Here is a 144,179-nt window from a genome sequence, read left to right as displayed (position 1 = left end):
AAATTGAAGAGGAGCAGAGCAAGAATTGAGCCCTGTGGAACAACACAAGTCATGGCCGGGTGTCCAGTCAGATTTATGGTTGCTTATGTTCAAATAGTAACCTCTTCCTTTAAGGTATGACCCGACCCATTTATGTACCAACCAAGCACTAGCCAATTTTCCAGCCTATGAAGGAATATGGTGTGATCTACCATGTCAAAGGCAGCACTGAGATCTAGTACTTCAGAACGGATATTTTGAGAATATCATTTATTATCTTTATGAGCACTGTCTCTGTGCTATGATGCTGACGGGAACCTGACTTATAATTGTCCAGGTAGCCATTTGAGTTTAAGAATTTGTCAGCTGATTGAAGACAACCTTTTCAATGATCTTGCCTATAAAAGGAAGTTTTGATATTGGTCTGTAGTTAGACAGTAAGGTTTTGTCTAGATTGCTCATTTTTAGTAGAGGTTTGACAACTGCAGTCTTTAGGGACTCTGGGTAGGTTCCTGAAAGCAATGTGGTATTAACAATTTTTAGGAGATCTGCTTCCAAACAGTTAAACACTCTTTTGAAAAAGGATGTGGGAAGTGTATCAAGGCTGAAAGTTGATGCTTTAAGATGCTGTACCGTTTCCTCCAAGGTTTTGTGATCAATTGTCTGAGATTCAGACAGAGTTACTTATTTCTCATTTTGTTGTACTGGAGTCAGACTGACCTGATTGCCGGATGGAGCTTTGCTGATTTCCATTCTGATATTTTTGATCTTCTCAAGGAAAAAAGTTGCAAACTCATTGCATTTGTCATCATACAGCATTTCCTTGGGATTTGTTAGTCTCTCTACAGAGTGTTATTTATGTTGCAGTTTATTATGTTAGAGAAAAAGTTCTGTCTAGCTTTGGCTCAGTCAACATTGAAGGCGTGCAGACCGTCTTTATAGGTGTTATAGTGAACTTCATGTTTTGTTTTTCGCCATATATGCTCAGACTTTCTTCATGTTATTTTCTTGATTTGTACTCCAGGTGTGTTTATTCAGGATGCTTTACACCTGCCAGTTATTGCCTTGACCTTCACTGGAGCAATGGGATCGATAGCATTTTTACTTTTGCATTAATGCTATCAAGGAGAACATCCATAGAGTCTGCAGATATATTTGGTGACAAAAACATAACATTCATAAATAGCTCAATTTTGTTCTGATTTATGAATCTTTTTTTTACAGAGACGGGTCTGTCTTCAGTGGCAGGAATGATTGACATATCAAAGAAAATACAAAAATGATTAGACAGCGTCACATCTCTAATAAGAGTGGTTGAAATGTTTTGACCCTTCTAGAAGTTTCAATTTTTGTTTCCTGTAGAGTTCAGCTGTAAAACATTTGACCAGACCAGTGTCTGTTACAAAATTCATTTGTGTCTGGCATGTACAAAACCCATTAAAACCTCAGCAATCTTTCTGCAAATAAGTTCAGGACTTCCCCTAGCCAGCACCCAAGGCCAGGGCAGTAGCAGCTAATTTTAGATTCATGAATCAGCCTGTCCTTAATCCATACACACTAAAGGGCACCCTCTCTTTCAACCTTCAGTCCTGTATGAGGAATTAGAACAAATCTTTTGCCTGAAAACCACCCGAAGAGAGTCGCAACAGGCTTCAATTACTATAACCATTCCTGGTTAAAAAAAAACAGCAAAAATTTTACACTTACACCATTTTAAACTTACACTGCATAATACAAATGTGGGTGTCCTTTTGCACACAGCAAAATGTATGACCGTGTGAAACATTATTGACTCAAGTTATCGCGGAGTGTAAATCTAAAACTGTGAGCTGCTGTGTAAAACTATCCCCATATTCATTTTTAGCCACAGCAAACATTGACTGTAGATGGTCGTACAGTAAATAGAAACATTCGACCTGTCACCTTGCCCCTCTCATGGGCACTGCAGTTAGGTTCTCCATTATTCTTAATGTCATGGAAAAGCGAAAGCAGTATATGGCTTGTTACTAAAAAGAAAAAATGAAACAAGGTTATTTTTAAAGAAAGTTTGAACACAAGATCTGAAAATTCTTGATTTAAACAATTTACAATTATGTAAAAAACTATCAAAACAGTAAAACCATAAAAAAATGCATTATGATTTGAAACCATTGAGATGCTGTGTATTTTTTTCTTATCTGTGAATACAAAATCATTCTATTCATTCAAGCATGGAAAGGGAGTGTTTTTCTCTCTCTCTTTTCATTTGGAAAACTCAACATGTGATTTAACATAGCCATACCTCTGATTATTCTCACATTATCTGCCTCATTCTGAGGAACTTGGCAAGAGCAATTGCGTGCTTGCAAGAGAGGTAAAAAAATCTTTATTATTATTTTTGTAACAGAAATTCTGCCTTCTTGTTACATATTTTAATAATAACTAAACTGCTCAAATGTTTCAGATCATTTGACTAAAATGTTTCACGAGCTAAAAGATTGATCTGAAGTTGTATGCTTGAATGTTTGGATATTCACGCGAGCAAATGTTAAAAATGTGCCAACGAAACAATTTATTTCAATACAAACGTTTTTTACAAAATTTTGCAAATAATTACCAAATCATTCATAAAAAAGACAATAAGCCAAAACTATGTTATAGTATAGCATCTTCAAAGTTCAAAGCAGCCACTCTTCATTTCAAAAATGCAAAGTTTTTACTGATGGCATTTTACACACTTATTGCTACTACGTAACATTTTATTTTATTTATTTTTTTAAAGCACACACTACCCACATTTACACTTTTTAATCGACAGTATTGATGAGTATTCTTTTATTTAAAAAGGTTAAAAATATATGAGCATGAATTGATCCCTGATACTGTTATTGTTAGGAATGTTAAGTCCTAACCTTGCATCATCATACATATCTGTGAAAAGATAAAAATGCACTCCGGATTAGTATGAATATACATATGTCATGCTTTAAATTATATTTGAACTATTTACAGAAACTTCATGATTTTTTTAAGAGTCTGTGAACCATATATTTATGTTAATATAATATAATGGTTTTTTTTACTGCAGACTTGGATTTAGTTAGTTAACATGTACACGCCACTCAATAGATGGACTCATGATTGTGACACTTTCTATCAACATATTGCATGTCATGGAACTGTAGACTTGACTGCACATTCAATGTCCTTATGTCATTTTTTAGAGTAAGAGGTGATCATAAACTAATTTATTCTTACAGCTACGTCATGCTTAGTGTCATTGTTCTTAACAGGAATCCAAGCATGGACAAGAAATTGGATCTGTCCAGACTATCAGAAGAGGAGGCTAAACATGTGTGGGAGGTCATTCAGAGAGATTTTGTCCTCAGAAAACAGGAGGAGGAGAGGCTTGGGTGAGGACTTTAAGCTAACATTTATAATAGAGTTAAATCTGCTGAAGTTTCAAACTTGAAACCAATAACAAATGTGGCTTAAAAAGTGCATTTGCACAAAATTTGGAGACAGACAGCTCTAGTGGCTCAGGTATGTACACATATATGGACAGATTATCATGCTGTGTAAACATATCCGCAACCCCCAGTCACAGAATAAGGAAAAAATGAAACGTTACCATACATGTCTGTACGAAAATCTCTTAAAGTCTGAATTTTTTTTATTAAATTTGTAATAATACATAATCTTTATTCAATGGAAAAAAATTGAAGAAAAAGAAAATTAAATATTAAAATTTAGTCTATTAATCGAACATGCTTTGCAACAGACTTCACGAGGGCAATTAGGTGCCCAAAGGAACCGTGTTGGAGACCACTGCTGAACATAATAGATTATCTGTAGTATATAACCCAGCAATAGGGTCATGGGAAAGGCTAGTATGTGTGAAAGACCACTGTTGTGAAGATATCGCGATCATGGCATAGTCACAAGGCTAGATCACACCATTCCACTGGCTAGGAAAAAGATGCCCCAGAGCTCTATTCTGTTGGTACAAGAAGGCCTCTGTTTTGTTACTGAATTGTTATTTGCTCATGTCAGAAGATAACGTTCTGCTTTGTTTTTTATGACATGGACTGATTTAAATGGTTTGATTTCAAGTGGAAATCTTGTTCAATATGTTGTTCAATCTGAATCACTGAATATGTATTTGAATATTTATCAGATCATCTTTTTTACTTTAATGTCAAATTTGGCAAGATTTTGTAGGGGTAAGCCAAATTAGCCTGCAGTAAAAAGCAAATTATGTTCGACATGAAAACATCAAAAACTTGGTTAAGAGTTTATCTGACAAATTAAGAGTAAAATAAAGCATGTCAGGGAATATAAACAACAAATACATGGAAAATAAATTCTCACAGGAAATGATGCATATATACATTGTCTATCAGTGATTTTTATCCTCTGTGAGTTTTGTGCATGCATTGTGTGTTATATTCCAAACCTCCTTAAATATTTATCAAAGTTGAGCTTCATATTACACAATATGAAATATGCAATTTTTTATACATTTTTAATAAAATGTTTATATAAAGGGCAGAGATATCAACTTTACTACAGTTCATTGTGTTTGTATCACACCATAGGGAGCTTAAATCCAAAATCGAGAAAGAGGAAACAAAGAGGGAGCTTCTGTCATCTCAATCAAACCTGGCAGACACTCATTGCATTCACTGTCTGCAACCCTTTAAGTTCCTGGTGAACAGCAAACGCCAGTGTTTGGACTGCAAACTCTATACCTGCAAGACCTGCAGCCGCTATAACAAGAAAGAGCATGGCTGGGTGTGCGACCCCTGTCGCATGACCAGGTTTGAAAGCTCAAATGTTTAACTATGTTACATCCTATTCCCTTGGGTAAAGAACACATTTCTATGTGTAACTACTCTGATATTTTACTTGTTTGTTTACGTAGAGTCCTGAAAATGGGAACCTTGGGGTGGTTCCATGACAATGTGCACTCTCGCTTTAAGCGTTTCGGCAGTGCTAAAGTGATGAGGTCATTGTACAAGAGATTAAATGAAGAGGGTGGGTACTATTAAAAGCTTTATGATAACCTCCAATGTGTCAGAGTAAGCTGTCACATCATTATACTTGTTCAGTACATCATCAGTAATTTTAAGTGGTTATGCATGCAAATGTTCAGACTTACACCAGAGACTTTATAACATTGAAGGCAAGTGAACTTAGTGATGCACAACTACTGCAATGAATGACAAGAATACACTCAAGTCATAAATTCTGTTTTATTTGCCCTTATCCTAACAATCGAAACGGATTGCTTAGTTTAAACTGGTATCAGTATAGCACATGTTTATATACTTTAAATGTTGTCTTTCAGGTAAAGACAAGTAATAGTAAGAGCAACATATGGTTAGACATGTGGAAATGTCTGTGTATATTGAGTTACTTAAGAGGATATTTTACTGTATCTGTCTTCTACATTCAAATAACTTTGTCTAGAGGCTGTTTCCACACATGTGCTGGTCACATGCATTTGGAGCATTGTAAAGCTTGTTGATGTCGTTTATAGTCTTGCATGACGAGACATGTTTTAAAGAAAAATGAGAAACCCTGGCTGAATGCAAAGGAGAGGCTGTAAGTTATTTACCTTAGACTTAAGATGACTTAAGTGTGACATCTGCTGATGGTTTACAGAAGTACAGGGTGTTTAATATGATGTAACGTTTTCAGTTATGTAAAGAGAATGTTATTTTTCAATCATGTTTATCAAGTATAAAAACAGCAACAAACTTCTGGATTATAATTCTACTTTTCTAAACGCAGCGGCTGTGTTAAAATCTCTAAAATGTAAATCGCAGAGGTCTGGTTTGTTGCTAGTTATAGTATGTCCTCATAATGCACAGAAGCATTCACATTGTCTTTTCTTTCACAGGGCACCGTGTTGATGACACACAGAGCATGCCTGATGTCCGCCGTGAGTAAACAAACACATAACTGCTGGAAATAATAGCTGGTTTTGTCATAGAGCAAGGCTGTGGGCAGATGCACAAGCACTGTTGATATGTAGGCTACAGGTAATAAAACAACTTGTGAACCGTAATTCATTTAATTATGTAATGTATTTCATTCTTAGATGTATATAACGGTCACGATGATGAACATATAGATGCAGCTGAAGCTCAACATTATAAACAGGTAGATTTTAGTATTTCTGTATTTGTATTGCTGTATTTAATGGATTCAATACATTCTTTCTTTTTCACAACTTAACAGGTTTTTACTTGTACAGCTGCTTTCATACAATTCAAATGGTTTAAAGCGCTATAAAAATAAGCGAATTTTTATAAATTCCGGAGAATATTTTAAAATCATCTAAAAACTAAAAAATATTCCTTTAATTAATGAGACTACACAGAACATGTGTAGTTATATTATCCTGAAACAAAAATTGTTTGGCTTCTTTGCAGATCCGAAAGACCAAGCGTCTACTGTCTGTTCACCCTATGGATCTTGACATGGATGATTATGGCCCTCAATCATGCAGACAGTCTGTCCAGGTATTGAGATACTTGGCCTACCCTTATCAACATCCACATTTTAAATATGAGCTCAGGTAGGATATTATAGACACTTCATTTTATTACAGTACATCCAAGAGAGAGGTCAGCGGAATGATCTAGAACACACCACTGATATGCACCATCAACATCGCACGAACCGCAGGAAAAGTCTAGACAGGTTTTCGCGCCCAGGTGAGCATATATATTATGTTTGTAGCATTTCTGATTTATTTTGTTATTTTATTCTTATATGCACTATGTTTTCTCTTAAAGGGTTTGTTCATCCCAAAAGGAATAATTTAGGCTTTTTTCTTCACTTAGATTGTTATGAATCTGTATTTTATAAAGACAGTTACACAGCGAAACTGATTTGTGCCCTTCACCTTGCTTTAGATGATGGCCTGTACACTGAACAAAGAATTGTACGCGCTCGCTCTCTTTCTAAAATCAATTCCACCCTGGCTCCACGCCAGATCTATGTGGACACATCAGATGAGGAGGATATGTTCCGTTATCCAGTCTACCAGCTGCCACCACGACGCCGCAGCCGGGCATCATCTCAAGAAAACATTCAGCAGGGAGCTCCACCGGTATGATCACAGATAACGGCTTTTTTCACAAACATATATGTTTTTCAAATTGAATTGTTAGGACAAGGGTAGAAGAGAGCACTAAAATGGTCCATGAGATAAAATATATGTCCCAGGACTATTTTCCCATCCGAAACAGCAATGTATACAAATGTCACAAACCCCCTTTTACTAATTTCATTTTTGGGATGTAGATCAATGAACTGAGCAAAAGAATGTCTGCCATTGAGAGTCTCCTAAATCGACTGGAAGAGAAAATGACTGTGCCTGCTGAACAGGTACAAATAAAGCCACATAAACATGCTAAGTGGCTTTTTTTCTTAATTCAGGGAAAGTTATATGCAGCTTGCTTATAATTTGATTTTAATATCAACTGTGTTTTTGCATATCTGCAGCTTGTCCAGCCCTCAGCAGGGCAGCTGGAGGAGGAGAAGCTCAGGAAAAAATTAGATGAGCTGATGAGTGACAGGGCCCTTTCCTCTGATGAGGATGAGCCGAAGAAGATTCCTCAGTCCAAGGGGACCACTGTAAGTGGGAGACCACAGGGAGACCAGGCACCTATTGCCCCTCAAGAACCCTTGAGCTCCTCCAGCGATGAGATGCTCACCGAAGAACAAAAGGTGAGCAGATGTTGGTCAAAATCGATTGGAGGTGTCTTTTTCCAAGGTAAAGTCAAACTCGGGCAGAACATCTTTAACATATTTGTTATTGAAAGACATTTTGTGAAACAATACAGATTTAGACATTTTTTCACCACTGGTGAAAATATATTAGTGAAATACCAATCAGTGTGGAAAGCAACAACGTTCATAAACTTTGCCAAATTGATAGGAGTTGCAAAATATAAGAATATTGCCTGCGCAAATGCTTTATTAAACTTATTAAAATTATTTTGAGAAATTTTTAATTACACTTAGTTACATTCATTTTCTTCATTAGCTACAACATTAACTTTATTAGGGTTTAATGCTAATTAGGATTCTGTCCTCCCAGTTAATTACTGTTCCCTTTACATGGCTTTCAGAGATCCACTGCGGCAGCTCTTTGCGACATCACAACTGAGATACTAAGAACAATTAATGCCACCGAAAGTGCTATGAACGAGTTGGCCCCCTCAAACCCTAATGACAGACTTCAGTTAGAGGGCACAGATGTTAAGCAGGCTGATGATGCGTACAGAGAACTTGAGGCAAATGTAAGATTATTATATTATATTCAATTCGATTTTTTTTTATATAGCACTTTTAACAATGTGCATTGTTCCATGTCAGCTTTATAATAGTAAATAATAAAAACACAGAAAAGTTCAAACACAGCACAGTGCATGGTGTTTATACAACAAGCAAGACCATTCTAGTAAATAATATCTAATAAATGCAGTCTCCCGATGAGCATGCCAAAACTGCCCTATGGCGAGGAACCCAAACTCAAATAGTAAATAAATCGAGAAAAAAATAACTTGGGAGAAACAAGTCTCAGCCGGGAGAGCCAGGGCCCATATTTATCAAGCTTCTGAGAATTGCTTGCAAGAACACTGCTAAGAATGGACTTAAGAGTAAAATCTTTTTTTGTATCTCCTCTTTGCCCTGCCTCTTTGAAACGTGCAGATTTGTTAGGGTCGATTCACATTTCGCGTCTTAAACCTGGCTGAAAACGCGAGCTGCACTGCGTTCTGCTCCGCCCCTAAAAAACAAAATTCGGAAAAAAGTTTGCGCCGCGTCGTCCCCTAAAAACAACAAATATGCGTGCGTAAAAGACGCGAAATGTGAATCGGGCCTTGCAAGGCTCATTGCTCTGACAAGCAAGGTGTGCTATGATTGGCCAGTTAACCCATGCGTAGTAGTGATTGGTCGAATGCTGCAGGAATGTGAGGGAAATGTAACGCCTCTTACCATATTCGGAACATAAAGGCTGCGTTCAGCCCTGACAATATGCTGCAAAACGTTATTTAAATGGAAAGAGTGGTGCGGCTGAAAACCCTGTTGTGATGACGCAAGAGTTGAACTATGGCAGCGGAGATGGCCATTCTTTGTGTTCTTTTTGAAAAGAATTCGCAGCCTGATGAAATTGGTATAAATACGTGTTGAATACTGCTAAATAAATCTCTTCTAATATCTTCAATAGTTTCATATATATCAAGCTGGAGCAGACACATTTGAACGACTTTACTTGGACCAATTGTGCGAGCGGTCTCTTTAATACCGCGTGGGTTGTATAGATGTTGCAGCTGATTGGGCTGACATCCTTGAAACACCCACCAAACAAGAGAAAACGTATCTCAAACCCTGTTGAGAACCCTTTCCAGGGAAACATGTCGTTCAACCCGGAAACTTTAGCAAAACGTTGCGCACCGGTTTGAGCTTGAACATGCCACAGGTTCCAGTAGGAGTAAGAAATTGTATTGACAGGTGACAAAATGTCATCTGTACTTCCTTAAATCAATTCACGAGTTCACCTTAGCAAACAATTAAAGGGGGGGCAGCGTGGATACGCTGAGAATTTAGTATGCGTATTTGGCATGCTGTCCGGGGAGAGGGCTCCGGGGTCGGCATTCTCTCCCGACCCCGGAGCGCTCCCCCTTGTTCGGGGCGAGGGCTCTGGTCTCTGTTTGCCCGTGCTCCGAGCGCTTTCCCCCAAAAATGCGACTAATGCAGGACAGCAGCCAAAGCTGGGCGTTATTGCCCCCCAAAATATTAGCAAGGTTTACAGCTGTGAGTTGCTGGCCTTCGTTTTGAGAAGGGTCCCGGCTGGAGCCTCTGCAGAGTTTATTTCTGTGGGCTTCTGTGCGGTACGGATACTGGTGTGGTCATTGGAAATGTGGATGAGGCCCCTTTGCGGAAGGTGCTGCTGCTGCGGTTTAAACGACGTGTATGGGAACCCCTACTGGGACGGTGCTACGTCTGAGGCGGTAGAAAGATACTGCCAGGGCGGCGTTGCTGCGGCGGATTTAGATATATATAAAAGGGGGCCCCGGCTGGGGTAGCACTGCTGCGGTAGTGTAAACAACGGAAAGAGGCCCCTGCTGGGGTGGCGTTGGTGCTGCGGTGTGAAAATGTAGATGAGAGACCCCTGCTGGGGTTGCGCTGCTGCTGCAGTGTGGAATATAGGTAGAACCCCTGCTGGGGCGTCGATGCTGGTGCAGTGGGAAATACAAATGAAGGCCCCTACTGGGGAAGCACTGCTGCTGCAGTGTGAAATATAGATAGAGACCCCTGCTGGGGTGGTACTGCTGCGGCAGTGTGAGATAGAGGCCCCTGCTGGGGCGGTACTGCTGCTGCAGTGTGAAATAAAAGCCCCTGCTGGGGCGTCACTGCTGTTGCAGTGGGAAATACAGGTGAAGGCCCCTGCTGGGGAAGCACTGCTGCTGCAGTGTGAAATAGATAAAGACCCCTGCTGGGGTTGTACTGCTGCGGCAGTGTGAGATAGATAAAGACCCCTGCTGGGGTTGTACTGCTGCGGCAGTGTGAGATAGATAAAGACCCCTGCTGGGGTTGTACTGCTGCGGCAGCGTGAGATAGATAAAGACCCCTGCTGGGGTTGTACTGCTGCGGCAGTGTGAGATAGATAAAGACCCCTGCTGGGGTTGTACTGCTGCGGCAGTGTGAGATAGATAAAGACCCCTGCTGGGGTTGTACTGCTGCGGCAGTGTGAGATAGAGGCCCCTGCTGAGGCGGTACTGCTGCTGCAGTTGAAATAAAAGCCCCTGCTGGGGCGTCACTGCTGGTGCAGTGGGAAATACAGGTGAAGGCCCCTGCTGGGGAAGCACTGCTGCTGCAGTGTGAAATATAGATAAAGACCCCTGCTGGGGTTGTACTGCTGCGGCAGTGTGAGATAGAGGCCCCTGCTGAGGCGGTACTGCTGCTGCAGTTGAAATAAAAGCCCCTGCTGGGGCGTCACTGCTGGTGCAGTGGGAAATACAGGTGAAGGCCCCTGCTGGGGAAGCACTGCTGCTGCAGTGTGAAATATAGATAAAGACCCCTGCTGGGGTTGTACTGCTGCGGCAGTGTGAGATAGAGGCCCCTGCTGAGGCGGTACTGCTGCTGCAGTTGAAATAAAAGCCCCTGCTGGGGCGTCACTGCTGGTGCAGTGGGAAATACAGGTGAAGGCCCCTGCTGGGGAAGCACTGCTGCTGCAGTGTGAAATGTAGATAAAGACCCCTGCTGGGGTGGCACTGCTGCTGCAGTTGGAAATATAGATGGAAACCCCTGCTGGGGAGCACTGCTGCTGCAGTGTGAAATATAGAAAAAGACCCCTGCTGGGGTGGCGCTGCTGCTGCAGTGGGAAATACAGGTAAAGACCCCTCCTGGGGTGGCACTGCTGCTGCAGTGTGAAATATAGGTAAAAGCCCCTGCTGGGGCGTCACTGCTGCTGCAGTGGGAAATACAGGTGAAGGCCCCTGCTGGGGCAGCACTGCTGCTGCAGTGTGAAATATAGATAAAGACCCATGCTGGGGTGGCACTGCTGCTGCGGTGCGAAATACAGGTAAAGGCCCCTGCTGGGGTGGCACTGCTGCTGCAGTGTGAAATAGAGATAAAAGCCCCTGCTGGGGCGTCACTGCTGTTGCGGTGGGAAATGCAGGTGAAAGCCCCCCTGCTGGGGAAGCACTGCTGCTGCAGTGTGAAATATAGGAAAGGACCCCTGCTGGGGTAGCACTGTCTTGGATCAAGACTAGCTTGAGGTGTTTCTGGAACCAGAAACGCGTGGTGGGGCGGTTGAAATCGTCTACGAAGAGAGGGTCGGAGGGGATTAGGGTTTGTGTGCTTCTGAGCTGGAGGTAGGCTTGGAGGGTTTGGTATGGTTGGAGAGCTGATGGTAGATTAAATATGTATATTAGATGGCCTCTCTTTGTTTGGTCTGTCTTACTCTGTTTAATAAAGTAAGATATTGTGTCGTCATCCATTACGGAGAGATCTGAAATGGTGGGGTGGATGTCTGGATTGAATTTGGATGTGATAGTGAGTTCTGGACACCTGAGGAAACCGAAAAAAGCTAATATGAACATGGCATCCAGTGTGCGGGCAGTGTGCGTGGAGTGGTAGCCTTGGCAGAGAGTGTTTATGCACTTAGTTAGTATTTCTAGTGTTATGGGTTTTCTGGGGTCAGGGCGGGAGGGGTGGGCTCTTTGGATGCCTGTGATCAGCATGGAGGTCTGTGAGCTGGCTATTTGAGGTGAAGGTGATCCGAAAATGAGTTTGTGGAAAAATTGTAATCCGCTTAGGTATCCTTTAATGGAACTGGCTTGGAGGTTTTTTGAGGTGTTTAGGTGGGAGATGAATGAGGTGATGGCTAGCATTGAGAAGTCTGGGAATGTTAGGATGAATCTAGCGTGGAACGATTTGAAACATTTCCAAGCTGTGAGATAAGATTGTAGGGTCCTGGGGGAGACTGAGAGGATGATGTGGCTGAGAGAGACGTCAAGGAGGGGCTTCAGTGGGTGGCCTAGGGGAATATTGGTTACGAATAGGGAGGTACTGGGGTGGGGTGTTGGAGTGCTTCTGAAACTAGCTGCCTGAACTTCGGCTAATATCTGGTCCGTAATGTTGCTGGCTACGGGAGGAGGTTCCCAGGCTGGTGCGTTCGGGGGGATGGCTATTGGTGTTGCGGAGTGAATGGTGAAGGCGGCACGGGATGTGGTGTGTGGGAACAAAGGGGCGGCTGCTGGAGCCGCGTACGGATGCAGCATCACGCTTTGGGCGGGTCCAGAGCCTGAGGCAATAGGAAATGGAGAGGAAGCTTGAACCTGCGCCTGTGCCTGTAACGGAGGCAGCCTCGCGTTATCAATTGGCAGTGTGGCTGCAGGCCAGTGGCTAGGGTAGGATAGAGTGTTGTGGAATAAGGGGGCGGCTGCTGGAGCCGCGTACGGATGCAGCATCACGCTTTGTGCGGCTCCGGAGCCTGTGGCAATAGGAAAATTGAAAAAGGTTTGGGCCTGCGCCTGTGCCGGAGGCAACCTCGCGGTATCTGAAGGCATTGGGGCTGCAGGCCAGAGACCGGAGGGAAAGTGGGACGGAGGATAGTGGGATAGGGTAGGGAGGGTTGCCGCTGGCGGGCGCGTGCTCGCGTGGCTTAGGCTGGCCGAGTGCCGTCCTTGCTTGCTTGGTGAACGGCGCCTCTTCCTAACCGCGGTTGGAGTAGACGATTCCTGTTGTTGGAGGATTGTGGTGCTGCAGGTCTTGTCAGCGGCTTTTAGTTTTGATGTCGGAGCGGTTGTTAGAACTCCGGGCAGGCTGGAGGTGTATAGGTGGTACAACTCCGCCTTTGTTGCCTTCTTGGAGAAAGGGATGTCTGCATTTTCTAGAGCCTGTCTCAGGGTTACGACGGTCCATTTCCTCATCTCAGGAATCGAGCGTTGAGCCGAGGTGTAGGAAGAGGCGGAAGAAGCTGCTGATGCCCTGGATGGCGGAGTAGATGACGCCGTGTTGCTTCATCGTTTTGGGGTGCGACGGACGGTGCGGGAGGGCTGGCGGCCTCTTGGTGTCTCTGTCGTCTTACCCATAACAGCTTCTTGTCCTGTGCTGGTGCTTTGGTGAGCTTTGGTGAAATCTATGAATGGAGGAGGTAAGGCGGTTTCACGATTTATAGAGCTCGTTCTGGTTTGGAAGGATAAGTGATGTGATTGCTAATGCCGGGCAGCTGCGTGATTTCTGATGCCGTGCAGCTGCTTAATTATTTGCACGTGCTCCTCCCGAACTTTGTTAATAAAACATCATTTCTATCCCGAATTTGATACGGAAAATGAAGATGTTCGAGACGATACATCAACTTTGCCAGCGCGACTTGATCAGGATGTAAAGGATTGGTAAGGTGTTATTAATAATATTATGTTAAATAGTTAAAAACTATAGCTAACTGTTTTACCTTTTCTATACGACGTTATAAAGATTATAAACAAACAACCTTATACATCATACAGAGTTTGTGTGAGATAGAAACAAGCTCGCATTACAGCAGGACATTTATTTTATTTGTTTAGTCGAGTACTTTAGCTGTAAATACAATGTTATTTTCATATAAATATTTTCTTGCGTGTGAAACCACACATACCATTGAAAACAACATACAGCATTACAAGAACACGCAAAAATAATGCAAATTCATTGCAATAGAGCATAACAAGATGATCCATAGCAATACAACATAACAAGAACGCACGCAGGATTAATGACATGTAGGACTGTTTGCCTTTTATCTTGTTTGTTGAATGTATTAATTTCGATTATGAAAAATGATGTGTAGATGTTGTTTCATTAATAAATGTCTTTTGCAAATTCATACTTTAAAAAAGTGCCGCCCGCAATTACGCCTATGCAGGGGAGTACCGAATTTATAAATTTAAAATGTGGAATGATACGGTTCGATTGGTCAACCCCTCTGTCCACCACATGTCTCTGTCTCCCTCAGCGCCATCAAAAGTCCCTAGTTGCAACTCAGCACTTGAGAGACCTCTCGAGCTGTCTTAAATAATTGGGAGAGTAAGAGTGATTTTTAGCTTTAAGAAATTTGATAACTTGCTTTTATATTTAAGTTTGGAAGTATGAGTAAATTTCATTAATTCTCAGCACTTAAGACTATGGAACTTTGAAAAGCTTGATAATACGGGCCCTGGTCTCATCTGACTATCATCTGACAGCTATACACAGTGACATTTATAAGTTTACTGAGTAGATGTTTATGACAAATAGGGCAATCTCATAAATAGTAATTTAGGATTTAATTGTGTCGAAACTGTTCAGGTCTAATTTGGTCTTATTATTTTGTGATTGATATCAGACAACAGAGGCATGTTATGGAAAATAGTAATGGCATAATGTAACTGAGTGAAGCTATAACTTCAAACTGTTTGTCATGTGATGCAAGTTTAGCATTAATGTAACAAGTAGTCCGTCTCTGCTTTTGGTTGGGGATGGAATTGCCTAAGCTGGGATGGTCAGATGGTCACTTTGATCTGTGGTGGTGATGGAATTGTCTGAGATGAAGCTGGGATGGTCAGTCAGTCTTCAGGCTCTCGCAGGAGGATGGCACGGGACTTTCAGATGTAGCTGGCGTAATCTCTAGTTAGGGATGGTCATATGTCCTTCACATGGGCCTAGTGTAATCTATTTTAATAGATTAATAATTAATAATAATATCATTGTTTATGTATTTAAATTTTTAGGAAGAGAGTGCTCTGACACATGGAACCAATGACATCACATTTGTGCCTTAATTCACAAAAAATCCTAAAATATTTTGAATTGTCTTGCTTATTTTTTTTATACAGGTTTATTTGACTGCAGGGAAGTCTTTCGATATGGCAAAGAAGTTGAGAATGATTGAGCAGAATACTAAGAATCACTACTTTGGCCCGCTTACTGATTCAGAACTTTCTGAACTAGAGGACCAAGTTGCTTTGGCAGCTACCAAAGTTCAAAGCACAGAGAGTGAGGTGAGCTGCATATGACCAAATGATTTATTCATTCAGGTTTGTTAATTCATCTATTTGTTTGTTTTTTGTACATTAATCAGGTCTCGGACATTGAAAACAAGATAGCTGCTCTGAGTGCTAAAGGACAATCAATTGACAAAGCTAAGAGAAAGGTAAATAACTGAATACTAAGAAAATTGCATTATTAACATGGCCAAATAATTCATATTTAGAATTATTTTTATCTTTCAGACACTGAGTCAACAACATAAAAGGAAGTTTTCCCAAGACATTCCTTCAAACAGAGTGCATTTTTAATCCGAAACAAGACATCACTTGTCTTTAACTATATGTTGATCTTCATGAACTGCTTTTTATCCATCTTTATCCATTTGCTTTATATTCATCCATGTACCCAGTTTTTAATATAGACTCTCCGGTCAATATTTAAAAGTTCTTAATGGGTGTATTTTTAAAAACAAAAACACTCATACTGACCCTGGCACAGTGGTTCATAAACACGTCACTTTATATTTCTCCCTTATCTGACATGTTCTGTCCTGACAATCTGATTAACAGCTGATGATCATGTTTGTTAACCAAGTGCACTTACCCTGGTCAAAAAAATCATTTTACAGTTGTAGTTTATCCTATTGGATCCCATTGGACTTGTAGAACCCAATATTGGACATTATTATAAAATATAAATTATTATAAAATATAAATTGAATTTCTATTTGTCATTTAGGATCCTATTTGGATTTTTAGAATCCAGTTTGACCCTTTCAGACTTTGTGATTTATTTTATGTCTGAAATCCACTGGTATTTGAGAGCGAGAGAGAGATCCTGCTTTAAGCATAATAGGTTTTAAATAACATCACTTGGAAAATTATGTACAGTATATTATTCAATTTTTATTGTATGTACAAGAAATCTATCTATCAATAAAGCTCTGCTAGGCATACAAATTAGTCAAGCTCAATGCTGTTTGGTTGTAATGCAATATAACATGTTTTTTAAAGTTCATATACAATGTTGGGTAGGTAACTCTGAATAATTAATTAATTACTAGTTACTAATTACATATTCAATAGTGTAATTAGATTACTGTACAAATTACTCTCTCCAAAAAGTATTTAATTACTTCTTACTAATTACTTTCTATATCATATATCCACCTTGATTATATAACCTTGGAAACACAATGGCCAATCAGAGGTCTGTTCAACAACGCTCAAAATGATAGCGGGAAATGCAAGTATCGTCACATTTAGTACCGACTCGTACCGAAGTTTGGTACCGTGACAACATTAAAACCCCTGCCGCAAGCAGCTAGCAGATATTTTATCCACTTGTTTTATTTCAGGCCTGACAGTAGCGATTTGTTTGCTGCGTGAGCTAGTGGCCTGAGGCGCGCAGCGAAACAATCAGTGCAGAGCTCAACGTCAATATTCATGACCCTCCCAAATAAGGTAATCACGTACCTTTTCGTTCTAGGGACAAATCCTAGGGTTGTAATGGATATGTAAAACCGTTTCTGAATAATTTTTGCACTTAATAAAGCCACATACCTTCTAAGTAAATTTCAGAGAACAATTTAACATATTGGGCACTATTTTACACCCTGCGCAACACGGCGCAAGGTGCAGCGCAAGTGTTTTTGCTAGTTTCCGTCCGATTCAGTTCTCCTTAGACCGTCATGTGCTGCGTTGTTTAAATACCAAATGCATTTGCACTCATTTTTTTGCGCTCATGGGCGTGTTGCAGGTGCATTGTTGGCGCGTTGCTATTTTGAGGAACTAAAAATAGACCGCGGCATTAACCAACTCAAACACGGTCTAAAATTAAAGATCGCGTTGGTAGAAAATGCGCCCCTGGTCACGTCCACAAAGCGCGTTCACTTTGCTTATAACACAGAGGAAAGTGCAGCAGCACACAAACATGCCTAATTAAAAAAATTAGTGCATTACAATGCAAACGATTCTTATTGTGTACATAAAGATAATGATACGGCTTGTCACGTAGATGATCTGCTCGCGCTCTTTAACCTCATGCACATGCTTTTAGAAATTCCGCCGTGTAAAAGCGAATCTGCCATGGCTTGCGCGCCATGAGAGTTGAGACTCTAAATGACAAAAAAAAAACAGCCAAAAAACAGCCAATACTTAACAGAATCCGGAACAACGTTCTATACCATGCGCCTGGGCGTGCCGACCGATTTTCATGTCGTTATATAGCAAAAGTGGATTCGGACACGCCCCGAGTTCACCTGCGCCGTACGCTTTAAACTAAGGATGCACCGATCCGATACTCTGGATTGGAATTAGGGCCGATACGGGTCTTTTTTGCTGGATCGGGTATCGGATTGACGGGTTCTCTTCCGTCTGATCCGTTGCTGATCCCGTGGATGTTACTCTAAAGCTTAAAAAAGGACTAACTTTCAGGAAATTACCATCAAAGTTGTCATGCACTTTATTCGATGCCATGTATTTCGATAGCTTTAGGCGAGGAATAAACCAAATATGGCATAATTAAAAAACTCTGACCTCCGCTGGTGCGGTCATCTGTCAATCTCAATCCAGCATGCGTGTGTCCGGGAACAGTCAGGACGTTACTCGTTCCAATGTTTTCAATATTCTTTAAAATCACTAGATAATAGACTGTGGTTTTGTTTAAAATGCATTTCGCTGGAGACTGTGTGTAACGTTATTGGATTCAAGCACTGGAAGCGGTATATGTTATGCGTCAATCATACACAATAACTTTAGGATGGATGCAATGTACTATGATTTAAACACATAACATATCTCTTCTCTTTGTGTCATAACTGTTTTGAACATCAGGATCATCACTATCCGGGATGCTCGTGAGTGAAGCGGGTGATTAAGCCCATCATTCTGCGTCTAATGCGCAAGACTTTAAATAACGTAGAAGCGAATGTATTAAGCGCAATTTTGTGTCCAGGATATGCATGAGTGAGTTTGGAGAATTTTATACTGGGATAGTTTTGTGTAATAAACACGGATTTATTTGTTAAACATTTTGTAAGTAATTGTGCTTTATGACACCACGTTTTTATTTTGTAAGTTGAATACAGCACTTAATTACATTTCAAATATCGTACTTTTCTACTTTTAAAGGTAAAAATACTTAAGTAAAGGAAAGTGGTAGATTTTAATGTACTCATGGATTTAAAGTACAAAAAAAACATTTATTTATGGACTGTAGTGGAGTAAGTATGATGTGCTTCATACTGTAGGAAAGTATATTGCTAATTATTCACGTCCTCGCAGAGAGAAGATCAGGGGCGCCGGGAGGAATTTTGGGCCCCATGACAAAAAATCTAATTGGGCCCCCTCTGCGCAGCTGTTGTCACCACATCTCTAGGACCTAACTGTCCCGTCAAAAGCTTTACATTACTCTAATTAAAGGCCTGCAACTGTCTTGCTTCTTGAAGTTCAATACTAGAACTATATTTACTGCTGGTGATTTGTACATTCATGCAAGTCTAGTATGCAGTTCACTATTTGATGCAAGATTAAAAGCAACCATTGAGCAGCAACCACTTTTACAGTCTCAATGCATTTTGATAATTTAATTCCAATTTGACAAAATGGAAAATTCTCTGAACAAAATTATTATTAATTATTATTAAAATTATTAATGAAAGAATTAAAAATGAAAAAATTTAATTTACAAACTTAATTTACATCATCCTCTCAAAACATTGAAAACAGCTGATTTTTTTACTGCACATATGTGCCAACAAGAAAATAAAGTGGACATGTAAAATGGAATTTGCATACCAGGGTTATTATAGTGCTAAACGTTTCCCTGCACTGATTAAATGTTGTCTAAAACTAGTCTGTTGCTAGCTATCTTATTTCACAATGGACATTAAGTCAACATGTTAATACTACTCACAGACTATAGGCCAGTGGTTCTCAACTCTGGCCCGCGAGATCCATTTTCCTGCAGAGTTTATCCCCAACTCTGATATAAAACACCTGAACAAGCTAATCAGCGTCTTTAGAATAGATGCGTTTAATTTAATGCGACGCTGCGCAAATCTATCATCGTATGCCATTGAGGTACCGCAAAAGAGATTTAAGTGTGTAACGGCCACCTATATCCAATGTGTATGTACCTTTAAGATGACGTCTGTTTTGCCATTTTCTGTATGACGTAACCGGAGGGTTTCCTTCCCCGTTTCTACACCACTATAAAAGTGTGCGGGATGTTTAAACTGATGGACTATTGTCTTTCATCCTCGGCTATGGCCATCTGTTCCGTTCCGGGTAACGTTGGCTTAAACTCTCTGGCCCGCCGTTACAAGTGCAGATTACGCAGAACACTTTGAATGGCTCTCGCGTGCCTTATTGCGATATGCTGACTCCGCCTTTACGCAATGACGCTGTTCCGGGGAGGGGGCGTGGTCAGCTCGAAATGCATTTTCACGTCCACATTGAATTTTATGGAACGATATTCCGGACATTATTAAAATGGAATTGCAAATTGTATTTGCAATTGCGTTTTCAATTTGTGGACGCATAAAATGTGACATAATCCAAACTCAATTGCAAATCGCGCATTACCCTTTGCATTTTCGTTTAAGCAAACGCACACTGACTGCCAAATTTCAAATGGAAAAGCAAAGTCCGTTTGCAACTGTGTTTCCCATATCTTACGAGTTTTGACCCGGTCATATTTAAATGGTAATTTCAATTACCACGTCTGTTTTTTCACTTTCTCAGCGTCGCGTGTGTAGCCAGCCAAAACTCAAATGGAATCGCAATTCCCTTAGTATTTCCATTTCCGATGCCTTACACGGAAACCTGTCAATCAGTGTCAAGGGTGGGATTATGCTATGGGGCGTGTTTGTGTTGGGAAGTGACGTCACTCACAGTCGACGGTCAAGAAGCGATGCCCTGAAAATCCGTGTGTCGTTCGTTCTTTTCATATTCAATTGAGATTTCAAAATCGGAAAATTAAAAAACAGTTTGTTATTTCTTTATTCGTTTATAAATGTAATACCAAAAAACAAATAACGGGTCATTTTTCGTACTTTTGCTTTAATGCTCAGATCAAAAATAGGAAATGAAATAAAGGGGGCACGACCGATTTTGATATTTAATTTGTTCGATTTGTGTGAATCGGAAGTTATCTTCGTGTGTGTGTGTGTGTTGCACTTGGAAGTTTGCCGCAATTGCAAAAAGTTAAAACAAGCCTGAAAAACCTCAACCTTGCAGTGATTGACTCAGTATTTTTTTTAGTAATTTCGTATCGACACCATGGCCGCACTGGAATCATATGCTGATTTAATTAAAGACTTATTTGAAACTGAAAGACACAAAAAGAGATTTTCACTACCCTGCAGAAGATGGGTATCCAGCGATGTTCTGCTACAAAATGCTACAATAAAAATATCTGCTTTTTGGCTAGATGTTAGTCACGAATACTGGGTATAACTCCAATGTAGAAATGCCTTTGCTGGCATTCCAATTGCCTAGAGTTGTGGGCTGTGCTACTTGCACTGAGGAGGCTACAGCCTCCTGTTCAGGACAAGCACATGCTGGTCCGCCTAGACAGCACTACAGCCGTGGCGTACATAAATCACAGGGTGGCGTTCACTTACAACAGCTAACACGACTTGCCTGACGCCTCCTCCTGTGCAGTCAACAGGTGATCCGCTACCTGCGGGCATCACCCATCCCAGGCAAACTGAACCAGACAGCCGACGCGCTTTCTCGTCAGTATACGCATCCCGGAGAGTGGCGGCTCCACCCCCGCGCAGTCCAGCTCGTTTTGATACTGTTCGGGCATGCCCAGGTAGATCTGTTCGCCTCCCGTGACACCACCCATTGCCCGCTTTGGTACTCCCTCTCCGAGGCCCCTGTCGGCACGGATGCCCTTGCGCACAGCTGGCCGCGGGACAAGTGGAAGTACGCCTCCCCTCCCCAGTGAGCCTCCTTGCACAGACACTGCTCTCTCTGGGGAAGGGCACGTTCTGGCTTCCCAGACCAGACCTCTGGAACCTCCATATCTGGTCTCTAGATGGGACGAGGTGATCCTGAGTAGGCTCTGTGGCGAAGACCATCATCCAGCCTAGGGCCCCATCTACTAGGCGGTTATAATCCTATAAATGGCGCCTCTTCTAGTCATTGTGTCTCTCTCAACGAGAAAACCCACGGAGGTGCTCGATCGGGATAGTGTTGTCCTTATTAAAGAGATGGGAGACTAACATTTCCCCTTCCACACTGAAGGTGTATGTAGTCGCTATCGCCACTCATCACGACTCAGTTGGTTGAAAATCTTAAGGCCAGCATGACCTGGTCACCAGGTTCCTAAGGAGCGCGAGAAGGCGGAATCCGCCTTGTCTCCGCGCCATACCCTCTTGGGACCGTAATTTGGTCCTGACGGGCCTCTCTGAGCCCCCCTTCGAGTCCCTCAGAAGTTCCGATCTTCCTCACCTAAGACGGCCCTCCTGATGGTGCTCCCCGGATTGCCTTGAATTCGCCCCTGGCAACTCTCACGTTATCATGAGACCCAGGCCCGGATTCGTGCCCAAAGTTCCCACGACTCCCTTCTGGGACCAAGTGGTGAACGTGCAGGCACTCCCCATTGGTGAGGAAGACCCAACCTACTTGGACCGCACATAGAGCTTTAGGAGCTCTGACCAGCTCTTTCAGAAGAGGAGAGCTATCTCCAAACAGAGCCTGGCACACCGGATCGTGGATGCAGTCACAACGGCATACCGATCACAAGAGGCGCCTCTCTGGCAGACATTTGTAGAGCTGCAGGTTGGGCTTCGCAAGGTTTTACAACCTTCGTGTAAAACACGGTGTCAGCCCACGTCCTGCGTGGCAACACGTAGGACTGACATCCGGCGGGGCGTGTGCCTGCGAATGCACCTCCCCACCCTCCAGCAGGTTTGGTAAGTGTTCTATCCACCTCCCTTTTTACCCAACCACTGGTTAAGAACACGCATTCCATCCATCACTAAGCAAGCACCCCCTGGGGGTCGGCTGGGCAGACCAGCTTTCCCCCTTAGGCTGGGAGAACATATGAACTATCACAGATAGCTCTAACTGGACCTAATGCTACCGGATGTCTGTAGCACACCCTCCGTGGTCTGTCCCCTTTAATGTATCCTCATGAGATGGTTCCCATTCCTGGTAACCCATGACCTTCCGCGGGTGGACCTCCACCTCACGGTTTACTACTCAGTGCGCATGTCCCATGCAATCTCCCCTAAGGGCAGAGATCATATCTATATCCACTGTATTCCTCCCCCTGCATTGTAAGTGGCCTCTGCAGTGCATCCCTAATTAAGGAAGTCAAGCTTACCCGGTGTAAATCCGATCCGGACGGCCTTTCGCTAGTAGAGACCTTAGGCCTCCGTCAGTGAAAGGTTACCGGTCAGGGTGTACCCATCTTTCTCCAAGAATGCACTGGGACCCCCCGACCATCTCACTGGAAGGTTAAAGTTTCGCGAAAGCCTCGTGCTGACATGCCCAGGCCTGCCACCGTCGCTTCGCTAGAAATTGTGAAAAGATACAGCGTTGTGGCCTTTTCCATAGGAACCCCATCTGTTGGCTGGACACAACGTCGAGAGAACGACAGAAAGGGAACGTCTCGGTTACGTCTGTAACCTCAGTTCCCTAATGGAGGGAGCGAGACGTTGTGTCCCTTATGCCACGACACGTATCATCCTCTGTTGCAGTCGTGAGAGGCTCTCAGGCTATTAAGAACAAAAGATAAATGAATGCTGCACGCAGTCTTCCATTTATACCAGATATCCGGGGAAGGAAACCAGAATGTAAATTTCATTAGCCTCTTCTTTAGTATTCAGAGTTAATAGGTTCTCAAGGGCGAACCCCATCTGTCGGCATGACATAGACATTCCCACCCTAGTAGTTCCTGGTCAGCGAGATGAAATGATCTTGGGCACTAATGTTATCAAATACATTATCAGCCAGATGAAGGGTAGGCTACACAAAAGTATTGGCATGTGCTGAATCGACCTGAAAGTTCACGTATGATGAAATATGCAGTTTTTGGGCATGTTGTCTGGTCTCCACAGATGGAAGGGGACCGAGATGCCCTGCAAGATAGGAACAGCTAAACTTACCCAAGCCGTAGTGCTGTGTTCTCAGCAAGAACATCTTATTTGGAGCAGGTTACACGCTACCGTACCCATGGGCCAATCAATTAAACTCGTATTCTCTATTGTCATAAATATATTTATGTTTACCTAAACTAATTGTGTAATTAGAAGAAAATATAAATGCAAAAAATGTGTTTTAAGTTTAGAAACTGTTGAGTTCCCCCTCCCCTGCCTTCAAGTCACCTAAATCCCATAGAAAATCTATGGGGAGAACTTAAGATCAAAGTTCAGAAAAGAGGCCCAAGGAACCTTCTAGATTTAAAGACCATTTGTGTGGAAGAATGGGCCAGAATCGCTCCGGAGCAATGTAGACGACTGGTCTCTCCATACAAGAGGCGTCTAGAAGCTGTAATCACCAACAACGTCTTTATACAAAGTATTAAATAAAGTGTGTTCAATATTTATTCCCTGTGTCAGCATTCTGGAAATGCGCCTATAACCGTTCCCATCAAAATGCTTTTCAACGATAAGATTACGAAGATCTACAGAGAGTTCTTTGCTTTTACCCATCATGAAGTCTTTCATGTTAGCCTCCTAGGTAATGAGAAGCCTTTATAGGCCATCAATTAGGACTAAAGCAGCTGATATCAATTAGTACTGATAGGGGGCAGGGTTTCTCTCTCAATACTGACAGATTTCAGGTGAAATCTTGGCTTTCTATGCCATTTTGCACCTTGTTACCTTCATGTGTTCAATACTTATTCCCTGTGTCATTTCACTTTATTTATTATGACTGAACTTGTATACTTAAATGTTCTGATTTCTTTGTATGAATTCAATATTTGGCTTGATGGCTACGTCTGGTGGAAATTTTGTGTCAATAGCCCACTTAGAAATCCCCTTACTGATAAAAATGCTGATGTGTCAAATACTTATTTTCCCGCTGTAAATATAAAGGAAAAATCAATTGTAAATATAAATCAATTTTAAGGGACGATCACTTTATGTATGTGCTCAAAGTTTAGTTCCATCAGTCACACATTTTCATATGTTTACATATACAAATATTTCATTTCTGTGTCTCTGACAGAATTCAAGACATAAGCATTTATACAGCTTATATTCTAAATATTGTGACTGAAATATATTTTATGTATATATGATGCTGTAATACTTGTGCCATCCATTATAGGGCACAGTAGGGAATTTACATGTAGTGATAGCAATCTCGGATCTTTTATTGACTTAGATCTGTTCATTTTAATTAAGATTTAAGATCTTTTTCAATTCGGCGGAATAAAAATAAAATGTATGTCAATATAGCCCAGTGATTAAGTTGTGATGCTTAATCGTCATCTCTGCGGTGTACCATGCGTAATATATAATCTGAGAATATTTGTTTTCTATTTGAACTGGTTTCATAATTTTACAGCACAAAACGTTTAGTTGTTATTGTCAGTTTACACAAAAAATTTAGACACTTATGACATTGGTAAAATGTATTTTTCTTGTCAGTATGACCGAAAAGGTTTTAAAGAGTTTTTTTAAGTAAAAGTGATTTCACCGGCTCATCCATGTCAGCCTATCATGCAGTACAAGCGAGCTGATATTCAGCTTCCATACACAGTCCACACAAAACTTGAAAATGTGCAAATTTAATACAGACGTTAGCCTACATGTAATAGCCTATAGAGAAGCCCCTTCATTTTAAAATGCCCCCAACATTAAAGTATGGGCTTCGCCACTGTTATAGCCAAATTCCCCAATACATCTATATGAGATGAGACGTAGGCCTATCGGTGATGATCGATGATCACATTTCTAATACAAGGGCCAAATTATGAAACGATTAACAGAAACGAATAATTCATTACATTATTAATAGTTTTATTACATTGACTATAAATACATTACTTTCTTACCTTTCCTTGCAGTTCTTGAAATGTTGGATGAAATTTGATGTTGTGGTTGTCGTCCCAGATATTCTTGCATTGCATTCGCTGCATCCGGCTTTTTTTATTGGCACGATTCAGTTCAAAGTCCTTAAAGCCAAACGTGACTATTTGTGGAGCTCCACTGTTGTCTGCCATGTTTGGCCTGGTTTGAGTTGTGCAGCGTTAAAGGCACTAATTAGTGCTGCATAATCACAATAATTATTTTAAAACAAATTGTATTATTTAATTTTACTTTGTTAAAAGTTCAAGTCATTGTCAAGTCTTCCACTTTAAGTCAAGTCTCAAATCACTTGCTCTCAAGTCAAAGGCAAGTCAAGTCATTTTTTTACTTCAATCAAGCAAGTTAGAAGTCCTGAAAATTGAGACTCCAGTCAGACACAGGTCAAGTCATGTGACTCGAGTCCACCACCTCTGCAGATTGGTGCCAGTCAAGGTGCTGAATGCTACTGACAATCCCAAAACTTTACGGAGGAACAAAGTTGGCAGATGTATTGACGTGTAGCTCTGGAGGACTTGGACATCAGTTCCCAGCAGCCAAGAAGTCACAAACTGAAAGTCATGAACCAAACAACACGTGTCTCGGTTGTTGACTGTATGCCCCTTAAGTATCTGCAGTAGACTGAGGAAATTGGGATATTGGATGTTGATTCTTGCAAAGCGTCACAGCACTAGAAGGAACAACTTGTGCAGCTGGTATTCAAATATGAGGATGCTTTCTCCAAGAATTAACTTGATTGTGGCAAAGCAAAGGATTTCTTTCACCGAATACACCTTGCAGATAGTCGCCTCTTTTGTTACATAAACGTATTTTAATTTGCCGCGTCGCAATCTCTAGCGAAGCAACGGTGACTGGCCTGGGCATGTCAGATGTAAGCGCGAAATAGTAACCATCCAGTGCATGGGTAGGGGATCCCAGAGCTTTTGGAAAGGTTGGAAGCCCCTGCCACCGGATGTCACAGGTGGAGGCCTTGTTTCTCTAACAGCGAGAAACCGCCCGGCCCCATAAGGGCCACTAGGGAAGCGCTATTTCCTCACTGAGGAAACGCGCTACAGAGACCACTTCCTACCGTGGGGAGGAGTTTAGTGGTGACACAAACATTGTCACGCCGTCAGGGGAGAACTCACCGGAGGACTTTGCGGACTAAAGGAAGTGTCGCAAGGTGGAGGTCCACCTAGGGAAGCTCTTAGGTTGCCAAGGTGGGAACCAGTCATGAGAATACATCAGACGGAACCACCCTGCTGGGGGTGGTTGCTATGTCTAAAGCACTAGGTCCAGTTAGAGCTATACGCTATATAACTCAGCTGAGCTTGGCCTAAGGGGGCAGGGCTACTCTGCCTTCCCATAGGAGGTGCTCAGTGATGGATAGAATGCCTATTCTTTACCCAGTGTGGGAAGAAGGGAGGCGGAAATAGCATGTTGAACTACCTAACGAACGCCGGTCTCACTTGTTGCAAGACTAGGGCTGAGACCAGTTCCCCGCGGAGGCTGTAGGACCTGGCAAGGTATTGGATGTAGCCCAATCCTCAGCTCTACAGATGTCTATCAGAGAAGTGTGCCAGTGGGTACGGACGAACGTGGGATCGGTATGCCTTAGCGACAGCATCCACGATCCTGTGCGCCAATCTTTGTTTGGAGTCCTTCCCTTGCGGATTTCCAGAACAGAAAAAGAGCTACTCAGAGCTCCTAACTTAACTCAACTTTATTTATATAGCACTTTTTACAGTTTTCACAGCTGGAAGTGAAATCGATGTCCCTGACCTAGTTTCGACCCAAGACATCACCACATGAAGACAACCCACCTCCAGATACACAGCCCAGGGTATAGGAAAGCGAAGAATTGGACCCTCCTTTGGACCTTAGGCACTTGCCTGTGGAACAGCAGGAAAGGGTGAGACAGCTTTCAAAGAATATAGCAGACTGTTTGCTAAAGATGATTGGGACACAGGATGTATTCAAGACCTGAGAATGGATATTCGGTTGAAAGACAACATCCCTGTCCAAAAGACATACAATGCCCGTTATATTCCCGTTATATCTTAGTGAATTATCAATTTAGAACATAAATCTTGAGGGTAAAACTTACCCTTAAGTTTATCCTCTACTAAAATCGCCATATAACGCACAGTTACATTTGCTTTATACGATTACTCGCTATTTGCCCTCAGGCTGTTAGCTTTACCAGCCTTTACTTACTGAATACTGCCCTTACTGGTTAACTCACCGTTCCCTTTCATGCCTTAGGCCATCAGATGTATCGAGTAACTTAAATGACGCGATCTGGACGGCACCTAATGGACGCTGCGCTCCAGCGCCCCCAGATTTTTCCCAGGTAGCGCGGCGGTCAAGAAAAGAAGGGGAAGTTGCCCGAACGCGATCCGCAGTGTCTCGGCGCGCCAACGCCGCCCGGGGACCCCGTGAAAAATGCCCAAAAAGCGCCCCACAGAAACAAGGTTAGGGGCAATACGAGGCGAAGCAACCAGGTGGCGACTGCTCGTACGCCTGTAACTTATTTCGAGCGTGTCGATCAGGTGGCGTGTGGGCGCACGCCCAAACACACAAGAGCCCTTCACTTTGAATTTCGAGTCATAAAAGCACAATGTTTATCCAAACCTTATTTTCTCACACCTGCGATTTATTCGAAAGCGGCCCGACTGATGCACAGGGCGAGAACCCTGTCAGTGGTCTTGTTTACTTCGGCAATGAGTTATACAGCCTAAACCAACTGCAGAGTGCCTAAGAGACATGGTCCTCCGTGATAATGTACTTTAAAGCTCATCTTTGTGCTCCAGAAGCATAAAATCGGTGTGTCCATTATTTACCTATGTAGACCATGTCAAATAAGTTATCTGTGGCATGTACATTACTAACTTATTTAATGGGGATCTCGTAGGTAAATAATGGACAATGCCTTTATGTGTTATTACTCAATGAGTTATTCAGCTCAAACCAACCGAAAGCACACAGGAGGCACTGGGCTTCGTGATGATGTGCTTTACAGCTCACAGTTGTGCCCCATAAGCTTAAACAAGGTGTGTACATTTTAAACCTACGGGTAACGTGTCAAAAGTGTTATGAGTGGGATGCATTTGACTCAGTGGGCAATTTCCTGTTAATTACAGTGTTATAACATGTTTATTAAGCTTAATAACGGTGTGTCTATCATTTACCTATGGAAGCCCTGTCAAACAAGTTATGTGTGACATGTACATTCGTAATTTATTTAATGGGGACGTCGTAGGTAAATAATGGACAGTGCCCGTATGTGTTATTACCTGTTAATTACAGCATTATAACAACTTAATTAAGCTTAATAACTGTGTGTCCATCGTTTACCAATGGAAGCCCTGTCAAACAAGTTATGTATGCCATCTACATTTGTAACTTATTGAATGGGGACTTCGTAGGTAAATAATGGACAATGCCCGTATGTGTTATTTCCTGTTAATTACAGCATTATAACACTTTTATTAAGCATGATAACAGTGTGGGCATCATTTACCTTTGGGAGCCATGCCGAAAGTGTTATGAGTGGGACTTCCTGTGGGCCCTAGAAGGTATATAATTGACAAAGTGTACATTCATAACATAGAAATGGTTTGTACATGAGACACCTACGGGGGAATCGTCAAATAAGTTACGACTGGGACTTCCTGTGACTCATCAAAACATCGGAAGTGACAGTCATAACTTATTTGACAGTGGCCTCGTAAGCTATAATGGTACAATACTTTAAATGGCTTATTTTAAGACTTTTAACAAACTTCGTATGACAATCCCACAGAAATGCATTCTGGAACCACCACATCAAGATATATTAAACAATTCAGGCTGTTAAAAAGCTCATTTTGCATACAAGTGGACTTTTGAAATAATTATTTTTCTGCCCAGCTTTTTATTCATATTTATGCTTTATTTTTGTACAAATGCTTTGGGGCTTCGAATGCTAGTCCTTCACATCATTAAGCAACACATATTCAAAGGCCATAGCCCTCTCAGTAGGGCAAGTGCTCGAAAACGAAATCACAAAAAATATTCCCCAAAAAATTAACGTCTCACCTGCATCCTAAAACGGGCAATATAGCACATAACGTGGCCGTACGCACTCCGTATGCTAGGAAATGAATGAGGGGGTCGTGACTAGACATAGAATTTGAATTGGGGTCGTTTGAACCTCAAGGGTCAGTTCTGGGGTCATCGTACGATAGCCACCTATAAGCACACCAGAATAGGTTGTGCGTGTCAGAGGCTCCCGTACGACCTGCGCAGGCCCCAGGAGCCCAACACTTAGCAGAAAGTTGCGTCTAGTTGCCCTCGACAACATACCTAAAGGGCTAGTTGGTGAAGTGATATTAAATATTTTTTCTTATTTTTCATACATCTCTCTTACTCCCATTGTTCTCTATGGATAAGGAGTTAGGCTTAGGGATAAGCAGTTAATTCCAGGAAGAAATAGGTCTCGGGAAGTGTCTAGAGACAAGGAACTCGAGATCCCGATAGGGGAGCCCCTGGTGGTCAAACTTTTCGCATATCCAGGCCCTGTGACATTTTGACCCCTGTATTCTAGAGCGTACATTAGTAGTCTATTTATAGGCTGTCGGTGTCTTTTCTGGCAAACCGAGCAGTCAAATAGGTCGGGCGCGGAACTCCAAGACCTGGCCCCATACATGAAAATAAGGCCAATCGGACCATTCTGCGGCAGTGTCCATCATGAGCCTATGAAAATGAATTGGATAGGTTAAGAGTGTCAGCAGCCCCCGTAGGGCCCAAGGGGTCTCTAGAGGCCCCCAAATTTACATTCTGGTAGTCTGTAGGCCCATGTTTCACATACCAAAAGGGCAGCTTTCTAGAGCCGAAGCAAACAGTACTCAGTGTGTTTCACACAAATCTCTCAATCAGGCCTCTTCGACCCGAAAGACACAAAGAGCCTCTTTCATTGGCAAAATGAACCAGAGTGAGGTTCAATCTTTTTTCACAAAAATGTCACCTAGAAGTGACCTAGAATGACGACACTCGTTGTCAAGGTTCATGGGGTTCATAAATATTTTTCATTATTTTTCATACATCTTGATAGCTCGCTTGGACCTCTGAGTGCCCGCGCACCGCCTGGCGCGGTCGGCATGCATATCCGACGACTTTTTGTCAGATACCCTAAACTACGATAAGGGAAAAACTGCCATTAGACATTTTCCAAATGAGGCACACGATCCCTTCGCACCCCTATTCGTCCAATGGCAATCAATATGAATGGGGTTTTGTCCACCGTTTACCTAACTTCCCTTACTGTTGGTGAAATTTGGCGAATGAAATTTGCATGCCGGTCTCCGCCCCCGGATGTCCGGTACATAAAGTAGCCGGCGTACATTATTCATTTACCTTTTGTTCTCCAGAGCCTTCGCTCATGACTACGAACAAAGCGAATTCAATGAATTCTAATTCTTCTACATTGTCGGATCTACGACGTATTCGTCCCTACCTGCAGGGACCTTCCCCTGATCGTCTCGCCGGTTCCGGAGGTGTTAAGAGATTTTTTTTCTAAAAAGGTCCTTTTCAGGACTGAGCATTCTCCAGCGCAGCATGTCCCGCTGTTCTCTTGGGTGCGGCACCCTCATCGAGGAGGGGGATGGACACGATCGCTGCATGAAGCAGCGTTCGTTGACACATCTTGCCTGCACTGCGGGCAGATTGCCATTCAGAAGTTGCGGTCACGGGTGGCTGTCTTCCTACGGGAACCAGCCACCATTTCGTCTGCTACCCGGCCGTGACATCGGTGGCTACGGCCCCGAAGTCCGCCTGTATTAGCAGCGTAAGTGATTAGATTAGATTAGATTCAACTTTATTGTCATTACACATATACAAGTACAGTGTAACGAAATGTAGTTTAGGTCTAACCAGAAGTGCAATTAGCAAGTGCAGGATATACAGTGTGAATAAATACAGAATACAATATTAGGAAAATACTATACAATGGCCATGTACTATGAAAATGTGACAGTCGGTATGTACTATGAACAATATAGACAGAAGGCTATATACTGTGAACATTAATGTACAGGTGGTTATGAACAGATAACAATATAGACTATACAATAGTGCAAGTGACTTGAGTGTGCATTAGTTACAGACATTAGCTATTAAAGTTACAGTGCAGTAGATGAGTTGGTGCGGTTATTAAAGGTACAGTGCAGTACATGAGTTATTGAAGTTATAGTGCAATACATGAGTAGATGCAGTTATACATTTACAGTGCAGTAGATGAGTTAGTGCAGTTATTGAAGTTACAGTGCAGTAGATGCGTTAATGCGGTTAATAAGGTCACAGTGCAGTAGATGAGTTAATGCAGTTATTGAAGTTATAGTGCAATAGATGAGTAGATGCAGTTAGTTATGCAATAGATGCAGTTATGCAATAGATGAGTTACAGTGCAGTAGAGAAGTTGGTGCAGTTATTGAAGTTACAGTGCAGTAGATGAGGTAATGCAGTTATGAAAGTTACAGTGCAGTAGATGAGGTAATGCAGTTATGAAAGTTACAGTGCAGTAGATGAGGTAATGCAGTTATGAAAGTTACAGTGCACTAGATGAGGTAATCTAGTTATGAGAGTAGTCCATTAGTGCAAATGAGCATTCAGTGTAGTATTCCTGGTGTGCAAGTGAGCAGTATAGCGTGCAAATGATGCTGTGTGTATAAACAGTCCGAAAAAGCAGATACATGAAGTACTGGTGATGTTGGGACCTGTGCGAACGTAAACCCGCCAGCCAAGTGCTCACGGACCGATCGCACCCGATTTGCTCTTCCGAACGTTCCCCAATCGGCGGTGGCATACCGTCCGGATCCTCAGGCACGCACTCGGAAATGTTGCGTGATGTAGATGAGATGTCGCTCCACCGAGCTCCACCCCAGTGGTCGAGGTCAGTAGGAAGCAGAAGTGATGTCAGCCGTGCTAACCGCGCCCACTCCAGGTGCCATTTTTTCCCCGGAGGTGCATGAGAAATTGTGTAAAACTTGGAGCGCTCCACTCTCGGCCCGCTCCAGTCAAACCAGCTCCGGCTCCTTTACTTCCCTCGATGGTAGACAGCCAAAGGCTATGTCGAGATCTAATCGGCCATGCCTACCGTCTAAAGCGTGTAGGACTTTGGCATCACTGGTGTCGAAAGCTTGCGCTGCCGCGGGCCAGGCTGCCTCCTCTCTCTACGCCATGGCCATCCTGCAGGTCTGCCAGGCCAAGGTGTTGAGAGAACTCCACGGGGGTAAGGCCGACCCAGGTATAATGCAGGATCTCCGTGCCGCCACTGACAGCGCTCTACGGGCGACCAATTAGGCGGCATGGGCCCTGGGTCGGGCGATGTCCATGGTAGTGGTCCAGGAGAGACATCCCCTGCTGTACCTTGCCCAGATGAGTGACACCTAGAAAGTCCGCTTTCTTTATGCACCCGTCTCGCAGGGTGGGTTGATGGTAACACCGTCGAGGACTGCGCTCAGTAAAGCAGACAGTGGCAATTAGCCACATTTTACAGTGCTGCGACTCGGCCGCCTAGAGGCCTCCGAGATCTGGTGTGACTGCTTCCTGGCAGCCCAGGACCCCGTTGACATCGGCTCTGGTTCCTGTGCCCCCACAGGCGGCACCCCGGAAGCGGAGGTCGAGGGGGAAACCTCCACCCTGTCAGCAACCTTCTCGAAAGAATTGACACTGACGGGAAGACCCCAGGGAGAACAACATCGGGCCCGACCTTCACAGCCACGGCTCCGATCGGTCAGTACGGGACGGATCCTGCCTCGTCACCAAACCCGGACCCTTTACAGGGCATGGCGCACACTTACTCACAGAGTTTTTCCCGTTCTCCCCGGGTGTACTTGCAGCCAATCGCACACTCCACTGGACTGTGCCCGGCAACCCGACCTCACGCCCTGGCGAATCGTAGGGTCGTACACACACGACAGCTTCCACCACTCTCAAACCGAAAGTGCGTGCAGCTGTCCAGCCAGGCAGGCAAAAAGGCGGAGCCAACCTTCCCTCCGGGGACCCCCGCAAAATATGGTTAGCTCCGCCAGCCGACAAACCACCCCCGGTGGGGAATGCTGAAGTAGACTGTCCCCTTGGTCCCCCGGGAGTTCGAGAGCTGCCCACACTGTCTCGGTGGCTAATGAAGGGGGAAGGACATGTTCTGGCATCCCAGATCAGACCTCTGGAACACCCATGTCTGGTCTCTAGATGGGACGACAAGATCCTGAGTTGGCTACTCCCCCTTTATGGTGGAGACCATCATCCAGGGTAGGGCCCCATCTACTATGCGGTTACACGCATATAGACGGCGCCTATTCTCATCCTGGTGTCTCTCTCAAGGAGAAAGACCCACTGAGGTGCTCGATCAGGATTGTGTTGTCCTTCTTACGAGACTGGAGACTAACATCTCACCTCCACACTGAATGTGTATGTAGTCGCTATCGCCACTCATCACGTCTCAGTTGATGGAAAGTTTCTAAGGCAAAACGACCTGATTACCAGGTTCCTACGGGGCGCGGGAGGGCGGAATTTGCCTCGTCTCTGCTCCATATCCTCTTGGGATCCTTAAACGGTCCTGGGGGGCCTCTGGGGCCTCCGGTCTTCCTTACCTAACGAGTAAGACGGCCCTCCTGATGGCGCTCGCTTCCTTCAAGAGGGTAGGGGACCTCCAAGCATCCTCCCTGTCCCCGGATTGCCTTGAATTCGGCCCTGGAAACTCTCACGTTATCTTGAGACCCAGGCCCGGATGCGTGCCCAAAAATTTCCCACTACTCCCTTCCGGGGCCAACTGGTGAACTTACAGGCGCTCCCCATCGGGGAGGCAGACCCAACCCGATCCATGTTGTGTCCAGTACGTGCACTGCGCCTCTACCTTGACCGCACGCAGAAGCTCTGACTAGCTCCTAGTCTGTGTTGGAGGACAGCAGAAGGGGAAGGCTGTCTCCAAGCAGAGGCTAGTGCACTGGGTCGTGCATGCCGTTACGATGGCATAACGATCTCAGAATCTCCCATGCCCGTTGGCAGTGAGGGCTTACTCCGCACGGGGTATAGCCACCTCCTGGGCACTGGCCAGAAGCGACTCTCTAGCAGACATCTGTAGAGCTGCGGGTTGGGCAACGCCCAAACACCTTCGCAAGGGTTAAAAACCTTAGCGTTAACCCGGTGTCAGCCCACATCCTGTGTGGCGACATGTAGGACTGGCATCCGAGGGGGCGTATGCCTGCGAAAGCACCTTTCCACCCTCCAGTAGGTTGGGCCAGTGTGCTATCCACCGCTCTTCTTTCCCAAACATATGGCTAAGAACAGGTATCTCACAAACCTTCCTTCTTACCCAAACACTGGTTAAGAACAGGCATTCCATCCATCACTAAGCAAGCACCCCATGGGGGTTGGCTGGGCAGAGCAGCCTTCCCCCTTAGGCCGGGATACCATATGAACTATCACAGATAGCTCTAACTGGACCTAGTGCTACCGGACGTCTGTAACAACCCCCTCCGTGGGCTGTTCCGTCTGATGTATCTAAAGAGAATGGTTCCCACTCCTGGTAACCCATGAGCTTCCCCAGGTGGACCTCCACCTCACGGTTAACTACAGTTTCTCGAAAGCATCGAGCTGACATGCCCAGGCCTGTTACCGTCGCTTTGCTAGAGATTGTGACGCGATACAGCGTTGTTGCGTTTTCCTTAGGCAACCCCATCTGTCGTTCTCAACAAAACGTCGAGAGACCGACAGAAAGGGAATGTCTTGGTTACTTATGTAACCTCAGTTCCCTGATGGAGGGAACAAGACGTTGTGTCCCTTATGCCACAAACACGTATCGTATTCTGCTGCAGTCGTGAGAGATTCTCAGGCTCTTCAGAACAAGAGGTAAAGGAATGCTGCACGCCAGCTTCCTTTTATACCAGACATCCGGGGGGCGGAGACCGGCATGCAAATTTCATTCGCCAAATTTTATTGGCCCATTCTATAGTAGTCAGAGTTGATTGGTTCTCAAGGGCGAACCCCATCTGTCGCTCTCGACACAACGTCTCGTTACCTCCATCAGGGAACTGAGGTTACATACGTCACCAAGACGTTCTCATTATTACATCAGCAATTGCTAATGTTTCAGACGTGTGTTTAACGTTACCTCTGGGTGCAGATGATGAATCTTTCTTCGCACTTCGTTTGGAACTGGAGGTTGTGGATCCAGATTCAGGATTTAATCAAGAGGCAGACACATCTGCGAGAACGCAAAACGTCACAGAAAACATCCCGGGCTGATACTCGCAAAGCCACAGTAAGTTTCGACAATCATTGTAATACTCCTACCACTTCTACTCCGCGTGTTTCCATGCACAGACCCCAGGCTTCGAGAACACGACGAGCGCAAATGAACCTCACTCCTGCACCGGCACATTCACGGCAAAGGCGCAATCGAGGACAAGACTATGGGATTCTGATCCCATACAAGACACTCTTTAGATACTTTCTTACCGTAACTCTGAGAACAGTGCATAAATTTAAATCATTTAAAGTACTTGCGTTGAACATAATTCTTCCTAACAAAAGTAAAATAAACATTGCTTTCTCTTACATTGGCAACTATTTATAGACCCCTTCGGCCCAACATTAATTTTCTGATACTTATTAACCTTGATGAAGTAATGATTGTCTGAGATTTTTATATCCATGTAGATAGTGCAAACGATACATTAGCAGTGGCGTTTAAAGAGCTACTTTTGGTGAAACGCAAAACATCAATAGACCCACTCATGGACTTAATCATACACAAGACTTGATTATATCTCACGGAGCCGATCTAACCAATATCGACACTATATCTCAAAGCGACGATGTCACCGATCACCATCTTATAACATGTACACAGCGCACTGCAGAAATCAGTTGTATAACCCGTTACTGACAGGGTAAAACAATCACCTCAACTACTAAAGAAAGTTTTGTAAAGAACTTGGCAGATCTGACTCCTCTAATAACCTTACCAATAAATACAGAATCACTCGATGACATGACCAGCAACATTGGCACAATTTTCTCTAATGCATCAGAAGCAGTCGCACCTATGAAGTCCAAAAAGATTTATGAGAATATCATAGCCCATATGGTACAATAGCACCACTCGCGCCCAAAAAAGAGAAATGCGTAAAATGGAGCACAAATGGAAACAAACGCAATTAGAGGTCTTTCAAATTGCATGGAAAGAGAGTGCAAACTGTTATAAAAGACACTAAAATCAGCGAAAGCTCATCACCTCCGTAACCTCATAGAAACTAACAAAAACCGATGCAAGGTTTTTATTTAGTACAATTGATAAAAACTAACTTCACCTGACCTGGCTATTCCGCCGCACCTTGATAGCAATGAATTCATGATTTTTTTTTACAGAGAAAATCGAAAACATGCAAGACAACATAGTAAAAACCCAACATCCAAGTGTGTCCGATGAATTAGTATCAACTATCGCCCCAAAAGAAAAGTTAGTGTTTTTCACCTATAACAGGAAGATTTAATTAAACTTATTGTAAAATCAAAACTTACAACATGCTTATTAGATCCCATTCCAACTAAATTATTAAAAGAGTTATTACCTGTTGCAATTGTGTCATGGTTCCACCTCTCCTTGTCAGGTATTTCTTGGTTTAGAGGTGGAATCATACAGAATCCTCTGTTTCTTGTGGGAGAGAGACGATTTCATCTCTCTCTTGTCTCGTCATCGTTCCTACCCTCCTGTTCCCTAGTTTGTGTTGATTAGCCTTCCTTGATTGTAATCCCTTGCACCTGTTCCCTCTTGTTATCTTCCCTATAAGAATCCTCATGTTTCATTGTCCTGTGCGCGTTCATTGTATATGATACCCTGTAAGCTGTACCCTGTCTGTTCCTGTAGTTGAATGCTGTGCCCATCAAAGTCTTGCTGTTTCAAGTTTGTTGTCTCCCGAGTTCCTGTCTTGTAAGTGTAGTTTAGTTCAGTTTAGTGTTTGTATCTAGTGTTTGTTTTCTTAGTTTATTGAGACAGTGTCCTTGTTTATTATCTTGGTATATTTATCCCTGTATTGTTTTCCCCCATCGTGGGTCTTTGTTTTACCTGTTTGTTAGTATTTCTTTGTTAATAAATATCCTTGTTTACCCCACGTCTGAGTCCTGCCTGCACTTGGGTTCTCACGCCATGTTCTCCACTGAGTTTCATGACAGAATGAACGCGCCATACCGAACCCAGCAGGCAGTCAAGACGAACTGCTTGCGGTCCCGCCAGGCACGCCACCTCTGCGGTATCCGTCAAGGTAACGACGACCTGGGGACCTACGTCGATAGGTTCCTCGATGCCGCAGAGGAGGTGGTCTTTGGGGAGGAGGAGTTGGCGGTGTTGTTCAGCCGCGGCCTCAGGGATCCTCTGTCGCCAGCGGAGATGAGGATGCTGAGACCGCTGGACTTCGATGTCGTGTGGCGGTATGCCACGAATAGGTCGGAGTCCAGGGTCCCAGTTCAGTCCTGTTTTCCATCTCCGCTGGTCGCTATCCCGGAGGGTCGTACCCTGCAGGTCGGGGTTATGGGCATCACCACTCCCTCCCCCTCAACCTCTGCAGTCTCTCCACCACCATCTGGTCTCCGGGGCAAACGGGGGAGAAGAAATTCTTCGGGGTCTTCCTCTGAGGCCTCCAACCCCGAACCAGCAGAGCCCTTCACCTCCTTCCTTCAGCCGACCACCAGACGGGTGGGTCGGCTGAAAAAGAAGAGGCAGCGGAGGGCAGCTGGGAGTCCGGTGGTCCCGAGTCCGGTGGTCCCGAGTCCGGTGGTCCCGAGTCCGGTGGTGTCAAACCCCAAATATTTTTTGGGGGGGCGCCGTGGGGAGGGGACGGTCCGAGCGTCCAGCCCGGCCGCAGATTCCTCCCAGGAGCCGGAACCAAGCCCGGTCCAGGAGCCGGCACCAAGCCCGGTCCAGCAGCCGGCACCAAGCCCAGTCCAGCAACCGGCACCAAGCCCGGTCCAGCAACCGGCACCAAGCCCGGTCCAGCAACCGGCACCAAGCCCGGTCCAGCAACCGCCGTCAAGCCCGGTCCAGCAGAGACCGCCGTCAAGCCCGGTCCAGCAGAGACCGCCGTCAAGCCCGGTCCAGCAGAGACATCCGTCAAGCCCGGCCGCCCAGCCGCCGCCGTCGTCAAGCCCGGCCGCCCAGCCGCCGCCGAAGTCAAGCCCGGCCGCCCAGCCGCCGCCGAGGTCAAGCCCGGCCGCCCAGCCGCCGCCGAAGTCAAGCCCGGCCGCCCAGCCGCCGCCGAAGTCAAGCCCGGCCGCCCAGCCGCCGCCGAAGTCAAGCCCGGCCGCCCAGCCGCCGCCGAAGTCAAGCCCTGGTCAGCCGGCCCTTCAGCCGGCGCCCAGCCCTGTCCAGCCGGCCCATCAGCCGGCGCCCAGCCCTGTCCAGCCGGCCCATCAGCCGGCGCCCAGCCCTGTCCAGCCGGCCCATCAGCCGGCGCCCAGCCCTGTCAAGCCCCCTGGGGCTCCGCGCTCTGGCGCGTTCCCCAGGGCTAGGACTTCCCCTCCCAGCCCTGCCCCTTCTGGACTTCCCCCGATGTGTTCTTGTTTGCCTCCACCCCCCCTCCCTTGTCTGTTATTTTTATTGTCCCACCCTAATCCACTCATTGTCCTTGCCTGTCTGCCCCTAGTCTTGTTTTCCATGTTTTGTTTGATCTTGTCTTTGTCTCAGTCTGCCTTGTCTTGTTCGTGCCTTTGAGGAGCATCAGGTTGCTGCTCCTTAAGGCGGGGGTTCTGTCATGGTTCCACCTCTCCTTGTCAGGTATTTCTTGGTTTAGAGGTGGAATCATACAGAATCCTCTGTTTCTTGTGGGAGAGAGACGATTTCATCTCTCTCTTGTCTCGTCATCGTTCCTACCCTCCTGTTACCTAGTTTGTGTTGATTAGCCTTCCTTGATTGTAATCCCTTGCACCTGTTCCCTCTTGTTATCTTCCCTATAAGAATCCTCATGTTTCATTGTCCTGTGCGCGTTCATTGTATATGATACCCTGTAAGCTGTACCCTGTCTGTTCCTGTAGTTGAATGCTGTGCCCATCAAAGTCTTGCTGTTTCAAGTTTGTTGTCTCCCGAGTTCCTGTCTTGTAAGTGTAGTTTAGTTCAGTTTAGTGTTTGTCTCTAGTGTTTGTTTTCTTAGTTTATTGAGACAGTGTCCTTGTTTATTATCTTGGTATATTTATCCCTGTATTGTTTTCCCCCATCGTGGGTCTTTGTTTTACCTGTTTGTTAGTATTTCTTTGTTAATAAATATCCTTGTTTACCCCACGTCTGAGTCCTGCCTGCACTTGGGTTCTCACGCCATGTTCTCCACTGAGTTTCATGACACAATTGAGCCCATTTATAACAATATCAATTTGTCAATTAATCTAGGCCATGTCCCGGGACCTTTTAGGCTGGCTGTCATTAAGCCTCTTATCAAGAAACCTAATTTAGACCTCAATGAACTTGGAAGCTATAGACCAATTTCAAATCTCCCATACTTGTCTAAAATACTAGAAAAGTAGTGTCAAATCAGTTGTGCTCTTTCCTACAAGATAATGACATACACAAAAAATTTCAGTCTGGCTTTAGACCACATCACAGCACTGAAACTGCTCTTGTTAAAATTACAAACGATCTGCTTATAGCATCTGATAAAGGTAACATATCACTTCCAGTCCTGATTGACCTTAGTGCTGTGTTTGATACCATAGAACATAACTTTTAGATTGTTTACACAATTACAGTTGTGTTCAAAATTATTCAACCCCCAATGCTGTAAATGGTTTTAGGGAATTTAGTGTACATTTGTAATTGTATTCAGAATGAAATCCTACAAGGACTTCTTAAAGAACCATATGCAACTAAAATGACATCAATTAGTTTTGTAATACAGTAGTAAATGTTTCTTTTGTGAATTCTTCATTGACATAATTATTCAACCCCTTAAAGACTACCACTCTGAAGAACAGAGGTTCAATGAAGTGTTTTCAATCAGGTATTGAAAACACCTGTGGATATCAGGGAGCAGCAATAAAGCCTAATAAGCACCAATTAGGCAGCTTTAAAATGACTGTGATACTCAGCTCCTTCTAGACATTTACTGGTGTGGTTACAAACATGGTGAGGTCAAGAGAATGGTCCAGGAAGACAAGAGAACGGGTGATTACTCTTCACAGGAAGGGCAATGGCTATAAGAAGATTGCAAAGATGTTAAACATACCAAGAGACACCATAGGAAGCATTATTCGCAAATTCAAGGCAAAAGGCACTGTTGAAATGCTACCTGGTCGTGGCAGAAAGAAGATGCTGACTTCGACTGCTGTGCGCTACCTGAAGCGTAGAGTGGAGAAAAGTCCCCGTGTGACTGCTGAGGAACTGAGAAAAGATTTGTCAGATGTGGGTACTGAAGTTTCTGCTCAGACAATACGGCGCACCCTGCGTAATGAAGGCCTCCATGCCAGAACTCCCAGGCGCACCCCCTTGCTGTCCCCAACGAATAAGAAGAGTCGGCTGCAGTATGCCAAAAGTCATGTGGACAAACCACAGAAGTTTTGGGATAGTGTTCTGTGGACTGATGAAACTAAATTATAACTGTTTGGGCCCATGGATCAACGCTATGTTTGAACAAGGCCTATGAAGAAAAGAACACCTTGCCTACTGTGAAGCATGCTTTGGGGCTGTTTTGCTTCTGCAGGTATTGGGAAGCTTTAGCGTGTGCAAGGTACCATGAATTCTCTTCAGTACCAGGAGATATTGGATGACAATGTTATGCAGTCCGTCACAAACCTGAGGCTTGGAAGACGTTGGACCTTTCAACAGGACAATGATACCAAGCATACCTCCAAGTCCACTAGAGCATGGTTGCAGATTAAAGGCTGGAACATTTTGAAGTGGCCATCGCAGTCACCAGACTTAAATCCGATTGAGAACCTCTGGTGGGACTTAAAGAAAGCAGTTGCAGTGCGCAAGCCTAAGAATGTGACTGAACTGGAGGCTTTTGCCCATGATGAATGGGCGAAGATACCCGTAGATCGCTGCAAGACACTTGTGTCAAGCTATGCTTCACGTTTAAAAGCTGTTATAACTGTAAAAGGATGTTGTACTAAGTACTAAGATTGAATGTCACTTGGGGGTTGAATAAAACTGATAATGATGTGAGCTCAGAAAAGACATTTGTGGTTATTTCATTATAAATGTTATGTTATATTTTTCTGACCTACACGTGCCTCTTTGATTTAATTGTAAGCAGGATGACCGAATGATCATAATCAATGTCAAACCGACCAAAACAATCAATTTCAGTGGGGGTTGAATAATTTTGAACACAACTGTATACTGGTATTCAGGGACAGGCACTACAATGGTTCAGATATTTCCTATCAGACAAGTTCAAGTTCAAGTTCAAGTTTATTATTTGTCACATATACAATCATACAGGGTATAATCAGCAGTGAAATGGAGGTCAGGACAGGTCCGCTCAATGGACAGTGCAAATAAAGGATAATACATAACACAGGAGCATATATTTAAATATAGGTAGGAATGAGATTAAAAAAAAATAATAATAATAAGTAAAAACAACAAAATAAGGAGTAAATTGTGCAATAAACTAGAATGTGCAAAACAGTCTAGTGTGGATTTAATAAATATCAATATAAACAGGGATGTGCAAGAGAAATGTGCAAACAGGTTGTACTGGGTATGTACACATAGCAGCAATGCGAAAGATGGATAATGATGGGTGTTACAGTTAATTAAATGAGTCCTGATGATGTTATGAGACTGAGTTTAGGAGCCTGATGGCCTGAGGATAGAAGCTCCACCTCAGTCTCTCAGTTTTTGCCATCACACTTCTAAAGCGCTTGCCCGATGGCAATTTGATGAAGAGACGGTTACCGGGGTGATTTGAGTCCTTGATTATTTTTACAGCTCTGCTTCTGCAGCGTTTGAGGTAGATGTCCTGCAGAGAGGGGAGGGCAGACCCAGAAATGCGCTCAGCTAGGCGCACGACTCTCTGCAGAGCTTTGCAGTCATGATTTGTGGCATAACTGTACCACACTGAGATGCACAATACACTTTCTATGGCCCCTGAATAGAAGGTTTTCACGATTGCTGGAGAGACCCTGAATTTCCTCATTTTCACCACTTGTGGTCTGCCGGTAAGGAAGTCTTGGATCCAGTCACAGAGTGTAGTGTTTAGGCCGAGGTCTAAGAGTTTGACAGCTAGCTTGGAGGGGACTATAGTGTTGAAAGCTGAGCTATAGTCAATGAATAGCAGTCTGACATAGTTGCCATTTTTGCTGTCAATATGTGTGAGGGAGGAGTGCAGTACCTGAGAGATGGCATCAACAGTAGACCTATTTGGGGGATAGGCAAACTGAAGAGGGTCCAAGGTAGCAGGGATGGAGGAGCATATGTGTTTCTTTAAAAGTCTCTCAAAAACCTTCATGACTGTTGATGTGAGGGCAACTGGACGGTAGTCATTCAGGCAAGAGGGTTTACTGTTCTTAGGCACAGGGATGATGACAGATTTCTTAAATGAGGTGGGAATCACAGAGGTAGCAAGGGACTCATTAAAGATGGAAGTAAACAAACCAGCAAGCTGATCGGCGCACGATCTCAGAACGCGACCGGTAATCCCATCAGGTCCCGCGGCTTTCCTGCTGTTTACTCTCCTTAATTCTCTCCGAACCTCGTCCTCCGACACGGTGATAACATGATCAACATCGCTGCTCTGTCTGCTGCTACCTGACGCTTCGATCGGCAGAGTCGCGCCGCCGTTGCGATCGAAGCGGCCGTAGAAGATGTTTAGCTCTTCGGCCAGCGATGGATCTGCTTTCACCTCGGCGGAGGAGTTATTTCCAGAGGAACAGATGGTCTTCAGTCCTTGCCACATGCGTCGAGAGTCATTGAGCTGAAAATGTGACTCAATTCTCTCTCTGTATCGGAGTTTAGCAGCTCTAACTGCCCGTCGGAGAGCATAACATGATGCTTTGTAATCGCTCATGTTTCCTGACAGAAGACCAGCGTTGTATGCGGCAGTGCGTTGGTTAACCGCAGCCCGGATTGTTCTGTCCCCCCACGGTTTCTGATTAGAGAATGTCCTTATTGTTATCGTTTCAGTGGCTTGGTCAGTTAGCATGTAAACAAAGCTTAATGCTACATCCGTGAACTCGCTGACGTCAGCTGAACTCGCCCGGAACATGTCCCAGTCGACGTCATCAAGAGACGCCTGCAGCATAGCTTCAGAGTGGGAGGACCAGCGCGTCACTTCCCTCTCCCCCGGGGATTCCTGAACAATCCTTTGTTTATATTCCGGTGTGAGGAAAATGGCCGCGTGGTCAGACTTACCGAAGGGTGGCAAGGGACGAGCTTTGTAGGCATTCTTGAACTGAGTGTAGCAATGGTCCAGTGTATTCGGTCCTCTGGTTGGACAGGATACATGCTGATGGAAGTTCGGCATTACCTTCCTGAGGTAGGCTTTTGTAAAGTCCCCTGCAATGACAGAGGCAGCGTCAGAGTGTTTGTTGATGTAGCCGCTGAGCTCTTCGTGGAGTTTGGACAAGGCCAAGCTCGTGTCTGCCTGAGGTGGAATGTAAACGGCAGTAGCGATGACCGCGGAGAACTCGCGGGTAAATAGAATGGGTGGCAGATAATGGAGAGATGTTCCAGATGAGGCGAGCAGGAACGCGACAGAATGGAGATATTCCTGGGGTCGCACCATTTCTTGTTAATCATGAAACACACTCCATCACCCTTGATTTTACCGGCCTCAGCTGTTCTGTCCATCCGTAAAACAGCAAAGTTATCAGACGGAGTTACAGCGGTGACCGGGACCGAGGGAGTGAGCCATGTTTCAGACAGACAAAGGCTGTTACAGTCCCTAATGTCCCGTTGGAAACTTGTCCTGGCTCTAAGATCGTCCATCTTATTTTCCAAGAAGTGGACATTTGCGAGCAGAATACTGGGGAGAGGGGGGCTGTGAGCTTTGTTTCTCAGTCTGTCACGAATACCAGCTCGACGCCCGCGGTGTTTCTTTCGCCTTCTGTGATTATTCGGGTGGCCTATGTTAAACTCGGCGTTCCGAAGAATCTCCAATGGCCACGCTGGATCCGTGGATAAAGTGTCCTGAAGCAGGTTTGTGCAGCGGTGTCCAATGTCCAAAAGTGTTCTTTTGTCATAGATAAATAGTGCAGACGTTGATCGTATAAAAAGAGAAAGTAAAAATACGTAAAAGAGTATATAAAAACACAAATTGAGCGGAGCCATCCTTTAACATCGACTGAACACAGCAGCGCCGAGGCAAAAATTTGTATCTGATATTAATTTGTCCATTTAAATGGGGAATCGTCAAATCTATCGCAAGTAAATTATGGATTACCTCAGGGATCGGTTTTAGGACCATTGCTTTTCTCCATACACATGCTGCCACTTGGCAACATTATTTGAAAACATGGAATTAGCTTCCACTGTTATGCAGATGATACTCCTCTTTATATCTCATTTAGACCAGATGATTCCTTCCAGCTATCCTAATTGGCAGAGTGCAGCCAAGATGTAAAACATTGGATGACTACTAATTTCCTTTTAAATTCTAGTGGGGGGGGCTTGTTGGTTGTGGGGATTTCATTTTTGGGGGCTGTGTGGGTCTGGTCTTGTGGTCGGTGATGGACAACAGAGGAATCAAGTTACATTATGCTATTAATATTTTTCCCTGGTTGTTCCTCTATATTCTGGTGACAATCGCAGAGTGGGACCAGGTTGGACCTGCACGGTTTCGGCGAGTGGGACTTCCTGGGTAGCAGGTGGTGGGCTCTCCTTCGTGGATGTTTGCTCGGTGGCTTTTGGTCGGGGTCACTGAGTGCAGCTATGACACATTAGAGGGGATCTGGCCCTTCCGGCTGAGCCTGGTTTCTGCCAAGGTTTTTTTCTCCATGAATCAATCATTGGAGTTTGGGTTTCTCACCACAGCAGGGCAGTGTTGGCATGCTTACTGGGAGACTGCATTCATTTATTTATTTATTATTTATTATTTATTGCTCTATAAACACCATGCACTGGGCTGTGTTTTACCTCTCTGTGTTTTCTTATCAGTTCCTGTAAAGCTGCTTTGGAACAATACACATTGTGAAAAGCACAATATAAATGAATTGAATTCGTACTTCATGTAGATGCCTCAGAAGAAGGGTTAGAACCCGTATTGTACCAATGTCAGGATAGCAAACTACGAGTAGTGGGTTATGGGTCGCGCACGTTGACCCCTGCCAAAAGGAATCACAGATTTTTTTTTAGGACTCAAATGGGCAGTCACAGAATGTTTCAGAGACTACCTGTTTTATGTGCCGTCTTTCACTGTCTACAGTAAAAACAGCCCCTTGACGTACGTCATGAAATCTGCAAAGCTAAATGCAGCAGGACAACGGTGGGTTTACTTTGAACTATAGACCAGGAACAGCGAACCGAGACGGAGACTTCTTGTCACAGAGACCAGTGCCCATTGAGGTCACAGTTAGAGAGTGTACCCAAGACTGGGAGCCAGAAATTTAGAAATCAATCGGAGAAGCTCTGAAAGCAAATCAACAGGGAGAAGTGGATTGGCACTTCCCAAATCACAATGGCAATCACATGCAATATTGATGTCTTATCTGAGGAGCTGAAAGGTGAATCCAAGATCAGTCAAAGTTTAACATCTCAGGATATCCAATTCAGAGCATCGAGACAACAGCTCCGCTTGAGATAATTTCCATTGATAACCTGCATCTGGATAAAAGTAGAGGGGGAGCAGAGTACGTTCTGGTGGTTGTAGACCAGCTTGGATCCACGTGCAGCAGAGTTTCACCCTAGAGAAGAGGAGAGAAACAAAAGAACTGAAAAGGAAACTTACATATATTAAACCATTGATGAAACCGTAAACCTACCTGAACAAGAGGGGAGTCCAGTAGAGTCAAAGGAAGAGGTTTTGAAAACAAATTGAATTGTGGAGGTGTATGTGGTTGTGTGCACTTGTCATTACAGGATGTTCTGGGGGGACCACCAGCAAGCCGAATGTGACCTGATGGGCAATTTAATAAGAAGTACCAACTACGCCACCTGGGGACTTTCACCCCAAGATATTAAAACACCACAAACTGTAGGCACGCAAGTGCAAACTGACCAGGAAGTTGAGATTCAGGCAGAAGTCAAACAACTACAAATTTATTAAAGCTCTAGGAGGTAAAATCCCATAAAATATTCTGTATAACTTTACCGGTCAGAATAACATTAGATTTAGCAAGCACAAATGCACCATCAACCAAACAGGGTAATAGCACACGCAAATGAATTGTAGCATAGGATAATCAGTACGTATTTGTGACCACTGAAAGTACATGTACCTCTTAATTACACAGCAAATCGTTATAAATCTTCAGAACCTTCAATATACAAGCAAGACAGTAAGTAAATGATCAGTTCTCTCATGGAGTAAGTGAAGAAGGCTGATAACAACCTCCAAAGAAGATCAGTTGCACAGGGAAGCCTAAACCATCCGCTTAACAGCACCCCACTCTAACTAACCCAAATACAGCACTCGCAGGTGATTGTCACAACAAACCAAATCATGCTCAAAGAGTGAATAAGAGGTCAATGGCATGTGGTCAGCTCCTCAAACAGTCCACAGCATAAAGTATATTATCCACTACAAACCTTTTATAGAACAGAAGAATGCATTACATCCTTTGCTTGATACATATCCGGAAATTCCAGAATTAAGAAATAAACACGGGGCGAATGTCCTTCACTCAGGCCGAATGACCCAGTCAACACATATTTGTGCCCTTGTTGTCACACAAAAGCAGAAAAAAATAAAACAACCAAACTAAACAACCAAACTAAACAAAATAAGTAAGGCAAAACAACAGCGTAATACGGATCTGTCCGTGCCATACCGGAAAGACAACTTTGGAGGTTGTAACAAAAGGGCTGTGTCTCCCCGACTGCACTTAGCCAAAATACGGAGATAGCCATTTGATATAAACATCCCACTCTGCACTCCCCCTGCAAAAAAATCATAATATGAGCGTCACTGACGACTATTGCAAACAACCCACCACAGTAAATATTTAGCCCATAGCTGGTTAATTGGAAACACGACAGCAAAGACCCACACTACACAATTTCCACGGGTACCAGCATTCAGGACCAGAGTGACACAGAATAGCTACGCTTCTAAATTGGCACATGTGTTGTGCTCTTAAGGCCACTCTCATCACAATCATAGGCAACCAGCCGGTCACTCACAGGCTCAACCTGGAACAGACAGTTCACACCACCTAGTGGGGCCTACCGGTAAAACATATCCCACTACACTAAAGACAAGACATCTCTGAACACACCTCAACACTAAACGTTTAGTAATGTCACAGTTGTATGAAACAAATACTATTGATTTTATTGATAAGCTGTGCTGTAGCATGTACATGTTACTGTTAGTGGAATTTATGTCCTAAAGTGTTTGACAATGATAGAAAAGCCAGAAAAGAAAATGTTTTGGGATACTTCAGTAATTTTTTTGTAGGAGATACCTCAACAATAGTGGGGGCACGGTGGCTTAGTGGTTAGCACGTTCGCCTCACACCTCCAAGGTTGGGGGTTCGATTCCCGCTTCCGACTTGTGTGTGTGGAGTTTGCATGTTCTCCCCGTGCCTCGGGGGTTTCCTCCGGGTACTCCGGTTTCCTCCCCTGGTCCAAAGACATGCATGGTAGGTTGATTGGCATCTCTGGAAAAATTGTCCGTAGGGTGTGAGTGCGTGAGTGAATGAGTGAGTGTGTGTGCCCTGCGATGGGTTGGCACTCCATCCAGGGTGTATCCTGCCTTGATGCCCGATGACTCCTGAGATAGGCACAGGCTCCCCGTGACCCGAGGTAGTTTGGATAAGCGGTAGAAAATGGATGGATGGATACCTCAACAATAACAATTTGATTTTTTTCTGTTTCCACGTGATTGTAAATAATTTTAATGAATACTAAGGAAATAGGTAGCTGTGGAGTGTGAGACAGAAGAGAGTAGGATGTGGTGAGAAGAAGAAGAAAGTGATTGTTGTGTTTGATTATGCTTTTTGAAGTTCGGCGTCCTGAATCTGTTGCAGAAAAAATAAAAAAATAGGCACTGGCAAATAAAAGCTACAGAATGCTTACATTGTGTGTCGATCATTGTCCAAGGGGGCAACATTTGGAATAATCTAAAAAACATTTAAAGCTGACTGTACTTCTGCCCTAAAATAAGTTCAAGACACTTTTAACAAATTATGTGTTAGGTTCTTTGAAAGCTTGTTGTTGTGATTTATGATTGTTGTTAATTGCTTTGCTGTAAATTTGTAAATTTATTATATGTAGCTGCTGTCTTGGCCAGGTCCCTCTCGTAAAAGAGATTTTAATCTCAATGAGTTTTGTAGCTGGTTAAATAAAATCAATAAATGAAATAACAGCCACCTTATATGCTTTGGGCACATGTCGTAACGTCAGAGATGAGTTAATAATTCTAAGAAGAGGATCTATAATTTCTGGGACCATCTCTTTTAGTAGTTTTGTAGGTCTAGCGTGCATGTTGTTGATTTAACTAATCTAAAGATTTTAGCTTTGTTTAGAAGCCATAACCATATGTAAGACATATGTCATCATCTATGTGCACTGCATGTTGTCCGAGTATGTCAATGAATGAATAACTGAGACATTAATGTTGCGCTTTATTGTTTATTGCTGTACACCCAAAGGGCTTTACAATCATTTTAGGGGGGTCTTGTTCTCCACCTGGATGATGCGATGGCAGCCACAGTACAATGGTGCCAATGTGCTCACCACACACATATGGCACGCAGAATAAGCTTTTAAAGGGGTGTTTGCCGGAAAAATGTGTTTTTCTTTGTCTTTGGTGTGTTATACGTTGCTCGTGCATGTATTAGACACGTTCAATTGCAAAATTTAAGTCTCGGAACAAAAGATGTACTTTATCTAGAAGCGAATGATCACCCAGACCTGCCTGAAAAGGCTCGAGTAACCACACCCCGGCGAATCTACGTCAGTTTGTAAAACAATTTGACTAAGACTGCCCAAATCTAAACGCATTTAGGTTGCCGCACCTGTCAGTACATATGATTTTGAACCTGATGTTCCAAATATGGTAAGGGTAATTACATTTCCATGCAGTATTCGACCAATCACTATGCAATAGTGAACTGGCCACTCATAGCACACCTCACGTTTCAGAGCGATGAGCTTTGTAAAATATCAGCGCGTTTCAGAGAGGCAGAGAAAAGAGGCCATACAAACATGCATGGTATGTGGAAAATACAGCGTTTTTTAATCTTAAATTGTGTATACACATTGTATTACATCTAAAGCAAACGATCATATTCGTTTTAGCCGCGTCAAAAGACCCCTTTAATCATTCTCAGCATATGAATTTGTGATATTAAAAATTCAATTTTTATATTTATAATTCTTGATATCAAGAATAGAATTTCTACTGGTTACAATTACTAATTTTAATAAAAGTAATTACATTTTCACTTGTAAATATGTGAATTCTTGATATCAACAATCACACCATCACTCGCAGAAATCATATTTTTTATATCAAACATTTTATTTCATCAAACCAAATCATGCCCAAAGAGTGAATAAGAGGTCAATGGCATGTGATCAGCTCCTTAAATAGTCCACAGCATAAAGTATATTATTCACTACAAACCTTTTATAGAACAGAAGAATGCATTACATCCTTTGCTTGATACATATTCGGAAATTCCAGAATTAAGAGATAAACACGGGGCGAATGTCCTTCACTCATATATATTTGTGTTTCACTCGCAGAAATCACATTTTTGATATCAAACATTTTATTTCAACTAGAAAACTATTATTCTTGGTATCTGTCATTGGATTCTCACTAGTACGTTTTTTATTGATATGTAAAACGTTTGCAAGCCGATTTTACTTTCTACTTTTTTAACATTCGCAGGATATCATTTTGTGACTGTTACTAGAAAAAAATTCATTGATGAAATAAAAATCATATCCTGAGAATGATTAAAAGTTAATTCGGCTTGCCATACACACCAGCTAGAGGTGGAGAGAAGAGAGATATAACCAATTAAGATGATGGGTATTATTATGAGGCCATGATTGCCAGCGGAGGGAATCTGACCAGAACACCGGGGTTACGACCCAAGCCATTAAGTATTCAAAATTAAATTTACAAAGATTCCTGTAAATTTTGTTACAGAACACTCCGAAGGCACAAAAGTTGAATCAGCGCCTTGTTAACATTATAGTGTTTGATTCGATACTCAAGGAGGCCACCTGGTGGTGCAAGGGGCCCTGTGCAACTTGCGTATTTTGCGTATAGGAAGGATCGGCGCTTGTCATAAAAAACAGTCCTAACTTGTTTTTTTTCTATTAAACAGTAACAATCTCTGATCTATAACTTTATGATTTTTTGAACTTATCGTAGATGAGAGAAGATGCAAAGTATTAAAAGGAAAAAGAACAGACCACGCCCACTTCCCACTGAGTCCAGCATTACATTCTGCAAGCCGTATGACATTGGCTTGCTGTATCCTTTCCATAGCGCCGGTCACCAAATTCGCTTTGTCCTGGAAATAAATGCAGCTCTGGCCAGACGATTGTTTTTTATTATATCTTTTGACGCTACGTCGAATGATCCAGCAGATTTGGGAAATATCTGGAAGGATGACAGCATGACCGGTATTCTCAAGAGCGCATATGGTCCTGTGAATGGCGTATCAGCATATTGACTTTTTTTATTTCAATCGTGATGTTGTGACACATCGAGGTATAGGCTATGAATGTTCAACAGGCTCCTGCCATATTCATGCGTTTTAGGGAGACGATGGGGCATCGAAAGGAGGATGTGTCCAAGTGCCCTACATTTTTTTGTTGCTGATGGAATTCGTTTATTCACTTCAATTTATTCATTCATAATCAGAGGGTTGTTCACTTAAATCCATGACACCATCACACTGTGATCTTTGATACTTACATAACTGGACAGCACTTTAAGGGAGTATTTTTTACAGAAGGTGTGTGACACAGCATAAGGGAATTTAAAATGGCAACTCAAGTAACGGGGAGGAAAAGAGTTCCCAACCGAGAGAAACTATCGGCGGAGGATGATGCTCTCAGTCAAATAGCCCGAGAGGTAAGGCGGATGTTTTCATCAACAATATGGCTGTAAAACTCTAGCATTATATAGAATGACAATGACGCTATCCTTCTTCAAACAGTAACGATTTAAATGGGTATTTCTATGTATTCTGCTAAATCGTTTGTCCTATCCTGTCCGCTCGTTTCCTGCATGCTGACAAGCATGGATCCGATGACGCTCCTCTTTAAGCACGTGAATGGGAAATTTTGACGATCCACATGCAGCCTCTATGAAACAATCAAACATTATTCGTCGCAGACTGCATCAAAGGACACTGCTTTAATGAATTACGTGATTTGCATAACGGGGGATGGTTCGTTAAAATAAAGCATTGTCAAAATGCATGTTAAATGGGTTAATCACATCAATAAAAAAATCGCATTAAGACAATAAAATATTTCCCTGTTCAAATAGCGCAGTTGAGCATCAGCATCTGCATGCATAAACACCTGCACAGCACCCTGACGTCATAAAGCAGATTTCTAACGAAAAAGCTCCCAGACTGCTGACGTCAGAAAGCCTTGTGATGCGGCACATCACACCCAATGAATGGTATGAATAGTGCCAGCCTATGTCGTTTCGTGTTTTTAAAATGACACCTATATCGTAGGCATCTATGTGACATTTTTTCATATTTCTATTGAGAGGCAGAGCAACAAAGCTTGAAATATGGACTTGATTCAAATGTATGGTGCAGCGGTTTGGTCATGCTTTAAAAATAGTTTGGAATCACAGATTCTGGGCACACATGTAAAGCATTTCCTTGCTGCAGAATTCACACATAGACTCTTCTTGTCAAATTACTTAGCTGCACAAGTTCATCTGTTGTTTAGAAGATTTATATTGGGTACCTACACTATTATGTACCAGGGTTAAAATAAACTTTTGATTCAACTTATATTCTATTTATATGAACATCAAAACCTTTCACAATGCATTCACTCTTTGTTGCTGTTGTCACATGCCTTTCGTGTAGATTATATTGTTTAACCATGTCCAAGACCTTAAATCTTAAACCATGAAAGTTACCATCAAAGGTTGATTATTAAGTTGTTTTTATACAGGTCTGGAATTGACAGTATTTGATATAAATATAAATATGTAGTTCATATCAAAGAATGTCCTCTGATCTTTATGTTCTTATAAAACTCTGTGCCCTCTATAACTACCCACCCTTTATTAAAGTGGCCCTAACACTCAGGGCTTCTGCCAATCTTATATTAATCTTGAGTACCCATAGAGTAGTATTGTATATGTCTTATCTTCGAAGAGTATTTAGTTTGATAACATTTATAAAAGATAGATACAGTTGTACGGTTACTTCTGAAATCATACAGCGCGTGCGGGGGGGAGGGGTAGGCTGAACTAATGCACATTGTCAACAAAACACAGAAATCAGTTTCACTCAACGCATGCGGTTCATGTCCGGCATCTTTTAGCGCGGGATGGCATTAATATATCATTTTCAAACGATCTCACAAATCCAGTGTTATATCCAACGTTTATATAACATTCATCACCTAAATGCAGTGAACAAACAAACACCTGAACTTCGCGAACATGTGCTCTCTCTCCTTAACACAAGTGAAAGTGACGTCAGTGCATGCTCCTTCTCCTGCTATCTATGCTGCCACGTGGGCATGCCACATGCTTTTTTCCTGGAGAACTGTCCAATAATGAAAGTTAAGATTTTTTTTTACAAAACAGTTTTTTTATGTTCGAAAAAAACTTTCCGAAACCTGGACGATCGCTGGGGGAGTATATTGAGCACAGAAATACTACGCAATACGCCCAACTCGTTTTTTGAGAAGTTGAGCATGTTAAGCATGAGAAGCATGAGTTTAACATTGTAAAGAAGTCAGAATGCATGACACATCGTTGCAGCACCTCTTTAAACTCATCACCCCTCTTAGTACAGGATGACTCAGTCCATGGAGACTACATAAACATTTACATCCTCTCTTGGAACTTTCATAATCAGCTACAATGCCAAATGGCAGAAAGAACTGAGCCAAAATTAAAGTTAAAAACTTAGTATGTGACTGGAGAGGAACAATTGAAGACAGTTATTGAGAGATATTTCTACAGATATGAAATAGGTGTAATAGAGTCAGTGGGCTAATGAGTCAGTAGGACAGATATGTTGCAGTGATTTATGTTAAATGAATAAAATTAGCATCTCTGCCAGCTGAGCTGTTTTTCAACGGAACACCAAACATTAAGAAAAGGATGAAGCCAAGGAGAAACGCAATAATAATGTCCATTAATAGATTTTCCCACCCATTTCATAACTCAACTCCATTTCCCTTGCAGTGTTTTATATGTAGCCTGAGCCATGTCTGTTACGCTTTGTTCATTAACTTTTGGCTTCAACAATTGCAATGTCAGTCACTTATCATAGTCAGTTTCACAACCGTTCTCAAGCAGAATGCCAGACCCTCCTGTATGACTGAACTTCTAGTTCAGTTTTAGTGAACACTGAACAGCTTTCTTGTCTGTAATGTCTATTTATCACATTGCAGTCAGTGCAAACTTGGAATCACGTCTGATCTTTTTTTTCTTAAGCTTTTAAAAGTCTTATGAACTGTGCTCGTTTATTGTTTTATACTGTTATATGTGGTCTACTGGTTTTTAAATAAAAAAACATCGAAATCGATATGTAATAGGCTATTTTCTACACAGGTTTTGAGGCCAGCTCTGCAATAGCTTGGTTTGAATGGACCTAAATGAAAAAACCTAATGCTTTGATTGGATAGCAGTTTGCATAGTTGGACCTTCTGTGAATTTGGTTAGAGACGAACGTTAGGTTACACATAAGCACCATTCACAGTTTTCGCAGGGCAATAGTATTATCTGGAGACTTCCTGTGACTTATAAATGACCTCCCCACATCAGTATTTCATGTGACGCAATCGCATTAGATGATTTTACTCAAATTTACTGACTTATTTTCCTGATGTGATGGCAAGGCTTTGCGTATAGTTTGTATAGCCTATAGTTATATTGCATTTAATGATGTATGACCGTACCTGTGTGAATTTGAGACCCGTGATCGATACAGGAAAAAAGATCACTGTGATCGCGGGTCTCTAATGCAGACAGGTACGGTCATATAGGTACGGTCAAGAGTTTCCGTGATAAATAAACAAATGGGGGACTTCCGGTAACTTATCAATATCACCCAGCACCTGAAATAATACCAAAAAACTTCAAACAGCCTCCGTTATTCGCAAACGGTAGATAAAACCTTGAAAAATTATATATGATCCCAGCAAATCACAGAGATGGCGATTCGCACGGGCTTAAGATCACAGACAACTCGCATTACTAATGTCAGAATCCGAAGGAAGGTTATGCAGCGACTGTATTCTTCCACAACCAGGGATGGCACAATATTTAACTATCTTTAACGGAATGTTTGTTTATTGCTTGCTCGATCTATCTGATTCCGTGCCACTTCAGAATTGTCATGCACGAACCAGTGGGCGGGGCTAGAGAAGTAGTCATTAATGTTTTTCTTTGGAGGCAGTGTTCAACCTATCAACATAGTCATAGATAGGTGCATTCCACAACATGGCGTTCGCTGGGCCTGGTGTCAATAACAGTTGTAGTCTCAGTAACTAGGAAGTTTTCAGTTCTAACACTTACATGATGTCCGCGTGAATACAATTCCCTCATATATCAAAAGCTTGGGTTAAAATAGTGATTTTAATTCATCACTCCTTTAACTTGAAGCGAATGCCCTTGTTGAACAACATGACAAAAGTTACACAGTATAGTCATTTTATTACAAAAAAGTGTAGTAGCTTATGCTGTTGGTAGTATACAGTATAGCTATAGGTTAATGCACTGCAGAGTGCAGACAATGATATACCATCACATATTTAGTTTGCCCTCTACTGTTGAAGTGAAGAAAGTGATAACAGATGGAAAAGTAATTTGGAATAAAATTGCAGTTTTTATCAACATTGTCTGAGTATAGTAACTGTAACCATTTCATTCTCAGCTTTTGTTTTCATTCATATTTATTAATTTTTAAACGGGCTTTCTAAATAACTGATATGGTTTGTAGCCTTGTAAAAAATACTGTACTTTATTATGATGAACATTCTCCAATATCCATTACTTTGATGTCATTAGTGTAAACGTTTTTTATTGTGCCCTAATGATGAAATTATGAACTTTTTCTTTTTATCTATCAGAATGGTGATGTTTGTTCATCCTTATTGAATACATTTACTTTATCTTAGCTGCATGGAAACTAAAATCACAGTCGTGATCCACGTTAAACATGTACCTCAGTCACAGCAAGTGGGGCCCATGGCAACTTGGAATTCCATTCATATTCGTCTTATTTTCCCCATGATGCCCTTTCATTTTCCAATTCCTGATGTATTTAGCAGAAAGCCTTACAGGCTGTATTCTAACTGTAGGTAATTGACAGGCAGTCATGCAGATAGGGTGAAGTTTATAGAGTAGGAGCCGTGATTTAGGCTCATAAAGGGAATTAAGCAGAAATACCAGCTTGCCAAACAGGCTTCCATATGGTGTAGTAGCAGAATGCTAAGCCCCTGTCCCGCTACAGTCACTACAGACTAGCTAGCCCCACCCACTGACCTGCATCTTTTAAGCCTCTCCACAACATCCTATTTCAATCGCAATGATGGTTCAAATATGGACCAACGCGGCGTTGGGTTATTTTTACCCAGCCAGTTGGATTAAATCTTTGACCCAACATGTTGGGTTGTTTTATTTAACTCAACTATTTGTTAAAAAATACATTTCAGGTTTAAAACAAACCCGAAATGTTTGAAAACAATAAATAATCCTATCACGGATAATTACTAGAGGCAACTGTAAGAATCAAAAGTTGAATTAAGGATCGAAATGCAAGACAAAAGGAAATCATAAAAAGCATGCAATATTTTACTGCTCAATAAACAATTAAACAGCATTTAAAATATTTAGATACAATTTATGTTTATACATATTTAAAAAAATAAACAACTAAAAATTACAGTTTTTACAATAAATTTAAGATGATGACATATACATTTAACAAGGTTATTAAAGTGGCACAAGTAAAATGCTTTAGTATAGGGCAATCCCAGCATTATGGATGTGACATTAATACACTGTATGTCTAAATGAACTTGTTACCGCTGAACCATTTGTTTATATTTTACTAAACCATGTTGATAATATTGAGTTTAAAAATCAGAAAAATATCAGTCACAACTTATCTACTTTAAAATAGGGAAATAAACTTTGTAGGATTTCTGTGAATTAAAATGCAGAAACCTGAAGCAATAATACTTTAACTTGAAGAGAGACCTCATATGGGTATTTGAACCAGCAAATGTTGATATCTGTGCAGCTAGTGCATTAAAAACCTTTGGTAAAACTTTATTTTTTCATGGTATTGGTTGACATTTGCAAGGAATGGGCGGGTGGGGGTAAGGGGGGGGTGGGGAGTGGCAGAGGCTGTGTGAGTTCTGGGGCTCTAGTACAGAAAGTTAAACATATCCTTAAAAAATAATAATATCATAAACATTAACAAAACCCTTAAACTAATTAGACAAATTCAGGAACAAGTAGAATTATGATTAGACCAATGATTGCTCGTTTCATATACCAAAATCTAATTTTACCGCATGGTTTACCACTATAAGAGCCAGCAGCATATTCCCAAAACACTGGCCGAGATGAAGTGCTCTCAGTGGAGCCACGTGTGCTGAACTGCTAAAGGCCTGAAGTTCACATCTCTGACAGCGTCTTAACAAATTCTCAAAGAGGCGTTATGTTTATATATAAATCGTGTATTTGAGGTCTAAAGAATTACATTCTCGTATTAAAGACATTTACATATACATTTAGGCACTTTTATCCAAAGCGACTTACATTGCTTCATCCTATACATTTTACATAGGTATTTGCAATCCCCTGGGATCGAACCCACAACCTTGCGTTGTTAACGCAATTTAAAGACTCTTAAAACACTACGTTCCGTGACCGAACATTATTAGTATTTAAAAAAAAATAATGAGTAACATTAGCTGGATGTTTGTTTTTTGACATGACACTCACGTATCGTCCTTAAACTAATATAAAGATGCGTTACGAACTAAATGACTAACACAAGTCACAATTTTCTGAGGAAATGTTGACCAAAAGGACGTTTTAATTATTGAAAAAGCTCTACAACGTGGGCATACAGACTAGCAAACCAAAGCTAACGAAGCCAGATGGTACATTTCAAACCGCATGTGAACTGCCGAATTTTAAATACTTTTGAACTTTGAATAATTTTATAGATAAAAAAATATATTTTTTTTCTCCAAATAACAGCTGTCCTCGCTCGCTTGTTCCTGAGGTGATTCAAAGTGTCCACAACGGTTTGTCTGAAGCATCGAGTAGGGTGAGGGGGTTTACTCTCTCAACTGTCACTCAATACGCCCTTTTTACAATGACGTAACTTATCTTCCGCCTTTTCACAAAGCGGTGTATCACAACATCCGTCTTGCAACAAACAAGGAGAAGAAGAAGAAGAACTTCTGTTTTGCCGTTGCCCTGGAATTTAACAACCGTGAAAAAAAACTGTCATAACTCGTATTCAAGTACTTATCCTATCACCTTCGCTAACACAAAAAGAAAACAAAACACTTACCTTCATAATCAAACAGGTACTGTTCAACGAAGAATTTGATTCCTTTATCTAGCTTTGATCGTGTCGTAAGCGAAAATTTGCTTAAAAAAGTACCCAGTATTTTTTAGAGTGTAGTTTTCTTGTTCTTCATGAATGGTCATTTATTAGCTTACATTGCTTTCTGTGAAACATGGGAGGCAAAACTGATGTTTGTATAGGCCTTTTTGTGTTTGGGTGTGAGCATGTTGCATTAAGCCCGTGATTAAGTTGCTGGGTAAAATGAGGTGAGGAGCAGACAGGAAGTGATGCTTTGCATCCTGCGCTCTAAAAGCAGATTAGTCTGGAGTGCTCTATGGAGCGTATAATCTTCTGTGCCCTGTCACCTAGAAGAACAACACATCCATTAGCCTCCATTAGGCTTTTTTAGGAATCACTCTTTCTAAGACCTGGATCACATGATAATTACGATATTTCAGTGTTACAATCCGTATTGCTGAGTCAGCATTCAAGGTGGAACGCTCTTGTCATTTGTTCCCTCTTTTCGATGCAAAACTCATAAATAAGTCTTACATCTTAACCATATAGGCTATGTTAAATGATTTGAGGTGGAATCCTGTTTGGTATGGAATCTAATCATCTGCATAGGAAATGTATTCATGGTTTTCAAAGAAAGTGTAAAGTTGGGCTTTGAAGTATATATTTTTTGTGCTACTAGCTTTGAGAAACATAATCACGAACAGTGCTTAAGTCATTGGTCAGATAAATACAGTGGGCAGCTCCAAACTCATATTTTTGGATCAACCAAAAGTAGAGGGACTCTCTCAAACAATGCAATGACTGTGCCTAGATTTAGAGAACATAACAAGCGGCGTATCTACCCAAATTAAGCTAAAATGGAGTATAAAAACATACATTTGTACATTTTAGTCTTTGAAATCAATTCTATCTAGTGGAATGAACTTGAAACTTACCACATATTTTCATGATAGGATTTCTTGGATTACAAACACATTAAGAATATATCAGTGTACTTGAGTTTAATATTGGATTTTCTAATTGAATAGAGTCCATTCTTATGTGGACGTTCCAGAATTAGATTGTGTTGAAGTTAATTCACATCCAGTTGCTGAGGCCTCAGGATATATGCGACCTCTCAATCGATATTTGAAATCAACTTTATTTGGAAGTCTTTTTACAGAAAAGCTCCACAAACACATCTAAGCACAGGTTCGAGTCATTTCTCCTTTATCTAAGAAGGTTAAACTCCACTGAATGCTACTAACATAGATGATTTAGCTGCAGTTTGTCAATTGTAGAAAAGCAGCATTCCAAAATAACATGTTTTGTGCCAAATCAGTTGCAGTATTGCACTGAAATATCTTAGCTCATAAATATAGTTTTGGAAAGTTGATTTCTTTCCTGGCACAGGAAGAATCTAGTTCCTTATGGTTCCAGAGGGAGGCCTGTGGGGTCCTGACACAGCTGAGGAGAAGATGAACCATGCTCATGCCTGATCCAGGACAAGCACTCTGCCTTCTCCTCTCAGAACCACAAATCCCTCTAATAACAGCTAGTAGTCTGTTTTTACAGACTGGTGTTTAACGAAACCAGAAACTGAACGTTAAAGCAGAAAATACAGCTCCCCTGTATCCTCAGCCAAAGCATAAAACACAGATTGAATTCCTTTATTCTTTTTTGGTAGAGCATATTTGTGATAAATTGTAGACCTTAGAAATCATTCAGCATTACAGCTGCGACCATCAGTGAAGCTTGGAGTATTTTATATTTAAAGACATGTACGCCAAATTTTTCATTCGCAGTAACAATATTACTTCTCCACCACCTTTGTTTACTAAGTGCCCAGCATTGGTTTAAGCCAGAGATTGCACACACATCTGGGTTTACTGAAAAGCTGTTCATTGCAACCATGTGCATTCCGTGCTGAGCTGCTTGATTAAAGCTTTAGCTGTTAACTTTTGTCCTGTGGAGTTCATAGACATGTGAATGTGTTTAGACTAACTACGCTTTACTGATGCAGTATTTCAGCAGACATTCCTGCACGTAAACATTCGGAATGACGTGTTTCTAGTGGTTCTGAAAGCTAGAATATCCTTTTTAGCTTATAATAGATTTACTGTAGTGTCTATAACTGCAGGAAATTTCGAAACCAATATTTACGATAGATCTAAGGATGCAATATTACCTTTTTAAGAGTTGCTTGATGCTGATTAATCTTGACACACTGCTTGGGAATAAAATCTACTAATTTTGGTTAGGATTTTAATTATTTTGTTTGAGTTATAATAATTTAACAAATTATTAAGTAAATCCAATAAAATTTGTAATGTTTGTAAAAAAAAAAAATCCAGGAAGCGGATCTACGTGCATTATAAATATTTTAATGAAATTAAACAAAGTAACAGAATAACAAACGTTCCAAGACACACGAAAACCAACTGAAAGCAAGACACAAGACCCAACCTCAAATGACGACAGACAGACACTAGACCTAACCTCTAAAGACGAAAGACAAAAGAACAAACCTCTAACAATGACAGACTCAAGAACAAACCTCTAACAATGACAGACACAAGACCAAACCTCTAAAGACGACAGACAAAAGAACAAACCTCTAACAACGACAGACACAAGAACAAACCTCTAACAACGAAAACTGCATATTTTAATATGAAAGTGAGTGATCTGTGAAGTCTGAACCTGAATCTTAACAGAGAAAAGAAACGTTTTAGCCGATAGTTCTTATTAAACATATACGCACTTAAACACTTTTAGGATGTCACATTCTCAATTCTTTGATACACCACTACTCAAATATTAACTGGATAATCTAAATATAACATTAAAATGAATGTGCCATCGATCACTGTGTCACTGAGTCAGTGTTAGAGCCACATCAACATTTTGAAGGGACAATTTTTGCATATGTATCGTCTTGGTTACGTATGTAACCTCAGTTCCCTGATGGAGGGAACGAGACGTTGTGTCGAGAACGACAGATGGGGTTCGCCCTTGAGAACCTATCAACTCTGACTACTAAGAAAAGGCCAATGAAATTTGGCGAATGAAATTTGCATGCCGGACTCCGCCCCCGGATATCCGGTATAAAAGGAAGCCGGCGTGCAGCATTCATTTACCTCTTGTTCTGAAGAGCCTGAGAGCCTCTCAAAACTGCAACAGAAACGATACGGGTTTGTGGCATAAGGGACACAATGTCTCGTTCCCTCCATCAGGGAACTGAGGTTACATACGTAACCAAGACGTTCCCTTTCTGTCGGTGTCTCGACGTTGTGTCCAGAACGACAGATTGGGTTATCTATGGAAAACGCCAGAAACGCTGTATCGCGTCACAATCTCAGCAATGCGACAGTAACAAGCAAGGGCGTGTCAGCTCGAAGCTTTCGTGAAACTTGTAACCTTCCAGTGTGGTGGTCGGGGGGTTCCAGAGCTTTCCGAAGAAAGATGGGAACAGCCCTGACCGGTACCTGTCACAGACGGGGCCTTAGCTCTCTGTAGGCGAGAGGCCGTCCAGCTCGGTTACACCGGGAAAGCCCAACTCTTAATCAGAGAAGCGCTGCAGAGGCCACCTCCTACCCGTGGGGAGGAATATGGTGGGGATATATGTATGGTCTCTTCCTTGGAGGAGGACACATGGAACGTGCGGACTGGATAGTTAACCGCGAGGTGGAGGTCCACCTGGGGAAGCTCATGGGTTACCAAGTGTGGGAACCATAGTCATGAGGGTATGGCAGACGGAACAGCCCACGGTGGGGGTGTTACTGCGTCTGATAGCACAGGTCCGGTTAGAACTATGTGTGATAGGTCATAAGGTATCCCGCCCTAAGGGGGAAGGCTGCTCTGCCCAACCAACGCCCCAGGAGGCGCTTGCTTAGTGATGGATGGAATGCCTGTTCTTACCCAGAGTCTGGGTAAGAAGGAAGGTTGGTGAGGTACCAATTTTCTTAGCCATGTGTTTGGGTAAGAAGAAAAGGTAGATAGCACACTGACCCAACATCAGGAGGGTGGGAAGGTGCTTTCGCAGGCATACGCCCTCCCGGATTCCAATCCTACATGTCGCCACGTAGGAATGTGGGCTGACACCGGGTTTACGCGAAGGTTGTAAAACCTTGCGAATGTGGTGGCCGTAGCCCAACCCGCAGCTCTACAAATGTCTGCTAGAGACGCACCTCTGGCCAGTGCCCATGAGGTGGCTATACCCAGAGTGGAGTGAGCTGTGACCGACAATGGACATGGTAGATTCTGTGACCAGTATGCCGTGGTAACGGCATCCACGATCCAGTGCGCTAATCTCTGCTTGGAGACAGCCTTCCCCTTCTGCTGTCCTCCAAAACAGACAAAGAGCTGATCAGAACTGCGGAAGCTCTGTGTGCGGTCTAAGTAGAGGCGAAGTGCGCATACTGGACACAACACGGACCGGGTTGGGTCTTCCTCCCCGACGGAGAGCCTGCAAGTTCACCACTTGGTCCCGAAAGGGAGTAGTGGGAACTTTGGGCACGTATCCGGGCCTGGGTCTCAGGTAAACGTGAGAGTCGCCAGGGCAGAAATCAAGGCAATCCGGGGACACAGAGAATGGTCCCCTATCCTCTTGAAGGAGGCGAGCGCCATAAGAAGAACCGTCTTACTCGATAGGTGAGGAAGATCGGAAGCTTCAAGGGGCTCGAAGGGGGGCTCGGAAAGGCCCCTCAGGACCACGTTCAGGTCCAAAGAGGGTATGGAGCGGAGACGAGGCGGGTTGCGTCGTCTCGCGCCCCTTAGAAACCTAGTGACCAGGTCGTGCTGCCCCAGAGACCTTCCGTCCACTGAGTCGTGATGAGAGGCAATTGCGGCAACATACACTTTCAGTGTGGAAGGGGAGATGTTAGTCTCCAATCTCTGTTGTAGAAAGGACAGCACGATCCCGACCGAGCATCTCTGTGGGTCTTCTCTTTGGGAGAGACACCAGGATGAGAAGAGGCGCCATTTGTAGGCGTATAACCGCCTAGTGAATGGCGCTCTGGCCTGTATGATGGTTTCAGCCACAGCGGGGTGTAACCTACTCAGGATCTCCTCGTCCCGTCCAGAGACCAGACATGGAGGTTCCAGAGGTCTGGCCTGGGATGCCAGAACGTGCCCATCCCCTGAGAGGGCAGGTCCTCTGTCAGGGGAATGGGCCAGGGGGAGTTGTTGTCAAGAGCATCAGCTCCGAGAACCAAGTGCGGTTGGGCCAGTACGGTGCAACCAGTAACACCTGTTGCTCCTCTTCCCTGACCTTGCACAGCGTCTGTGCAAGGAGGCTCACTGGGGGGAAGGCGTACTTCCGCTTGTCTCGTGGTCAGCTGTGCGCCAGGGCATCCACGCCGAGGGGGGCCACGGTCAGGGCGTACCAACGCGGACAATGGGTGGTGTCGCGGGAGGCAAAGAGGTCTATCTGTGCCTGTCCGAACCGCACCCAAATAAGCTGGACTGCACGAGGGTGGAGTCGTCACTCTCCACAGGGTGTTAACTGGCGAGAGAGCACGTCGGCTGTCTCGTTCAGTACGCCTGGGATGTGGGTGGCCCGCAGGCAACGGATCACCTGCTGACTCCACAGGAGGAGGCGTCGGGCAAGTTGTGTTAGTTGCCGTGAGCGCAAGCCATCCTGGCGATTGATGCACGCTACGGCTGTGGTACTGTCTAGGCGGACCAGTACGTGCTGATCTTGCACTAGGGGCCGGAGCCTTCTCATTGCAAGCAGTACAGCCCACAACTCTAGGCAATTGATATGCCAGCGCAGCCAGGGGCCCATCCAGCCCCCCGCCACTGCGTGCCCGTTGCACACTGCACCCCACCCCTGCAGCGAGGTGTCCGTCGTCACCACGACGTGCCTCGTAGCCTGTCCGAGGGGCACTCCAGCTTAGAGAAAGGTCATGGAAGACCATGGGGTTAGGGTACGTCGGCAAGCAGGAGTTACCACCATACGCCTGCTGCCGGTGTGCCAGTGTTGAAGTGGTCTCATGTTCATCAATCCGAGGGGTGTTACTGCCGCGGAGTGTGGACAACTTCTGTCAAGCTCCCAGGGACTGTGACAGGGGGACCAAGGGGACGGCCTGCTTCACCATTCATACGGAGGGTGGTTCGTTGGCAGGTGGAGCCAACCGAATGTCGCCGAGGTTTCCCCGGAGGGATTGTTGGCTCCGCCTGGTGGGACAACGGCACGCACTGTCGGTTGGAGAGTGGTGACAGTTGTCGTATGTGTGCGGCCTCACACCTCGCCAGGGTGTGCGGCCTCACACCTCGCCAGGGTGTGAGGTCGGTTTGCCGAGCACAGTCCGGGGGAGTCCGGGGGAGTGTGCGATCGGCTGGAATGAACGCCCGGGGGAAACTACTCTCTTTTTGAGCAAGTGGGCGCCAGGCCCTGATAAGAGATGGTACTGTGATGGTCGGGCCAGATGTTGCTTTCCCCGGCGTCTTTTCATCAGGGCCGCTTCTTTCTGGAAGGTTGCTGGCGAGGAGGGGGCCTTCCCTTCGGACTCTTGTTCTGGATTGCAGCCTGGGGGTGCACTTAAACCGGTGCAGACTTCGAAGAGGCCCTGGGCTGTCGGGGAGCAGGAGGTGCGCGGGAACTCGAAGGCCTGGGGGCGGTTGAGTCGCGGCGCGGTAGAATGTGGCTTATCGCCTCCGTCTGCTCCTTCACCGCCGAGAACTGCTGTGCGAAGCTCTCGACGGTGTCACCGAACAGCCTACCCTGCGAGATGGGTGCGTCGAGAAAGCATATTTTGTCGGCGTCACTCATACTCGCAAGGTTGAGCCAGAGGTGTCTCTCCTGGACCACCAGAGTGGACATCGTCCGACCCAGGGCCTGCGCCGTCACTTTAGTCGCCCTTAGAGCGAGGTCAGTGGCGGCGCGGAGTTCCTGCAAGACACCCGGGTCGGCCCTACCCTCGTGGAGCTCTCTCAACGCCTTCGCCTGATGGACCTGCAGGATGGCCATGGCGTGGAGAGAGGAGGCAGCCTGGCCTGCAGCACTGTAATTCTTTGCCACCAGGGAAGCAGAAGTCTTACAGGCCTTGGACGGAAGACGAGGTCGGGTCCTCCAGGTGGCAGCCATCTGCGGGCATAGATGCACCGCAACCGCACGCTCCACCTGGGGGACGTCGACATAGCCCTTGGCTTTCCCACCATCGAGGGAGGTGAGGGAGGCGGAGCTGGTCTGCGAGGAACGAGCCGTGAGTGGGGCGCTCCAGGTCCGACACAGCTCCTCATGCACCTCCGGGAAGAATGGAACCAGTGCAGTGCGGGCAAGATGTGTCAACGAGCACTGCTTCGGCGTGCTGGACGCCCAGACACCTAATACAGCAATCGTGTCCATCCCCCTCCTCGATGAGAGTACCGCAGCCAAGAGAACAGCGGGACATGCTGCGCTGTAGAGTTTTAAGCCCTGAAAAGGACTGTAGTTGAAATTTAGCTCTGACACCACTGGAACCGCCGAGACACCCAGGGGAAGGTCGCTGCAGAAGGGACGATCCGCTGGAACACGTCGTAAATCCGGCAGTGCAGTTGTAGTAGATGTAGAATCTTTTAGATTTGTAATCATGAGACGATGGCTCTTAAGAACAAAAAGGTAAATGAATGCTGCATGCCGGCTTCCTTTTATCATTCATCATATCACGAATTTCATTCGCCAAATTTCATTGGCCTTTTCTTAGTAGTCAGAGTTGATGGGTTCTCAAGGGCGAACCCCATCTGTCGTTCTCGACACAACATCGAGAGACCGACAGAATGGGAACAGGCATTTTTTAGTTTTGATAAATATTTGAAGTTCTGTTTTTCATTTAATAAAAGTCTTGAAATCACTTAACAACTATAAAACAGCTGTTTTATTTCAAATGTAACTCTTACACCAAAAGAACATGAAAAAATGGGGATTATTTGATCTTACACTTTTTCTGATTATTAGAAGGCTGTCAGTGATATGCTGTTTCTCACAAAGTCTTTATTCAGTGTACCTAATCATCTCCACCATTAACATCCATTCAGAAATAGCAGGAGGGTTACACTTTGTTTTAATCACAGTTGAAGAAGTTGCCTGTTTGTATAGACAGGTTGTTTTACATAAGTATGTCGCTGACACTCTAAGTAGTTTGTGTGAATTGCACTGTGTGAGTTTTCCGGCCTCCTGCATGTTGCTGACAGGCTGGATGTGCTTGACAGGATCTAGGACACAGGCTTGTCTTTTCAATGAGTAACAACTTTTTCAGACAAAGGAAGACAACAGCTTCCTAACAGTCTCTGTGTGTCACTTGGCAAGCTTGTTATTATGTCCTGTTTGTTAGAGATTTCAAACAGTATATTACACTTGCAAACAAATGTCAAAACTAATAGGGACTTATCTCACTATGGTTTCAAAATGCATCTTGAAAACTGAATCTCTTATATGTAATGCTGACTGGTGAATCAGACATCAGAGTTTTTATATAGCTCATTTTTAAAGTAATGCCGGAACTTCAAAATGCATAAATGACATTTGACTGTATAGTGAGCAAAAAACCCTCTAAAACAACAGACGTCATTGTACACAGAAAAACAAAATAACATTCTAACCCCCCCCAAAATCTCAGGGAACCCATGACAAAGATGTTCTTAGGATGGCTGATATCATGTCTGAATGGCTTCATTTTTATTTTATTTTCAATTTGGTTTATAAGTAATAATAACAAAATCTGTCTGGTTTGCTTCGGCAATGTATTATATTAGGCTACTGTAAATAGGTTTGGGTGTAGCCCTTTTATTGTTTTGGCTTCTGCTTTGTTTGAAATATTTAAGTGCAAAGGTCTCAAATGAGTGTAATTCATTCAAAATACTTTTACTTACACATTGAAAATACTGCCCTCTGCTGTTTTTCTTAAATGTTGTAGTTCAAATCTGTAATTTAATAGTATGAAAAGTTTAACTCTGGTATTGGCTTTAAAAACATGCTACTGTTTTCCCCCTGACTGCATAGATATAGTAATATTGGTCAGAATATTGCCAATTTAGAACAGGTAATTCCAAGTATATCTAAACAGCTTTACATATGGCAAGCTTTTAAATAATACATTTATATTGATGAAATTACAAATATATACAGAATTGTTTTTCCTGAAGCTTTATGTTGATTTTACATTGTTATTTTAAATATTTTATAAATATTTTCCTAATAAGGAAAGAGGTCTCTTGCATTATGGTGCTGCGAATAGCAGGAAATTTCAACATTGTGTTGCCTAAACAGTTGATGAGATTAAAACTATTCTGGATTAATCATTGAATTCTTGTAAATAGACCTTTTTGATGTGCTGATATCTAGTCATGTGGAAATTCATTAAATGACTCTCTGAAAGGAACACTGCAAAGGTTCTGGCACTCAATTTCCCCCCTCTGTTCTCCGTCTCTCTCTTTCAGGCAGAGGCCAGACTGGCAGCTAAACGGGCAGCCCGTGCAGAAGCTCGAGATATCCGAATGAAGGAACTGGAGAGGCAACAGAAAGAGGTCAGGAAACCATCTGAATTGATTTAGTTCTCTTTTATTTTAGGTTCTAAGCATCTGTATTAATAATTGTAAAACAAATGTAGTAATACGTATTTACTTATATGTTTGATAAAAAATGTGAGAGTATGTTATTATGTGTACACATTTCCTCGATGGAATGAAAGTGTTTTAGTACCTTTAACTTGATGGTTACATCATTGAATATGATTTTTCTTCACTTTTACAGCAATGGGATATTGTTCATTAGTGGATTGTAGTAGTCCTACCTACAGTTGAGAGTTGTGTAAATTCTGTAACAATCCCCCAAGCCATCTCAAAATGACAGTGCACCTTAAACCCCCTAAACAAGTCTTGAAGTGCACTAATATTATGCTGAGAACATATATAAGGATTTCTGTGTCTTGCATAGAAAGCTTTTGTAGCATAAAGTCATGAAAGATTACACGTACAGTAGGGCAGGTACAGCCTACAGGTGTCTTGTATCGTTTTATTGGTGTTTTTAGCATTAATTCAATATTCTATGAACTTCAAAGACCTTTTCATGCATAAATGGGTTTGATATTGAATAGGATTTATAATGTGTAATAAAATGGTACGAAAATTATTAAATTTGGATTCAAAGTGTGCACTGCTGGGGTTATGTGTATTTAAATGTTGACCTACAGTAACACCTGGGAGACCATGTCTCAGATGTTATGTGGTCAGTCAATATAAAACGTCCAGATTTAAGACAATACCACTGTCAAGACATCTCAGGTAAAATGTATCAATTTGTAAAGTTATGGCCTAAATATGAAAGTATATTAGACTTTTAGTATACTCAGGCTGCAATTCAGGCTGTGTGTACTTTTATCCAGATCAAATTTACAAATGACACCTATGCTCTTATTTCTTTTTCACCTTGCATTTCTTTGTTTTTTTTCTGGTAAAATCTCTCTTTCTCCCTCTCTTACTCACTCACTCTTTCATCCTGGTATCCTTGGTGGTTTATTAGATATATCAGGCACAAAAGGTAAGATATGGTCCTCCATCCCTTACATTTATTTTACCCCTCTTATATTCCATCTTCAGAACCGCTAGTGGTAGGATTTTGCACTTAGAACATTTTATGAGCACCAGCTTACAAAAATATGTTAAAAGCTTGAGGAATAAAAAACAGAAGCAATCCTGTGTTTAAACTGTGTTGACTTCACGTTTCCTTTAAACCTGTTTTCAAAACCTCCCTTTATTTCCCCACTATAATTTCATATTCCCTCCCCCTCTGATCATCTTGCTCTCCTCCTTTCTGCACTAGAAATACTATGGGCTGGACAGCAAATGGGGCCATATTGAACAGTGGATGGTATGAACTGTCATTAAATCACGCTGCGGCATGCAGTAGACCCCCAAAGCTAGAATTCGCTTTAGAGAAACTGCACAGTCACTGACAGGCAGTAAATTAAATCCTTATTCAGTAACAGTGCTTGTGTGTTTCCGGTATCATTCAGAGAATGAAATGTGAATTTGTTGCATGTTGCATGTGTTTTTTAGTCAGACTGTGTCTGATCTTCATTTTACAGGTTTAACTGGCACAGAGGTGGAGGGGGGTTGGGGGGCTTTCAGGATGCCCATCTGACATGTTTAAGCTTAGCAGAGATAGTCATAACATAAAGTAGGATTATGAGGCAGTGGCATACATGACCCACATCTTAAAGCACTCACCCCCTCCATACAACCCCCACCACACCAGACACCCTGTCTCACACTGAACCTCATAATAAAACATGATGTGATATACAGCTCTCACTGCATGCTTTGTACAGTTTTTCTTCTATAGCATGTTTCATTGTTTGATGATCATGTGGCACTCTCACCTCAAACCTGCTTTCTTTCCTCTTGTCCTGCCCCGATCTGCAGGAAGACAGTGAGCGGTATTCTCGCCACACACGGAGACACACCTCGGTCCGTATCTACCACTCTGCTTTTCATGCTTCTGTTTCATTTGTCTTTTTTCTAAAATAAATATCTAACTTTATTCAGGTTGTATTCTTTTAGTTTAAGAATACTTGAATTCTGATTTGATGAGCTGTGTTTAAAGCTGTAAAATGACACACATTCTATATTAAGAGGACTGTTCACCCAAAAATGAAAATCATTTACTCACCCTCAGATTGTTCCAAATCTGTATACATTTTGTTTGCTCTGCTGAACACTGTATTGGGAAGATATTGGGAATATTGTCTGTCACCAAACAGATGTCATCACCCATTTACTGCCATTGTAGGGAAAATAAATACTATGGGAGTTAATGGGTATACAGATTAAATTTAGTTTTTTCTAGACTTTACATGATTCATGATTCACGATCCTTCTCTACTTTTCCAAGTTTGATGTTTAATATACTGTACATGAAGAGCTTGCTATGACATTTTAGCATTTTAGTATGTGGCTAACTGGTGCAACATTGCGGAAATAAAGTGAATCAATGGACAGAATGTAGCACGTTGCACTAAGTGGAACATGGCAGGACAAAAAGTCTAAACTCCCCGTTTGTGTCTTCCTGTCTTAGATATCAGATGATGAAGAACGGATGTCTGTTGGAAGTCGGGGCAGTTTGAGGGTAAGTATGTCTAAAATTCCTCACATTTGGCGTTGACTCTATTTCCATATTAATTAAAACATCCACTTTTGCTTAATATTTTTAATGGGAATTCATGCTATGTAACATATTGATGCTTTTTTACTTAGTGGTTAGTAATTTGAAGGCTGCCCATTCAAATCATGCATCTTTCTTTAGACTTGAGTAGGGAAAGATTTTGAATTTAGTTTTTTTTACTATGTTAGGCAATTCATGAACCATGTTTCACATTAGTTTTCTTTTGAATAACCAAACACTTAAGAAACCAGGGTTCTAAACCTAACATTATGTACTGGGCTGCTCTGTGGACCATAACTATAATGCTTGTGTCAGTCAGTGGAGCAAGCTTCTAGCTGATAGAGGATATTACAAGTCTATAGTTTGTCTAGACTTTCTATAGGCTCTTTTTAAACATAATTGTGATCAATTGTTCAATTACTTTTTGTGTTGATGGTATTGATCTATGTACTTTTTGCTCAAAGTAATTTAAATCACAGTTTTGATTAAAATTGTTGTTACTGAATTGATTACTGATTAATATCAGATTACAAAAATTCCTGAGTGTTGTTAATAATGATTAAGTGCTGCCATTTGCATACAGAGCTCCAGCTGTCACGGCTTATTCCCTCTTTCATTCATTCAGTCTTCCTGAGTCATTCTTGTCTCTGTCACCTCAGTTATTGGCTCACCTATCATGTTTTTTTGCTCATTGTTATGTTGTCCTTTTGTCCTCTTCTGCTTACCATAGGGCAACCACACAGATCTCTACAGTAGCACCAGCAGTCTGCCATCTGCCAGACTACAAAATGGACGGGTCTGTCCCTTTCCAAATCCCTCACATTTCCTCTTTAAATATTTAATTTAATTATGTATTTATCTATTTATTTAGTCATCCTTCAGCAAACTTTACGTGATAGTTTTCCCAATAATTAAGTCTTTCAGCATTTACTCACCCTTATGTCATTCCCAACCTGCATGACCTTTTTTCTTCTGAACAAAAAAATAAGATATTTTAAAGAACGTTGGTAACCAAACAACACCCCAGTGACTTGGACACAAAACATAATTTTCGATATATATTATATATTTTGTGTTACACAGAACACAGAGTCATATACTGTACAGGTTTTGAAAGAAATGAGGGCGAATGAACGATTAAAGAACTTTTCGGTCAACTGTTGCTTTAAGTCTAAACAGTACGATTTTAAATATAAAAATCCCTTTCAAAATCTCCATAGAGTAATTTATTATTGATATGAGCATGTATAAGTCAGTGTTTCAAACTTGCATGTTGAAATAAATGTTATTACAAAATTCTGCAGTTCTACACACATACCCAAAGCAACATCCATCAATCAGAAAACAGAAGTCATTCATTTTGACACAACTACATACATTTTTTGACATTTTATTGTTCTTATTCATCACCTTCTTCATCTGGTGGGTTTGGTGCAGGACTTCAAACTCATTTAATGGCTATAAACGAGAAGGAGTTGCATACTTAATAGATTGCAGATGGTGGTCCTTAATAGATGGCAGTCCCTCATCTGATGTCATAACATATATTAACTTGTAAGAGCTAAGAGATGATTTCTCTGAAGAATATGTGGTTTTCTAAACATACGGTGTATAAGTATATGCATATTTCTTCCTCTCTCTTTGTGTTTGTGTGTTTGTAGCCCTCTGCACTTTTTAGTGAAAACCCCCGCTCAAGAAGTCACAGGGTTTGTTTCTAGCACTTTTATTGTATCATATTACAGCCTGAAATGCAGGTTGTCCATCTGAGCAGATGCATGCAGTTTTTTAACCAAATACACTCAATATCTTCGGTTACATGTTTTATCAAAAAGGAGAATTATTAGCATTGGCTTCTAGCCTCATACTTAAAAAATGAATGACTAACGGGATGTCTTAGCTATACAAACATCTTAATTTCCTCTTCATAATGTGTTACACTATTTTATCTATATGATATCTTACATTTCACAGTGGTGTGCTATTTTAGATTTATAAAAGCTTAATTAGAGGGCCATTCTTTAAACTGGTTGAGTCAAAGATAAACGGCACTTCCCCACATATTCCTTTCCCACACATTTTCCCCAAGGTCAGCAATTTGCAGGACATTGTTGGATAAGTTTCATATTGATGCTGTTTGTAATCAAACAGTAATATTAATGAGTTTAGATTATTTTCGACAAATGACTTTTTGGGGCTGTTTAGTAGTTCATCTAAGAATAGAAAGTCATTGCATGTGTAAATGTTACTACAATTTAATGGTTTCCGTGTGTGAAATTGTGTATAAGGTGAAGTCTGGTAAGTTGTGTAGTGAATGGCTTTGTTCTGCCTTCAGGGCTCACTGAATGAAGAAAGTTCAGTTTCTGGCTCTAGGCGTTTCAGTGGCTCCAGCACAAGAGTCGTAAGGCCCCATCTTTACCTCTCTCCCTCTGACAGGGACACGACCTGTCGCACGGTGCCGGTCTGGGCTTGTGATGCCTGTTGCATGGTTTTAGTTTGTGTCTTTGTTTGTTTGTCATGAGGTTTTCTGACAAACGTTTGGGGAATTTTCACTTGTGAGCCTGCTACACCGTTGTGTTCAGTTGCATACAAGGCTCTAATAAGAGTGGTTTATCTCTTATTTAATAAAGCATGCTCTTTTTACTTAACCACTTGTTCTGTAGCTATTTTTCTGTCTGTTTTTTGTGGTAGACTTGTGGTTGTTTACATGTCAGAGAGATTCGGCAACCCCCCTTGCACGGAAACCCACTCAGGTTGTGTTGTGTGTCATTCTGACTTAGAATGTGCGCATGTTTTTTCAAACTCTCTTGAATCTTCGAATTCAAATATTTTCCCTCTGATGCTGAGAGGTAACACAATTTTCGCAATCATCTGTTTTCTGTCCATCTTATTCTGTTTATTTTTATGTGCCTGCTTTCCTGGTCAGCCCTCAGACTACAACGGCTTTTTGGGCTCCAGTTCAAGGGCCTCATCTAGGGCCAGTTCAGCTCGTGCCAGTCCTGTGGTGAGCTTTACTTTTCATCCCTACCTCAACCTGCTGCAAGTTCAAAGTCAAGTATACTATATGTGCAACATATAGAAGTCCATGACAACAGACATGTTCTCTTTTTTTCTGCATTAGTGGTTTCATAAATCCTGCATGAATCTTCTTTGTTTTTTGGGGCACCCTCTAGTGGATGAAAAATTCTTGGTTATGTCCCTGAACAGATGGCCTCAGGGATAACAGAATAGACTCAGCATAAAATATGTCAATTAACTACAATATTGCAATTTTTTTCAACCAGGTGGAGGAAAGATCAGACTTCCTAGAAAAGGTCAGTAGGGTCATCCGCATACAGTGTTTTTGTGATGGTAAAGGGATAGCTCACCTTCAAAATAAAAGTTCTGTCCTTATTAACATGCCCTATTGTCATTTCAAATCTGCTTAACTTTCTTCTGCAGAACACACAAGACGATGTTGGTAACAAAAAACATTGACTTGCATCGGTTTTGCATCCATACATTAGAAGTCAATGGGGCCAACTGTTTTTGGTTACCGACATGTTTTTTCATCTTATTTTGTGTTTTGAATCACACAGATTTATAATGACAACAAGGAGAGTAGGCTTAATAATGACAGAATTTTCATTTTGAAGGTGAACTATTCCTTTAAGAATAGATGCAGTTATGCTGACAAACACGAAAGGGACAATATATTGTACTATACAACCACTAAGTGATCTACCACTCCAAGTAAATTTGTAAACAAAATCCTCAGGGCTCCAGGACAGCCTCCACTCTCTCAGCTGCAACTCTTGCATCCCTTGGTGGAGGCTCATCAAGAAGAGGGAGTTGTGATACCTCAATTTCAGCTGACACTGAGGCCTCCATACGAGAAATGAAGGTAAAATTGAGGTTAAGAGTTAACAGTTAACATATTCAAGAATGTTGTTGTTATGGCACAAAACTAAAATTAATCAGAAGATGGCACCTTATATGATGATCCCAGATTAAAAACCCAAAGGGGTATCTTGACCCAGCTTTACAAAAATGAACACAAAAGACTGTAAAGATCATCTTTGGAATTTTTTTTCTGTCAGGACTCCCTAGCGGAGGTGGAGGAGAAGTACCGTAAAGCCATGGTGTCCAATGCTCAGCTGGACAATGAGAAGACCAACCTCATATATCAAGTGGACACCCTGAGAGAAACGCTGATGGAGATGGAGGAGACACTGTGTGAGACACGCAGAGAGTGTGAGGAGAAAACCAGGGTGATACAAACCTCCTCTAATTCTTGACATTTACAGATTACAATTGCTAAATATAGATTATGTGTATCTTCTCAGAATCCAATCAGTAAAGATGGTTGTTTTTGTATTCTCTGCCAGGCGCATGAGCGAGAACGTCATGCTCACAGTGTCCTGATAGGCCAATTCGATGAGGTGAAAGAAACACTCAGGCAGAGTCAAGAGTTGTTGACGGTGAGCATTGTTTGTGACTTAGATATAAAGGGGAACATGTTGTGAAGAGCAAAGCTCTAAATCGTGTTTTCTAGCAGTCAAAGTTCCCCTTCCTTTGTTTACTTAGCAAAGATAGATTCTGTCACATTCCTGTTTTTCAACTTTTCAATTTTCTGCTTCTAACTATTCTTCTCATCTGTATGTTTTCCACTGCTTGCCCTCATGGCCGGGCCTCAGAAAGCCCAAGAGTCACATGGGAAGCAGGAAGATTACATTAAAGAGATCTCTGAGCTGCAAGAAACATTGGAGTGGAAAGATAATAGGATCCGGGTACAATAACTTTCCATGGCCATTTATTTCAGTTATGTCACATAAAAAATCTGTCTTTTTAGACTTAAAGGTGTCCTTAATATTTTTTCCTACCAGTTTAAAAAGGAAAGAAAAGCACTTTTCGAAGATGTATATATAAGCTCTCATGAGATAAAAAGTTGTTTTACTTTATCCACACCACTAGGTATCAGTATAAGATACTGAACAAAATTATTAATTGTCTTTCATAGCATTTTGTATGGATTTTCCCTTTAAGAATTCTACAAATTCTTCATTTGCTTGTTTAACTTATTAACCTATTAACTTGTTAAGGATCTGAACGCTTTGTGTCAGATGAAACTTGTAACCTAACCTTTAGTCTTTCCTTAACACTTTTGTTCTTTCCCTTCCTGCTTGTTCACTTCTGTGGATGGTTGCATTAAGGCCTTAGAGAGGCAGAAGGAGTATTCAGACATTTTCCATGATGAACGAGAAGCTCTCAGGGATGAGGTTTACCGGCTTAGAGATGCTCTGAAGGTAGACATTTAGAAGGAATATTGGGAATTACAGCCAGGATATTAAATGTATAAAACATTGCATAATTATTGTGAGAGCAATAGATCATTTGAACGTAATAGGAAAATATAGGAAATTGATGTCTGATTGTATTTACGCATAGAAACATGGAATAGTGCTTGGATGTGAGGTGACAGCCAATGGGGCGGTTGATGGGCATGCTGATGCAGAACCAACCTCCCGATTGATTCAAGACACTCACACACCCAGCATGAGTGGAGAAAGCATGTTAGGTAAGTTAAGAAAACAATTTAACTGACAGTTCCTTTCATAAGTGTTGTAATGTTAGCTCTTCTAGGAATTTCTATGCATGCTTGACTTCCGCCTGTCACAGGAAGAACCATAGGAAGTTTCCAGCTGTAGAGACTTAAAGCAGAATGATATGGAAAAATGCGGTAATACGGTAGAACAGCTCTTCTATATACCACTGCTGTTTGCCACAATGTAGAGCATTTGCTAAATTTAACCATTTTCAAAATGTTCCATTTCTCTCTGCTTTAAAGGCAGAAAGCATCATGTTGTTCAGAAACAATTTTTGTCATGTTGGATGTATATCTCTTCACATCCTGATAGCAATCAAGAAGTATAGTGGTCAAATATTATTTTATTATATATCTTCTGTGAAAGGCGTAAGAAAACAAAAAACGACCAATAAAAACATTCTGGCTGAACGTTTTGACGAGAGCCATTGGTTGAGACTGGTCCTGCGTACATTTTCAGCAAATGTATTTTGCATCCCACTGCGTACCCAGTTCACACAGACATAATACTTCATCGATGCGCTCATGTCCGCTATGTCAATGCAGGGAGAATGGCGGAGAAGCAACAACACCTAACTTGCCGGTAGAACTTTATTACACAGTGACATGTTACACAAGCGACAAATTGCTACATCAAACTCTGACGTAAAACGATTGTTTGTTCGTTCCCACAATAATGTTATTCACTTCGTACTGCAATGTTTTCTCAATGGTGTATGTACCATATGTCTCGCTGTAGCGCCCTCCAAAAGCTTCCGGTCTGTGCTCGTTCATGTGTTTTGAAGGACGTGTGGGTTCTGACGGCGATTCGCATGGAGGGTGGCATCACGATTACTGTGCTAGGAGGCTAAAGTTAGCACCTTACCTTACGATTCATTCTGCCTTTTAAGTCTCCCCAACCGAAAACTGTAGGCTCCTTCCAGTGAAACATGGAAGTCACGCATGCATATAGAAAATATACTGCTGATGTAGACACGTCAATCCCTTAAACTCTCCCCAAAACATACACAAGCAGGCACATACACAGAAGTATGTAGAGCAGCAGCATGTTACATGGGGAAAAAAAACATAAACATCACATAAATGTACATAGAATTCAGCCTACCAAATAGAGTTCCAATGTGACAAACTGTTCTTAATTATACTTAATTCTAAGTTATTCACAATAGTAAAATTATGTGATTTTTCCATGAAATATATTTCATACAGTATAAACAGTATAGTGTGTATATAAAACGTTGAATGATTATTAAATTAAACACAATTTTTTATGTCTATTGATTAATTAAAATAACATTAATTAAATGTTGCTTGCTACTCTGTATCTGAATATTTGAATTTTTATACTGCGTTTCAACCACGACAAAATTAAGAACATTACATCTCTTTTAAAATATTTTTTGATGATCAACCCTTAATTCAATCAAGAAGTCAAGAAAGAAAAACTCAGGCAATCTCATGACAATTCAATCAATCTCTGTGTCTTTCTATATCCTTGGAGCCTTAATTGCTCAAGTCATTTGAATCCAATCAAAAGCTTTGTTTTTCCATCTGGCATCTTATCTTAATTCCAATGATGTTACAGACAGAACTCCAGAAGGGCATAAAATCCCTAAAAAACAAGATCACGGGATGAAGATCACTAGAGATCTGTGTGGGACCACCCAGGTGCTTGAGAAGGTTCAACAGATGTTTGCCCAAGAGGGTAAAAGAAATAAGGACAATTCATTAGAAGGATGCTTTAACATAGATGATCTAAAGTCTGACCCCTCTACTGGGGAAAATGACCGTTTCAGGAATATGACTGAAGACCATCCCACAGGAAGTAGTGGACAATCAACGACTTATTCATCTGAGAATAATGCAATTCGGACACAGAGCAATCTTCTAAATCCTAATAAAAACAATTTAATGATATTAAAGCAAACACATAGTAAAACTGACAAAGAAAGAATTGACTCAAGCCTCGAAATCTCACTAAATCTGTTAAAGCCTGAGTGTCAGATAATGTCTGACAATACAGTACGGTACAGTACAGTGACAAGTCAGGCAGAGATTTGGGAACCCATAGGAATTGTTGAAGCAACAAAAAAATCCCAGAATCTTATGTTTGAACCTATCGGCTGTATTGGAAAAAAAATTTCTAATGTCAAAGAAAACAGTAAAACACAGTCCCAGAACCAGCAAGAGACGGAGAATGAGTCAGTGCAAGTGTGCCTACAGGATGACACATGTAGCATGCCAATGGAGTACGAGGGCGTTGCTTTCTTTCTTGATAGTTGTCAAGAGGCTGTTGCATTCGATGCTGCTCTTTTAGCAGTAAATGAAATAGGTTGGTGTGAGTCACGAAACGAGAGAGTTGTGAGAGTGCAGAGTGCAGAAAACACCAGGCAGACCTTCTTTATGACCAAGAGGGAATTAAATAAGATATTTAACTGTGTTGTTTTATGATTTTTTAAAATGATTTTATGATTTGCTGTTTTTTTATTCATTACGGACCTGCACTCCTGATTGCAAATATGACATGGACATGCAGAATCTCTTTCTTTTTTTTTGAGAATTGTGAATATTAATTTTGTCACATGTCAAGAAGGAATTTAACTGATTGCTATACATTGCTAAGTTCATTAATATAATAGTTTATTAAAGAATGTACAATTAAAACAAAATAACCTATCTTGTCTATTTTATAACCTCTCTGTAACACTCCAGCCTGTCCCCTGCCTGTGTTTCCCATGTGTTTTACCTTGTCAACTGTTTTCACCTGTCCCTTGTTATTGCTAGTTAGTCCCGCACCTGATTCTGTTTTCCCCGAGTGTTTCCATTTGAATTTAAGCCCTGTATGTTTCTCAATTCATTGTCGGTTATTGTAATGTCTACATTGTTTTGTCTTCCTCGAGTTTCCTGTTCCCGGTTTGGTCTGTTTATGTTAGTTTTGGATTCATCTTCATTAAACTCTTGGATTATACCTTTTGTTAAGCTCATCGTCTTTCATCCGTGTCTACCTGTGACAGATCTGTGTAGATCATTACAATAACCGATAATGAACTGACAGGGAAACATACAGGGCTTAAATTCAAATGGAAACACTCGGGGAAAACAGAATCAGGTGCTGGACTAATTGGCAATAACAAGGGACAGGTGAAAACAGTTGACAAGGCAAAACACGTGGGAAACACAGGCAGTGTGTTTTTAGGTGCACACGATGCACATTATTAATACTTACTGTACATTTATGTAAATAAAAAGAAGACAGTGTAAGTCCAGGAATCTCAGAATCACCATGGACAGACTACTTAAACATATCAAGTCATCAGACATCCAAATTACAAAGATACGTTGATTTTTCATATTGAACCTACCTGTCAAATAATATTTTTATATGCCTCCTAGCCTTAATATTTGCATATCTTGTGAATGCCTAGACTCTACACTTTAAGTTTACCTTTTTATAATTTACTTTACAAGATCTATTATATGAATAATGGTAACCCACAAGTAATGATTAAACTGTTACTAGACTCTTCCAAAGGAATTACTAATGATTTGAATCAGTATTTTAAAGTGAACATCATGGTTACCCACTAGTAATGACTTAGTAATGAAATAGTAAGTGTTACTACACTCTTCTAAAGATCCAATTCATTAGTCATTCCTTTAGAAGAGTCAAGTAAAACTTGAATAATTTCCCCAAGGCTTACCATAATGTTCACTTTAAAATACTGACCCAAATCATTAGTAATTCCTTTAGAAGAGTCTAGTAAGACTTGAATCATAACAAGTAGATTACCATTAATAATATAGTTGATCGTGTGAAGTTAATTATGAAATGGTAATCTTAATAAAAAAATATTATTTTAAACACATTGAAATTGTATAATTTATATATATTCTTATTAACTGTAACATTAAAAATATGTTTTGTATTGTGATGATTGGGAGTACTGTTTTGTTGATAGCAATATATATTGCGTTTATTGTACAAAGGAGAGAAGAGAGGTAACTGGAAAGTAATGATGAGAGATGGAATGTGGGATCAGGATATAAACCAGTTCAGACATGCACCAAGGTCCAAGAGCCAACTGCACATTTATGTCTGGGACGTAGACCACAGTGCTAAAACTCACAATACAGCACTGAAAATATGTTGTATTTTGTTTTGCTTAAAAAAATAAATGTTAGGGTAAAACCAAAATCAAAGTATTTTGTAGATGCATGAACAGTGCGCTAATTTTGCCCATTGCATGTGTATGCACCTGTACATTGTCTTATTGTGTGCAAAATGTTTTGCTCATTTATTGAATGTATTTATGTTCAAGGAAATTTCTTTGTCTTTCAGAGATCAGATTGAGGAAGCTGGTGGAGGAAAGAGAGAGTTTGCTCGAACAGGTAAATCCTGTCATTTTATGCTTTGTGTGTAACTGATACTGTGGGAGAGTGATAAGATAACCCTGTCAGAGGAAGATATTATCATTCTTGTCATTAGGATTTCATCAGCATGTTTCACCAAGCTCTGTTTATGTATGCAGGTACAGACGTTTAAAGCAATTGCAGAGCAGAAACAGAAAAATGGGACAGAAGAGGTGGGAAGCACAGACAATGATGATCTACAGAACGGTCTAGATCCTCATATACTAGATCTGCAGAGTAAGTTCCACCTTTAAAACACCTAGAAGTCAGTTGTATACCAATGATAAGTCTTTATATAGGCTTGAGTTTAATATGCAACTATGCTGTCTCGTAAGCTTATTTTATTTATCCACATTTACGTACTTTACATCTATAACCTACATTACCAAACCTACAGTACTTGCTTTTCCCACATCCCTCCTGTAAACTGAACTCCTAAATGTAATTACCCAGATAGCAAAATCCATATGGCTTACTTCTATTTGACATCTGCATTTACATCTTCAAGACATCTGCTTATCTGCAATATGTCTCGGAAACGTCTGAACGTTTGCTAAAGATCTGGAAAGCTGCTGCGTTAAAAGGTCTGTTAAACATCTTAGAAAGAGCAGCTTTACATCCATTCTTAATCATAAACATCTTACAGACATCTTCTAGATGTCTATATGACATCTGACAGCAGACATCTATTGCAGATGAGCAAACTATGTATTGCATATGTCTTGCAGATGTAAATTCAGACGTAAGCCTGTATGTATGTGTACTATCAGGGTAAATATATGTTAAAGTTTGCTGATTTGCATTTTTTTTTCCACAGGAGATTCAAATCGACAGATTAGTGACCTAAAATTTAAGCTGGTCAAGTCTGAGCAGGAGGTCACAGCACTTGAGCAAAATGTAGGTCATGGTTAAAAATAAAACAACAAACTCTGAATATTTATTTTCATCATCAATTGATATATCCTGCTTTCATTTCTCTTAAGCTAAATATGCTTAGATGTTATAACATGTAATCTTGGTCATGTGGCAGATTCTTCGTCTAGAGGGCCAGGTGACTCGCTATAAGACGGCCGCTGATGCTGCAGAGAAAGTGGAAGATGAACTTAAAGTAGAGAAACGCAAACTGCAGAGAGAGGTGACGTTTGACATGCAATTATGCAATAGCATTCAATGTTTCAAAACTTTTTACAGCATTTGATGTAACAAGCATTCTAATGTATATTTGCCACGTGTACTCTATAGCTGAGATCTGCACTAGACCGCGTAGATGAGCTGGAAGCAACCAACAGCCACCTTACGAAGAGACTAGAGAAGATGAAAGCCAATCGGAGTGCCCTGTTGGCTCAGCAGTGATGCCCACCTGTACCAACTTTGATAACTGGGCATGGTTCTTATCGCCCTTTGGCACCAATCATTTGCCAGCTGTATGAAACTGAATCATTTATGGAAACGAACAGTTTAATAAAGCTAGACCAGTCATATTCATGCTAATTCAGGCCTTGTGACATTCTGAAATATGGCTGACAAGCCTAATGTCAAACTTTAATTCAAGCAGCTTCCAATTGGCTGCTTGTAAAATTCTAAGCAGATGACATATCATAGATATTTAAACTGGGGCTCATCAAAGGGACCTTTGGAGAATTTAGGTCCTTCATGAACTTTTAAAACTTGTTGACTTGACCGGACTGCTTTGTGGACCTCAGACCAAAGCACCCACAAGCAGAGCACGGCTTTGGCAGCATGTTGCGTTAGTAAATCAGTGGAGTTGGACTTTGATTTACCTTATCGAATTTTGCACTTTATTCCAGCATCAGTGTTCCACTTCTCTGTATGATTTGGAAATGGTTAAAAATGTATATGTGGATATCAACAATCATTAGATAATGCTTGTATTTGCAGGTTAATCCCCTGGCATTGTGTAGGTGAGATATACAATGTATGCTATCAGATGCAGAAATAGACATCTGAACAAAAAATAGTTTTATTTCTTGTTCGTGTGAGCCGTTTTAAAAACAGACATGTTCGTGTATACATCACTTTGAAATTATACAGGCTAACTGTTTCATGAAAAACTCATGCTATAGTTATTTGTGTGTGTGTGTGTGTGTGTGTGTGTGTTTGTGTACATAAGATGTTATTAATTTTTGTTCAAAATGCAATGGTTTTGTAACATATTGAAGAACATACTTATACAATTCAATAAGAAAGATCCTCATAAGCTTTAAAATATTTCAATCGTTTTCCTGTTACTCAATTGGCTGAAGCTACTTTTTTATTGTTGAAAAAGTATTGGTTCTGTTTCACATCAGATTTTACATTTATTTAAGTAATGTGGGCCAAAAGATAAATGTACATTTACCACTGACTAAAAAAGACACGGTCTTTTCCTTTCCATGTATTAAGCCTGTAGATATACTGTATGTGGTGATCAGTTTAGCAAAAGCACAGTTTAGCAAAACTCTATTTCATGTCAAGTACAGTCTCAGATCATGGCTCATATATATATATATATATATATATATATATATATAATGGTCTGAAGGCTAAATGGACATTTGACGACACCAGCCTTTAAAGATATGATCCATAAGTCTGTAAATATTTTGTTAACACAACACACAGCTGTTTTTTTGAAAATGGCTGTTATAACAATTTCAATCATGGTCTCCCATTGACAGAGTGTACCACTAATGCATTTAAAGTTTATACAAATTACGTCTTGGTTTCAGATGTAACCTCTGTTCCCTGATGGAGGGAACGAGACGTTGTGTCAAACCGACAGATGGGGATTGACTTGAGAAACTATCATCTTCTGACTAATGTTGAAAAGGCCAATGAAATATCGAATTAAATTTGCATGCCGAGATGTTCATTGGGTTTTACAGCCTGTAATTTATGGTCCCCAAGAAGGGCGGGGACCCATTCTAGATCTTCTGTCATCTTCGGTCTGTCCACTTCTCTAGAGATTGTGATCCGGCATAGTGCCGTGGCATTTTCCATAGGAACCCCATCTGTCGGTTACGGATGTAATCTCTGTTCCTTGATGGAGAGAACAAGCAGTTGTGTCCTTCATGCCACAACGCGTGCCACCAGCTGCAGCAGTTGAGAGAGGCTCTCAGTGAATGAATGCAGAATGCATTTTTTTTTATTTCTTTTTGATGCAAATTAATTCACCAATTTCATTGGCCTTTTCAAAACTAGTCAGAAGATGATAGGTTCTCAAGTCAAAGCCCATCAGTCGGTTCGACCCAAAGTCGAGAATCAGACAGAAAGGGAACCATATTTTGTAAAGAAATGGAGTATTTTTGCAATAATGTTTTTTTCCCTGTGAAACTGACCATTTCATTAACACAAGAAGTTCACATACACCATTTTTGAAATCAGCTATAATTGTGATTGTCATGCTGTTATATTTGCTGGGTAAACGGTTTTCTAATGAGTTGATAATTATAAGTTTTGCTGTTGTGCAACCATATGAGACAACGCACCACCTCATTAACACACAATTTTACTGAATACGAACATGCGATCTAAAGAACGTATAAATTTGGAATTAACAGACATTACAGTAAATTATGACTTGTTTACAGCTGTTTGGTATGACATGGCATAGCAAGAAATAAATTCATTCAATAACACTGACCTACTTGTTATTTATGTACTATTTATTATATATTTATTTGTATTTATGTACAAACAAGATTTATTATATGGATTTTTCAGTTTATTATACCTACAAACAATGGTGTTCAACAGCAGCACTTCTTTTGCACTGGGAAGTCATTTCTGCTTTCTGGTTCAATTTCATGTAGGCTTTGTAACTTTCAGCAACACACCATGTTAGGCTTATGGCCGTCCTCTTCTTCTTCATCAGAATGATAAACAGGACTTTTAGCTGAAACCATAGTCCATTGTGATTGTTAAAAAAACCTTAAGTCCACAAGTGCCAGGGCCCGGTTGCGTGAAAACTCTTAAGGTCAGAAAACCGTTTGTTATAAAGCCTATTTTGCCTAAATTAAAGTCATCATGTCCATGTAAAATATCACATAATGTGTCTAAATACATAACACAAAAATTTCGGCAGAAGCAGTAAACCATACAGGTTTTTGTCATACTTACAGTTGTGTTCAAAATTATTCAACCCCCACTGAAATTGATTGTTTTGGTCGGTTTGACATTGATTATGATCATTCAGTCATCCTGCTTACAATTAAATCAAAGAGGCATGTGTAGGTCAGACAAATATAACATAACATTTATAATGAAATAACCACAAATGTCTTTTCTGAGCTCACATCATTATCAGTTTTATTCAACCCCCAAGTGACATTCAATCTTACTACTTAGTACAACATCCTTTTACAGTTTCATTTCATTTCAGTTATAACAGCTTTTAAACGCGAAGCATACCTTGACACAAGTGTCTTGCAGCGATCTACGGGTATCTTCACCCATTCATCATGGGCAAAAGCCTCCAGTTCAGTCACATGCTTAGGCTTGCGAACTGCAACTGCTTTCTTTAAGTCCCACCAGAGGTTCTCAATCGGATTTAAGTCTTGTGGACTTGGAGGTATGCTTGTGATCATTGTCCTGTTGAAAGGTCCAACGTCTTCCAAGCCTCAGGTTTGTGACGGACTGCATCACATTGTCATCCAATATCTCCTGGTACTGAAGAGAATTCATGGTACCTTGCACACGCTGAAGCTTCCCAGTACCTGCAGAAGCAAAACAGCCCCAAAGCATGATTGACCCCACGCCATGCTTCACAGTAGGCAAGGTGTTCTTTTCTTCATAGGCCTTGTTCTTCCTCCCCCAAACATAGCGTTGATCCATGGGCCCAAACATTTCTAATTTTGTTTCATCAGTCCACAGAACAAAATCCCAAAACTTCTGTGGTTTGTCCACATGACTTTTGGCATACTGCAGTCGACTCTTCTTATTCTTTGGGGACAGCAAGGGGGTGCGCCTGGGAGTTCTGGCATGGAGGCCTTTATTACGCAGGGTGCGCCGTATTGTCTGAGCAGAAACTTCAGTACCCACATCTGACAAATCTTTTCTCAGTTCCTCAGCAGTCACACGGGGACTTTTCTCCACTCTACGCTTCAGGTAGCGCACAGCAGTCGAAGTCAGCATCTTCTTTCTGCCACGACCAGGTAGCGTTTCAACAGTGCCCTTTGCCTTGAATTTGCGAATGATGCTTCCTATGGTGTCTCTTGGTATGTTTAACATCTTTGCAATCTTCTTATAGCCATTGCCCTTCCTGTGAAGAGTAATCACCTGTTCTCTTGTCTTCCTGGACCATTCTCTTGACCTCACCATGTTTGTAACCACACCAGTAAATGTCTAGAAGGAGCTGAGTATCACAATCATTTTAAAGCTGCCTAATTGGTGCTTATTAGGCTGTATTGCTGCTCCCTGATATCCACAGGTGTTTTCAATACCTGATTGAAAACACTTCATTGAACCTCTGTTCTTCAGAGTGGTAGTCTTTAAGTGGTTGAATAATTATGTCAATGAAGAATTCACAAAAGAAACATTTACTACTGTATTACAAAACTAAATGATGTCATTTTAGTTGCATATGGTTCTTTAAGAAGTCCTTGTAGGATTTCATTCTGAATACAATTACAAATGTACACTAAATTCCCTAAAACCATTTACAGCATTGGGGGTTGAATAATTTTGAACACAACTGTATGTTTCGTATTCATGAACCATACTGGTTTTTGCCTAGCCGTATATGCATGGTATGGAAGTAGGTGGTTTTAGATGGAGGTTATTGTAACAAACCCTTTAAAGAGGATGAACTTTAAAGATAATACATTTGTGGAGGACATAGGGTAAAGCACACAAGAATTTCAGAAGAGAACGTCACGTTTATTGACAATTTAATCTGATTAATTAGAAAACTGTTATTTAAATAAATATATGCATCAAGTCAAATAATCAATGCTTTGCATCTCTTCACGGGACAAATGGTGACTAAATATATAATTCACAGCAATACATTCTAGTGGTTAATCGATGCACCACAATACCAAACTACCCAGACAGAAGTTGTGAGCCGGGGCCCAACTACACATTTTCGAAGCGATATGCAAGACCAGTTTTAATCGGATAAAAGTAAAAAAATATATATTCTTTTGCTCGGAAAAACAAACAAAACAATGGAGTAAAAAGTAGTCAAAGTAGTCAAAGTACACAATGTCACGTTCCTGCTCTCTTGTTCATGTTTTGTAGTCTTGTGTCTGTGTTGTGGCAGTACCCACGTTTTTAGTGTGAAGAGAGACATGGCATTGTTTGTTTTGGCGTGCCATGCCCTCTCCCCGGTTTTTTAGGTCCTACTTTGGTTTATGGAGTGTCCAACAACAAGTTTATGTACATAAATAATGTCATAATAATAGACAGTTATTCGTACCTTACTTGTTGACTGACTCTCAAATGATTCGTTCCGCGATTCATCCGTCTAGGCCCCGCCTACCCGCTAACCTTGTGTCATGTGATTGGTCAGATGGTGTAGTCTGTTGTTATTGGTCAAACGCGTTTATCAATTGTAGCAAATGGAACCCCACTACCATCACTACAGGATTACGGTTTACAAGTGGTTTGATGTCATGTATATTATGTGTGTAGCTAGAGATGGCGGCAATTACTTTTGATTGGTCTTTCTTCATACACTGCGTGTCAGAAACAAAACGTCTTGGTTACGGAAGTAACTTTAGTTCCCTGATGGAGTGAACGAGAAGTTCTGTCGAACCAACAGATGGGGTTCTCCCTTGAGAACCTATCAACTTCGACTAGTTTAGAAAAAGGCCAATGAAATTGCCGAATGAAATTTGCATGCATTAGGTATAAAAGGGAGACGGCGTGCTGCATTCATTCACCTTAGTTCTGAGGAGCCTAAGAGCCTCTCACGACTACTGCAGTGGTCGGCACGTGTTTGTGGCAAGAAGTTCCCTCCATCAGGGAACTGAGGTTACATCCGTAACCAAGACGTTCCCTTTCTGTCGGTTTCTCGACGTTGTGTTGAACCAACAGAAGGGGTTCCTATTGAAAAACGCCAAAACGCTGTTCCGTATCACAATCTCTAGCAAAGTGACGGTGACTGGCCTGGGCGTGTCAGACTTGAGCACTTTTGTGAAATTGTAATCTTCCAGTGGATAGGTACGCAGGGGGTCCCAGAGCTTTTTGAAAAGGCGGGAACCCTCTACCTTCGGGCCGGTGCCATAAGGCCACTGGGTAAGTGCACTTCTTCGAATGGGGAACGCACTACATAGACCACCTCCTACCATCGGGAGGAGTTCTAGTAGGGACAGCCGCATGGTCTCACCGTCAGGGGAGAGCTCATGGAAAAAATATGCGGACAGAAGTAGTTAACCGTGAGGTGGAGGTCCACCTAGGGAAGGTCATGGGTTACCAAGGTGGGAACCAATCATGAGGATACATCAGATGGAACCGCCCGAATGGTGGAGTTACATTGTCCGGTAGCACTAGGTCCGGTTAGAGCTACATGTGAATAACTCAGAAGGTACCCAGCCTAAGGGGCAGAGCTGCTCTGTCCAGCCTGCCTGCAGGTGGTGATTGTTAAGTGATGGATGGAATGCCTGTTCTTCACCTCGTGGGGGGAAGATGGGAGGCTAAGTAGCACACTGACCCACCTATGGGAAGGTGCTTTCGCAGGTATACGCCCTATCAGCTGTCGGTCCTACATCTTGCCATGCAAGACGCGGGCTGATACCGGTTCTACGCGGAGGTTGTAAAACCTTGTGAAGGTGTTGAACGTAGCCCAACTCGCTGCTCTGCATGTGTCTGTCAGAGAAGCGCCCTGCGTTAAGGAATCAGTCTTCACACAGCACATCGTGTCATAATCCAGTTCAAAACTTTCCAGGTGCAAAACCAGAACTAAAGGAACTTTCTGCAAACTGGAGCTCTGAAAGACACAATCAAACTGACTTACAATAAGCAATCAAGTAATTAACATAGAAGTGCAGCTTTACTTGAACAGCTCACTGTTCAAGTAAATTGTTTATAAATAATTTAGAAAACTTACCATTTCTGTATCCATTATCATCTAACAGTCATTGCAAAAGATTTGTTGGTCTACCCCACACATTTTGATCGGCGCAAAATATGAATCAAAACAACTTTGCTAAAATACAAAATAATTGGTATTGGTATAACCTGCTGAGTTAACAAGCTTAACATATATTTGTGGAGTAATTTAATCAACATTGAGATTAGAACAGTTAGAACTGTAAAGCTGTTTTAATATTCATTCAATAATCAAACTATTCTGAGTAAAGAAAATAACACACCTGAACCATGTTAACAAGTAGGTTCTAACCAGGTTAATATGAACATTTGACTCTATGGAAATTGATATAGTGAAAAAAGTTTTAAACTGTCTCAGAGGTTTGTGATGCTTTTATTTCTTAAATAGTTGTGTCCACCTTTATTCCCAGAAATATCTATAAAGTCGACATAAAAATGGCACAATAAATGTAACAACACACACACACTGAAGACAGACAAGATCCAACACCAGGGTTAAGTAAAACTGATTTAATCAGAACACGGGGTAATGACAAACATCCTCAGGAAACAGATAATGACCAGGAGTACACAAAACATCCACGGGAACAAGAGTAATACATAAACTAGGCAGTCAGGGGAAGTACAATAGGGTATAATGCACCTAGACCGGACAAAGACTGGTGGTGCTAGTGTAGGTTAAATACCATGTGGGTGATTGGGTGCAGGTGTGACTGAAGAGTTACAGGTGTGCATGATCAGTGTAGATGAGTGAGTGCACAGAGTCCTGGGAATTGTAGTGTAACTAAAAGTCCCGGGATAATGTGTGAGGATATCCAGGAGGAGACGCTGTTGCCGGTGGCATGGTCAAGGCCGGTCATATAGTACCCCCCTCCCCTAGGTCCGCTCCAGCGGACCTTTCCAGACAATGAGGACGACCTCGGGAATGAAGAGCTGGACGTTTGGAGTTGTTGTCGTGAAATTCTTGAGAAGTGCTGGATCAAGGATATCGTCCCGATGAACCCATGATTGTTCCTCAGGACCGTACCCCTCCCAATCCACCAGATACTCCAGATGGCCGCCTCGACGCCTGGAATCCAGGATGGAGTCTACCCTGTAAATCTGCTGGGCAGCATCTAGGGGTGGGGGAGGGGAGTTATCGACCTCAACACAAGGTTCTGTGGAAGGAAGGGGAGAAGGATTAGTGAAGGGTTTTAAAAGGGATACATGAAACGAGGGAGAAATCCTGTAGTGTGGAGGGAGTTGAAGACGGAAGGTGACTGGATTGATTTGTTGGAGAATGGTGAAGGGGCCGATGAACTTGGGACTGAGCTTCTTGCAGGTTTGTTTAAGGTGGAGGTCGCGGGTGGAAAGCCAAACCTTCTGGCCAGGAGTGTATAGGGGAGTTGGTGAGCGACGGTTGTCGGCATTGGTCTTTTGACAGCGGATGGCTTGTTGGAGATGTTGGTGGGCCGAATCCCAAACCCTCTTTCTTTTCCGAAACCAGTGTTCCACAGCTGGCACGATGGAGGGGTCTCCCATGCACTGAAATGGGGTTAGACCGGTGGAGGACTGACGGAGCGAATTTTGTGCATACTCGGCCTAGGCCAGATAACGGTACCAGCTTTGTTGCTGGTTGTGTCAATAGGACCTCAGGTATCTCCCAATATCCTGGATCTTACGCTCAGCCTAGCCGTTGGCTTGGGGGTGATAACCAGAAGTGAGACTAACTGTGACTTGTAGATGTTTGAAGAATGCCTTCCAAATTATGGAAATAAACTGTGGCCCTCTGTCCGAAACAATGTCCTCTGGGATCCCGTAATTACGGAACACATGATTAAAAAGGGCCTCTGCAGTCTGAAAGGCAGTTGGGAGCTTGGGTAGCAGGATTAGCCTACATGCTTTAAGAATCTGTCCACCGCTACCAAAATGCACGTAAACGTATCGGACAGAGGGAGGTCCGTGAGAAAATGGACTGCGAGGTGAGACCAGGGGCGTTGCAGACTGCAGTTCAAAAGAACGAGAAGCTGTGTTTATTTTGGATGAAAGCATAATAGGCCTAATGCTTACATGTACCAAACTAATATTTCACAGTCTACATGGAGTAAAAATGTCTTAGCCGGGACTATAGGCCTTTGTTAAACGGGAACTGTAAGCAGTTTTTGTCTTACAATGTCTTACAAAAAAACAAAAAACATATCGGTGTGCATTCTTAGACAACACAAAGGCACCGATATATATCCGATATGTCAGTGCAAGTTCTTTTCAGTTTGGACCTTCACAAAAGAAAGAAAATTCTGTAACTCGACATTGCAGTCTTAATAGGAATAGTTCACCCAAAATCCCACATGTCAACCAAGGAGAGCGGCAGAAGGAGCATCCGCACACGTGTACCAGCAAGAGAGAGAGAGCACTCCATTTGCAATGTCAGCTGCGTTTGTTAGGTCACTGCATTTCAGTGAGGAATGTCATATAAATGGTGGATATAAAACTGGATTTGGAGATCGCTAGAAACTGAGAGATGGAGCAGTCCCAGCGCAAAATGATGCTGGAAATGAACCGCAGGCGGTAAGTGAAACTGAGTCATATGTCTGTGTTTTGTTGGCACAGATGTGCGCACATGCTTTAGTTCCGGCCCCCTTCCTCCCTGCACTCATCATATGTTTTCGAAAATAGTCGTACAAAATGTGTCTGACTTATATAAATGTGATAAAACTAAAAAATCTTTAGATATTTGAAGGGTGCGATACTATTCTGTAAGTACTAAAGATTAACATGAGATATGCAGAAACTGTCGGTTTCGGACACTTTAATAAAAAAATCACGTGTTTGTGTATGGGGCGTATGTGTATTCCTTCCATTCCCAATATGGCTGTACTGCTGATGCACAATTCAGCACTCAATATGGCGTCAAATTTGTCTGTGGTATTAAACACACCTTCATCACAGCCTTCACAGCCATCTCAGGATCAACCTTGTTAAGTATCTTCTGTAGTAATCTTACTGCTTATGAACTGATGGATTAACATGAAGCAGGAATTAGTCAAAAGTGTGAAAACAACTTCAAATATCCATAGACTATCCATACATAGTTTTATCACATTTATAAAGGTCAGACACATATTGTATGATTATTTCCGACAACATATATTGCATGCAGGGGGGATAGGGGATAAATTCACATTACAATATGATAATGTAATTTGACAATTCAATAATAATATAAAAAAAGTTAACAGTTACTCTTAGGTGGCGATGTTTCATTTTACAGAAGTCTTGCTTATTTTGCTTGTCACTATAGCTGTTTTCTGCAACCTGAATACCTTGTTTACACCTGGTTCCATATTCTATCTTTCCTATAGAAGATGTGACAAAATGTTAGAATTTACAAATTATAAAGATATAATTTATACTGAAGCATAAGAATAGTGCACATAGCACTATTACCACATCAATCCATTGTAGAGACATTCAATAAAAGGAAGGAAGGAGGTAGAACCGGCAGACATTTAAATAAAGTTTTAATCAAAATAAAAAAAAAACACGAAGTAAAATGCCGGCAGCTCCTCACGGACGACCGCCGGCGAAATAACATAAATACAAACGTAAAACATGTTCGGGCTTGGTCCTCTCTCTTCGACGGTCCGGTCGCTCGTTCTCTTATATCCTCCCGATCTCCTACGTTATTCGACCCACCAGTCTCGAACCACGGTCTCGCCCCACCTACTCCACTGCAGCCATTTTTCAGGGTTTAGTCATAATAACATTCTTGCATATGGAACTAAATAGAGATGGAATTCTTCTTATGAACAGTCCAAGGTGTTGCTAGTTAAACATAGTCACTCAAACGTCACGACTTTTGACTATAAAATATATCATTAATACCTATCTTATTAGACTTTTCTTCGTGGAACTCTTCATAATGTTTTCAAGACATCCCCACTGCGGGCCGTCCAAACATCCTCATTGACAGGCGTCTAGACATACTCATTGATTGCCATCCAGATATCCTCATTAATAGCTTTACAGACGTCTTCATTGATGGGTGTCCAGACATCTTTAATAATTAGTGCCTAGACATTCTTGGTGATAGGTAATCGCATATCTTTATTGATAGGCATCCAGACATCTTCACTGATGAACGTCCAGGCATCCTCATTAGCTGGTGTCCAGACTTCTTCATTAACAGGAGTTCAGACCTCTTTATTAATGAATGTACAGACATCTTTGTCGTTGGCAATCTAGACGTCTTTTTATTGGGTGTTGATGTGGCAAAAGTTGATTTTGCCGTTCAAAAAATCTCTCAGAAAAAGAAGGTCCAGGTGTCAAAGAGTTAACTTTATTTGTTCGAATCTAACAAAGTGAGATGTTCCGCAGAGCATCTGAAAAGCCAGTGTCTTCCAGCCTACTGTTATAGCAAAACTTCTGAGAGGAGTACTCCTCAAACACCAATCAGGTAAATTCATGTTATCTCTTATTTTCGTCATGCAATGCTTTTGATCTGCCAACTTTATTTTGTAGGCAACGAGGTACGTATCTAACGATGGTTCGCTCGTTATTGTCTCATTTTCAAAACATATTTAAATTCAGTGGGCAAAATTTAAATACTTATGAAGTCATCAAAAACTGCTGGATCTGGCCCAATAAACAGTGGAAAAGTACTCAAAATTACGAGAGAACAACATGTCACAAACTTTCAGGCCTCTGATTTTTAGGCCTCAGAATTTTACATTGTTACAAGTGCTCAAGATGTGCTCTAAACATGCTTAAAATGACATAAAGTGCATTTATGTGAATAATCATTGAACAGATATACCGATTATAACATCAAATCTTTAAATCATCATCACAACTAATTTGTATGCAATTGTTTTTAGTTTAATGTGTTCTAAGATGTTTCCACTGATACACATATGTCAACTTATATTCCTACTGTTCCTATGAATACTTCTGAATACTTTTTAGGTATTGTGGCAGGGTAAGAGAATTGACTGACACAAGTCAGCTGGTGTAACAACCCCAGAGGGGGGAATTTATTGACAAGATGCAGGAAAACACACAATTGTTTGTCATCCGCTTTAATGTCTTTGGAACACGGCTGACTGGTGTCCCAAGTAAGTCCTGTCTTTTTGGTAAGTTCACTCGCTAGAATCTGGAGAGGGAAGCAGAAAACAAGTTAGTCCTTGTCTCTAGAGCGAGGCCTGAGTGAGCTGTGTGAGCTCCTTTTATGCCTGGCAGTAATCGGCAACAGGTGTGGCCGATTTGCTGCCAGCCTGTTCTCCAGGTGACGCTGATCTGGGACCTGTACCCGTGCCACAGTATAAATGAATGAATAAAAAGAAATCTTTGTCAAATTTTTATATAATCCTCACTCGCCACCTGCTCAGCACAAGGTTACCATGACCTGATTGTAGATTGTAGTAATAGCAACGGGGCGGAACATTACCAATTTTGGTCCTCCGGTATGATTGGGGCCGGAACAAGTCTTCTTGATACTGTTGAGTTATTTCTTGTCAACCACAATTACATAATGGTCATCATGACCTGCTTCCCTCTGCAAAATTCAATGTAGAGTGTTGTCATTGTAACGATTTGCTGAAGACCAGTTCCCAGTGCATGTAAAATACATCTAAATAGGTATTTCTTAGGTATATAATAACTGTGGTGAAGACTAGTGCCAAGTGAATGCAAAAAATATCTAAATATGTCTGGTTTGTGTCCAAAATCACTTAGAAATTACACAATAATGTCCAGATGTCTTCATTGATGGGCATCTAGACATCCTTACTGATGGGCATCCAGACGTTTTCATTGATGGGCATCTAGACGTTTTGATTGGTGGGCATCTAGACGTCCTTACTGATGGGCATTCAGACGTTTTCATTGATGGGCATCCATGTGTTTACATTGAATGACGCCTGTATGTTGTCATTGATGGGCGTCCAGACGTCCTTACTGATGGTTGTCTAGGAATCCTCACTAATGGTTGTCCAGAAATTATTAGTGATGGATGTCCATACATCCTTATTGATAGGTGTCCAGATATCATTACTGATAAGCGTCCCGACATCATCATTGATGGGCAGCAAGAAATCCTCATTATTAGTTGTTTAAAAATCATCAGCGATGGGTGTTGAAACGTCCTCACTGATAGGTGTTCAGACATCATTACTGATAAAGTGTAGAGATCATCATTGATTGGTGTCCAGATATGATCATAGATAAGTCTCCAGACATCATCAGCAACGAACATTTAAATTTTTTTACTAATACGCATCCAGACATCAGAAGTGATGGGCCTCAACACATCCTCATCGAAGGACGTTCAGACAGCATCACTTTATCTGTGTGCTTACATAATACTAGTTGGGCCAGTATGCTATGAGCCAAACAGCATAACATCTTTCAGATTTGCAAATTGTAATAGGTTCTAATAGGGCATTATTCTCTGCAAATTAGAAAAGGTTTACATGTTACCTTTTACAATTTAAAGTCATTTGAATAAACATCTTTAATAGCTTGAATTTAAATACAGCTATTTTTTATTTTGTAATGTGTAATTCACATACATGGTAGTAAGTGTCATGATTCTGCCTCTTTTGGTCATGATTTTCTTAGTCTTGAGGCAGGATCATGACAGACCCGCGTGTTGATTTAATAAAAAAGTATTTTTGGCAAACTTAGCTGTCTTTGCTTGGTTTCTTTTTGAGGCTCACGACAAGTACGGGCCAAGATTTTTACTTTAATGCTTTATACGTTTAAAGGAATAGTTCACCAGAAAATAAAAAAATTATCTAATAATTTTCTTACCGTCTCATTTTAGTTGAACCACTGAGATTCAACATTATCTGTGAATAGATATTTAAACTTACCTTGCTTGCATGTCTGTTTCTATTAATATGAAGTATAACAATCACTAAATAAGTGCAAAATATTCATTGCTTTCTCTCAAAACAAAATGTTTAACTTTAGAAGACATTAACTGGCGTATACAGTACACTATAAAAAAATTCCCCGTACATTAACAGTACAGTTCTGGCAGCAGTGGTTCCAGCCATTTACTGTAATTGTACAGTTTAAGTGCAGTTTTCTGTTATATGGCTGTACTGTAATTTCACAGTAATGGCTATGTTATTTTATATTTACTCTACTGCCCAAATAGCAAATAAATACCTTATTTCTCCCAGAGATGTATAATGATATATTGAATAATTGGAAAAAAAACACAGACACCAAGCAAATGCAAGTATTGTGTTTAATGGATGCTGACAATAAAATCTACTCAAATGCAGCAAAAATAAATACAACATTTAGACAACAGAAAAAGAACAACAAAAACAAAGTCACACAATACAACGGAAACATAAAAATACAATGGAAAATATGCAACAAATATTGTCAAACAATAAACTAAAAGCAACACATACTTTAAATAGTAACACAATAAAAAAAACACAGCAACAATAAACTGAGAACTAAATTCATATATTAAGGATTAAATTAAAACAATGTAAAAGATTTAGTGCATCCAAAATATAATAACAGAAACCAATAAACAAACTGAATAAACAAACAAGAGAAATTAAAGACAAAAAGTATGTTTACAGAGGTGCAAATATATATTAGTCAAATCAGTTACAAACAACTGTAGAAGACAAAAACAATTAGAAGAAACCTAGGTTTAGGAACTTTTTTTGACCTCCAGCTCAGTCATCTGTGCACATGAAGGACTTTTAACTGCCTCTAGAATAATAGCATACAAATACAGAGTTAAAAAATCTGATTAAATAAAATGCATAATAATTAGAGACATCCATCCATCCGTCCATTTTCTTCCGCTTTATCCGGGGCCGGGTCCCGGGGGCAGCAGTCTAAGCTGGGATGCCCAGACTTCCCTCACCCTAGTTACTTCCTCCAGCTCTTCCGGGGGGGACACCAAGGCGTTCCCAGGCCAGCCGGGAGACATAGTCCCTCCAGCGTGTCCTAGGTCTTCCCCGGGGTCTCCTCCCGGTGGGACATTCCCGGAACACCTTACCGGGAAGGCGTCCAGGGGCCATCCGGAAAAGATGCACGAGCCAACTCAGCTGGCCCCTCTCGATGTGGAGGAAAAGCGGCTCTACTCTGAGCTCCTCCCGAGTGACCGAGCTTCTCACCCTATCTCTAAGGGATCGCCCAGCCACCCTGCGGAGAAAGCTCATTTCGGCCGCCTGTATCTGGGATCTTGTCCTTTCGGTCATGACCCACAGCTCATGACCATAGGTGAGAGTAGGAACGTAGATTGACCCGTAAATCGAGAGCTTCACCTTGTGGCTCAGCTCCTTCTTCACCACGACGGACCGGTACAGCGACAGCATTACTGCAGAAGCTGCACCGATCCGTCTGTCAATCTCTCGTTCCATCGTTCCCTCACTCGTGAACAAGACCCCAAGATACTTGAACTCCTCCACTTGAGGCAGGAACTCTCCACCAACCTGAAGTGGGCAAGCCACTCTTTTCCGACTGACATTTCACTCTATAATACACCACCAGGCCAAAGAGTTTTACATTTAATACATGAACAAATTCCAGGCTCTTAATGTAAGTGCTTACCACTCACAACAAAATCCTATTTTCCCATCTACAGCTCTCCAGTTCACAGTTTTGGCCTGGGTTTTTTATTGCCAGCTTCATTCACCAGACTGCGTCTTCACATCCACTAATCCAAGATCAATTACTTTGAATGTTCGAAAACATGCTGTCAGTATTAAGCCAAATTACTAGAACATGCTTTTGGAACTAATACTGATATTAGGTACATACAAGACCAATTAGAAACATATAATTTTCAAATTGTTACAGATTCAGTTGAAATTGTACAAAAGTACAATGACTTGTTGGAAAAATGTTAAAGAATGAACACAACATCCACTTATTTAGTGCCAACAAAAGTGAAAATGTTTTCTACAAACAAAACTCAATCATGGATAAACTATGAAAAAAAACGATTGCATATGAACAAAATACCAATCGAGTAGGTAGCAAAAGATTTAAATAAAAGTTTCAACTTACCGAACTGTATTGATGATCAACAAAAAGGCGGTAGAATTGAAATTATGGTCTTCTGGTTCCTCTAGTGAGAGGAAGCATTCTGGGAAATTAAGTCCTTTTCATAGGCCCCATTTAATGCTTTATTCGCAAATTGACAATACCTACAACTTCCAAGATGCATGGCAAACTACATCATCGTATCTGCAAAGACATCAGGCGTGCTCGATTTTATGAAGCACTGAGAATACTGAATCAGTGATTAAAAAGCAGACGAAGCAGTCGGCTCTCAATGCTCAAACTATACCATTCAGTCACAAAAAACACCAAATAAATACAAAATAAATGAAGTAGTTGTATTCCTCATTTGATATAAATTGTTTTTTATGTCCCTGCTAAGGGTTTTCATAATAGTATCATATTATTAGATATTATTATTGCCAGTATTTTTGCTTTTAACTTTGTGGCTAAACAAAACCGACCAAAATCTTAACCGAATTACGTCCTTTTTATTGCAAGCCTAACTCAAACCAGGAGCTTCTGGCTGACCATACAAAAATGACCCTAATTCTGTTTCACACAATCTGGGAAGAGACGAGCTGTTTTGAAAGAGTGGGATGTGTTAAAAATTCCCCACTCCCACATGCTGCTTTTTGTTATATTTTTTTTTAACAGCAATTTTAATTAAAAGAGAAATTATTTAATATATCTGATTGTTTTTCACAGTTACATAAAGCAGGGATGGCATGAAGGTGAAAAAAAATAAGAGAGATCTATTTATACATTAACCATGCAAATTAATTAAACAATTTAACATTATACTAATAACTAATACCAACACTAAAGTGTTCTGAAAAATAACATCCCTGTACTTGCATAAGGCCCCGTTTTTTGGAATTAGCATTTTATGTGCTTTAGAACCATTTTACAACGTTTAATGAATGCAGTGATATAAATCCATTAAACAACAACACCATTTGAGATAAAGGTGTAAAATCAACATAATATTATTCCCGATAATGCACAAGGCTTGTTGTTTCTAAACATTGTTTTACATGCGGTACCGAAACCATACTTTTTAAATGTTTAATATACTGTGTTGTTTATCAAACCAGTTGTATTATTATATTATTATAGTATTGTAGTGAAAATGGGTACTGTATCTTTAAGCTATTCTCTGTGTTCATCTTGTCTCTATTCCTATTGGCTGTGTAATATGTCAGTCATAGAGTATGCGGTAGTTACGGAAAGAGAGGAGTTTCTAGAAGTTCAATGGTTGTTCTAATGCTCATCGCACGGACCGAAAAGCTGCCGTTCTGTGCCGGAGCGAGACAACAGAACAGTGTAAGATTGGACATGTGATATGTGTATATCGACTACTGTACTGTTGGTGAATGTATCCGCGTACCAATACTGTTTAAGAAGTAAAGGAACTGCTCAGAGAACGGAATCTTTGTCGTGGCTCGTTACTTCCACGCACCCACACAGGCCAACGCTTGACGAGGATAATTAATAACGAACCCGAAACACGACAAGTGGTGTCAGAAGTGGGACTCTATCTGGATATTACAACGAAATTGCAACATTAGGATCGTGGGACACTGGCGAGACAACAGCTGATGAACAGTAAGCTAATTTGTTTGTAATCTTTCCGAGAGAGAGGCAAGCGGGCGGACGCCATTACGCCGATGAGAACCGCATGGACGAAACTGCAAGTGAGTCACAGAGATAAGAGACTAAATTATTTATCAAGTGCAGTTGTAAAGTTGATTGAAAAAAGAGAGAAATAATAACAAGTAACAGATGTCTCAAGAAGAATTGTGTCAGGGAGCCATGGCGGCAGTTTCTGATGACAGCCAACCCCCGGACTGGTTGAAAGAAATGCTTGAACATCAAAATAGGAATAATGAGCAACTGCAGATGATGATGGCTCCAATATTGACTCATATTACAAGTTGCACTCAAGCCCAACAAACGTCAATGTTTACAGCGCAAAAGGGTAATACACGTGAGAACTCTATGCCAGCGGTCACAGAAAGGAGAGCGCTTTATACAGATTCAACCTTCCTTCAAGAAACTACTGAAAGGTCAAGAAATGTCACTGGTGGGCCGTTTGCTGCCGAGCTGGAAGTAATACAGCAGAGAGCACGTACTTCGGGTCCCTCCAGGGCTACCCTCACGATGGAAGCTGGCGAAAGACAACGTAAAACTGAGCGTGGTTTCCAACCTGTGCCACAGACTTCTAGCGTCGATCAACGGTCTAATACTCCTCACTATCAAGGCCAGCCGGTTGCTACGGAAGGTCTCAGGACAAAGCTCGCCGTTTTTGATGGTAGTGGGGACTGGGAAGCATTTCTGGTACCATTCGAGAGACAGGCCAGAAAGCATAGTTGGAGTGGGGGCTACAGAGTGGACTGTTTGTACGAAAGCCTAAAGGGGCCAGCTATTAAGTATGTCTGTTCGCTGCCTGAACATATCCGAGAGGACTACACCCTTCTTAAAGAGCAGTTAACTCACTGCTTTGGTTTGCGCGACCCCCAGACCACAATCAGAAGGAAACTAGGAGAGATCCGTCAGCTAAAGGAGTCGACTGCTGAGTTTGTAGAAGAGGTGCGACGCTTAGTCACTTTGGCCTACCCTGGTGTGGAGCTCGATCTGCAGGAGCAACTTGCTACAGATTTTTTCCTCAAGGGACTCCACAATCAGAAAGTAGCTTATGAGGTAATGAACAAGGATCCCCGTTCATTGGTGGAGGCTCAAAGATTTGTAGAGGCCCATGAGCACAATTATCGAGCTACTGTGGGCCGTGATACTGATGTGAAGGACAGAGCTAGACGTATTTCCTGGGCGGATGATGAGGACCAGTCCGAAGCCCGAGCTACGCTACTACAGACCAGGTGGCTGTTCTCTCACAGAAGACGGCGTTCCTAACAGAGCAAATGGAGAAGATGAGTAAGAGCTATGTGTCTGCTGATCAGTTTAACATCCTAATGCAAAAGATGGAGCAGCTACAAGTGAAGCTGGATAACCTGGCAGCCAGGGAGCTGAGAAAGCCAGGAGAAGTAAGTCAGGACAGGAGGCGAGGGCGATCTCCGACACAAGATGGCAGGCTACGAGCAGGAACAAATTCGCCAAGCCCCAACCGCACTGGAGTAGGGATGTGCTATAAATGTGGGGAAGAAGGGCATTTCCGCAGGGAGTGTGTTAGGAAATTAACCCCGCTACAAAACTTGAGGCAAGGAAGCAGCGACCAGAACCACAGTATCACTTCAAAAGGGCTAGAACGCTGGAGGAGCCAGTCCCCTACACCACAAGTGGGACGTGCAAGAAGCAGAGGCCCGAGTTTGCTTATGGATGTGACCATAAACTGCATTCCAACACAAGCCGTTGTAGACACTGGAGCTGAAGCAACAGTTATCTCTGAAACGTTGTACAAACAGTTTCCTCTCGGTATGCAGACAGCTACAACGCTGACACGTCTCCATAATGCAGAATCAGGAAAGGACATGACTGCGAAAGGTGGCCTGAAAGTTAAATTCCAAATTGGCACCTGGTACAAGGAGTGGGAAGTACTGGTCGCTCCGATACGTGACCCTGTCCTTTTGGGGCTGGATTTCTTGCAAGCCGCAAAGGTAACCATCCATACAAGTGGTAGAGTGTACATTGAAGAATAGCTTATCCCCACTAGGATTGCTTTGGGTGATGGAGCAGACTATCATATCGCTCGAGTGGTCTTAGAGACGGAGACAATGTTACCGCCGGAAAGTGAATGTCTAGTCTGGGGTGAAGTGGACAACCCAAAGCCTGGTGTCTGCGCAGTTCTAGAGCCCTACCTGATCACGGAAACTGTGGCCTCCGGCAGTGTCGTCATCACCATGGAGCGCTGAGTGATTGTGAGGCTTTGCAATCTTTCCAGAAATAAAACAATCTTACCAAAAGGAGCCTGTCTCGGTCTCTTGGTAGAGACATATCCAGAGGAGGACCTAATGGAAAAGGAATGTACCAACACCCAAGAACAAAGAGATGACACAAATCACTCAGAGCTGAGACGACTGACAACAGCAACCGATCTACCCGAGCATCTGCAAGCCCTTTACGCCGCCGCAAGCGAAACATTAAGTGATGCTCAGCAACAACGCCTTATTGAACTCTTGCTCTAGTACAAATTCCTCTTTGCTGTTTCCGATATAGACCTTGGCCTTTTAACAGCTGTCACACACAAGGTAAATACTGGAGCTGCTGGACCTGTACGCCAACCAGTCAGACGGACTCCCCTTGGATTTCAAGCAGAGGAGGAGGGGCACCTTAAGGCTATGCTGGAGGCGGGAGTCGTCACACCCTCTGCCTCGGAGTGGTCGTCACACCCTCTGCCTCGGAGTGGGCGTCACCCGTAGTGTGAGTTCGCAAAAAGGACGGAGGTGTTCGCTGGTGTGTCGATTATCGTCGCCTCAACAGTTTGACAGCCAAAGATGCTTATCCTCTTCCCAAAATTGAGGAATGCCTGGATGTCCTTGGGGGAGCTTGTGTCTTCTCTACTTCAGACCTCCGATCTGGCTACTGGCAAATTGCAGTGGACGAGATGGACAGAGCAAAGACTGCTTTCATTACTCGCTATGGGCTCTACGAGTATACCCGTATGCCCTTCGGGCTGTGCAACGCCCCCAGCACTTTCCAGAGGGCGATGGAGCTTGTTCTTCGAGGACTTCAGTGGGAAACGCTCTTAATCTACTTGGACGACATCATCATCTTGGGAAAATCGGGTTGATGAGAGCCTGGATCGACTTGAAGCTGTGTTCCAACGCCTTTTCAGCTACGGACTAAAGCTAAAGCCATCCAAATGTCACCTGCTTAAAGAGGAAGTCCTGTTCCTGGGCCATGTGGTTAGCAGTGAAGGCATACGGCCCAATCCATCTCTGATTAGTGACGTTAATGCTTGGAACACCCCCACAACTGTACATGAGTTGAGAGTTTTTCTTGGACTGTGTAACTACTACAGGAAGTTTGTGCCGTCATTCTCGGAGCTGGCCAGTCCTCTAAATCAACTCCTAAGGAAGGAAGCAACATTCTCGTGGACTGAGGAGCACCAGAATGCTTTCACACAGCTCAAGGTAAAGTTAACTTCTGCACCTGTGCTTGGATATCCTCTAGTGGAAGGAAAGTACATTTTGGACACGGATGCCTCAAATCACAGTATCGGTGCAGTGTTGTCACAACTTCAGTGGGGAGAGGAGAGAGTCATCACTTATGCAAGCGCTCACCTTACACAAGCTCAGAGGAGATACTGTGTAACGAGACGAGAATTGCTGGCTGTTGTTTTCTACACCCGCCAATTTCGACACTACCTGCTGGGCAACAGTTTTCTAATTACTGATCACAACAGTCTTACCTGGTTGTTCCGGTTCAAACATACCGAGGGACAGCTGGCCCGCTGGCTGGAAGAGCTGTGTCAGTATGACTTTGACATCAAACACAGAGCTGGAAAACTATCTCAACGCTGATGCGATGTCAAGACGTGCTGGCGAGGCCCCAAATATGTGCAACTGCTATCAAGCAGGGAACAATGTTGCAAATCTGCCATGTGGAGGGTGTAAACAATGCCAATAGTTGCATGACCACTGGGAGAGGTTTAAAGAGGATGTTGATGATGTGGTCCCACTCGCAGTAAGGAGCATTGAGTATGCCACAGGGGAACAAGTTGTTGAAGACCCTGGCAGGAGTGAGGAAGAGAGGGCAGCTGTAGACTTATTGGGAGCACCGCGAGTGAACTGGCTGGAAGTTTTCCCAAAAGAACAGCTAGCACAAGAGCAGAGAGCTGATCCTGATTTAGCCATCCTGCATGAGTGGAAACAGGCAGGAGTTCTTCCAACAAAGGATGACATTGCATTGAGAAGTCCAGCAGTAAGAAAATTCTGGCTGTGTTGGCCGCAAGTTGAACTTCATCAGGGAGTCCTCAATTATCGTTGGGAAAGGCCTGGAGGACTGCGTCCCTCTCTACTGTTGCTAGTACCGGCCTCAATACAACCAGAAGTGTTACAAGCCTGTCATAATCCCCCACAGTCTGGTCATTTGGGAGAAGGAAAGACCTTAGAGCGACTCCGTCAAAGTTTCCACTGGTATGGCATGGGTGGAGATGTACGTTTGCACATAGGGATGTGTGGGCACTGCAATGCTTGCAAAGCTGCTGGACCAACTAAGAGGGCCCTACTTCAGAATTACCAAGCAGGGGCACCAATGGATCGGATCCACATCGATATACTGGGCCCATTTCCTGTGTCGAACTCAGGAAACAAGTACGTCTTAATCATTATTGACCAGTTCACTCGATGGGTGGAAGCTTTTCCTGGGCCGGACCAAGGGGCAAAAACTACGGCTAAGACACTTGTGTACGAGTTCATCTCCAGGTTTGGGGCCCCGCTGGAGCTACACACAGACCAGGGGCGAAATTTTGAAAGTTTGCTATTCAGAGATGTTTGTAGTCTCATGCAGATCACGAAAACGCGGACAACACCTTGCCATCCGGCCTCGAACGGACAAGTAGAGAGGTTCAATCGAACACTCCTGCAGATGATTCGGTGCTACGTGAACCAGGATCAGAAGAATTGGGATGAGCATCTTCCGCTCCTTACATCCGCGTACCGCAGCTCTCAGCATGCAGTCACTGGATTCACACCGAATAGGCTCATGTTTGGAAGGGAAGTTTACCAACCCCAGGATCTATGGTCCGGTGTCGCAGAGCAAAGGTCGGACAGTGTGGGAGTGCCAAACTTTCTGTATAACCTGGAAAAGGGCTGAGAGACGCACATGATGTTGCCAGGGAACACCTCCATGTAGCCCAACAACGACAAAAGAAGATATATGATCTCAGGGCTCAGGAGAGGAAGTACATTGTTGGAGATTTGGTGTATATGCGGGACAGTACTAAGAAAAAGGGACGGAGCCCAAAACTCCAGTCACCATGGAAAGGACCTTTCGTGATATCCGCCTGCTGTGGCCCAGTACTGTATGAGGTCCAGGGTTTAAAACAAAAGACAGTCATGCATCATGATCGCCTCAAGCCCTATGACTGCGACGTAATTCCAGCGAGGGTCCGACGCCAGAGGAGTGAGATCCTGCGAAAGATTAAGGATACCCCTGACAACCCTGTTCTGTTAGAAACCCTGCAGGAGCCGGAACCGGCTGCACCCCCGGGGGACAGTGAAACGGAATCCATGTCCTCTGACCCTGAAGTCCAGGAGAACCAGGGTACGGAGAAGAAGCGGCAGCTGGCAGCTCGGCGACGTAGGAAGAACAGAAGTGGACCTAGACTAATGATGGACATAGGAGCAAAAGAGACAATCAAGAGAACGGTTAAGGGAAGGGAAATACGGAAGCCCGTGAGATACGACAGTTAATGTTTTATCATTGCCGTATATTGTTCATTACAGTTTTTGCAGTTAGAAATTGTTGGTTATTACTGTTTTCGTTTTACTGAAGGGACCCAGTATTGTTAAAGGAGGGGTAGTGTAGTTAAAGCTGTGTAGTGTAGTGAAAATGGGTACTGTACCTTTAAGCTATCCTCGGTGTTCATCTTGTCTCTATTCCTATTGGCTGTGTAATATGTCAGTCATAGAGTATGCGGTAGTTACGGAAAGAGAGGAGTTTCTAGAAGTTCAATGGTTGTTCTAATGCTCATCGCACGGTCGGAAAAGCTGCCGTTCTGTGCCGGAGCGAGACAACCGAACAGTGTGAGATTGGACATGTGATATGTGTATATCGACTACTGTACTGTTGGTGAATGTATCCGCGTACCCAGTGCCGGCCCGAGACTCTTGGGGGCCCTAAGCAGAATTTGATTTGGGGGCCCCCTCCCAGCACACGGAGTCACCTGTGCTTGAAGATTATTGACACAAATGTCACGCTATAATGTTACATTATAAATGAATAAAAATACTCAATACGATTCTTAAATAAAAGACTTTACTCTTCAACTTCTGAATACAAACTGTCACAAAACAAGAAATAAATAATTTGCAAATGTGCAAATGTAAATTAAATGTGCAATCTTTTAAATACATTTAGACATTTGGCAGACGCTTTTATCCAAAGCAATTTACATTGCTTTATCCTATACATTTCACATAGGTATTTGCAATCCCCTGGGGGCAAACCCACAACCTTTCGTTGTTAACGCAATGCTCTTACCACTGAGCTACAGGAAAGCTGGATAAAACCAAAAAAACACAAACATTCATATGTATTGGTGCAACCAACATGGTATTGATATATTTTAACATTCACTTCAACACACACAGCAATGCTAGCGGGCATCCCTTTAACTTATAAGGTTAAGTTCCCCTTCGGCTGTTTTCTCCAACTTAAACTGATGTCTATTATCAATACGTGAAATACACCTAGATAAATGTATATTAATAATGCGAGACATTCACTGTTGATGGCGGGGATTTAACGTTAGCCCTGGTGAGGGCTTATATAAAATCACGAGTCATGGCTAGCAGCTACCTCAAGTGACGTGAGCACAATTTTCACTAATCATGCAAACATACCTTTATCTTACTCTCTTTTCTCCTCCTCTGTCCTTTTCTTTTTTCTCTTTTCGGCACCAGATGGATACATCCTTTTTTGTGACATGGACTGTTATTTAATAATAACAGTGACACGCACTTGCGCGCCGGCGCGAATTGTCAATGCACGCGAAATGTGTCTAAGCGCAATTGCGCAAGACTCAACCGCTGGCAGTCACAGCAGCAGTTGACGGCAAATCAGAATTTTCTTATCTTGAATTATTCATTTCATTTCATTTATTCATTCATATAAATTAATTTATTTATTCATTCATTTATATAATTTGTTTTAAGTTTTTTAATTGTAAAAAAAGGATTGGGGGGCCCCCTGGTGGACAGGGGGCCCCAAGCAGCCGCTTAGTTCGCTTATGCCTCGGGCCGGTGTTGTACCGAAATCCGACTCCCCGGACAAATCATACTCCCCTCGCGTGCACGCGCCTTATTCACATTTGATAGGCGGAGTTAAGAGTTCTGTTTGCTGCGATTCTATTTCACTCTTCTAGCCCCAGGAATGAATGTGTAAATTAGTCGTTGTCAAAGTCCTAAAATCTACGATCACCAAGAGATGTTAAGCAATACTAAGGATTAAAGATGGGTCAAGTAAATAAACACACAACAGCATAGATCGATTGCTCGTGGAAACAATATCTTCAAGACCAACCGGACAATTTTACATGGATTATCACAGTAAAGGGATAGTAATGTTTTTTATGCAGACTAATTTGGATGCCCGATGTCATTTATTTGTGCACAACTTTGTTCCAAAACGTAATGTCACGATAATTCACACCGTCTTTCAAATAACTTTTAGGCTGATCCTTTACATTTCCTTTGATACTTGCATATGAATGTCATTTAAAAATACAAATATTCAATCATTGAAGTATAGAGAAATACATTTATTCAAGGTTATAATGTGCTCTTATAGAAGACGGTGTTAAAAATGCTTGTCAACGTTATACTGCCAAAATTCTTTCATTTATCTCTTTTTTCCCTTCTGTTACATTTTGTATGACCAATGAAATCACGATTAAAAGACAAAACAAATAGTTTTCAAGTGCCTTCTATTTTGATAATATTGAAAATGCGTTATGAGTTATGAAAATACAGAATATTGTATCAGGCTTTTTAACAAACCATTCTAGATTCCTCTATTTCTTTTCAGGTCAAAATATTCTATTCATTGTATGTTTTTCTAGCCTTTGTGTATTGTTAAAAAGCTGGAACAAGAAGCACTTCATTTGTTTAATATATCTTTGGTTGGTGGCCTCGTGATCATTAAGCTTTAGTTTTACTAGAACAAGTTTAATGGGGGAGAAAAATTTCCACAATTTTAAATTTACACTTGCCGAAAATGTACTCCCCTCTTAATCTCACTTTAATATTATCACAGGACCATCACATATAAGATACTGACACATCTTTATATAGAGGTTGAGTCTTTAAAAGCATTTGACTCTAGCTTCAATACAGTGGGTTTATTATAGGGGGTATAATTTCCACAACAATAACCAATATACCCGTTGAAAATGTACTCCCCTCTTAATCTCACTTTAATATTATCACAGGCACGTCACATATAAGATACTGACACATCTTTATATAGAGGTTGAGTCTTTAAAAGCATTTGACTGTAGCTTCAATACAGTGGGTTTATTATAGGGGGAATAATTTCCACAGCAATAACCAATATACCCGTTGAAAATGTACTCCCCTCTTAATCTCACTTTAATATTATCACAGGCACGTCACATATAAGATACAAACACATCTTTATATAGAGGTTGTGTCTTTAAAAGCATTTGACTGTAGCTTCAATACAGCGGGTTTATTATAGGGGGTATAATTTCCACAGCAATAACCAATATACCCGTTGAAAATGTACTCCCCTCTTAATCTCACTTTAATATTATCACAGGCACGTCACATATAAGATACAAACACATCTTTATATAGAGGTTGTGTCTTTAAAAGCATTTGACTGTAGCTTCAATACAGTGGGTTTATTATAGGGGGTATAATTTCCACAGCAATAACCAATATACCCGTTGAAAATGTACTCCCCTCTTAATCTCACTTTAATATTATCACAGGCACGTCACATATAAGATACTGACACATCTTTATATAGAGGTTGAGTCTTTAAAAGCATTTGACTGTAGCTTCAATATAGCAGGTTTATTATAGGGGGTATAATTTCCACAGCAATAACCAATATACCCGTTGAAAATGTACTCCCCTCTTAATCTCACTTTAATATTATCACAGGCACGTCACATATAAGATACAGACACATCTTTATATAGAGGTTGAGTCTTTAAAAGCATTTGACTGTAGCTTCAATATAGAAGGTTTATTATAGGGGGTATAATTTCCACAACAATAACCAATATACCCGTTGAAAACGTACTCCCCTCTTAATCTCACTTTAATATTATCACAGGCACGTCACATATAAGATACTGACACATCTTTATATAGAGGTTGAGTCTTTAAAAGCATTTGACTCTAGCTTCAATACAGTGGGTTTATTATAGGGGGTATAATTTCCACAACAATAACCAATATACCCGTTGAAAATGTACTCCCCTCTTAATCTCACTTTAATATTATCACAGGCACGTCACATATAAGATACAGACACATCTTTATATAGAGGTTGAGTCTATAAAAGCATTTGACTGTAGCTTCAATACAGTGGGTTTATTATAGGGGGTATAATTTCCACAACAATAACCAATATACCCGTTGAAAACGTACTCCCCTCTTAATCTCACTTTAATATTATCACAGGACCATCACATATAAGATACTGACACATCTTTATATAGAGGTTGAGTCTTTAAAAGCATTTGACTCTAGCTTCAATACAGTGGCTTTATTATAGGGGGTATAATTTCCACAGCAATAACCAATATACCCGTTGAAAATGTACTCCCCTCTTAATCTCACTTTAATATTATCACAGGACCATCACATATAAGATACAGACACATCTTTATATAGAGGTTGAGTCTATAAAAGCATTTGACTGTAGCTTCAATATAGCAGGTTTATTATAGGGGGTATAATTTCCACAACAATAACCAATATACCCGTTGAAAACGTACTCCCCTCTTAATCTCACTTTAATATTATCACAGGCACGTCACATATAAGATACTGACACATCTTTATATAGAGGTTGAGTCTTTAAAAGCATTTGACTGTAGCTTCAATACAGTGGCTTTATATAGAGGTAGTGTCTTTATGACAAGCTAGACTCTAGCTTCAATATATATATCATAACTTACTTTATATAATTAAAAATAAAATAATATAACAACCAAATATTACTACATTACAATGTACATTAAGTATTTCTACTGAAAAATGTAAGCATAATATAATTTCAATATATGCAAATGTAAAATTCAAATATAATAGAATTATACAGTATTTTTAACTGTATTTCAACTACAAAATATTTTTGTTTCGTAAGGGGCCACTAGAACTGATGGAATCTGAACACATTGTTTTCCGTTTGCTTTCATGACAACTATTTATTGATTGCTGAACAATTGTTGTCTCTTTTGTAGTGTAACAATAATCATTAATAACAAATACATTTACAAAAACGAAAAATTTGAGACACTGAACACAACTTACTATAAATTACTAAGGGTCTTGAAAACATTTTAGACTTTTTTAAATGTAAAAGCAATATGATGATTTATTTCTACAAGTTACTTCCAACAGGCTGGGCAGATGAAGCTTGACACCTTCACTGATGTTTTTGCACAGACAGTGTGGAACCAGCGTGGGCACACATCACAGCCAATCTAAACATATTGGCAATTAAATCAATTTTAAAATGTAAACAAGCATACATTCAAAATTATTCATTACTCTAAGAGCAATTTTTGCTATAAAAAAAATTGCTTGAAACAGAAGAAATTTTAAATTGTGTTTGAAACGGAAGAACGTCTATACTTACCCAATCACTTCCAGTATTGTGTTCCCCACAGAAGTAACACAAGTCCTTTAAGTTATCTGATGAACAATAGCATCAGGGTAGATAAGGGTGTAAGATGCACAACATTTACTTTTAATACATTACAGTTAATACATATTTACAAGATAGGTGCGAGACCAGAGTGTTTACCTGTTTTCTCCAGGAGGCAAGTTGCAATATTCATCCTTAGATCTTCCACACCATCTTGAGATGCAGAAAATTCAATGGGCTTTTCCTCAAGGACACATTCGGCAAACTAGATTAAAAGGGTAAAGGATTAACAGATAAGGTGTTTCTAAAGCAAAATGTTATGTCTATCATTGTTTGCAGTTGAGAGCGAAAAAACGTTTTATACAGTTATCAAAATTGAGGATACATCTTTGTTTCTCAAGTTGTAAGTACTGACACATTTGGGATAATCTTATTCAGGGTTGTGTTTTCTAATATGTTTTTTACTTATATTGTGACTTACACACAAAAACAACATAAAAAGCTGTTAAAGCTTTTTTGTCAACAATATACAATCAGTTTTATTTTCAATGCTTACCTTTAAGACAAAGGCCCCACATGAAGAGCAATCACTTTGCAGTGGGTGTGGGAGTGTGCCACACACCCATCTGGATATATGAAATCCTTTTTGCCTCATGAATGATCTGTAACAATTTGGAAAGAACACTCAAGAGTAAAAGAGTGCTTAGCATTTTTATTTACTTATTTTGCTACTCTGGGGCCTTGCAACACATCATGTATATGTGATGCAATCTGGGAAAAACCCAACACGTGATTTTTTACATATTTCAGATAACCATTACACCATACCATATGAAAGTTGGGTTCCAGCCCTTTCCAAAATTGTTTTTATTTAGTTGATACCTTGTAGATAACAAAAGTTCCCTTGCTTGTGGGTAAGTCAACTTTGTGTTAAGACATAAGACTTAAGAACCTATCATCTCTAATCCTACTTTTAGAAGGCCAATGAACTGTATTAGAAAGATCTTGCTAGGAAAATTGCACATTGTAAAAAGCGCTATATAAATAAAATAAAATTGACTTGAATTGAAATTGGCGAAAGGGTGTGCATGCAAGTCCTATGCATCTGGTATAAAGGAAGATGGCGTGCCCATTTAAGGAGAGCAAATTATTGGTAGTGATGCAAATTTCTGTTGTTTGTGATGGACATGTTCTCTGAACTATGGATCATCCTGTATCAAGTATGTGTTCTGATAACATTACAGAAGTTGCTCAGATGAGCAGCAGCTCCGACAGCTTCAGAGCTGACAAGCAGGAAATGTGCATTGATACACCTTCATTTTACAGCTATTTGGTTGCTTTGATATTTGAACTGTCTTTGTAGGGTTAAGTGAGGGAATGCTGTGGGCAAGTTAATGAGTTTTAATGATGTGCTGTTGCTGGAACTGTCATTTGTTGGGCAAAAAGTTCATAGTTTTCCATTTATTTCAGTAACAGACATTGGAAAGGGATTCCTGCTTACTAGTTAGTGATTGTGTTATGAATTGATCTCAGTACTGTTTTCAAGGAAATCTGTGTATTATAGTCATTTTAAAATGAGACAACTAACTGAATACAAACTGGACTATAGTAACTGAATAAGATATAACAGTTAAAGGTTTGTACTGATTGTTGTAGTTGTAATTCTGTTTTACAGTTCAAAGAAAATTGTGAGATGGTTCATAATCGTGTGTTTGCAATCAACAAAACTGTAATTTCATGATTATTACAAATTTCACATTACTAGCACAGAAGGATGGATTACCTTGTCACATCCTGGCATCTATTTAGGTTGTTTTGACTCTCCCCCATAGGATCCAGATATAGAGCCCTCTTCTCTTGCGGGATCATGACCTTAATATATGAGCTCACATTACAAAGGTAAATACAGAAAACAGCCAAACCAACCTTAACATTGGCTATGCTTCAACGGCATGTATTAATTGATAGAGAAAAGCATCATGTTTAATTGTTATAGAAACACAAGAGCATAACAGGTAGTAAGCAAAAAATAATACTGTTAGAGTCCAGTGATGGCAGTGATTAATGATTCCTATAATGTATTTATAGTCCCGTGGATCCATCTGAAAATTCAAGAGGTACATTTCATATAACCTCCCAGACATCCATCTACCAATCAATGATTAAATTTCTCTAATTAATTTTTAATGTTTCTGTTGGTATAAAATGTAATAGAAGACATCATGCTATTCACCAACCTTAACTTTTGCCCGCTTGTGTATCCAGATGTTACTCATCTCATAACTGTCAATGCTGGCAGCTCTGTCCTGTGAACTCTCATTAAATTTTCGTACCAAGATGTAGACAAAGGCATTCATGACCTGGTAGAAATAAAATATATATTTAAAATATAATGTATATAGATTATTTTCAGTTTATCTGAATTCAATCTGTGTTTAGGTAAAATTATGTTTTTTCTGTGAACTAGTAACAAACAAAAACATTTTTTCTATTTGTATTCATTTGTAGAAAATGAATTCTGGTGGAAATATAAAAAAAAGATGCTCTGTATTTTTTCAGACATCACATACTAAATAGAATACAAGTTCATAATCACTTTTAAGCAGTACAACAGTAATACTGGTACATGAATTTTCTAAATAAAGATTTGTGAATAAATTATTAAAAACATCCTTTAAGCTGGACCAAGTCTACCTCACTTTCCAGTTCCATTGTGGGTGCAGTCCGATGTATATCAGCATAGAACAATTTGAATGGCCCTATTTTTGCAAGGAGAACATTTACGTTTTTCCCCTTCCAGGCCTCTCTCACACCTATGAAAAAAAGACTGATATGATGCAGGTAAAATAAAGGTACTGTATGTCTCATACTAAGGTTTATTTTCATAGTTAAATAAGGGGGTAAGAGAGAAAATAACCTGAAGTTACATGCCTATTATGCAAGGAAACACCAAACGGTTCAAAAAATTATATTTTACCAATTACTTTAAATACAATGCCACATACTATGCTATGTGTTCGATGTATAAAATACATACATGTTTCTATGTTAATACCGGATATTGGAGTCTTCGGAGCTAAGCTGGCATTAGAGGCAGGAGATATTTGGAGACGAGACTTTGGCACTGATTTGACAGATGAGGACAAACAGCCACGATCAGGAGAGTTTGGCGCTGATTTGACAGATGATGACAGACAGCCATGATCAGGAGACTTTGGCGCTGATTTGACAGATGAGGACAGACAGCCATGATCAGGAGTCTGTGGTGCTGAGCTGAGTGGTAAGGATAGACAGCCAAGATCAGGAGTCTGTGGCGTTGAACTGAGTGGTGAGGATAGAGAGCAAAGATCAGGAGACTTTGGCGCTGATTTGACAGATGAGGACAGACAGCCACGATCAGGAGTCTGTGGTGCTGAGCTGAGTGGTAAGGATAGACAGCCAAGATCAGGAGTCTGTGGCTTTAGGCTGAGTGGGGAGGATAGAGAGCCACGATCAGGAGTCTGTGGTGCTGAGCTGATTGGTGAGGAATGATGGCCACAACCAGGAATCTGTGGTGCTGGGGTCTGTTGAGAGCTGATAGGTCTTCCTTTAATTTGAGAGATAGTTGAGGGTTTCTGTATTTTGTGAGGGACTCTAGGACTCTCTTCACAATATGGCTTCAGATGGTCGATGTTTATTTTGGGTATCTTCACACCCATTCCATTTTCAAGGTCAGCACTCTTTCCTTCTAATGAAGTGATGGTGAAAGGACCAAGGAAGTTTGCGTCAAGTTTTCCACCTTTACGCTGTTTGGTTCTGACATTCTGTCTCCACACTTTGTCACCGACTTTAAATTTTGAAATTAATGATTGACACTTTTTTTGTATCTTTTTTTGGGATTTTTTGATGTTTTCCCCAGCCTCAAGTAATGTTTCACTGAGCTTTATTGCAGACTCTGTCACTTTTTCCACAGATATTGTTTCTTCCATACTGTGGTTGATCTAAACAAGGCAAATAAATAATGACAGGATTTTCATTTTATTGTAAAATATCCCTTAAGGAACTTTTTTTGTGATTCACAAATTTCTAAGTTAATAAAGAACTTTCAATATAAAATTAATAAGTCAATGATCACATGATCTCCTAGATTTCACAGATGGAGTCACGTACACATACACAGATTAAAGACTTAATGTCTATTAAAGACTTACTTGAAATGTATACATAATAAAGACTCAATAAAACTAATAAGACCTACTTACCATTCAGGAAACTACATTAATATACATCGGGGAAAAAAGTATTTGACACATCAGAATTTTTATCAGTAAGGGGATTTCTAAGTGGGCTATTGACACAAAATGTCCACCAGATAAAGCCATCAAGCCAAATATTGAATTCATACAAAGAAATCAGAACATTTAAGTATACAAGTTCAGTCATAATAAATAAAGTCAAATGATACAGGGAATAAGTATTGAACACATGAAGGTAACAAGGTGCAAAATGGCATAGAAAGCCAGGAGATCACCCGAAATCTGTCAGTATTGAGAGAGAAACCCTGCCCCCTATCAGTACTAATTGATATCAGCTGCTTGAGTCCTAATTGATGGTATATAAAGGTTTCTAATTACCTAGGAGGCACACAGGAAAGACTTCATGATGGGTAAAAGCAAAGAATGCTCTGTAGATCGTTGTAATCTTATCGTTGAAAAGCATTTTGATGTGAATGGTTATAGGTGCATTTTCAGAATGCTGAATGTTCCTGTGAGCACTGTGGGGGCCATTATCCGGAAATTGAAAGAGCATCAGTTCACCATAAACCGGCCACGATCAGGTGCTACAAGTATGATCCCTGTCCGAGGAGTCCAAAGATTCATCAGGAGAGTTCTCCAAGAGCCAAGAACCACTCGGGCAGAACTTCAGGTAGACCTTGCATCAGCAGGTACTGTTGTTTCAAAGAAAACTACCAGCAATGCACTGAACCGCAATGGCATCCATGCACGCTCACCACGCAAGACTCCATTGCTGAACAAAAAGCATGTTGAGGCTCGGTTTATAGCCTGTGGATTATTGGGAGACTATAGTATGGTCAGATGAAAGCAAAACTTAACTTTTTGGCAGTCATTCTACACACCATGTTTGGAGAAGAAATGGCACTGCCCACCACCCCAACAGTTAAGTTTGGGGGTGGAAGCATCATGGTTTGGGGCTGCTTTTCAGCAAGGGGTACTGGCAGACTTCATATTATTGAAGGGAGGATGAATGGAGAAATGTACCGGGACATTCTGGATAAAACTCTGCTGCCATCTACCAGAAAGCTGAATATGAAAAGAGTGTGGGCAATGATCACAAACACAAGGCCAAGGACACAATGAAGTGGTTTCAAAGAAAGAAAATCAAGCTTCTGGAATGGCCCAGTTAATCACCTGACCTAAATCCCATAGAAAATCTATGGAGAGAACTGAAGATCAAAGTTCTTAAAAGAAGCACAAGGAACCATCAAGATTTAGAGACCATTTGTGTGGAAGAATGGGCAGAATCACTCCTGAGCAATGCAGAGACTGGTCTCTCCATACAAGAGCCGTCTAGAAGCTGTAATCACCAACAAAAGCATTTCTACAAAGTATTAAATAAAGTGTGTTCAATACTTATTCTCTGCGTCATTTCACTTTATTATGACTGAACTTGTATACTTAAATGTTCTGATTTCTTTGTATGAATTCAATATTTGGCTTGATGGCTATATCTGGTGGAAATTTCGTGTCAATAGCCCACTTAGAAATCCCCTTACTGATAAAAATGCTGATGTGTCAAATCCTTTTCCCTGCTGTAAATAACCAATTAAAATTCAATGGATTTACATTACCCTGTAGTGCTCTGGAATCTCACTGGGATAACGGGCCTCTCTCCCAAACATCAAAAAGTAAGGTGAGAACTTTGTTGTCATTTGTTTTTTTGTGCATATAGCAAACATGACAGCATCGAGATGCCTATCCCAGTTCTTTGGCTGGTCCTTGACAAGCTTGCAGAGTGCTCTGATTTTTGAACATGGTTTAATATAAAACAAGATACATTAAAAGCAATAATAACAGTTTAAGTTAATATTACTTGTCTATTTGCTAAATGAAACACAGGCAGAGGCCTACTAACAAATTAATTTTAAACTTAAAGTCATTATGCACAATTTAAATATTTCACAAGATACCTTTGTATGGTAGCATTCATTCGTTCCACAAGACCGTTTGTCTGCGGATGATAGGGTGCACATAAGGACCGCTGGATGTTAAGCACACTGCACACATGTCTGTTTAGCTACAAACAGGAAAATTATTTTTAGTTATTGTTCTGAAGCATGAAGATGATATTAATTTGTTCATATTAAAACTTGCCTGATTCACAAATTCTGTCCCCTGATCTGTTAGCACTCTTTTTGGAGCTTCAAACTGATGCACAAAATTTATCAAACACTGGGTCACTTCTATGGCAGACTTGGATTTCAAAGGATAGGCCTGGGGCCACTTTGTAAGGTAATCAATAATGACACAGATATACTGATTTCCATTATCTGTTAAAGTCAACTTTCCAATGAGATCCATCCCTAAGAGCTCAAAGGGCTGATTAACCTAAAGCAAATTTAAACCAAAAACAAAAACAAATTGTTATTATATCTTGAGACAGTATAATGTTATTTCAAACACCTTAAATATGACCCATTCAATATACTTAACATATTGTGGCGTAAAGAAAATAATACATACCACAATAGGCGTGTATGCAGTCCCCTCTTTTACGGAGGTACTACTGGCTTGGCATTGGCCACACTGTGCCACCTTTTAAAAACATACACAGATATGAGGCTTCAATTAAACTATTGATTTAAAATGTGTTCGTTTTAAATCGTATAAACAAAGAAATATAAATCACAGTGAAATATTACAATGAAGCTACTTAAAAGAATGGTAACTTAGGTTAGTACCCATTTGTCAATATCCTGAGACATGCCAGGCCAATAAAATCTTTTTGAAATGGCATATCTTGTTTTGTTTTGCCCCGTATGTGCTCCAATGTCGCTGTTATGAAACTCAGCAAATATTCTGTTGGCCTCTTCTATCCCAAGCACAACTTCTGTTTTGATTGCTTTGGGAGTCGATTTGTAGCGGACATAGTACAATTTGCCATCTATGACAAAAAAAATTTACACATAATATAGTTATTCAACATATATATGCAAGATACATAATACACATACTATACATACACATACTGTACAGATTAAGTTATGGTAACCCTTGTGGTGAACAGAGATGAAAGTGTGTCACAACTCTGTTTTTCAAATGCTCTACGATGAATAGTGAGAAGAGTCTGGCTGCAGACATGAAGCACTCTCAGGCGCGCATGCGCACTCGGACACATGCACCTTTACAAATATAAGGTGTGACCCAAATGACATACTATGCACTATGCACTTAAAATATGGCATTTGAGGCTCCATCTTAAGCATTTTTCGAATTGGGATGGCCTTACAATCGGTCTTAAAATGCAGCCTTCAAAGAACGCATACCCTACTAATACTAATTTATGTTTGTCATAAAGACTTTTAATGAAAGTATTTATTTATTAATAACGTCCTACAACGAAGCATGCATGTGCTACATATACACGTCTGTGCATATCACTGTATATTTAGTACAATAGCACTGTATAGTTGCATTAACAAAACTTAATTGATGTTAGTTATTGTATATGCACTCCAATTACACTTTGGTACTGTTTCAATTTAATTTCGTTATCAAGCTTAGTACTTAAACAAGAGCTTTAAAAAAGCGAAATCTGAATTCACCCTTCACAAAATAACTGTTTTAAGCATGGATAGTCAACCATCATCGAAGATATTACAAACGATTAAAGTGGCTTTCATAATAAGGCCTACCTTCAATTTCAAAAAGGTTAGCTTTTTTGCGAAATGAGTTTTTTTCATTCTTGCAGAGTCCATCGGGGTATTTGCCGTGGCATTTATAAGACACAATCTGCTGGTAGATAACTGGATCCATGTTTAAACATGCCAATTTACAAAAAGCAAAATCTGCTAAATTGACCCAAGCGTCAATGAGGACGTGATTGTCACGTGCAAGAATGCGTTGTAGTAAGTGCGCAAGGGATAGGACACGTGCATGACGTAGATTACACAAACATACAGTGGATGATTACAAAGTAATTATCACGTAGTAACTAAATCCCCTTTATATAAATTTAATAGTATTGATGTAACCTTAAAAATAAAATGATCGAAAAAAACATCATTCCTTTGGAAGGTGTAATCGATATAATTGTGGTGATTTTACTGACCACGTAAAACCACCGCATTGAAGCTAAAGATTCCTTTAATGGCTTCGTTAAGATGTGTCCGTTACGGATATGACTTGCCCAGAGCCGATCGTTCCGATACGCAAACTACGCAAGTTGCTTAGGACCCCTGCACCAACCCTGCCCCTCGAGAACCGAATGAAAAACACTTTAGTGTAAACAAGACGCGTATTCAACTTTCTGGCTCCGGAGTGTTATGTTACAAACTTTACAGAATTCTTTGAAAAAAATGTAATTCTTAATTTATTTAATAAACTGTGACACATTTGGACATCATGCAGCGCGAACAGGTGATGATGACGACCTCCGCATAATGATAATGAGTCTTTTCATTTGGCCATGGCAAAACGAAGCTATCCGTCTGTAATGGAACAACGTGAAGGAAAATAACAAGAAGGCGTACTATATTTTGTACTATTATTAAGTGTTATTTAGTTTTGCCAACTTATGCAGTTAAAAGTTTTACAAATTCAGTATTTGTTCACTACCATAGTTGGTTTCACTCTGGACGTTCGATTATCGTAAATTTAGGGACCGTCTCCAAAGCCACATTAATTATCTAACTTCAAATGCATTTACAGGGAATGACTTCAGTCGCTTAACAAGCTGTACAATATTCATGTGAGTCACAGCTATAATGCACATCACTGCAAACTAATGTATTTAGTTTGCCCATGCAAATTCTTGTGTCATCACATATAGATTATTATTTATGTGTTTTATATATGAATGTTAAGTTTTCTTGCGTGTACTATAATGATATTTTTTTATTTTGTTACTCACTCAATGGATAGTAAAAACTAGATGGTTCCATAGTCACATGCTACTATACGTGAAGGATTATTTACATGTGAATCAAAATGTGAATTAAATTTTATACTTAATTACTGTAATGTTTTTGTCTTTAAGTCTTATTTCATTTGAGTATTATCATTGATTTATTATTTTCTTTTCTTTAATTTTCAGTTCCCTTTCTGTCTGTCTCTCGACGTTGTGTCGTGAACGACAGAAGGGGTTCGCCCCAGAGAACCAATCAACTCTGACCTCTATAGAAAAGGCCAATGAAATTTGGCTAATGAATGCCCATCACAATTGCATGCCCATCACAAAGGTTTATATAGGGCCACCTGACATCTAGGATGTGCCTGTGGTTATATTAATCTGAAGCACAACCTCTATATAAAGATGTGTCAGTATTTTATATGTGATGTGCCTGTGATAATATTAAAGTGAGATTAAGAGGGGAGTACATTATTAACGGGTATATTGGTTATTGCTGTGGAAATTATACCCCCTATAATAAAGCCACTGTATTGAAGCTAGAGTCAAATGCTTTTAAAGACACAACCTCTATATAAAGATGTGTCAGTATCTTATATGTGACGTGCCTGTGATAATATTAAAGTGAGATTAAGAGGGGAGTACATTTTCAACGGGTATATTGGTTATTGTTGTGGAAATTATACCCCGTATAATAAACCCACTGTATTGAAGCTACAGTCAAATGCTTTTAAAGACACAACCTCTATATAAAGATATGTCAGTATCTTATATGTGACGTGCCTGTGATAATATTAAAGTGAGATTAAGAGGGGAGTACATTTTCAACGGGTATATTGGTTATTGCTGTGGAAATTATACCCCCTATAATAAACCCACTGTATTGAAGCTAGAGTCAAATGCTTTTAAAGACACAACCTCTATATAAAGATGTGTCAGTATCTTATATGTGACGTGCCTGTGATAATATTAAAGTGAGATTAAGAGGGGAGTACATTTTCAACGGGTATATTGGTTATTGCTGTGGAAATTATACCCCCTATAATAAACCCACTGTATTGAAGCTAGAGTCAAATGCTTTTAAAGACACAACCTCTATATAAAGATGTGTCAGTATCTTATATGTGACGTGCCTGTGATAATATTAAAGTGAGATTAAGAGGGGAGTACATTTTCAACGGGTATATTGGTTATTGCTGTGGAAATTATACCCCCTATAATAAACCTGCTATATTGAAGCTAGAGTCAAATGCTTTTAAAAACACAACCTCTATATAAAGATATGTCAGTATCTTATATGTGATGGTCCTGTGATAATATTAAAGTGAGATTAAGAGGGGAGTACATTTTCAACGGGTATATTGGTTATTGCTGTGGAAATTATACCCCCTATAATAAACCCACTGTATTGAAGCTACAGTCAAATGCTTTTAAAGACACAACCTCTATATAAAGATGTGTTTGTATCTTATATGTGACGTGCCTGTGATAATATTAAAGTGAGATTAAGAGGGGAGTACATTTTCAACGGGTATATTGGTTATTGCTGTGGAAATTATACCCCCTATAATAAACCCGCTGTATTGAAGCTACAGTCAAATGCTTTTAAAGACACAACCTCTATATAAAGATGTGTTTGTATCTTATATGTGACGTGCCTGTGATAATATTAAAGTGAGATTAAGAGGGGAGTACATTTTCAACGGGTATATTGGTTATTGCTGTGGAAATTATTCCCCCTATAATAAACCCACTGTATTGAAGCTACAGTCAAATGCTTTTAAAGACTCAACCTCTATATAAAGATGTGTCTGTATCTTATATGTGACGTGCCTGTGATAATATTAAAGTGAGATTAAGAGGGGAGTACATTTTCAACGGGTATATTGGTTATTGCTGTGGAAATTATACCCCCTATAATAAACCTGCTATATTGAAGCTACAGTCAAATGCTTTTAAAGACTCAACCTCTATATAAAGATGTGTCAGTATCTTATATGTGACGTGCCTGTGATAATATTAAAGTGAGATTAAGAGGGGAGTACGTTTTCAACGGGTATATTGGTTATTGTTGTGGAAATTATACCCCCTATAATAAACCTTCTATATTGAAGCTACAGTCAAATGCTTTTAAAGACTCAACCTCTATATAAAGATGTGTCTGTATCTTATATGTGACGTGCCTGTGATAATATTAAAGTGAGATTAAGAGGGGAGTACATTTTCAACGGGTATATTGGTTATTGCTGTGGAAATTATACCCCCTATAATAAAGCCACTGTATTGAAGCTAGAGTCAAATGCTTTTAAAGACTCAACCTCTATATAAAGATGTGTCAGTATCTTATATGTGATGGTCCTGTGATAATATTAAAGTGAGATTAAGAGGGGAGTACGTTTTCAACGGGTATATTGGTTATTGTTGTGGAAATTATACCCCCTATAATAAACCCACTGTATTGAAGCTACAGTCAAATGCTTTTATAGACTCAACCTCTATATAAAGATGTGTCTGTATCTTATATGTGACGTGCCTGTGATAATATTAAAGTGAGATTAAGAGGGGAGTACATTTTCAACGGGTATATTGGTTATTGTTGTGGAAATTATACCCCCTATAATAAACCCACTGTATTGAAGCTAGAGTCAAATGCTTTTAAAGACTCAACCTCTATATAAAGATGTGTCAGTATCTTATATGTGACGTGCCTGTGATAATATTAAAGTGAGATTAAGAGGGGAGTACGTTTTCAACGGGTATATTGGTTATTGTTGTGGAAATTATACCCCCTATAATAAACCTTCTATATTGAAGCTACAGTCAAATGCTTTTAAAGACTCAACCTCTATATAAAGATGTGTCTGTATCTTATATGTGACGTGCCTGTGATAATATTAAAGTGAGATTAAGAGGGGAGTACATTTTCAACGGGTATATTGGTTATTGCTGTGGAAATTATACCCCCTATAATAAACCCGCTGTATTGAAGCTACAGTCAAATGCTTTTAAAGACACAACCTCTATATAAAGATGTGTTTGTATCTTATATGTGACGTGCCTGTGATAATATTAAAGTGAGATTAAGAGGGGAGTACATTTTCAACGGGTATATTGGTTATTGCTGTGGAAATTATACCCCCTATAATAAACCCACTGTATTGAAGCTACAGTCAAATGCTTTTAAAGACTCAACCTCTATATAAAGATGTGTCAGTATCTTATATGTGACGTGCCTGTGATAATATTAAAGTGAGATTAAGAGGGGAGTACATTTTTGGCAGGTGTAAGTTTAAAATTGTTGAAATTTTTCTCCCCCATTAAACTCGTTCTAGTAAAACTAAAGCTTAATGGTCACGAGGCCACCAACCAAAGATGTATTAAAGAAATGAAGTGCTTCTTGTTCCAGCTTTTTAACAATACACAAAGGTTAGAAAAACATACATTGAATAGAATATTTAGACCTGAAAAGAAATAGAGGAATCTAGAATGGTCTGTTAAAAAGCCTGATACAAAATAACTCATATTTTGTATTTTCATAACTCATAACGCATTTTCAATGTTATCAAAATGGAAGACAATTGAAAACTGTTTGTTTTGTCTTTTAATCGTGATTTCATTGGTCATACAAAATGTAACAGAAGGGAAAAATCCTTAAAAAAAGAGATACATTTATTTCTCTATACTTCAATGACTGAATATTTGTATTTTTAAATGACATTCATATGCAAGTATCAAAGGAAATGTAAAGGATCAGCCTACAAGTTATTTGAAAGACGGTGTGAACTAGTAACATTACAACAGCAAAACGTCATCCACGAATCCAAAGATATCGTGACATTACTTTTTGGAACAAAGTTGTGCACAAATAAATGACATCGGGCATCCAAATTAGTCTGCATAAAAAACATTACTATCCCTTTACTGTGATAATCCATGTAAAATTTTCCGGTTGGTCTTGAAGATATTGTTTCCACAAGCGAGCTAAATCGATCTATGCTGTTGTGTGTTTATTTACTTGACCCATCTTTAATCCTTAGTATTGCTTAACATCTCTTGGTGATCGTAGATTTTAGGACTTTGACAACGACTAATTTACACATTCATTCCTGGGGTAGAAGAGCGAAATAGAATCGCAGCAAACAGAACTCTTAACTCCGCCTATCAAATGTGAATAATGCGCGTGCACGCGAGGGGAGTATGATTTGTCCGGGGAGTCGGATTTCGGTACAACACCGGCCCTGCGCGTACCAATACTGTTTAAGAAGTAAAGGAACTGCTCAGAGAACGGAATCTTTGTCGTGGCTCGTTACTTCCACGCACCCACACAGGCCAACGCTTGACGAGGATAATTAATAACGAACGCGAAACACGACAGTATTATTCCCTATAACAAAGGCGTGTTGTTTAATGGATTTATATAATTATATACATTAAAAGGTGTAAAATTATATATTTATATATATAGACAGTAGAATATATATATTGAGATTGATGGAACCGTATATCGAATGAATGTCAAACGTCAAATGACATACGCTTACGTTGCCTAGTTGCAACTAGTGTAGGCTATGCCCAACAATATATAGTTGGTATTTGTATTAATAGTTGGTATTAACGCAATACATGCAACGTTTTGTTGTTCGGTTTAACTAAACACGTAATAATAATTTTAATAAAAAGTAAAATGATAAGAACCAACCATGACAACGGTGATCAAATGGATCATAACCAAATTGCCGTAGACTTCTTTATGTGGAAAGCTTAGAAACGTTCAATAGGGCTAATCTCCACGGTTAGCCGTTCAATTGTGTCACAATATTGTCGTGTACAGAAGATGACAGTGGGAAGGCTGTGGGCGGGACATCTGAGGCAAGCAAATAAACAGATCACGCTTAAACTGATCTGGGGAAAAAACACCAGCCAAAAATGAACGCGTACAACAAACGCGAATGTTCAAAACCAACCTAGTTTACAATGTCAGAAGACATAAAGAAGTTCAGTCCATTTGACAAAGGCATCAAATTGGTGTCAAAACCAAGCGATCTCGGTAAGTTTAATAGGCTAATTCCGTTATGATAATCATACTGACGATTGTTATTTCTATTTAATAGAGTTTATCATAGTATACAATATTGTTACGTAGGCGGGAAAATGCAGCCAATTTTCTTTCTTTCACTTGGTGATGTTTTATACTTGTTAAATGAAAGTGAAAGTGGAATGTACAACTGAAAAATAACAACATGTTTGTTCATACATACTACTCTGTTGGATATTGCATAATTTAGTAAGATTAAGATTTTAGTGGAAAAATGGTCCAACAAAGCATTGTTAACCTTTTTAGATGAATTTGATGATGACCCCAGTGTTTTAAGAGCTCAGCTGTCCTGTGGTCATGTCATTGATCCAGAGACACTGACCGATTGTTGTAGAGCTCAACTGGAAGATGTGAGTATGCGTGTGGGCATGTATAATAATTCTACTACTTATACTAATTTTAATAGGCTACCTCAGAATATATTTTTTTAATTAATAATGTATTGATGCCAGAATATAGCTATGAAGATTAACCAGCAGCTCGTGTATGTAATTTCAGGGACAGACTGAATTCAGATGTCCCCTGTGTATGAAAGAATGGCCATATAATGAAGTGCGCAAATTGGCAAAACTTACAATTGATGAGCAGTCTAGTTTTGAGGAGAGGCTGGGGACAAACACTGTTAAGAAGTTATTAGATTTAAGGGATGTAAGTACATTTCTATATTTTTATTAAATCTTGTGATAAACATACTGATATAAAGAAGGGTTTCTATGATATTTAAGGACAGACATGTTGGAGATGCTGCAGAGATTTAACCAGAAAGAGATAAAAAATCAGAGAAAAGTCACAATTTAGAGACAGAAAGAAGCTTAATGTTTAAGGATCTGTGATGTGCTGGAATATCAGGAGATATGTTAATTTAAGTGAAAAGGCATTTTATTATAAAAGTTATTATAAAGTTATATTATTGAGGTCGGTATTTAATGGAAATATAAAAAAAAATCTGAATGTAATAATACAATTAATAATTTACGGAAAATTATTTTGTCAGACTGATCATTTTGATGTGGGTAAATACAGTATGTTGTTGTGGAACACACTGGTCTACAGAGTGAATGTAATAGATGGACCATGTGTCATATTGAAACGTAACACTGTATATTTCTTTATTATCTCTTCTCATTTCAGTGTCCTGGTTGCGGCACTTTAATAGAAAGATCGGATGTTTCCAATCTCTGCGTGGAGTGCTCAGTTTGCACGATGAAAACTGGACAAATCTTTGAATTCTGCTGGCAGTGTGAGAGAGAGTGGAAGGGGCCTAGACCTCGTCTTGATCATTGCAGTAATGTGGGATGTAGACGCGCTGACCAGGAGCTGCTGAGGGGTTGTGATATGATCACTTTCACATCAGTTGTGTATAAGGGGTCAAGTGTTCATGTCCAGTGTCCAGCAATCCGTGCCTGTCCATTTTGTGGCGTGTTGATAGAACACAATAAGGGATGTAAAATAATGACATGTCTTAATTGTAAGAAGCCGTTTTGCTTTGCTTGTTTAAAATCCGCCCACGACTGCTTAAAAACTTCTACTCATTTCATTTCATGCTCAGCTAGTGTCGCACCTAGACAAACTGATTAAGCAGATGATAAAGCAGAAGCGGCTTTAAAGGGTGAGGAGTTAAGAAGAGGAAGAGTTTATAAAGCTTATTGATTATATTTCCTTTTCTGTGTATTCAAGATTTTAAAGTGTAGGTACACAGCATTGTTATTGCTGGTCTGTCTAATTTCTAGTGATTCCTTCACGATTATGTCCATTATCATTAATTTTGTAAGATCCTCATAAAGATACTCATTATGTCATTTTTGGACCACCACCACATTACACCTGAACTTTATCTAAGTATTACCATGTTTTCAATCTGATTTTAATATTATCCAGTAATTAATGTCCATGCATGCATACTTTATAATTATTTTAAATAAAATGCATTTACTTTAATCCTTTGGTATATATAAAAAAAAAAATATATATACTATATATATATGTAGTCCACACAGATGGTACAGGTAAAAGTGTGACTTTTGCAGATAATGGTAAAACGTTGAAATTCTTCATTAAGGATAGATGTTCTCAAATATGAATAAAGATTCAAGAAACACAAACATTTGGGTGACGTCATCCACGATGAGAGCTGTCATATGTTGACATGGAAAAATTCGTTTTAAAAGGTGTGTATTCGCTTAAGTGTGATGTCCGCGAGCGCTGCCATGCTGCTATTGTCCAATATTGTGTTTTCAGCGGGACCATGTATTTTTATCAGCATGGAAGTCTTTCTTTTAACGAAGAAAGTTGACGCCCTTGCATATTTGCAAAGTGAAAGAGAAAGAAACGTATAGGCTATGATATATTTCCTTGTTATAGCTTTGCAGTCAGACAATACTTGACCAGAGCCAGAATGGCGTTTCAGGTCCGCATTAGGACTAATAAAAATGCGATTAAAATATTGTCCGTGGCAACATCAAGTGACGAATTTGAGAAGTTCACTGTTGGAATGCTAAAGGAAAAAGCTTTAAGTTTGTTTCCTGGAGTAGACGGTAAATCTATGTTTTTATTTGCGATCTTAAATTTCTTGACAAATATATTAAAGTCGCTTTGAATTTTCAGGCCCAGAAGCCCTAAGGGTGATTTTTGGTCAAAATGAGCCTGAAGATGATGAAACATTTGAGTCTTGCAACATTGAACATCTGTCTCTTCTTGTCGTCGTGCTCATAATGCCTGGTGGAGTAGGTATGATACTTTGATTACATCACACCTTGACGTTTTATAAGTAATATAGAACATCATATTTTCCTATTAACTCTCAATATATTCAATAATCTAATACACATACAATAAATTGAGGTAAAGTTTTGTAGCCTATTGAATATTTTATAAATAGAACAACCAGAATCTAGCTGTTATTTCATTTCAAAATTATTCCTTCTACAGTTTTCCCTTTATCTGTCTCTCTACATTCTCAGCATCAAATTGTAATATTCTGTTAAAAAAGTAAATTTAGATGAACCATAGTCAAAAAATATTATGGAGAGCACAATAAAAAACATTCTAATTTTTGCTGTTGTTTTGTTGTTGCTCTTTTTCTAGTTCTTCCTCTTCATGCAGAGTCATGCAGCAACACTTTTGACACTACAAATAGTGTCAGATTGATGTCTGGTCTCTCTCATTGAATTGTCCATTCAAACATCAAAAATCTGTCCCAAATCATGTCACAAATATAATTTGTTTGATTATAGTGTGCATTTAGAATTTTTTAAAAACAGAAACTTGGATGTATTAGACTTATATATTTCTGTTATGTAAATGCATAATATGTTAAAATTCAACTCTCTCTGTATAATACTGTGTATTCAATATGTGTATAAAACCTGTGACTAACTTTCATCATGATCCCTTTTTATTGCCTTTTTGAGGTATTGTTGAACCATCACTTCACCACTTCATTTCAGTTCAGATGATATTTTTAGGCTTAACTCAAAAGGTCCATTCTAAAGACCAAAAAAAGGTATAATACTTGTTTTATTGAGAAGAGAGTTTAAAATGTATCGAACAACTCTAATAGGCTACTACGCATTCATTCAGATGTCATAATGTATAAAGTATTATATGGCAGATCCGTGTAGTCAAGTGAACTCATTTATTGATTGTTGAGGAAAAATATTTTTCGTCAATTGTAAAGCCAGGCTAATATTCATAATTTCTCGTCATTCAGTCGAGCTCGACTTTCGGTCATTTTATGGATCATTTATACTCTCTGACTGCTTCTTTAAGTTTTCTCATAGTCATACATGTAGCCCATCGGCCTTTACTATATCCAGCCAAGTTTTTTTAGTGGAATATACCTTAATGTCATGAAACTCGAGGTGGTGGAACCCAATTGCAAGGCAGAGTGATAGGCAGGACGAGACAAGATGGTACGGGGTTAAACAGATTTAATAAACAATGACAAGACTATAAAACACAAAACAAAACCCACGCGGGGGAAAACAGGAGCAGGAATATATATTACAAAACAAACAAGGACACGGACTAACTAAACTATAAAACCAAAACACTTGAACAACAATGACTAAACTCACTCAGACTGGGGAACACGAAACAGGAACAAGGAACATCCAAATAGGCAACAAGGTAAGGTATAAACAGCTACAGCAAGGGTAAGACATACAACAACGTCAAACCTCAAACAATGAACGCGCACAGGACAATGAAACATGAGGATTCTTATAGGGAAGATAACAAGAGGGAACAGGTGCAAGGGATTACAATCAAGGAAGGCTAATCAACACAAACTAGGGAACAGGAGGGTAGGAACGATGACGAGACAAGAGAGAGATGAAATCGTCTCTCTCCCACATGAAACAGAGGATTCTGTATGATTCCACCTCTAAACCAAGAAATACCTGACAAGGAGAGGTGGAACCATGACACCTTAATACATTTAAATCAACTGCATATGATGATTTTGTATCATTTAAGCAATGTACTTTTTTATTTAAGTTGTCTCATGAATAAATTAAGTAAAAGTCCCTTAACTATTCAATCAACGGCACATGATGACTTATCATTTAAGCAATGTGCCTTCTTATTTAGGTTGCCTCACAATAAATTAAATGAAATTTCCTTAACTATTCAATCAGCCTCCCCGGGGAAGTCTATGCCAGGGTACTGGAGAGGAGAATCCGGCCGATGGTAGAATCTCGGATTCAGGAGGAACAGTGCTGTTTTCGTCCCGGTCGTGGAACACTGGACCAGCTCTATACCCTCTCCAGGGTGCTGGAGGGTTCATGGGAGTTTGCCCAACCAATCCACATGTGTTTTGTGGATTTGGAGAAGGCATTCGACTGTGTCCCTCGCAGCATCTCGTGGAGGGTGCTCTGGGAGTATGGGATTCAGGACCCTTTGCTAAAGGCTATCCGGTCCCTGTACGACCGGAGCAGGAGCTTGGTTCGCATTGCCGGCAGTAAGTCAGACTTCTTCCCGGTGCATGTTGGACTTCGGCAGGGCTGCCCTTTGTCGCCGGTTCTGTTCATAATTTTTATGGACAGAATTTCTAGGCGCAGCCAGGGGCCGGAGGGCGTCGGGTTTGGGGACCACACGATTTCATCTCTGCTCTTTGCGGATGATGTCGTCATGCTGGCCCCATCAGACCAGGACCTTCAGCATGCACTGGGATGGTTTGCAGCCGAGTGTGAAGCGGCTGGGATGAGAATCAGCACCTCTAAATCTGAGACCACGGTTCTCAGTCGGAAAAGGGTGGCTTGCCCACTTCAGGTGGGTGGAGAGTCCCGGCCTCAAGTGGAGAAGTTCAAGTATCTGGGGTCTTGTTCACGAGTGAGGGAAGGATGGAACGGGAGATTGACAGACGGATCGGTGCAGCTTCTGCAGTAATGCGGTCGCTGTACCGGTCTGTTGTGGTGAAGAAGGAGCTGAGCCGCAAGGCAAAGCTCTCGATTTACCGGTCAATCTACGTTCCTACTGTCACCTATGGTCATGAGCTGTGGGTCATGACCGAAAGGACAAGATCCCGGATACAAGTGGCCGAAATGAGCTTTCTCCGCAGGGTGGCTGGGCGATCCCTTAGAGATAGGGTGAGAAGCTCGGTCACTCGGAAGGAGCTCAAAGTAGAGCTGCTGCTCCTCCACATCGAGAGGGGACAGCTGAGGTGGCTCGGGCATCTTTTCCGGATGCCCCCTGGACGTCTTCCCGGGAAGGTGTTCCGGGCATCTCCCACCGGGCAGAGACCCCGGGGAAGACCTAGGACACGCTGGAGGGACTATGTCTCCCGGCTGGCCTGGGAACGCCTCGGTTTCCCCCCGAAGAGCTGGAGGAACTGGGAGAGGGAAGTCTGGGCATCCATGCTAAGACTGCTGCCCCTGCGACCCGGATTCAATCAGGGCACATGATGACTATGTATCACTTAAGCAATGAGCTTTTTTGTTTGAGTTCTCACAAATTAAGTTAGTAAAATTTCCTCATTTGTATTGATGACATTTACATTTAGTCATTTAGTAAATGCTTTTATCTAAAACGACTTATAAAGAGTTCAGGGAGCAATAAGCGATATGTAATATACGAGCAATAATACAATAGGTGCTAATACAAAGTTACTAGTTTCAACAAAAGCTACCTGTTGACAGATAGAAAAAGTTTTTTTTTCTTTCTGTCAAGTATTCACAGAAGAGATGGGTTGACGACGTGAAACTTTTTGACCTTAAATTAATGTCTCTAAAATTATTTCAGTGGTAGGATAACCTTAAACTGGAAGAATTTTACTGCCGTTGCTACCTAAGCAACCTCCCATCGCTTAAATTGCACTTGTATCTTTGGTGTTGGGGTTGGTACAAGCCCTGCCTATCCCCTGTTTTACAGAATACGTCACGTTTTACTCGTAGCCTGAATGACGAATAAGACGAAACAATCTAGTTCAACGCAAGTCTCCAAACCCTGACCATGGCAGAGCCAGCCAATAAAACAAAATGGGATAAGAGAGAGAGTGTTCGGACATGAATCAATGTCTGACTGAATTACACTCGGCGATGTGAGCTGCAAGAGGCAGCGGTAGGGGGTAACAAAAAGACTTTAATAAAACACAAAACAAAGACCCACGAGGGGGTAAAACAAGACACGATAACAATGACAATAACAAGTACACAGGAACGAGACTAACTACACTTAAACTAACAAAGACTTAATACAATACTAGACAAGACTACAATGGACTAACACTCAACTACACTTACATGAATATGGGGAGAGACACCGATACAGGACATGGAATAAACACACACAAATGTAAGTGCTGAAGCAATGACCGACACAAGACAATGACACAAGAGGACTATTTAAAGGGGAGCAAATCAACAGGGAACAGGTGTGAGGCATGAACTGATTAACAAGCAATAATGAGACGAAAGGGCGGGAATAACCGACGAGACACGAGAAAGAACATGGCAAGTCAATATATAAACAAAGCCATGTCTTTCTCACACAAAACCCAAGGCAATGCCATGACTTCACCGCAAGACCAAGAATAAACATGACATGATGGTGGAATCATGACAGAGACCTAACGTTTGCCTTCCTTCTACTGGATTTGAAAGCCTTATATGTAATTTTTTTCTTACAGTCCTGTACTTTTGAGAACTTTCTTAGTAATTTGGCTGTGCTCAGGTTGTTTATTGGCGCACTAACATTACTGGTTCACAATTTATAACCGTAAGGTAGACTAGAGATAATGTAATGTTGCCAGGTGTCAATAACTTACGTAGCATGATCGTGCCTCAACACAAATTTAGTGTTATGCTTGTAAATGACGACTACCAAAATGCAATAATTGTTTTTAGGTCAAAAGTTGCTGATTCCTTAGTTCATGCACGTAGACTAATGTTACTATGCCAGCCACTATTCCCATAGCGAGTTGAGCGTAAGTTATTGATTGCACCCATTACACAAAGCACAACGCCTGGTCGCGAGTGTGTTTCCGAAAATATAACAAAGAAATTGATTTAGATTGGTTACTTAACACATTCACATCCATGTGTTGTGTTTTGGGTGACTGAAAAAGTGATATGTAGCTACAATAGCAATTTAACTGCTATTTAGCTAGCAAGCTATGCGTTAATGGCTAACAACCAAATGCTATCTCAGAATCTAGTTTGAACTATTAGTACAGCCCAGTAGTATAACCCGTGGGAGCCAAAAGAGGGGTTTAGTACATGTACATTTTATGAAGTGACACGATATAACAGCGGTTTCTGCCTTGTCAACAACATCACGTGTATTGCGCTGCCTGCGTGGAATCTTTATACAGTGGCAATATTTACAACATTTATAATACAAAACTACTTCTGGTTTTTATAACAATTAATATGCAGTGTTTTTTATTGCTGTCAAACATTATTTAATTGTGTACTATAATCATAAATAATACATAAAACAAATCTATATAAAATCAAAGAAAGCAGTTTTATGACTTGCACACCCTCCAAAACGATGCTGATGTCCTCCTGATGATCTCTCTTGCAGATTATTTATTGTAGGTAATTTATTATTTGCTGATATACATCTTGATGCACATCTCCGGTGTCACACTGTAAAACAAACATCTAAGTCATTTTATGCTGTCAATCTCTAAAAATGTAGACATCAAACGTAGTATAAAGTTGATTTGTGTATTGTTGTAAAATATATGACGCCTTTGGATGTGGGTGCACTAACAAGGGTGCTAAAGACCATGGCCTTAAACATCACTCGTTGTTGCATCTCTTGAGGCCAGGTGGAGTGAGGCTTACATACACAGTTCTTACTAGCTGGTCCATGTATGAAATTACATAACATTATTATTTATATTAATCAAGTTAAAGGGATGATATAACAAGGCTAAAACAAATATTATTATATGTTTTAGATGTAATGTAATTTGTTTACACTATTTAAATAAAAAAAAACGCTGTATTTTCCACATACCGTGCATGTTTGTATCTCGTCTATGCCCCGCCTCTCTGAAACGCACAGATATTTTACAAAGGTGTGGCCAGTTAACCAGTGCATAGTTATTAGTCTAAAACTGCAAGTGTAAATGTCTGAAAATAGACTGCAATCTTTTTTTGTTATTTAAAGAAAATTCGCCTCTGGACTGGTCCACAACGCGCTTTACTTTTATTGAGAGAAGCGCAGCAGCACACAAACATGCCTTATAAAAAAGTAAATGGAGTACAATGTAAATATGATTATTGTGGAAATGAAGTAAAAAATCCGGCTTCTCCTGTAGATTCCTTTCCTCTCTGGCGAAGCATCCAGTCTTTGCTCTTTCAAAGACTGCCGTGTAAATAGCGAATCCATCCTGCCACGAGCACAACTGGCTCTTAAGAGGAATGATTGATTTACTGCCTGTTACATCCCCCAAAAAACATTACTAATTATGAGAATTGCATCAACCAGTTTAGACCATGCGCCAGGGCACACCGACAATTTTTTACCGTCGTTAAACTAGCAAGAAGTGGATTCGGATACGCCCTGAGTGCACCTGCGCCTTGTACTTTAGACCATGCGCTTTGATCGTTTATATAGGGCCCAAAGCCATTCACTCAAACTATGAGGAAAACATGAATAATGAAACCCGTTAGCTCGTGCTAAATTAAAAAAGGAAAGCGACTGGGTGTGGCCGTGGGACGGGTGATGGATGGTAGGGATGCAGCAGAAGGAGATGGAGTGAGGAGTGAAACCAATCTTAAGATAGAATCAGGGGTGTTTGGGTGGAGGTATATGGAGTGCGCATGGGTGTGGTCAAGCGTTTAGGTCTGATCTCCTGTAACAAATTGCAGATGATGAAACGGTGCCACACTTAATCAGAGGTAAGGTGCAAAGATTTTAGAGGGGTCATATGGAGCGTTTGGGAGCTGGTTTTGACGGCTGACCACATTAAGATGTATTGTGAAGTATGGCATTAGGGACCCGTCCCACATAACCAGTAGCTACATGTCACTTTTCTGTCAAATTAATTCGTAAGGTCTTTATCACATATGTGTCTTAACATAACTAGCTTAAATTATACTGGAAATGTTTTCTCTTATAATTATTTATTGATAGAAACACATCATTGAATATCGTACAATTCTTTTAAAGGGGTCATGTGGCGTGGTTTTCTGTGTCTTTGGTGTGTTATTAGTTGCCCATGCATACATGAGACACGTAGAAGTGCTCAAATTGTGTCGGGAAAAAAAAATCATTCTATCTGGAAGCGAATGCGAACCCAGACCTGCCCGAAAGGCATAGTGCACGCACACCCCTGCGAATGTATGTCACATATAAAAGCAAGTGAGCTGGGCGTACTCGTAAATCTCATTGTATCGTCACAGCCGCAGCCATGTCGCGGAGACACTGTGTGTTGTGAACAGTGTTGGGTAAGTTACTCTGAAAAAGTAATTAATTACTAGTTACTCAGTACATATTCAATAGTGTAATTAGATTACTGTCCAAATTACTCTGTCCAAAAAGTATTTAGTTACTCATTACTAATTACTTTCTATATCCTACATCATCCTTGATTAGTGAAGTGATTCAAGAATATACATGAAACGGCTTATTGAATTCATTCAAATAATATTATTAACTGACCAAAGTATTACAAATGTGAGAATTATACATTAAAGCACAGATTTTAAAGTAAGACTTTGAATTTTGAAGTAAATTACGCTATTGCACACGCATATATTTAACAAAGTATTTAGTTTAATTACATCAAATGTAACTGTATTTAAATTACAGAAAACATATGAGTAATCCCTTACTTTACTTTTTCAAGGGAAAAGTAATTAAATTACAGTAACTAATTACTTAGTAACTAGTTACACCCAACACTGGTTGTGAAAGACTCAAAAAGATTGGTTATATTTCATGAACAACATAGTTCCAAAAAAAGTAAAATAAGGATGTTCAAGTTTGTGCAGCGTGAAAAACAGTCAACATAAGTGCTAATAATCAGTAATAATGTTCCAAATAGAGGCAACAAATGTCATGTTTATAATGGGGTTTATTGTCTTTGCTGAGTCGCGACGAGACATGGTTTAGCACTGGTTGATCAAGAAGGGGCAAGGCACTTGCGTTATTTATTATGTTACCATTCCCTTCTGTAATGTGAGCTTGTTTCTATCTCACACAAACTCTGTATGATGTATATGGTTGTTTGTTTATAGTCTTTATGACGTCCTATATAGAACGTAAAACAGTTAGCTATAGTTTTTTTACTATTTAACATCACCATGGATCACCAATCCTTTACATCTTGCTCAATTCATGCTGGGAAAGTTGATGTATTGCATTGATCATCTTCATTTTCCGTATCAAATTCGGGTCGAATTGAGGAAGTCATCGGAAGTACGATGACATTCTATAACCTGTCAGCACAATTGCATTCGAACCTGATGTTCCGAATATGGTAAGATGCATTAAATTTCCCTCACACACTTGCAGTATTTGACCAATCACTTCACATTGGTTAACTGGCCAATCATAGCACAGCTCGCTTTTCAGAGCGATCAGAGCCATTGGGAAATAGAGTTCTGCCAATGGAAATCCAAAACGCTATTCATGGATGTATGTTTAGTCGCAGCTCCATGTGTGACTAGTAACTTCCGGGAACTATTGAGAGCCTCCATGAAATGTTCCATTGGTGTCAATGAAGTTGACACAACTCTCTCCCAATGGCTCTGAGAGCGATGAGCTTTGTAAAAATCAGGGCGGGGCAAAGAGATAATACAAACATGCGTGGCATGTGGTAAATATAGCGTTTTTGAATCTTAAATCGAGTTAACACATTACACTACATCTAAAACAAACAAAAATATTCGTTTTAGCCATGTCATTTGACCCCTTTAATAACAAAAAACAAAGTCAGGAACAAAAAAAGGTACTCCAAACAGCAGGGGTGACAAACTAATACATCCACAGAACAAACAGGAAACTGCCAAAAACTTGATATTCCAACGAGTAAATAATATCCAAGGAAACATAGGTGTTTGGTAGTAGTAAACATGAATTTACAACTAGACCAGACAACATACCACAGGCGAGTGAAATACTTAATTCAATTCATTTATATAGCGCTTTTCAAAATGTGCATTGTTCCAAAGCAGCTTTACAGGAATAAATCAGAAAAACAGAAAAACACAGAAAGGTAATACACAGCACAGTGCATTGTGTTTATAGAACAACGAAGATCATTCTAATTAATAATATCTTATAAATAAATAGATGCTGTCTCCTGGTGAGCAAGCCAAAACTGCCTTGCTGTGGCGAGGAACCTAAACTCCATTGATGCTTTTCTGCGTGAGCAATATTTCTAAGGTGGAAGAAGGCTGTTTTGTGACATTTGAGATGTGATTTTTAAATGACAGGTTGCTGTCTCATATAACGCCTAGGTCTTTGACTGTCTTTAACTTGGCGCTCGTGCCATTTTAAATAGTCTGTAACTGTTAGATATAAAAGTTTTGATATAGGGTTCATTTGATGTATTCATACGCTGGGATGATTCACAGTTCAATGCCTTGCATGTTTCATAATTTACTACAACTCTTTGAATTCCCTGTATGATGAGCTTTGTTATAAAAACATAGCATGCATCATACTATGTCCATAACTAAGTTTAGGTATTAAATGCAAACTGACCATACTGTCAGAGCCATGCAAATGAGGCGACATGAGAAACAAAGGAACTTTCTCTGGCCCACTTCTCACTTTCATGGCATTGGCCCGCAGACCACCTGGGGACAGGGCAGGTATGCATTTAAAAACACCATCACCGATCTACTTCGAGAATTAGGAATTGGAAGGATAAAGATCGAGAACGCGGAGGACAATCCAAGGGAAACCCCGGCTTGGGGCTCCCCTCTGGGGAGTCCGATTAGGCCATGGAACTTCGGAGTCAGAACCTAAACTCAGCGTTTCAACAGGACTGCATTCTGAAACCATCAAAGATTTCCATCCACGCGCATACAGATATTGGTCCAACACCGAGAAAGCAAGTATCTGATTATATATTAGAATAGCTGCGTTAATAGCGCTCCTCTTTGTTAAAGATGATTTTATTGGTTTTCAAACATGTTTTACCTGCCTCGCGGCCATGCCCTCTCTCTCTCTCTCTCTCTCTCTCTCACTCTCACTCTCACTCTCACTCTCTGCGCATCCTAGCGTGTTTGTGTTTCATGTATTTGTTTGTGTCTATGCAATCGTCATTATGTTTACCATGTAGAGTAGAGTTTAATAAAAAAACATGAAGGCATTTGTGATGGGTTTTATGAGCTCACTCTCACAAATGGGTCACTTAAACTGTTTCGATCTATGCTACCTCTGTTCCTAATTCTCAATTCACCATAAGATTGTGCTTTGCAACAAAACTGTTACAAGTAAAGTTATTATTTAGTTCCATCATTTAGGTTATTGTTGAGCCCTGTAATTAGCCAACGGAATTAACATATGTGCAGGACGTTTCAAAGACGAACATTTCCTATAACTCTGTTGTGACAAAGCATATAATTTGAGGCAGAAACCAAGGAGCTAATTGTTCCTCCCTTAGATTAGATTATTATAGCGTCTAATGAGTCATGACAGACATTTGGCATGTAAGGGCATGTTTATTTAAATTTGCAATTCATAAGAGTTGTAGCCTACTGTCTTTTGATGTCAATTTCAATTGCAATTCAATTGCAATTTCAGGGGCACTTCTAAAGTAATTTGGAGAATCCTCTGCCACTGGTCAGCCATCAAAAACCATCAGCCTCCTTGAACTTATCACTTTTATGTATGATAAGGATCTATCGGAGATCTACTCCAATTTTTGGACTGTTCTCAGGATTGCACTTACTCTGCCAGTCACTGTGGCTCAAGCAGAGAGGAGCTTTTCAAAAGTTGATCAAGTCGTACCTGAGCTCAACCATGTCTCAGGAACGGCTCACTGGCCTTACTATCATCAGTATCAAACACTCAATAGGGGGCAGATTTCGTATGATGACATTATTGACGATTTTGCTTTAAGGAAGGCAAGAAATGTCAGGTTTTAGTTCGTGTTTTCTGTTAGTGCAATAGTGCAATAATTAGATTTGCTTTTGTGTGATGAAGGATTTGTGCTTTTAGAATATTTATTCTTTATTTATTTGTATATTATTCATAATATTTCATGTTATTGTTGTTCTCCGCTCATGTTACATCATGATTGTACATATTTTGCCACTTTGATGTACATAGAGTATATTTAAGTTCTGATAACTTATACTGTTTTGTGCAGACTTGTGTTTTTAAAATGTTCTGTTGAAGGATTTGTGCAATTGAGAAATATAAGGTTAATTTTACACTTATATAGTTATGGTAAAACATAGCTGTTTTTTTTTTCTCGGATGGGTGGGAGTAGGTGGGGGGGTGCCCAGAGGGGATCTGGCCCGGAGAGTGATTCAATGTAAAACCGCCACTGGCAGCACCAGCCTCACCCGCCACCTGAAAAGCCTTTCCCACCAGCGCAGATGTGACTCTGCAAAGCATGGTGTGAAGAGAAGGCTTTTTTAGGGATGACGATATCCCAGGTTTGAGATAGTTAGCCAGCATTTCTTCCACCCTGGGCATCGCCGTGTACCCTCGTGTCCTCGCGCCAACGATGGTCGAGTAAATCAATGTCGATGGCACGAAAACACGGAGGAGTGAGGTTTCTGCCACGAGCGAGATAGCTCGCCGTGGAGATCCTCGAAGAAAGGGAGAGCCCGATTTTGGGGCTCATCCCTCCGGCAACCTGACAGATACCTGTCAGATACCTATCGTCAAGCATTGAACCCTTGGTGGCTCTTGTTCCTGCGACCAGTCAAGTTGGAGCCTGTCGACTGCAGTGGTTACCGCCCCGAGTAAGTCCTCAATCGTTCTAATATCGCTAAAGGAACGCCCCGAGGCGGTGCTCTTTCACCACGCATGAACAGGGGACGCCTCTTCCTTTGCTAGCTCAGAAGAAGTGCAGGGGCACACTTCAGAAGCGGATGCGAGGATGTCACAATTCAGCGAATGCACGGAAGAAGCGGACGGATCTGTCTCCCCTGCCTCAGCAAGATCAAACCGCGAACCCCAGGATGAGGAAGAGGTGGCACGGTCTCGTTTAAAAAGAAAGAAATCACAGAGTTCAGACTCTCTCTCAAGTCCCCGGGCAGCATTGTGAGCCCCCAAGCATTCACATCAATTTTCATGTTTATCAAATTCCGAGAGGATCATCTTATAGGGAGGCACACATTTCCGATCCGAGTCAGCCATGGTAAGGTTATATACCTCCTTTAATTAAGCTTATTTTTACAATAGGCTTAGTAACTAAAAAATGCTTGGTCACTAGTTTAAGAATCCATTATTTTCTCGAAACAGACTTGAATCAAACAAAAAGGGAGACTTCTCCCTCACAACACACACGCACACAAAGCTATCCTAGAAGACAAAAGAACCCGATGACGCATTCGCATTCATGCATATTTATAACCTGCAGGTGCTGATGTAATTAGCCACGTCACCTGCCTAGGTTATTTAAAGCCAAAATAATTTTTGGCGTGTTTGACACACGTCCTTCACAACCGGTCGAACAAAGACTGTTCTCCCATAGCGTTTGAAACGCAGCATCAAGTGTAACTTTTGATAGGGAACCATGCGTTCTTGAACAGACAGTTTAGAGATCTTTGAGAAATGGGGTGATATTCAATGCATATTTTGAGAAAATGACAGTGTTTTTTTTACCTTGGATGCATTTAAATCTGTTATTGGGGATTTAAGGACAATATTAGGACACTTAAAAATAGAACATAACTTTAAATGTACAATGAACACATTAGATTTTATTGACAAATTGTGTTGTGCAATTGACTTAACTTGGCCTCACCTGGGAAACCGCACACTTCCAGTTAGTACAAATTCGTTAAGTATTTTATTTGGAACGAAACTACCCTTCTTACATTTATACAGTACATGGTTAAGTGCGTAGTGCATAGTTTAAGTGCATAGTGTATATCATGCAAATAGGTGTGTTGCATGCAACTGGTTGGAGCTAATCGCTACAAAGCTATGGCCCTCCAGGACTAGGATTCCCCACTCCTGGTCTTCTTAAAAACCAATTCAAACTTATTTCTGCAATAATGTGTTAAAGACCTCACTTTCCCTGCATTATCTTAAGATTTTTGCTCATCAATGTTTGCTGATTTAAATGGTTGCATATGCTTTCTCAGTAAGCTAAATGTATCTGGATAATCTTTGCTTTGATCCCAACAGAGTAGTCCACTCAATGATGGACTGGACTGGTCAAAGAAGGACACAGCCTCCCGGATGCATCCTCCTGATTGTGAAATGTCTCATTCCCTTGAAATGTCCCTATTCATTAGACATTTCATATTATACAAATGTTAATGTCCAAGTGTTAAACATCATGTTTTTTGCTCATCTGCTAAGGGTTTAATACTTAGATTTATTGATAACATTTTTACATTTAAAATATCCACAAACCACTAATATTTTTTTTGTGTACTTAAATTATCCCAAATCTTTCCAACAATGTTTCAACAAAGAGAAATTTAAATATTTAACCAGTGCAAGCATACAACTCTTTTGTTATGTTGCACAGTCATCAATGATCACAACTATACTTTATTATTTTTAGAAGGTTCGGTTGCCAAATATAACTCTAAAAATATTTTTCAATATAATTCAAATGCAGTGAAACTACCATCATTTCACAATCCTTCAGAGCATCATCAAGCCAACTTTGTAATGTAACCTCAAGCAGCGAAAATTACACATTGTGTCTTTGTAACGGGGTGAGAGACACGACACAGACAGGAGGGGTGATAACAACAACCCCACTGGGGCATTTATTGCACAAATCCACAATAAATAAAATAAAAGGTTTCACCCAGGGTGCTCGTAACATAAAGTCCGCGCTCGTGCAGTTAGGTCGTTCACGCTCGTGTCTCCCTCGCTGTCCTCTCACTCTCTCGCGCTGGGGGTCAAACGAGGACAGCGGTGGGTGCGACTAACCAAGGACCCTTAGTGGTGTGAGCATGCTTCTTTTATGCCCGGCAGCTAATCAGCGTCAGCTGGACGCAATCAGCGTTAGCTGCCGGGCCGTTTCCAGGGCGACGCTGATCCTCGGTCGGCGCCTCGCCACATTTCCCCCCCCAAGCGTCGACCTGGTAACCGGGCAGCTCCTACAGGAACCTCGGGACGATAGTAGGGGTGGGAGGGAAAATATCGCCTTATAGTCCGACCCATACCGACTGGAAGACGGACTGGAAAGGCCGGCTGGAGGACGGAACTGGATCGCCGGCTGGCACACTCCTGGTACACTTTGCCGGCTGGCATCCGAACGGGACTCCCACCTGTGCAGCGCTCCATGACGGCTGGGCCGCATCTCCTGTCGGCTGAGTAGCTCGGTCGGGCGGCTGAGTAGCGGTCTCTGGCGGCTGGGTAGCTCTGTCGGGCAGCTGGGCGGCACTATCTGGTACCTGGACCGCGCTCTCGGTCGGCTCCACAGCATCTTCTGCTGGCTGGGATTGTCCCTCCGCTTGGCGCCATCGATACCTTTGTCACTCTCTCTTCGTCGTCCTCGGTTTCCTCCGGGTTGGACGCTGATGAGGAGAGCGTGTCCGTCCCTCGATGGACCCAGGAAACACGTACCACACGAACGCCTGCCGAGTCGGTCTCTCTTTGCCTGCATTCTCCACCAGTGTAACGGGGTGAGAGACACGACACAGACAGGAGGGGTGATAACAACAACCCCACTGGGGCATTTATTGCACAAATCCACAATAAATAAAATAAAAGGTTTCACCCAGGGTGCTCGTAACATAAAGTCCGCGCTCGTGCAGTTAGGTCGTTCACGCTCGTGTCTCCCTCGCTGTCCTCTCACTCTCTCGCGCTGGGGGTCAAACGAGGACAGCGGTGGGTGCGACTAACCAAGGACCCTTAGTGGTGTGAGCACGCTTCTTTTATGCCCGGCAGCTAATCAGCGTCAGCTGGACGCAATCAGCGTTAGCTGCCGGGCCGTTTCCAGGGCGACGCTGATCCTCGGTCGGCGCCTCGCCACAGTCTTTAAATATAATTGAAAATCTGCGTAAATCAGTAAAAAATATTGGTTATTATTCCACTTTCAATGTCTGTTTTCACTTCATAGGATACCTTGTTTTACATACACACCCATAAACATGTTTATCAAGTTAGTATCATTTCACTATGCTCTAGTTAACAGGAAGTTATTGTGTAGTCTGTTTTACAAGAAATGTTTGACTTCAGGTAAAAACACAACAGACTGCATTATCTTGTTTTGTTAGGATTGTGTAAGGGTAAGGTTATGTATCTTAACATACTTGAACAACTGTGCTTGGGTTTTCACCCAACACTCCCAACTCCCAGAATAATTAAGAATGTGATATTTATCATTCATTATCAGCAATGTCCAAATTATGGGTTAACTCACTGGTTTGCACTAGACAAACTTTTCCTTTTTGTATTTCGGAAGATGATTTTTACTAATCTTTAAACCAAATTCAAACTTTTCACTTTTACTTAGATCTCAGGTCATGTATGTACAGTAATCAAGCCATCAAGAATCTGGATTTCACCCCAGCCCATGATCAGTTTGAAGAATCCTGAATTTGGGGGCTCATTTGGGTGCAGTTCGGGCAGGCTCAGGTAAACCTGTTCGGATGCTATAGCGCACAGCTGGCCGTGGGACAAGTGGAAGCACGCCTTCCCCCCAGTGAGCCTCATTGCCTTGACCCTGTACAAGGTCAGGGAAGAGGAGCATCAAGTGCTACTAGTTGTGCCCTACTGGCCCAACCTGACTTGGCTCTTGGAGCTAATGCTTCTGACGACAACTCCCCCCTTGCCCATTCCCGTGTGAAGGACCTGCTTTCTCAGGGGAAGGGCACTTTGTGGCATCCCAGGCCAGACCTCTGGAACATTCATGTCTGGACCATGGACTGGATGAGGAGATCGTAAGTGGCCTACCCCCTGCGTTGGTTGAGACCATCACTCTAACGATGAAGACCATTCTCTTGATAACGCTTGCTTCCATCAAGAGGGTAGGGGACCTACAAGCATTCTCTGTGTCCCCAGATTGCCTAGAATTCGGGCCCAGTGATTTTCATATTATCCTGAGACCCCGGCCTGGCTACGTGCCCAAGGTTACCATCACTCCGTTTCAGGACCTGGTGCTGAACTTGCAGTCGCTCCTCACCAGGGAGGTAGACCAATCCGTGTTGTGTGCAGTACGCACACTGTGCCTCTACTTGGACTGCATACTGAGCTTCAGGAGCTATGATCAGCTCTTTTTCTGTTTTGGAGGTCAGCAGAAGGGGATGGCTGTCTCCAAACAGAGAGTAGCGCACTGGATTGTGGACACCGTCTCGACAGTGTATCGATCTTAAAATCGCCCTTGCCCACTATAAGTGAGAACTCACACCACCCCGGGTATAGCCTCTTCATGGGGAATGGCTCAGGGCGCCTCTCTTGCAGACATCTGCAGAGCTGCTGGTTGGGCTATGCCCAACACCTTCGTGAGGTTAAACAACCTCCGCGTAGAACCGGTATCAGCCCACGTCTTGCATGGCAACATGTAGGACCGGCAGCGGGTAGGGCGTATGCCTGAAAAAAAAACCTCCCTTTCCATCCATAGGTGGGTCAGTGTGCTATTTAGCCTCCCTTTTTCCCCCACAAGGTGAAGAACAGGCATCCTATCCATCACAAAGCAAGCGCACCCTGCAGGCGAGCTGGACAGAGCAGCCCTACCCCTTAAGCCGGGTTCCTTCTAAGTTATCATATATATCTCTAACCGGACCTAGTGCTACCGAATGTTTTAACTCCCCCAGTCGGGCGGTTCCGTCGGATGTATCCTCATGATTTGTTCCCACCTTGGCAACCTATGACCTTACCTAGATGGACCTCCACCTTGCGGAAAACTCTTTCAGTCCGCATATTTTTCCCATGAGCTCTCCCATGACAGTGAGACTCTCCCGATGTGGTCTCTGTAGTGCGTTTCCGATTCGAGGAAGTGGCAATTACACAGTGGCCTACGGCACCATGAGGACCGAAGGCAGAGGCTTCCCACCTTTCAAAATGCTCTGGGTCCCCCTACCTAAAGTGTTGTCCTTTTTACAAGAGAAACTTGAGACAAACCTCACCCCTTCCAGATAGAAAAATGTATGTAGCCGCTATTGCCGCTCATCATGACGCAGTTGCTGGAAAGTCTCTGGGACAGCACGACCTGATCATCAGTTTCCTAAGGGGCGTGAGAAGGCGGAAT

At 41.2% G+C, this 144,179-nt stretch overlaps 3 protein-coding genes and 1 long non-coding RNA gene across 11 annotated transcripts; 3 read left to right on the top strand and 1 right to left on the bottom strand.

Moving 5' to 3' along the window:
- Positions 1-2,300: 2,300 nt before the first annotated feature.
- On the top strand, positions 2,301-16,167 carry mlpha (melanophilin a). Its single transcript, XM_056750956.1, has 14 exons — positions 2,301-2,332; positions 3,252-3,371; positions 4,557-4,778; positions 4,883-4,995; positions 5,864-5,905; positions 6,065-6,126; positions 6,399-6,488; positions 6,578-6,683; positions 6,885-7,081; positions 7,276-7,359; positions 7,477-7,701; positions 15,342-15,506; positions 15,587-15,658; positions 15,738-16,167. Exons 2-14 carry the CDS (start codon positions 3,262-3,264, stop codon positions 15,801-15,803), a joined length of 1,554 nt encoding a protein of 517 aa, XP_056606934.1. The 5' UTR covers positions 2,301-2,332; positions 3,252-3,261; the 3' UTR covers positions 15,804-16,167.
- A 34,960-nt stretch (positions 16,168-51,127) lies between these two features.
- lrrfip1b (leucine rich repeat (in FLII) interacting protein 1b) lies at positions 51,128-84,195 on the top strand. Of its 8 annotated transcripts, XM_056750786.1 has the most exons (22): positions 51,128-51,753; positions 67,841-67,927; positions 68,922-68,939; positions 69,222-69,269; positions 69,824-69,868; positions 70,476-70,526; positions 71,293-71,358; positions 72,224-72,268; positions 72,895-72,960; positions 73,486-73,563; positions 73,844-73,873; positions 74,317-74,442; positions 74,639-74,809; positions 74,927-75,019; positions 75,236-75,328; positions 75,752-75,844; positions 75,987-76,116; positions 80,483-80,532; positions 80,673-80,790; positions 81,371-81,450; positions 81,584-81,688; positions 81,796-84,195. In XM_056750786.1, exons 1-22 carry the CDS (start codon positions 51,664-51,666, stop codon positions 81,904-81,906), a joined length of 1,794 nt encoding a protein of 597 aa, XP_056606764.1. In that variant the 5' UTR covers positions 51,128-51,663; the 3' UTR covers positions 81,907-84,195. The 8 variants fall into 8 exon arrangements, with proteins under 8 accessions (XP_056606764.1, XP_056606765.1, XP_056606766.1 ...); XM_056750787.1 differs by lacking the exon at positions 71,293-71,358; XM_056750788.1 differs by lacking the exons at positions 72,224-72,268; positions 72,895-72,960.
- Positions 84,196-109,699: 25,504 nt separating this feature from the next.
- On the bottom strand, positions 109,700-118,189 carry LOC130424925 (uncharacterized). Its single transcript, XM_056750914.1, has 15 exons — positions 118,067-118,189; positions 117,113-117,315; positions 116,895-116,966; positions 116,526-116,759; positions 116,342-116,448; positions 116,003-116,171; positions 113,192-114,134; positions 112,849-112,967; positions 112,392-112,514; positions 112,191-112,256; positions 111,938-112,026; positions 110,711-110,816; positions 110,314-110,419; positions 110,146-110,201; positions 109,700-109,990 (listed from the first exon to the last, which is right to left on the bottom strand). The coding sequence occupies exons 1-15, from the start codon at positions 118,185-118,187 to the stop codon at positions 109,895-109,897; spliced, it is 2,610 nt and encodes an 869-aa protein (XP_056606892.1). The 5' UTR covers positions 118,188-118,189; the 3' UTR covers positions 109,700-109,894.
- Positions 118,190-124,157: 5,968 nt separating this feature from the next.
- On the top strand, positions 124,158-127,756 carry LOC130424769 (uncharacterized). Its single transcript, XR_008906973.1, has 6 exons — positions 124,158-124,327; positions 124,622-124,725; positions 124,874-125,023; positions 125,507-126,909; positions 126,980-127,102; positions 127,460-127,756. It is a non-coding gene; the product is annotated as an uncharacterized LOC130424769 (long non-coding RNA).
- The last annotated feature ends 16,423 nt before the right edge of the window (positions 127,757-144,179 follow it).

This window comes from Triplophysa dalaica, chromosome 6 (genome assembly GCF_015846415.1).
Source record: "Triplophysa dalaica isolate WHDGS20190420 chromosome 6, ASM1584641v1, whole genome shotgun sequence".
NCBI classification, from domain to species: domain Eukaryota; kingdom Metazoa; phylum Chordata; class Actinopteri; order Cypriniformes; family Nemacheilidae; genus Triplophysa; species Triplophysa dalaica.
The sequence above is the reverse complement of the archived record's forward strand: the minus strand, read 5'-3'. Positions and strand labels throughout refer to the sequence as shown.

What these genes read in the sequence shown, in the direction of transcription:
- mlpha (XM_056750956.1), top strand. Translation starts at nt 3,262, where the DNA reads ATGGACAAGAAATTGGATCTGTCCAGACTATCAGAAGAGGAGGCTAAA. An exon ending in GAGCATGCCTGATGTCCGCC is followed by an intron (nt 5,906 to 6,064) that starts GTGAGTAAACAA and finishes TTTCATTCTTAG; the next exon opens with ATGTATATAACGGTCACGAT. An exon ending in TGACTGTGCCTGCTGAACAG is followed by an intron (nt 7,360 to 7,476) that starts GTACAAATAAAG and finishes GCATATCTGCAG; the next exon opens with CTTGTCCAGCCCTCAGCAGG.
- lrrfip1b (XM_056750786.1), top strand. Translation starts at nt 51,664, where the DNA reads ATGGCAACTCAAGTAACGGGGAGGAAAAGAGTTCCCAACCGAGAGAAA. An exon ending in AGTGTGAGGAGAAAACCAGG is followed by an intron (nt 74,810 to 74,926) that starts GTGATACAAACC and finishes ATTCTCTGCCAG; the next exon opens with GCGCATGAGCGAGAACGTCA. An exon ending in GAGTGGAGAAAGCATGTTAG is followed by an intron (nt 76,117 to 80,482) that starts GTAAGTTAAGAA and finishes TTTGTCTTTCAG; the next exon opens with AGATCAGATTGAGGAAGCTG.
- LOC130424925 (XM_056750914.1), bottom strand. Translation starts at nt 118,187, where the DNA reads ATGGATCCAGTTATCTACCAGCAGATTGTGTCTTATAAATGCCACGGC. An exon ending in ACAAGCGGGCAAAAGTTAAG is followed by an intron (nt 112,257 to 112,391) that starts GTTGGTGAATAG and finishes TTGAATTTTCAG; the next exon opens with ATGGATCCACGGGACTATAA. An exon ending in TTGCCTCCTGGAGAAAACAG is followed by an intron (nt 110,202 to 110,313) that starts GTAAACACTCTG and finishes ATTGTTCATCAG; the next exon opens with ATAACTTAAAGGACTTGTGT.